Source organism: Leucopleurus acutus (assembly GCF_964270905.1).
Source record: "Leucopleurus acutus genome assembly, chromosome: 4".
In the NCBI taxonomy this organism is placed as follows: domain Eukaryota; kingdom Metazoa; phylum Chordata; class Mammalia; order Artiodactyla; family Delphinidae; genus Leucopleurus; species Leucopleurus acutus.
The window spans coordinates 137516780-137638675 of NC_139146.1; the positions used below are offsets into that span (position 1 = coordinate 137516780).

Genomic DNA, 121896 nt, shown 5'->3' on the forward strand with positions numbered 1-121896 from the left:
GATATTGGTCTATAGTTCTCTTTTACTGTAATGTCTTTGTCTGGTGTTGGTATTAGACCAGTGCTGGCCTAATATTTTAAATTCTTGTCCTGGTAATCCAACATCCCTGCTATATCTGAGTCTGGTTCTAGGGCTTGCTCTGTCTCTTTTTGCCTTGTAATTTTTTGTTGAAAGCCATACGTGATGTGTGCAGTGAAATGAACAGTGGCAAAGAGGCCTTTAGTGATATAGTGGGAAGGTATGAGGAGAGGGGAAGCTGTCTATAGTCTTACGATTAGGCCTTAGCCTTTTAGTGAACTTGTGTCCTGGGCTGAGAATTTAATAAATGCTTCTTTTTTTTTTAGCCCCTTAGGTAAGGCAAGAAGGCTAGGAGGAACTTCCCTTCTCCCAGGTTAGGCTCTGATAAAATCGTTTCTCTTGAGGGTAGTTCTTGAGAATGCTATCATGTATTTCAAAATGGTTCCTCATCCCCGTCCCTCTGCTGGAAGCATGAGGGAATTGCTCGCAAATCTTCAATGTGAGAGCTGGTAGATCTTCTGGAAACAAAACACAAAGCTGTGGGAGACCCACTAAGACTGAATTCCGGTGGAGTTTTTGTTTGTTTTAAGATTTATTTATTACTTATTTATTTATTTTTATTTTTGGCTGCGTCGGGTCTTAGTTGTGACACGCGGCATCTTCGTGGAGGCATGCGGGATCTTCTTCATTGCGGCGCCGGGACTTCTCTCTAGTTGAGGTGCACGAGCTCAGTAGTTGCTCCGCGGCATATGGGATCTTAGTTCCCTGACTAGGGTTGGAACCCGAGTCCCCTGCATTGTAAGGAGGATTCTTTACCACTGGACCACCGGGGAAGTCCCCTGTGGAGTTTTTAAACTCTCAAATTCCTCCACACTGAGCCTCCAGACGCTCAACAATTAGAGGTTTTTTGTTTGTTTTTGTTTTTATTTTGTGTGGGGTTTTTTTTTGGCCTTGCGGCATGCGGTCCCCAACCAGGGATCAAACCTGTGCCTCTTGCAGTGGAAATGCAGAGTCTTAACCACTAGGCCGCCAGGGAAGTCCCAGAAATTAGAGTTTAGATTTTCCTTCCCTAGTACTGGTTTTCGCAGAGCTTTCTACTCATGGGTTTCTGCTTTGGTTAAGTTGTGATTCTCTGTATCCACCTGTCTTTTTCTCCAATTTGGGGGGGCAGCAGTTTGCCCTTTCACCTGAATTCTCTGACAGATCTAACAAAAGCTGTTGATTTTCAGTTTGTTCAGCTTTTTACTTGTTTTTAGGATGGAGTGATGACTTGCAAGCTCCTGACATGACAAAACAGTAACTGGAAGTCTTTTATTTCTTTGACCCATGAATATACATACATACATGTATATATGTGTATATATATATATATATATTTTATTTTTATTTTTTGGAACAACTTTAGATTAACAGCAAAACTGAATAGAAAATACAGATGTCCCATACACTCCCTGCCCCAACACATGCACAGACTCCCCCATTATCAACATCCCCCCACTAGAATGGTACATTTGTTATCATCGATGAACCTACCATCATTATCACCCAAAGTCTGTAGCTTACATTACAGTTCACTCATGGTGTTGTACATACATTCTATGGGTTTGGACCAATGTATGTTTTCAAAGTGAAGTAATTCAGATGATGTCATACTTGTGTCTTGCAATGAAAGGAGGAATGATAAGTCTCTATTCTTGTTTTTTTAAAAAAATAGATTCCTTAAAATATTTCTTAATAGAACAACAGAGTATATCCAAACATATTCCCAGGAATGAATTTTCCTTTGACTTAATGGGATCTCTGGGATTTATGAAAAAACAAACAAACAAACAAAAACTCTTTCCACTCTTGCTACCGTAAGTCTTGTTATCAGTTTTGAACAGACTAGGGCTGGCCATTTAATGCCATGAATCAGGGAATATAATTTGAATTGAGAGCTCCGTTCCTATCAAAAGTAAAATGCTCCTGGAGTGAGGAAACCTTTGAACCAGCCAGAGCCTTTCCCCCTTAATATCAATGAGCTCTACTGCAAGGAGTCTATGGGCCAGGAAAGGAGAGTTTGGGTCCTGTCTGCCACTGTCTGACAGGCAAGTCACCTGACTTCTTTGGACCCTGTTCCCTCAGCTTTAAAGCCAGAGGCTTGGGCTGAATAATCCAAATGTCCCTAAAGCCAAGATGCTAGCTAGGCTTGTGAAAAATGCTGACTCTGAAAAAATAAAATATTGTCCAGTGTCTACAGATTCAGGCAATTCCAGGGCCATTCTAAGGCAAAACAAAGCTCGGATTTAATGGGGGGAGAACTTCTCTTCAAAGACTTCTGCTTAAATACAGAAATAAGGTAGATAACATCAACACAGTCATACGTTAGTCTATTTTATGCAATGCGAAATTCCCTCTTAACTTCCCAGATCGCAGTTACATCCTATTGCAAAAATGGGACTCAAGTAGACTGCGCCACTATGAGACTTGAAATAAACCTGTGGTATTTCTTGGGTACCTAGGCATTGTTAGGAACAGCCAAGTATGTTAACTCATTTTATGCTTATCACAACCCCAAAAAGGAGTACTGTCTCCAATTTTGAGTTCTGGGAACGGGGGTATTAGAGAGTTTGTGGCTTGCCCAAGTCCCACAGCTAGTGAGCGACAGAGGATTTTAAATTTGCCTGCGCATTAATGCAGGTTTCCGGAATCTCAGGAACCTCCTCTGCAGAGCTTTATAAAACAGAAGGTCGTAGTCCACTAACATCAGGCCAAAGTGCTGTGTTTTCTCTGGGCCGGGCCTTATGTTGCACACTGTACACGGATTTTCTCAGCTCTCACAACAACCGTACGAATTAGGCACTTTAGTACTTATTTATTGTTTGAAGGGCAGACTGTTCTAAGACAAACCTGCAGAGCTGCCGGAGGTGGGCGTTACTCGCGCCGGGCAGACACCTGCAGCACTGATGAGAGTGTGGGGAAACTGGGGGGAACTGAAGTGATGGGGTGTCTTGGTTTTCGGTTCTCTGAAGCAGTGAGGAGCCTCTCTTGCTGTAGTTTCCGCACACTACTGTCTGTTCCTGAGCTCCCCGAGGCTGTGCGCCACTTTGCGTCCAGAGATTGGTGTGTCCCAATTAGCGTGCACGGTTCTCGCCTCCCGTTCAGACGCCGGAGCAGCTGGAATAAGAGCCGAGGAGGACCCAGACCGCAGCGGTCCGAGCCCGGAACCATGCACGAGGTGGCGGCTCCGACACTCGCGGCGCCGAGCTTCGGCCAGTTGGCACGATATCCGCTCTCCCAGCTAGCCTGCGGAGCCTGGGGAGCAGCTGAAGTCCTTTCAGCTCAGCTGACCCGGGGGTGTGGCCGAGAGGCGGGGGCGTGGCCGGGAGCTGGGGGCGGGCCCCGGGGCGGGGAGAGCTAGAGCCCGGGCTCCTCCCGAACAGAGGGTAACTTCCGCGGCTCTCCGAAGCGCGGGGCTTTTACCCCCGTGGGTGGGTGAGGTACCGGCCACCGGCATGCTCCTCCGCCTGCTCCTGCTGCTTGCGTTGTGCGGTGCGGGCTCCGCTGCCATGGTGGTCAGCGTCAGCTTGCGGGGAAGCTGGAGGATCCGCAGCGGCAACGGCTCGCTGGAGTTGCCCGCGGAGGTTCCCGGTTGCGTGCACAGCGCCTTGTTCCACCAGAGGCTTATCCAGGTACTGTGTGCGGCCTCCCCGCCGGGAGCCTGCGCCCGCGTCCCCCTCGTGGTGAGAGGGGCCCAGGAACGGCCTGGCAGTCCCCGAGCCCGGGGCTGTTCTCCTCCGTTTGGCACTAACTTCCCCTTTGCGTCTTGTGGTCTAGGGGTGGTGGTGGTGAGGGGGTGGGGATGGGGACGCCGAGGCAATGTATCTACTCTTGGCGAAGATCACCGCTGGGGTCCGGGCTAGATGGAGGCTGACCCACGCCCACGCTGGGACAGCAGCAACTCAGGAAAGCGGAGGTCCAGACAGTTCTACTGGGGGTGTTATTGCCATAGTTCTCCAGTGAAGCGTAGATTAGAAAGGACGTGTTGTCACTGACAAAGCCTAAAGAGGGGGATTATTGTTTCAACTACCCGAACACTGCAGAGGACAATAGGCTTTCACCTAGTAAGGGTTAACTGTATTCATTAATGCCTCAGTTTTTCATTTTCGCTTTTAGGCACCAGGGAGTCAGATTTGGAATTGATGCAGCAGCACATAAGCTGAGGAGAATGAGACCTGCAAGTGTAAGGGTAGGATTGTCAGTGCTAGCGTACAGGCTAAATAATTTTTAATGCTGATTGGGATATGAAGAAAGATGCTGTTTCCTCTCAGGGCGTGTGATGTGATGTGATGTGTGTGTCCCAATAGATGCTTCAATTTCTAGACTTCTGGTGGAGGACGTTTTCCTGTTTGGCCGCCTGTGGTTGGAGGTTTGCAAACAGACTGCCACCTCCCACTGCTTTTTCCTTCCATCTGCTGCACATCTTTAATGGCTTTGCTTGGGACAAGATGTACTTGATACGTGGTTTGCATGCATTGTCCCAATCCGCATAACAACTCTAAAGAGTAAGTCTTCTTATCTTCATTTTATGGATGAATGAATTATGGAGCCCAGAGAAGTTAGATAATTTTCCCAAGATCACACAGCAACTAAGAGTGGCAGAAATGGAGTTATAACCCAGCCTGGCCTGACTACATAGCCTTCTGTACTGTGTGACACTTACCCTGTGTGACACATTGACAAATCATGTGTTTTTAAAGCACTGGAGTTGACTGTCAGGAATATAATTCGAAGTTTACTTAAATGACAGGACAGTCAACTAGGGTTATGCAAAATTTCTGATCTGGTACAATTAGCCTTTTTTCAAAAATGTGTATCAGAAAGGAAGCAAATGTAAATGACACTGACCATGGTCTGTTTATTTTTTAAGTAAAGAATCCTCAGACTTAAGTATTTGAACTATTTTTAGTTAACAAACTACTTATGACATGGACCACAGGTGACCTTGGTTACCCCAAGGCTTCACTTACCCATGCTTTGAAAATGCCTGTGTTTCTTTTGCAGGGTTTCTCCTTGCCTCATTATCCTGATTAAAGTAAGGCAATGGGAAATCATTAGTGGCTGTAGTAAATCAGATTACTGTTTCATGTTATAGGGCTACATATCAAGAAACAATGTTTGGTTACTCGTTAATGTGAATGATGTGCTCACAGAAGGAAATAACTGACTTTTCCTCGTGGGAACAATTTACAATGTCTGTTAAATCTGTTAATAAATTCTAAGGAAAAGTTTAAGTTTCAGTAAAGGTAGCTGTAGTTCTTAAATGGTAGTGGGATGAGAGATGGGGAGCTTTTGGGGATTGGGGAACTCCAGGCCTATTGACAATAATCATCAGGTATCATTATGGAGTAATATGATCTTGTTATACTACCTGCTTTATTATACCATCCCTTTTTGGTGTTGACCTAGGAAATATTTTATAGTTTAGAGCAGACACTGGTCCAAATACAGTGTTTACATGAGAACTTGAAACATATCTTGCTGAAGTCATTCACCTAATTATCTCGTAAATATTTATTCAGTACCTCCAATGTGGCAGGCATTATTCCAGGTGCTTGGAATCAAGTGGTGAAGAAAACAAGTCTTTGTCCCAATAGACATTCTAGTGGAGGAGATAGACAATAAACAGATTAATAGATAATAGAGTGACAGCGGGTACACTGAAGAAAAATAAAGCACGTTAAAGGAAGAGAGAGCTAAGGCTTGTTGGGAAAGATTCTATTTTAGAAAAGGTGGTTAAAGATAGCCATTTTGATAAAGATCTTTTGATGAGTTCAGTTTTAAGCGGAAGTGAATTCCCAGCAAAAAGGAAGAAAAGATGGCAGTGAGGAGGGGAGAGCCGTTGAGGCAGGAACATGCTTGATGAGTTCCAGGAATAGTAAGCAGGCCAGGTGGCTGTAGCCCTGTGACCTGGGGGGCAGGTGGATGATTTCAAAGTAGCCATCTGGGGCAGATCATGCAGGGCTTGTAGGCCATTGGGAATAACTTTTGGATTTTATTCTGCAATGATGGGAAGATATTTTTAGCTACATTTTAGTTAGTGTACATCCTTATTCTCTTGGACAAATTTTTAAAAGTGGAATTGTTGATTCAAAAGAGTATACATTTTTTTAGTCTTTTGCTATGTACTTCTAAGTTGTTCTCCATAAAAATTGTACCAGTTTTACACTCCCATCATGACTTTATTGGAGTACTTGTTTTAAGTGCTAGATTTGGATATTATTTTAAAAAATAAAAATAGAAACAATTTACTTTCTAGTGAGGTTAAACGCCTTTTTTTTTGGCGGTATGCGGGCCTCTAGCTGTTGTGGCCTCTCCTGTTGTGGAGCACAGGCTCCGGAAGCACAGGCTCAGCGGCCATGGCTCACGGGCCCAGCCGCTCCGCGGCATGTGGGATCTTCCCGGACCGGGGCACGAACCCGTGTCCCCTGCATCGGCAGGCGGACTCTCAACCACTGCGCCACCAGGGAAGCCCTAAACACCTTTTATATGTTTATTTCATGCTTATTGGTGATTTGGGCTTACTTATTCCTGTTTTTTATCTATTTTTCTATTGACTATTCATCTTTTAAAATATAGATTTGTTAGGCCTGTTGTTATATATTTTCAAAAATTTCCCATTTATTAATGATATATTTTGTCATATACATGTTTTAAAGTTTTATATGTTGAAATCTTTTAAGCTTTTTTTCTTTTATGATTGTTTCTGTCTTTGGTATTATGCTTTGGAAGTAATTTCCTCTCTCCCAATTAAATAAATATTTACCTATATTTCCTCCTTTTAGTGTTATTATAATTCCTCTTTTGTATTTAAAATTTTGATCCATTTGAGTTTTTTCAAATGGTTAAACAGTTTTCTATATCAAATGATTTGAACAATTTCTCTGTTGTCCACTGATACAAAACATTACTTTTATCATGCACAAAATTCTTATATACTGAATTTTCTTATTCTCTTTTAAAATTCTTTTAAAAAGAATAATAAATGTTTAATACTTACTGTACAAATATTGATGCAGAGAAATATAAAGAAGGAAAAAGCTAATAAAAAGCATACTATTAAGCAGAGGTAAAAATTTTCATATATATCTTTCCAGACTTTTCTAAGTATATACAAACAAATATAATAATATAAAGATGAAGTCAGTCCCTGAGATGGTTTTGTAAGCTACTTCTTCATTTAAAATATATGATGAACATCTCTCTGTATCTATAGAACATCTCTCTGTATCTATAAATGTCTATAAATATAGATCTAGAAAAATTTTTAATAACTGCATAGACTCCTTTATAAAGTTTTTCTCACTCAAAATATACACTTAAAAATAGAAGAAAATATATTGTAAATATACACATACACTACTAAAAATGGTAGGTACGAGATGCAATGATCATCTGGTATAAAAGTGTAGGTAGGGGCTTCCCTGGTGGCGCAGTGGTTGAGACTCCACCTGCCGATGCAGGGGACGTGGGTTCGTGCCCCGGTCCAGGAAGATCCCACATGCCGTGGAGTGGCTGGGCCCGTGAGCCATGGCCGCTGAGCCTGCGCATCCGGAGCCTGTGCTCTGCAACGGGAGTGTCCACAGCAGTGAGAGGCCTGCGTACCACACACACACACAGAAAAGTAGGTAAATATGGCGTGAGGCACTGAAGCACAGTTGAAAAAATGTAGACCTTGGTGTCGGACTGAGTTTGTTTCATGCCTGGATGTACTTCTGCTTCATCATGGGACCTCAGGAAAGACACTGCACCTTTTGGAGCATTAGTTTCTTCCTCTATAGAATGGTATTTACAGCACATCTTTGTTATGAAGATAAGAGTGAATGAGTGCCTATCTTGGAGGCTGATATAAAGTAAATGGTCAACAAGTGATACTGTTACTGTCTTTAGGGTTCATGGGTTTGCTTATGAACTCAGTCACTTACATGGGTCCTTAGTCGTCAGACGTAATGCTGAACGTAGTCCTATTTGCTTTAAATAGGACTCAGAATTTTAATATGAGCAAAGCGGATCAGACCACTCTGGAACCAAGTTAAGTTGGTTGCTTAGCATTTGCAGTAATTATTATAACTGTAATCTGAGTCTCTGCAACTTTTAATTTAGGGAGGTAGGCATTTGCCCTTAGAGCAATTTTTTAAAATAAATTTTATTTTTTTGGAGCAATTTTAGGTTCATAACAAAATTGAATGGAAAATACAGACAGTTCCTATATGTCTCCACACATGCCCAGCTGCCCCGCTATCAACACCCCCTACCAGAGTGGTACATTTGTTACCATCAGTGAACCTTACAGTGACACATCATTATCACCAGAAGTCCATAGTTTGTTATAGCTCGTTCTTAGTGTTGTACATTCTATGGATTTTGACAAATGTATAATGATATGCAGCCACCATCATAGTATCATTCAGAGTAGTTTCACTGCCCTAGAGATCCTTTGTTCTCTGCCTATTCACCCTTCTTTCCTCCTTAATCCCTGGTACCCTCTGATCCTTTTACTGTCTCCATAGTTTTGCCTTTTCCAGAGCATCGTATAGTTGGAATCATACAGTCTGTAGCCTTTTCAGATTGGCTTCTTTTAAGTAAGAGAAAATATTTAACTTCTAAATTCTGTTTGTTTAGAAAAAATTTATCTGAGAAGATTACCCTCTGGAGCTTGACATGCAGCTTCTTTCAAGGAGCCGGGGGATAGGAAGGAGTCTTGTGCCCCACAAGGCCCGATCATCACCCAGCCCTGAGGCTCCGCAGGTTAACATCTTGCAACTGCATCAGCCTTCACACCTTTCTTGTCATGATATTTTTAAATATATTGGATTAAGTCCACAGTGTAGAGTTATAAATAGGGCTGGGTGGAGACACATGGGCAGGTTAATAACTAGGTGCCTCTTCAAACCCGTGTCCTTAAATATTTACTCCATGTTAGTTCAGTGGAGAGGCTGAGTCCTGCGTGTGGGGCAGAGAAGAAAAGGAAGCAAGTGGGCTGGGCCTGGCACACCCCATTTAGCAGAACAAAAGCTCAGCATTAACCAGACCTTAAAAGTCAGTTTGGTGATTATTGGTTGTTATTATTATTATTTTTTTTTCGGTACGCGGGCGTCTCACTGTTGTGGCCTCTCCCGTTGCGGAGCACAGGCTCCGGACGCGCAGGCTCAGCGGCCATGGCTCACGGGCCCAGCTGCTCCGCGGCACGTGGGATCCTCCCGGACCGGGGCACGAACCCGTGTTCCCTGCATCGGCAGGCGGACTCTCAACCACTGCGCCACCAGGGAAGCCCTATTGGTTGTTATTAAATCTCGTCAACCACTGACTGCTCCTTTGGTATCTTTTTTTTTTTTTTGGCTGCGTTGGGCCTTCGTTGCTGCGCGCAGGCTTTCTCTAGCTGCGGCGAGCGGGGGCTACTCTTCGTTGCGGTGCGCGGGCTTCTCATCGCGGTGGCTTCTCTTGTTGCGGAGCACGGGCTCTAGGTGCGCGGGCTTCAGTAGTTGTGGCACGTGGGCTCAGTAGTTGTGGTGCACGGGCTTAGTTGCTTCGCGGCATGTGGGATCTTCCCGGACCAGGGCTCGAACCCTTGTCCCCTGCATTGGCAGGTGGATTCTTAACCACTGGGCCACCAGGGAAGTCCCCCCACCCTCTTCGTATCTTATCAAAATTATTTCTTCCAGGCAGGAGCCGTTTCTGGCTGATGCCTTTCTCTCCATTTTGATACGCACCCCGTGGTGTTATAGCGCCCCTTGCGGATTTGTTCTCTGGGCAAGTGCTCAGCTGGTTGTTGCCAGTGGCCAGCCCTTACCTCTGTGGAACTGAGACAAAGTTGGCTTTTCCCTCTCAACGTGGAGTTGCAGTTCCTGAGGCAATCACCCTTGGACCTGTCCCAGTTGGACAGGAGAAGCCCTCTGAGCCTGTGCTGTGTCCCTCTATGTAGCCGTGGTGTTGTTCACAGACATTAGAACTGAGAAACTTCTCTTACCATTTTCTGTTCCACCTCCTGCCTGGGAGCCCTCATCTGAGAGGTAAAGGGTAGAAAATGAGTAGAAGAAAGAGGTAAGGATTATGGAAGGGAGGACTTGGGGCTGGACCCTGAGATGGAAGAGCATCTGTGAACACCCAGCAGGCCAGTTGTCTAGGGCAGAGGGCCAGATACTATTTTAGGCTGCATGGGTCATTTGGTCTCTGTCATGTCTACTCAACTCTGCTATTGTAGCCTGAAAACTGCCGTATGTAATTTATAAAGGAATGGGCCTGGCTGTGCTCCAGTAAAACTTTCTTTATCGACACCTGTCCATTCTTAGCTCACTGGCCATACAAAAACAGGCAGTGAGCTGCATTAGGCCTATGGGTTGTAGTTTGCTGACCTAGTCTAGGCTAATATAGGAAACCTGAAGTCTGTAAGTTTGACGGTATCTATGCTGCCTGTATATTCTCTGCAGAGATCCTTTCTGTGTTCACTTAGTAAAGCTGAGTGAAAAATAACTTTGTAAAAGCTGAGTAAATCCAAGGAGTGGGAGTTTTGCTCATCTTTGGGCAGTAGAGGAGAAGTGTTCCTCCTGAGGCCAGCTGGGATAGTGGCAGCAAAACGCAAAGTGAGAACCAGAGGGCGGTGAGTGTCTGATGGCTGTGCACCATAAGAAGTGCTGCCGTTCATTCTCTGCTGATACCTTGCAGGTTCTGTGCTTGGTTTTAACAGAGGAAGCCAATCTTCATCTCCACACATGTTCTTTCATAATGAAACTATGTAATAGTTGTATCTCAGAGCTCTTTCATTTCAGGTATTTTGATTGTGTTGGGCTTTTTTTTTCCGTTTAAAATTATTTTTAGTATTTTTAGTATGCTCATGCCATGGCAACTTTGTTTGAAAGGTAATGGGCTCTTAAACAGATGGAGCTTTAGCTTTGAGGATGGGATGTGTCGGCATACAAAATGCTTGCACTCTTAGGCCAAGAGTTCATTAATTTTTAGGTAATAAATAGCTATCATTGATAGTTTATTTCGTGTTTATTTAATTAATTATTTTTGCATTTTTAATCACCTACCATAATTTTTATCAACAGGATCCTTATTACAGATTTAATAACCTTAACTACCGATGGATCGCCTTGGATAACTGGACCTATATCAAGAAATTTAAAATCCCTTTTGACCTGAGGTACTTATGTGTGTCTATCTATATTTATATCTATCCATTTATTATTATTATTTGAACTTTTGTTCTTTTTCTGTCTGCGATAATCTTTTGTTTCTTTAGGTTGCATATCCGAACATTGTCAGACTAAAGCCTGTACTATAAAAGTGAATATATATGATTTATGTTTTGATTTGTGTATGAGGGTAGTGCCACTGATCATTAGTCACAAAATTATGTCTTATTCAATCATTTTTCCAGTGGTTATAATGGAGTCACCTCGACCTAGTCAGTTCTCTTATCTGCCTTTCCTTTTCCCTGCCCTCCCAGTAATCCATAGAGTGTTTATATTTACAATATTGTCAAGTAGGATCAGAGATACATCCTTTGTTTGGTGTAGCGTTAACCAGCCACTGAAACTAAGGCATTGGCCTTAGATTATGTTGTGAGGCCACGAGGAAAACCATGGTATAGTTTTCAGTAATGTTCTATGTAGCAGAATGTAACCCGATTGTATCTACCACCATTATTGCTAAATTAAAAAAAAAAAACCCTTTTGTCCCTTTAATATGACCTTTTTTTGGGTAATTATTTACTAGCTTCTTAAAAAAGAAATAAAGCCAGAAAATAGTGCTCACTATCATGGAGTTACTGTGTTCCAGGCTCTTATTTCCAGATAATGCTTAAAATATCTCTAATAGGGGGTCCTCTTTCACCTTGAACTCAACATATCCGAAATTTAACCAATTGACTTTCCCACTGAAAGCTTGCTTTATATTCTAGCAACCTCGTTATTTCTCTTACTGTAATACCTTCTTCCCAATCTTCTGTGCCCAAGGAGTTTTTGGCTCATCATATCTTTTCTTCATCTCCCTGTATTCGGTCTGTTTCTGAGTCCTGTTAATTTTTGCCTATCATTTCTCTTGATTCAGCCCCTGCCTCCTCATTTCCAAGTTTCCGCCTTTGCCTAGGCCTTTATTATTCTCCAGTCTTTTGTATGCAGAAACATAAGATTCATCTTTCCCGAATTCTGATTTTACCATGACATTCTTGCTTAAGAATGACGGTGTCTTCCTTTCGATTGGCAGATCAAGTTTAATTTTCTCTGCTTGTCTGTGAAAATGCTGCTTACTGTTGCCAATCGTGCACCACTTCCTGCACCTCCATCCCCCATCCCTCTCTCAAGCCCTAGGCAACCACTAATTTATTTTTTATTTCTGTGGATTTGTTTCTTGTGGAAATCTCAAAGAAATGGAATTATACAATATGTGGTCCTTTGTGACTGGCTTCTTTCACTTAGCATAATAATGTTTTCAAGCTCATCCGTGTTGTCATGTTCACCAGTACTTCATTTCTTTTTATTGCTGAGTGCTATTTTATTGTATGGGTATACATTTTATTTATTTTGTTCTTCTTTAAACTCTTGTCTCCTTCTTGAAGTCTTTCCTTATGACATAAACTCTGATAGCACTTGTAGTCTATCCAACAAGACTGTACCACAAAGTAGGAGAGATTGAAAGCTTTCTCTTTGTTTCCTGTGTTTTAGCCTTCAATGCTAATCAGATTGCAGATTCCTTAAATTCAGAGACTGTTTTAGTTCCCTGTAAGGCTTAGCAGAGTGCTGGGCACATAATGTTTACTCATAGATACTTGTTCCTTGGTTAATGCGTTCTCTTAGTGTTAGTAAATATAATAGTTTGTGACAATGTTTTATGTCTATTATTTAACTTGGTTCTTATAAGAATTTGTGAAGTTCTAGGAAACAAGTCAATGCATGGAAATTAGAAGTCATGCGCATGATTTTATGGTGATTGAAATATTTTTTTTTTTTTTTTTTTGGTGATTGAAATATTTTGAAGAAAGTTAAACTGGATCACTCAACATAAAAATGTATTAAAGCAATATTTCTGAAAATTTCATTGCAAACTCCCTTCTAAGAATGTATATTTTCTGTGAAATATTTATTCCTTTCGTTCTTAACTAATAAAAAAAGGCTAATTATCTAAGTTAATGTTCTATACATCTTGTTTTAAAAATCTTCTTTTTTTAGCAAATGGCGTAAAGTAAAGTTGGTTTTTGAAGGCGTCGATACAGTTACAGTAGTCCTGCTCAATAATATTCCTGTTGGTGAAACAGACAACATGTTCAGAAGCTATGTAAGTACATAATGACATCAGGTTAAAAAGAACCACTTGTAGGTATTTGGGTTCATTGTTATCATGAGTGGCAAGTACAGGTCCTTGGATGCACTGGGTAAGTTACTTTATCTCTCAGTTGCCATATTTGTAGAATGATGAAGACACTCAAACCCTATGGAACTATTGTGAGGATATAATGAGCTAATTATATAAAGTGATCAGTATTAGTTTTTGGCACATAGGCAATGTTTGACATATGCTGTTCCCTTCTCTGTTAATTTGGTAATCCAGAGTTTCATGGGAAATGACAGTTGACAAACCATTTTAAAAGAAAATGTTCCTTCCTTTCTGGAACAGTTACCTTAAGAGATTGTATCCTAATCTCCCTTCCCTTTCAAGGGTAGACTTATCAAAACGAAAATAACTTATGACTTAGAAATACATACTGTGCATAGCGGAGAGTCAGGTTATCACGAAGTGTCTAGGAAATCCTTGGCAATTCAAAGCCATGTGTGAATAGCCAGAGCAGACATTCCAGGGCTAAAGATAGTCTCTGCTTGCTCTGTTTGCCTAGAACCATCATCTGTCAGTAAAAATAGCAGGAGAAAACCTAGAAATCTATGTTTGCGTAGGAGAATGTGATCAGTTATAACTAAAAGTAGGCAACGAAGTTATACTATTTTGGAGAAGTGCTTTCTCCTGCCAAAAGGCTAAACCTAAAGATGTCAGTTATTTTATGCATCTTTCATGCATTCTGCCTCTATCTAAAATTTTACACAGGAGGCTACTTTCACATTTGTTCTTTCCCTTTAATTTAGAGCTTTGATATTACACGTGTGGTCCAAGCAGTAAACATCCTTGAGGTGCATTTCCAGTCACCAGTGATATATGCAGACCAGAGGAGTAAAGTTCACACTCACTACAGCGTGCCCCCCAACTGCCCTCCGCGTGTGCAGGATGGCGAATGCCATGTCAACTTTATTCGCAAGGTACCAGTCTCGCAATGGAGGGGCTTTAGCTTTGAGGATGGGATGAGGGCATATGAAATGCTTGTTTGAAGACTCCAGTTGTATTTCAGAAGTTGGGCATCTCTTTCCTGCCCCCTTAGTGGGATTTAAAAATTAGAAATAAGAACCAGGGCTTCTCTGGTGGCGCAGTGGTTGGGGGTCCGCCTGCCGATGCAGGGGACGTGGGTTCATGCCCTGGTCCGGGAGGATCCCACATGCTGCGGAGCGGCTGGGCCTGTGAGCCATGGCCGCTGAGCCTGTGCATCCGGAGCCTGTGCCCCGCAGCGGGAGAGGCCACAACAGTGAGAGGCCCGTGTACCGCAAAAAAAAAAAAAAAAAAAAAAGAACCAAAAATTACAAGAATTTTTGTAGAGAGCTTGTCTTTCTAGATTTCCTTCTTGAGGAGTGTTTCAGAACTTAGATAACGTTGGAAAAAGAAGAAAGATAGGTGACTGATAATGTACCTTTACAATTTTTTTTTTTTTTTTTTGACTGTGCCACGATGCTTGCAGGGATCTTAATTCCCTGACCAGGGATTGAACCCATGCCCCCTGCAGTGGAAGCGCAGAGTCTTAACCAGTGAACCACCAGGGAATTCCCCCTTTACAATTTTTTTAAAAAACCACCTGGGTTTATCAAACTTTTCACCAGACTGTAGGGTTCATGTTTATGAGTGATTCTTATTACTAGCCTTCTGCAACTGTGCCCCGGTTGAACTGATTGGTTTTGGGCTGTAAGTTCAGAAACCAGGATTTCTGAATTCATACTGGAGGAAATAGGAGTTGGCAAGAAACTCTAGTTAGAGTTTCTTAAACTGTTGTATCTTTATCTTTCAATATGTTTCTTCATTCTTTATAGTTATTACATTTAAATATAATAGTGGGTGCAGAGATATTTGGGAGAAATTTAAAGAGTAACTATTGTGTTGCTTCAGTGTAATATGCTTTTGAAGAATAAAGGTACATAATTAGATTTTATGGTCTTAGAACATTTCTGCCAAATTTAACTATGTTTCCTAGGTTGATAGATTATTTTTTTAGTTATCTATTGCTGTGTAACAATTATACCAAAACTTATCAGCTTAAAACAACATTTATTATCACAGTTTCTGTCAGTCAGGAATGCAGGTGTGGCTTAGCTGGGTACCTCTGGCTCAAGGTCACTCATGAGGTTACTGGCAAGCTGTGGACCAGGGCTGCAGTCACCTTAAGCCTGGATGAGGCCTACCTCAGCTCACCCATGTGGTTATTGGCAGGCCTCAGATGGGCTTCCAGGCTCACTCATGTGGGCCTCTCTACAGAGCTGCCTTACAGCATGGCAGCTGACTTCCCCCTTGGCCAAGAGAGAGCTGACAGAGCATCCAAAACAGAAGGTGCACTCTTTTATAACCTAATTTTGGACGTGCTCTCATTGCTGTTGTATTCTGTTGGTTAGAAGTGATTCATTAGGTCTAATCTGTACTCAAGGGGAGGGGATTACACAAGGACCTGAATACCAGGAGAGGATCATTTTGGGTCATTTTAGATGCTGTATATGGGACACACACACGCTATTATGGACTTAATTCTGTGCCCCCCAAATTTGTATATTAAAGTCCTAACCCTCAGTAAGGTCAAAATGTCACTCTATTTGGAGATGAGGTCTTTAAAGAGGTGATTCAGTTAAATGAGACCGTTAGGATTACTGCTGATCCAGTATGGTTGATGTCCTTATAAGAAGAGGAAATTTGGACAAGAGAGGGAGACACTAGGGGCGTGTGTGTGTGTGTTTGTGTGTGTGTATACAAAAGGCTATGTGAGGGCACAGTGAGAAGGTGGCCATCTGTAAGCCCAGGAAACCAAACCTGCCAACACCTTGATCTTGGACTTCCCAGCCTCCAGAGCTATGCGAAAGTTAATTTCTATTGTTTAAGTCACCCAGTTTTTGGTATTTTGTTACGGCAGCCCTAGCAAACTAGTACACATGTACATAATATTTTAAAAGAAAAAGGTTTTCATAATGTTTAAGTTTCATGGTAATTAGAATCGATCTTCTTTTTTTCCCTTAAAATTGCAGGCACAGTGTTCCTTTAGTTGGGACTGGGGGCCTTCCTTTCCTACCCAGGGCATCTGGAAAGATGTTAGAATTGAAGCCTATAATATTTGTCATCTGAACTACTTCACATTTACCCCCATATATGGTAAGCTAAGAGCTGTGATTTCTTGTTTTTCTTTTTTGAGCCTCCTCTATGTTATAAAAATTGGGTTTATAATTTGAATATATATACAGTTGGCCCTTGAACAACATGGGTTTGAACTGTGCAGGTCCACTTATGTGTGGATTTTTTTCAACAAATACTACAGTACTACATGATCCGAGGTCTGTCGAATCCATCGATTCAGAACTGTGGATGTGGAGGGCTGACCTGGAGCATCAGTGGATTTTGGTATCTCCAGCAGGTCCTGGAAGCAATCTGCTGTGGATACCGAGGGACAACTGTACTTTTCAGAGACTTATTTAAAAAAAAAAGTTATGGCACATTAAATTTAGAAAAGTGAAAAATATGTACAAACTGATTTGTCATGAAAATTTTTAAAAAATTAATTAATTAATTTATTTTTGGCTGTGTTGGGTCTTTGTTGCTGTGCGCGGGCTTTCTCTAGTTGTGGCGAGCGGGGGCTGCTCTATGTTGTGGTGCGCCGGCTTCTCATTGCCGTGGCTTCTCTTGTTGCGGAGCACGGGCTCTAGGCGCGCAGGCTTCAGTAGTTGTGGCGCACGGGCTTAGTTGCTCCACGGCATGTGGGATCTCCCTGGACCAGGGCATGAACCCGTGTCCCCTGCATTGGCAGGCGGATTCTTAACCACTGCGCCACCAAGGAAGTCCCTGTCAGGAAAATTTACTGTATAAAGCAGTTAAGTAGGTGGGTACCTACCTTTTAACATATTCTGAAAAATAAAAAATGAGAGGAGGAATGAAAGAAAGAAAAGAAGGGAAAGAGGAAGGGAGGGAAGGAAGGAAGCTCTGTTCTCCCAAGCTGTTTCTTAAAAGAATTTGGGCTGCTGGCTTGCACTCCTTTTTGCTGCCCCTGTAGTCACTTTCAAAACTCCATGGTGCTGAGTTCTTGGTTTGCTTAAATCATTGGGCTGACTTTCTGTCACTGCACATTTTCTCCTCTGAAGGCCATGACATACCAGCCTTGTTAAGAGTTGAAAATAAACTGGAAGACAGACAAGGCATTAAAGAAGCTCTTATAAGGTAAAGAATACTACTTTTTCAGTTGAAAGGAGCATTAAAGAAAACCTCAGAAATCTCACAGATGTCAATGAATTGGTTAAAAACTGGTCAAATATTTGTTGAGTTCTTTGCCCAGTACTGTGTGTATTAGGCATAGACAAGAAGTATAATGTGTTTACTCATCCCTGCAAGTTGGTTGAGGTGGGGTGGGGAGATATAAACAATTATCAAGCCAAACTAGATTGTCTCATAGTCTTTGGGATGGCAGCCCCAGTAGTTCAGAAAACCAGAGATCAAAGGATTTGAGAAGTTAGGGAAATCAGGGCGAAGGTGGAGGCAAATGGGATTTTAAATGATAACTCATGATGCTCAGTCCAGTTCCATGCAGGCCTAACTAGATGAAGTCTGTAAGCAAGTATGTGGTGTGTCCATACAAGAGTTCTGTTGTCTTTAGGGCCCTGGTGACCCTAGATTGCTCTTCGATGGAGCCAGATCTGTGTTTTCTAAAGGCAGAAGACAAAAGCATATCAGAGACGGTTGATAACTGAGGAAGTTATTAGGTGCTGCTGGCTTTTTTTTTTTTTAAATAAATTTATTTATTTATTTTTGGCTGTGTTGGGTCTTCGTTTCTGTGCGAGGGCTTTCTCTAGCTGCGGCAAGCAGGGGCCACTCTTCATCGCGGTGCGTGGGCCTCTCACTATCGCGGCCTCTCTTGTTGCAGAGCACAGGCTCCAGACGCGCAGGCTCAGTAGTTGTGGCTCACGGGCCTAGTTGCTCCGCGGCATGTGAGATCTTTCCAGACCAGGGCTCGAACCCGTGTCCCCTGCATTGGCAGGCAGATTCTCAACCACTGCGCCACCAGGGAAGCCCGCTGCTGGCATTTTTAAATGCTTAAAAGGCATTGGAAGGTCTATTGTAAATTGCACATATAAATGTGGCTGTTTAGAGCTTTCTAGTTTAGTGTTTCTCAAACTTTTCTTCAGAGGCTCAACCCGAATTGAGCCTTGCTATGAAATCAAATACATAATGGGTCACTCCCCCCCATCCCCACCCGTAATTTTTCTCAGGTGTATATAATATAACCTACTGTAAGAAGGGGTTTGATTTTGCCAAAAGTTATTTATTTAATAGTTTTGAAGTTTAATCAGTGTTTTAGGTGGTTAGCAAAAAGTGCTGTGAGTTCCAGGTATCCTGATATCTGAAAAAATTTGAATAACACTGCTCTAGTTTAATTTAAAGTTTTGAATATGAAGCTAAACATTTCTTCCTGAGTATGAGTCATTAGGGTTCAGTTTATTCACCATTAATGACTGAGCGAATTTTATTTGAATTAAATCAATTTAAGTGATGCTTAAAATTTAATTTAGACTCAGTGTAATCAGTTATCCATATCAACTACATTTTTGATGTTTTATGACTACAATATATTTTGTACTTAACATAGGGAAGAATATCTTTCCTGTTCAGAAGATGTGTTCTGTGCATATTAAGCAGTAATTCTTATATTTTTGATTAATTTTATAGATTTCAGTTTGGTTACTTGATGTAATAGAGAAAATTGAAGCATAAACTTATGAAAGCATTAGGAGAGGAACTTCCTTTAGGATTTTTTCAGAATTTCTTTTTTCAGTTTGTATTTGGAAGATAACAATCATTACTGAAATCAATAGAAACTTAGAAGTTGAAAATAATAGAGAATAAACTAATATATTCTGGATACTTTTTGCATTTATTTGGTACACAGTTTGAGGCAGGCATTGAGAGTTACTAAACATCTTTTAAAAGGATTAGTTCATAATCAAAAGTAGATACATGTAATTTTTATTTTAAATCAAATACTGTATTCATTTTTAAAATTTAAGTGTGAAATGAGGTTAGTCAAAACTAATGCAAGCAGTGGCTAATCTCTGTATAATAGTACTACAGATAGTTTGTATTTTATTCTTCTAAATTTTTATATTGAGCCTATATTGTCTCTATAATAAGGGAAGAAAGCAGTTAAACTAATCTAGTATCTAGTAATTTCAGCCAGCTTATTATGAAAGGCTAAACTACTTTGACTTTGTAGCACTTTCTGCTTTCTGCCTATTGAGGCTAGAAGAAAATAACGTTTTTGCTTTTCCAAATGTTTAATTTATTTCTTAATTTAAAATTAGTGAGTTTAACCCCAAAGATCAAATGACCAACCATAGTTCCCCAATTTAATTGTATAAAATATGACAGAAAAAAGGCTGTTACACTTTTAAAAACTAACTGGAAATTTTTGTGAATTAATTTGCTTTATGTATATATATATATATATATTTTTTTCTTTTCTGCATTCTTAATCCTTAGCATAGTGGTTTCTAAACTTTTATACTTTTGAATATCCTTTGGTCATTTGTTTGATTTTGCCCTAACCTCAGCTTCCTAAATGATTTTCACATATTCTTAATATTTAAGGTAATAAAAGCAAATTTATATTTGGAAAAAATACTGAGGTCAAAGGGAAACAAGAGTTACTCTCATTATCTCTTAGGCTCTTGCCATTTATCTGGGTTTTGAGAGATACCAACTTATTGATGTGACTTTCTCTAAAACGTCATTAGAAAATATTTATTTGAATGTCTGTATGTGTGTGTGTGAGAGAGAGTGATAGACATATATTCATTTATTGATCATCTCCATGCTAAGTCTTTCATATTTGTAATCTGATGTAAATTGTTCATGTTAGGCCCTAAAATTTGTTAGGGAGGGATGGTTGTCTAGTTTTATGAACTTTTCTTAAGGTTACATAGACATATTAAGTCCAAATATATAATAAGTATGTTCTGATGAAACACTGCATTGTTTAATCTTCTGTTACCACAGTTAGAAAGAAATAAAATAGAGATGTTTTTCAACATGTATATCTTCCTGTTGAGCTGAGGTGAGCTGTGGGTCTTTGACCTGTGCTTGGGCAATTCCGTTCCTCAGAGATGCTGCCTTCCCGACCGTATCATACATTTACTTGCGGCCTTAGCCTAAAGCACCCCGTCTCTTCATTCTTGAAGACATAGCCTTTGAGTTGGAAGAGTGGGCCTAGCTCCTAGCTAGACCCTAGCCTGCCCAACAGTGGCCTTTACTGAAGGTCATTGCTGCCCTTTGCTTACAGCTTAATATAGAGAATATAATATTACAACGTAGCAAAGATTTGTCAGTCTTGCTCAGTGCCTTGTTTATTGCATTCCTTTTTGAATGCAAGCATGCATTCACTTTTTTCTTACATTCATTTTGAATCACTTTTTCATTACCCATAAAATGATGGTATTCACCCTCGAAAATATATTTATGGGTAGGTAGGTTGCTTGAATAATCTCTGAGTAGCTGCCTTGTTGTGTAAGTCGATTTTTTTTTTCTCTAGAACTTACCAATTTATGTTGTTTGGTGGGGGGGTGGGTGGCGGGATTTTGCTTTGTGTCTGTTTTGTTTTGATTTCATCTTTGAGGATTTTGTCCTGCTGAATAGGCAAGGAGATCTTGCTGCTTGGGAAAGAAGGGGAAAACAGCTGTTGTAACTAACTATAAGCCTGCTTTTCTGGCTAATGCAAGCTGTTAGCTCTTTGAAAAGCAGCTACTGTAGTCTGTCCTCTAATTCTGGCAGGAGCATGGGGATGTATCCTATGTTTGAATTTCAGCATTCTGTGGCTCGTTGTCATTGCTGTTCCTTCAGATGCACAAGGCTATCTCTTCATTGCAGCTTTGCATCACCTATGAAAGATGCAAGATGAAGCGAGCAGGTAGGAGGAGGAGCTGGTAGGCGCTCAGTAGGGCTAATCAGGGCAGCCATGTTTGAATAGCTTGCCCCCCAGTGAGAGGAAGCATCTTTTACATCTTACATGAGCCGTCCACCAACGATTGCAGATCCATCCGATGCTGACCTGAGTGTGCTTCCATGTCCCTGCTGGTTCTTAGCCCTTCCAAATGCCATCCTGTATTCTTTTTTTTTTTTTGCGGTACGCGAGCCTCTCACTGTTGTGGCCTCTTCCGTTGCGGAGCACAGGCTCCGGACGCGCAGGCTCAGCGGCGATGGCTCACGGGCCCAGCCTCTCCGCGGCATGTGGGATCTTCCCAGACCGGGGCACGAACCCGAGTCCACTGCATCGGCAGGCAGACTCTCAACCAGTGCGCCACCAGGGAAGCCCCATCCTGTATTCTTAACTGTGACCTTCGGGTATATTTTGTTTCTTTAAGTAGATTCAACATCTTTGCTCTTTGTGATTGGGGTATAATTTATAGTGCCTGTCAAGTTTCACAGACAGTAATTATTCAAGAAATGTATTTCCACTGTTTGGCAGAAATGCTCACATAACTGTTGTCATGCCTTTGTCAGGTAGTTTAGGTTACAAAGATAGTGTTTTGACAAATGGAGGAACTGTGGCACCATGTAATTATGCATTTAGTGGAAGGTCAGACACATTCTTTATGTTTGTAGATTTCAGTGTTTTTTCTTTTTTAGAAAGACGCTCATATTAAGAGGCTAATATTTTATGGCTACAGTCCCTTCAAGTGCTTTGTTTCACATTATACGTATTTGCTGTTAGGACTTAGGATTCTGAAGGACAAAAAGCACCTTTGCTTTTGGTCTTCCTCATTATTCATATGCAAATTTCAATCTGTGCGCACCTGCTAGTGTCTTTCTTTTTGATAGGCGCCTCTGTGGGAGATGAGTGGAAGGTAGAGAGCACTGGAGTTAGGAAACCTGGGCCCTTGTCCTGTCCACTGGCTCGGGAGCTTTGAGCTAGTTCTGCAGTCAAGGCCTCAAATACCACAACTGCAAAGTAACTAGGAGATGGCCAAGTTTCTTTTGCCTCTAACATTCTACAGTTCTTTCCCTGTGTTTGTAAATTACAGCACTCATTACAGCCTAGTGAGGGTATAAGTGTGGAAGAACCAGTGTTTTTTGAAGCTAGGTATATGATTAAATGAAGGTACAGATATTTGAGGCTTAATTACAATCAGTTAAAGCAAGGCTTAAGGTGTAGTTTGAGAGTAACTCTTTCTGTAGTTATGGACACACTTGAATTAATGTAATTCATCCGTCTTCTTATTTTTCTACCTCCATGTCTTCCTATACTTTTTTTTTCTCTTAGACAACTGAATAAAGCTGTTTTTTGGTTTTTTTAAAATTTTTATCCTGACCACATCTTGACAAAGAAGTGGACTATATGGGACTATAAAAGGAGCTGGCACATTTTAGAAGGTTTTAAAAGTTAATGTACTGGGACTTCCCTGGTGGTCCAGTGGTTAAGAATCCACCTTCCAATGCAGGGGACGCGGGTTTGATCCCTGGTAGGGATCCCACATGCCACGGGGCAACTAAGCCCCTGTGCTGCAACTACCGAGCCCGTGTGCTGTAGAGCCTGCATGCCACAACTAGAGAGAACCCCACATGCCGCAACAAAAGATCCCGCACATTGCAACGAAGATCCCGTGTGCCGCAACAAAGACCCGACATAGCCAAATAAATTTAAAACAGAAGAAAAGGTTAAATGTATTGGCCACATCTACACAAATTGGAGTTTTTCCTGAAGATTGTTTGCATGGAGAAGCAGCACACGTTCATCTGGGCTGTGAGGCTGGTTACCCTTTCTACAAATTCCCATCCGAGTCAAACTCATGGTGATTTGTTTGTTTGTTTTTGAAGAAACCTCACTGAATCAGCTTTGGAAGAATCTGAAAATGAGTCAATGGCCAGAACCACGTTCTCTGCCATGCCCTGGGTTGCCCACCTGGTTGAGGTTAAATGGAACAAACTATAGACTGTAGTGTCTTCTGCAGGGAGCAGGGCATCAGCTAGGACATCACTGAGGCTCCAGGCCAGGGAAAGCCTCAAGTTGTAGAGAGAGCTCATCAGCTTGCTCTCCACCCTGTTTTGATAAGGAGTTCCTGTCCTGTTTGGGTCCAGGGTTGATTAGTCAGGGTGAGGAAGGATGCAAAACTTGGTGTCATTGAGAGGGTGACCTGGGGGGGGATTTTAAGTCATTTCGTAAACTTTCTTCTTTCTTATCCCATCCCCGGTACTTGGTCCATTTTTGAAACGATCTTGCATTCCACTTCCGGAGAGCTGGGGGTGATAGGTATTCTTTAGGAAAGGATAACTTGTTAGTGCTGGAAGAGATATGCTGGGAAGCTCCATTCTAGAAATGGGTCTTGATTTATAAGGGGGCGCTCTCCTTCACTAGAAATAAGATTATACATTTTAAAATTAGCCAGTGAAAAGAAGTGACCAGGTAATACCAGGAAAATTATTATTTAAGACTCTCAGTATGCTCTGTGAACCTAAACTACTGAAATTCTCCATGGAATTCTCCTCCTGGAAGGAAGGGTTGTACTTCATTTGGAAGAAGAAAAGAGTGCAAAATATGTTGTTGTAGGGTATTTGGTAATGACACGATAGGCTTGTAAATCCTCATGCTGGGTTTTTAATTCCTCAGCTTTAGTTTTTTCATTTAGTGGCACCCGAGGGCGTTAACAGGATGAGCTCCAGAGGGGTGCCGATTTACTTTAGAACCTTCCATGTTAGAAGCAATAGAAACTGGACAATTTTGCCAGTAACCTTTGGGAATTACTCTGTTTGTCTTCCTTCTGGAGGCCCTTACAAGCAGCTGATTCTCTGCTGAAGAAGTGATAGGAAATGGCCAAGGAGCCTGCCTTTTTAAAAAAAATTTTGGCTACGCTGCGCGGCATGTGGGATCTTAGTTCCCTGACCAGGGATCAAACCCGTGGTTTGGAAGGCGGAATCAAACCCGTGGTTTGGAAGGCGGAATCTTAACCACTGGACCACCAGGGAAGTCCCAGGGAGCGTGCTTGAACTTGGTTATTGGTTGGTAGGAGAGGCCTAGAGGGCAGAACTAAAATCTCTAGGTGGAAATGAAAGAAAAGTGTATTTCACATCAGTGTAGAGGATGACTTTCCAATAGTCAAGGCTAGCAGAAAGGGAGGCAGAGGTTTTTGTCATTATATTAAAGATATTAAAGACAGATTAGAATGGCCTTTCGAGGGAAATATATTAGGGTAGAGATCAGCAAACTTTTTCTGTAAAGGGTCAGCTAGTGAGCATTTTCGCTTTTTGGGCCATATGGCCTTTGTTGCAGTTACTCAACTCTGCCTTTGTAGCATGAAGGCGACCGAAGACAATACGTAAAATGTGGGCATGGCTGCTCTCTGGCCTGCTGGGCTGCCATGATGAAATACCAAAGGCTGGTCGGCTTCAGCCACAGAAATTGACTTCTCACAGTGCTGGAAGCTGGGAAGTCCAAGATGAAGGTGCTGGCTGATTTGCTTTGTGTTGAGGGCCTGCTTCCTGGCTTGTAGATGGCCAACTTTCTAGTTGTGTTCTCACGTGGTTGGGGGCTGAGGGGGTGTGCGGGGAGAGAGAGAGAAAGAAAGAAATGGATCTCTTCCTCTTCTTATAAGGCTACTCTCCTATCAGAATAGGACCCCACCCTTATGAACTCATTTAACCTAATTACCTCCTAAAAAAACCCTCTCTCCAGATAGAATCACATTAGGGGTTAGGGCTTCAACATATGAATTTTGGGGGGAATGATACAATTCAGTCCATAGTAGCTGTGTTCCAATAAAATTTTATTTACAAAAATAGGAGGTGGTCCAGATTTGGCCCAAGGACATAGTTTGCTAGCCTGTGGTCTAGAGGGAATCAAACACATCGGAAAGTAGACCAGGTGATCTGTCAGCATACTTCTAGTTCACCAGTTTTGTGAATCTGTGCTGTTTTGGTCAAAGACTCAGCCAAAGGACATATTTGATGTCTAGCATAGCTTGACATCATTAAATGTTCTCCTATATAATAAGATCCTCTCCCCACTGTAAAACTCCTGAGCACCACTAAGATGTGGTTTGGCAGAAATTATTTGGATTGAGTTGGCAGAATTTAGAGGTTAAATGTTTTAGAGGTCTCTAGTTTTAGACTGTCTTGGTTCACATCTGCCACTTACTAGCTGTGTGATCTTGGGCAAGTTACTTAATTTCTCTGTCTCAGTTTTCTCATTTATAAAATGATGATAGTAGTGGAATTTACCTTATAGCAATGGTGTGATGCTTAAATAAGTTAATACTTGTTGAGAGCATAAAACAATGCCTGGATCGTAGTAAGATGTTGGTAAATGTTATCTATTATTATTTCTTGAAATAAGAGATAGTGAGGGAAACCAGAGGGAATATGATTTCGAGTTAAAGGTGAGGTAGCTGTCAAAGATTTAGGGATGTTTTAGAAAATAAACAGCTTTGGATCAGATTGGAGTGTGTGCTTCTGTTTAAGAACAATAAAAATGTGGTAAAGGGAATATGAATATTTTTCTAAACAACCTTTAATTCTCCTATCCTAGTATTATCACACGTTTGTACTTGTCCACATCCCATTAGACCCTTAGCTCATGAGGGCAGGGGCCATGTTTATTTACCCTGGTGACTGTTTAAGTCCCATCACTTAGCAAAGAACATGGCACTTAGATGATTCTCAGTACACATTTATTGGATAAATAATTACATTTAAAATGCATCTTTATTTTTTCCACATTGGATTAATTCTAATACACCTAAGTTTCTAACTTATTATATGGCTTAAAAACCCTCAGTATTTTTACTTTATAAAAAGGAACAAGCAAGTATGTTTGATAAATCAAGACTGATAAATCTTGGAAGATTTATGTTATCTTTTCATTTGTAATTTTCTATTTGTGCCATATTTATAAAGTTTTTGTGACTTATGATTGTAGCATTTTTAGAGTAGAAGTATATATAAAAATATAATTTTGGTTATTCTTCTTCGGAATTAAGGATTAAACTCTAAACATTAAAAGGGAATTTTCACTGAACTTTTGATCAGGATTGCATTTGTGGAGCACTTATAGTTTAGAAGCTGCGTTGGCCTTTTTTTCAGTGAATCCTACATAATATATATGTATTTTTTCTTTTTCTCTTTGTACCTTAGATAATAATATCCAGGAGTGGAGTCTTGAAATAGAGTCTTCTTTTGATGTTATCAGTTCAAAGCCAGTTTTGGGTCAAGCGATTATAGCCATCCCTGAATTAAAAATACAACAGACAAACAGTGTTGAACTTCATCATGGGGAAAGGATTGTTAAACTCTTTGTGAAAATTGACAAGGTGAATGATGGTACTTCCTGAGAAGCACTAAGATGAAAAGCAGTGTTGTTCAAAAGAAATGCTTAGAAAAAAGGACCTGAGTATTAAAGAAAAGTGCACTTTTTCCATTTTTTTCTTTACTTTTAATCGGTTATATATTTTGTGTGTGTGCAAGCTAAGGAATGATTTTCCCAAATTTTAAGATTAAGAAAACAGAGGTTACGTGATTAATTTGGCATCCTCTCCTCTCAAAAAGTCAGGTGTGTTATATTTTAATTTTTTTGCAGTATTTGGAGTATCCTAAATCCAAAATACATTCTAAGCATCATACTTCAATGCTGTGATTATTTTTGGTATTTGTAAACTATTTTGAATATTGGTACTTACTCTACATACAGGATTCTAATTCTAAACTTATGATCTTTCATAAGTAGAAGTGAACTGTATTTTACCTTTTCTTATTCCTCTAATTGACAATTGTGAGCTGAAAAGGATAGAGCAAATCAGCATTCAGTAACTGTTCAGATAAAGTAAGAACTCACACGCTTTTCTAGTTCTGGGCTTGAAAGAAGAATTAACCTCAAAGTCCAATTCTAAATTAAGAATGTAGAATACATGTTAGCTGAGTGTTGCAATGGGAAGCGCTGTTTTTCTGAATGCCCATGTTATTTTGTTATTTCCCTTCCCTTCTGGTATATTAATCCATGCTAAACTCCTAGCATGTTGATTTTTAAATATTATCTATGGATTGGTATAATTTGGCATAATACAAGGAGGGAGATTTATATTGCTCTGTGCTTGTCTATGAGAAATTGATGTGATGCTCTGAATTACTATATTATTTTGCTGAAAATATGCCACAGATCACTTAGACTGATATATTATTTTTTTTAAAGAGTGTTACTATAGAAACTTGGTGGCCTCATGGACATGGAAACCAGACTGGGTACAACATGACAGTTCTTTTTAAGCTGGATGGAGGCTTAAGTTTTGAAAAATCAGCTAAGGTAAGCAAATACTTTAAGATATTTGTGAAAAAAAGTATATTTCTTGTTAAAATAGCAATACAGATCTTTGTAGGAAAATAAGAAAACAAACTTCTGCAACCCCACCACTCAGAGATAATTAGTAGTAATAGTTATATTCATTCAAAAGCTTCTGGTATGTGTATGTTTATATTTTTTAATGGACCAGACTTTGCACATTATTTTATTTATAAATATTCTCCTACTGTGTTTTTTTTTTTTTTTGCGGTACGCGGGCCTCTCACTGTTGTGGCCTCTCCCGTTGCGGAGCACAGGCTCTGGAAGCTTAGGCCCAGCGGCCATGGCTCACGGGCCCAGCCGCTCCGCGGCATGTAGGATCTTCCCAGACCGGGGCACGAACCTGCGTCCCCTAGCATCGGCAGGCGGACTCTCAACCACTGCGCCACCAGGGAAGCCCTATGGTATTTTTTCATTTAGGTGTGGGGCAGGACGAGAGCTTGAAGTGGAGCATATAAGATCAAGGTTACTCTCAGGAGAGGCTATGCCCTAGTCAAGGTTGTTTATTCTAGAACAGGTAACTGAGGAACATCTCAGAATTCATTTGCAGTGGGAACTCTAAATAGAGTGTTTGTCTATTTGTCCACTTGACTGGGATGGTAGAGGTTGGATTGAATGATCTCTGTGCCTCCCTGCACTTCCATGATTGCTCAAAAGAGGAAACCAGGATGCTTTAAAAATTTGAGCTGTTATGCAAGTTTCAGGAATCAATGTTTGCTTTTGAAATTTAGATTAAAAGTATAGGTTATTGCCAAATTTGGTAAGAGAGCTGATACCTAATTCACTTTGTTTCCATCCAGGGTAGGTCTTCCAGGGAATTCAGTTTCTTGGCAGTCCCGAATTTCTTAATGTTTTCAGACCTGCCAGTGTTTCAGCAAGGAAGAAATTCGACTGCTATGTGCCGTCATTGTCTGTTTCCTGGCAGGAATCTCTCAGTTTGATTTCTTTCCAGCCTTTAGTTGGTGGGAATGTGTCAGACTGGGGTTTCTTTTTATTTATTTATTGTGTAGTATAACACACAAGAGAAAAAAACCAGAACATAAATGGAACACTTAACGAATGATCAGAAAATGAACACTCACGTGACTGTCATCCTGATCCAGAAACAGGAGCATTACTAGCACCTCAGAGCTTCCCCACTCTGTGCGAGCCTCCCCAATCACTGCCCCCTTTCCTTCCCGAAGATCCACTGTCCTGACTTATAACACTATATTCTATTTTTGCCTGTTTTTAAATTTTATGTACATAGAACCACATAGTTTATATTCTTTTATGACTGGCTAACTTGGCTCAACATTATATTTGTGACATTTAGATATGTTGTGGTGTGTAGCTGTAGTTTGTTTACTTACATTGCTTTGTACTGTTTCATTGTATTACACATTCTGCTGTTGAATTTGGGGAGTTTCCAGTTTTGGCTTTCCCGGATAATGCTGCTATGAACTTTATCGTATGACACTCGGAGCACCATATGCCCCCAACAGCGTTCCTGCTGGAGTGGGATTGCTGGATCATAGGGTAGGCATGGGTTCAGCTTTTACAGAGGATGCTAAATTGTTTTCTAAAGTGTTTGTATTTCACCTTTACTCTACACGCTCCCATGTTCGCTAACACTCGGTACTGTGTCAGAGTACCCTCATCACTGGCCTCTCCCTATCTGCTCTCTACTGCTCATGTTTCCTGATGGTTTCATTGTTATCCTGGGCTTGCTTTATGCAAAAATATTTCTGTTTTTAAAGTATCTCACTGAAATCCATATTACTAGGTTTATATCTTTCTTGCCTGTCTTCCATCGACGTTAGACGTATGCGTTTTAATCTTTTGTTTACTGGGCACGTCAGAAGACGACAGCACAGTCTCCGATGGAATGCCTTGGGGAAGTTACAGATTTTGGTTGCAGCCCATGCAGGCAGAGATGTACTGGGTCATAAAAAGAATGCAGGTGATGTGGGGAAGGGAAAGTGCTGACTCTATTTCTTTTGGACGGGAAAGAATATCTTGATGACTGAGATTTTTGTTGGTGTTGTTAAAAGGAGTAACTTCGGAGCAAATGGTTTAAGTATGAGGGGAGATAATTAATGAGTACTTCAAAAATAAATAAATTAGGGCTTCCCTGGTGGCGCAGTGGTTAAGAGTCCGCCTGCCGATGCAGGGGACACGGGTTCATGCCCCGGTCTGGGAAGATCCCACATGCCGCGGAGCGGCTGGGCCCGTGAGCCATGGCTGCTGAGCCTGTGCATCCGGAGCCTGTGCTCCGCAACGGGAGAGCCCACAACAGTGAGAGGCCCGCGTACCGCAAAAAAAAAAAAAAAAATTAATTAAAAAATAAAAGCAAATGTTGGGATATTATAAAGTCTGTCAAGCAAGTTATTTCAAGAGGGACCTTAGAATGTGAGTCTGGGAGAGTTGGCTTTATCAGTTTAGGAAACCAACTTGATTTTTTAACACAAAAGAAAGTTTTGTGTCTAAATGGTAGTGGGAGAGGCTACTCTGGGTAAATGGAATAAAAAAGAAACTCCTCCCCATGACTGTTTTTGCCATTTTCTGCTCTGATTGAATATTTGTATTCTACTAATTGATTGTATTGAATTGCCTAGGTAGTATGTGTGTTAAAGGCATAATAAATATTTTGGAATGACTGTTATGGTTTACCTTTCTGGAAAACTAGGAAATCACTTAGTTGATATTTCACTTTAGCACAACTTACTTTGTAAGACTCTTCCAAGTATTCCCTATATAAGGTAAATCTTTTTGCTGAAAGCAAGAGAAGGTAGTTGCTGTTTATATTTGACCTGGCATCAAGATTCTCCAATTAAATTACTGTAGGGAAAGAAAAAAATGTAATCATATGTATTCCACAGTCAGAAATTATATTGCACAGTTCCCAAGCCAGAAGAGGTAAAAGATTGCCCCTAGCTATTACAATTAGAAAAATAACGGAGATTTCCTTTACTGTTTTGTTTTTTAAAAACTTCACTTTGTTCTTTGTTTCTTGAGTTCCCAGTTTCATCTTTGCAATATGCACAGGGCAGAAAGAGGTCCCAGTGCCACTTCCTCTTTCAAAGTGCTACTCTTGGCTCTCTCAAGACCTTAAAAGCACATAGCCAAAAAATATGGAATTCAGAATAATCAAGGTGTATTTCTGACCACTTCTGTACTTTTGATCCATACTGAGGGTCCACAGAGATGTGAAGTGTGTTTCCTTCTGTATTTCCCAGGTTTCCTAGGACAGCCATAACAAATGAGTAGCTTAAGATAAAAATAATTTATTTTCTCACAATTTTGAAGGCTGGAAGTCCAAAATCAAGGTTTTGGTAGGGCCGTGTTCCTTCTGAAGTTTTCAGGGAAGGATCCTTCCTTGTCTCCTCTGGCTTCTGGTAGTTACTGCTAGTCCTTGGCATTTCTTGGCTTGTGGGTGCATCACTCCAATCTCTGCCTCTGTCGTCATATGGCCTTTTCCCTGTGTGTGCCTCTGCTTTTCTTTTCTTTTTTTTTTCTCAATTAGCTGTATCTCATTATCACCCCTTCAGATCAATCAATCAATCATTCCTTCTTTTTGATAATTTAATTTAATTTATTTATATTTGGCTGCATTGGGTCTTCATTGCTGAGTGTGGGCTTTTCTCTAGTTGCGGTGAGCAGGGGCTATTTTTCGTTGTAGTGCATGGGCTTCTCACTACGGTGGCTTCTCTTGTTGCGGAACACGGGCTCTAGGCACGCGGGCTTCAGTAGTTGTGACTCGCGGGCTCTAGAGCGCAGGCTCAGTAGTCGTGGCTCATGGGCTTAGTTACTCCGTGGCATGTGGGATCTTCCCGGACCAGCGATTGCACGGTGTCCCCTGCATTGACAGGCAGATTCTTAACCACTGCACCACCAGGGAAGTCCCTCCGCTTTTCTTATAAGGATACTAGTCACTGGATTAGGGCCCACCCTAATTTGATATGACCTCATTTTAACTTAACTAACTGCATGTTCAAAGACCGTATTTCCAAATAAGGTCACATTCTGAGTGTCTGAATGACATGACATTTTGAGGAAACACTGCTCAACTCAGTACACCTTTCTTTTATCTTTCTCCCTGTCAAAGTTAAACATTTCCAAAATGGCTACAGGCAGTGGCTTACCCAGAGTGGGCTATGGGAGCAGTTAGCATTGGGTGTAGGCAGCAAGTGGTTGCATTGTGTGTAGACGACAGGTGGCCTGTCTTTTATTAGTAGTATGTTCTGGCAATTCTGTGCAACATCAGTGATAAAATATTCCTCCCCCCAAAATCTTTTGTTGGTCTGTTTTACCCATGTGTGCAATTGTACTTGAGTTTTAATACCATATGTGTAGGCTTCAACGTAGCATATTTTTATTATTAACCCTCTAATAAATATTATATTCTACATGGAAGTGAATTTGGAGAACTTTTATATGGTTGTCCCCAGGCTCATGGGGACTTAGCTTCATACAGTCATTTTGAAAGTATGTTCATAACAGTTTAGAATTGTTTAAACTTGTTTTGGGCATACTTCATGTCCCTAGTCCCTGTCTTATTACATATTCTTGCATTTAAAAGTAGATTAGAAACAGTAGCACAGTAGTTATAAAAAAGAAGAAACTTAACCTGAGTTACTTCATTGTGACCTCTTGGAGTTCTTATTTTTATGCTTAAAATTTTAAATGGAAAGAAATAATTGATAAGCTGGATTTTATTAAAGTTAAAGACTTCTGCTTTGCCAAAGACAACGTTAAGAGAATGAGAAGACAAGTCACGGATGGGAGAAAATATTTGCAAGAGACACATCTGTTAAACAAAATACGTAAAGAACTCTTAAAACTCAACAATAAGAAAACAGATAACCCAATTAAAAAATGGGTCAAACATTTAACAGACATCTCACCAGAGAAGAGATACAGATAGCAAATAAGCATGTGGAAAGATACCCCACATCGTATGTCGTCAGGGAAATACAAATTAAAACAACAATGAGATAACACTACCATCTATAAGAATGGACAGACTTTGGAACACTGACAATTACAAATGCTGGTGAGGATGTAGAGCAACAGCAGCTGTCATTCATTGCTGGTGGGCGTGTCCAATGGTACAGTCAGTCACTTCGGAAGATAGTTTAGTAGTTTCTTACAAAACTAAACATACTCTTACCATATGATCCAGCAATCAAGCTGCTCAGTATTTACCCAAAGAAGTTGGAAACTTATGTCCACACAAAAACTTGCATATAAATGTTTATAGCAGCTTTATTTCTAATTGCCAAAACTTGGAAGCAACCAAGGTGTCCTTAAGTAGATAAAGTAATAAACTGTGGTCTATCCAGACAATAGAATATTACTCAGCACTGAAAAGAAATGAGCTATCAAGCCATGAAGAGACATGGAGGAACCTTAAATGCATATCACTAAGTGAAAGAAGCCAATCTGTAAATGATTCCAAGTATGTGATATTCTGGAAAAGACAAAACTACGGAGACATTTAAAAGATCAGTAGTTGCCGAGGGTCGGGAGGAAGAGGGAGTGATGAATAGGCAGAGCACAGAGGATTTTTAGGACAGTGAAACTACTCTAATACCATAGTGATGGATACATGCTATAATATGTTTGTCCAAACTCATAGAATGTGCAACACTGTGAGTGAACCCTAAGGTAAACTGTGGACTTAGGGTGATTATGAGGTGTCAGTATAGGTTCATCGATTGTAACAAATGTACCACTGTGGTGGGGGGTGTTGATGATGAGGGTGGATATTCATGTGTAGGGTCGGGGGTAGTCTTTGTACCTTCCGCTCACTTTTGCTATGAACCCTAAACTGCTCTAAAAAACTTGTTATTTAAAAAAACTTGAAATAGAGAAAAGTGTTAACTATGATGTGTTGATATGCAATATTTTGTTGGTAAGTGCATATTTGGGTTCATATATGAAATCTTTTACTAATTTTAATACCTTCAGAGTTGAAATTTATTCTTCTTTTACTTGATAATTGTTTTAAAACTAAAGAATCAAAGTAAAACATGACATCAGTGATATGCTTTAGTAGCGGCAGATATTAAAAAACCCCAAAGTACCTTGGAAATCTTTTTGATAGCACTCCAGATGCTTCATACAGAGATCAACTGTGTGACTTAATCATATAGGTCTGTAGAGAAGGTGGTACAACTGAAATACAGAAGTCATTCTTTTATTTCTGGAAAGACTGCCTCCGTACTCACAGAAGATATCTTGAAACAACAGGAGGTTGTTTCTAAAGGTTTAGAGGTTTTCTAAACCTCTGTTGTGGTCAACTCTATAGGAGTGCTGCGTATGTGGCCAGTATTCACAGTGGAGTTCATACAAAAATCAAGGAGATTAATCCTATATATTTTTTCTGCTTCCTGAAAATCATTCTTTGAACCTTGCAGAATTTGCTGTTTTGGAAACATTTCTTCATGTGTGACATTTTCTGGAAGTTTGGAAAAATTTTATTCATTCTTTTTAATCTCACCTCATCATTGGAAAAAGCTGCAGAAAGTCTTTCCTAGACAAAAGAAATGCTCATTATGAAGCTATGGCACCATAAAGCTAAATTTTGAAAAGCTAATCTCAACTTTGAAGTCCTGTGTGAGCCAAAGCAAATGTGGACATGTGTGAATCAGCTCAGATTTTGTTCTCTGCTAGTGTGGGTTTTCTCGTCTGAATTATCTTTTTTTTTTTTTCCCTCTCCTTAGTGTAGAATTTTAGATGAGGTTAATCAGATACAAATATATATGCTTTGAGCAATGTACAGTGAAATTCCAAGCTTTTAAAACTCGTCTTTGAAGATAAGTGCACAGAAATTTTGAAGGCTATTCATTTTTCAAAAACAAACAGTAATGAAATGGACATTTACATAGAAAAAAAAAAAGAATAAAAATTTGAAGAAGAGTGCCAGGAGAAACAACAGGAGATGCTGATCTTATGTTGCCTGAAGAAATCAAAATAGCAATGTTGAATATACCAACCGTTTTCACCAAGAGCTGGAGATTTGCTCTAAAGCAATGGATCATATATCTGTGTTCACTATCATTCAGCCATTTTCTCTGATTTGGCAGAAGAAATACTTGAGAAGTGGAGAAATTTTGAACCCAGGGGCATTTGTAAGCAGTTTGAATGGATCTCAAGGAAATGGACATGGATACTTAAGCTTTTTTTGGAATTTAATGTGAAGAGGAATTTTTATGAATCTCTGGCAGACTTATCTTTTTATCTAATACCTTCCCAAAATATTGTATATCTTTGGCTTTATTTGAAAGAGTATTTCTAAATTAAAATTAATAAAAGGTGTTTTTCCATCAATTATTCAAGGATAGATTGACAAATCTGGCTATATTCCTTTTTTTTTTTTTTTGCAGTACGCGGGCCTCTCACTATTGTGGCCTCTCCCGTTGCGGAGCACAGGCTCCGGACGTGCAGGCTCAGCGGCCATGGCTCATGGGCCCAGCCGCTCCGTGGCATGTGGGATCTTCCCGGACCGGGGCACGAACCCGTGTCCCCTGCATCGGCAGGCGGACTCTCAACCACTGCGCCACCAGGGAAGCCCTTGACAAGGTTCTTGACATTTTGAGAAGTTAAGGCTCAAATTAGCAAATACTATCCATTACTATAACAAACCAATATGTAGATGTTAGTTTCTTTTTAAAAAAAATTAATATAATCAAATTCATGAATCCAGTACTTCTTCCTCTTTTATACTCTAACATTTATTTTACTTAAAAAACGGTGTGATTATTCATATGGAGTTAAATACAAGAGAACTTTCAGTGTCTGCATTTTTTCTGGCCACTATCATTATTCATTTTATTTCATTATTATTACTGAAAATAGTTTTGTCATATAGAAGAGGGGTATGTTAAAAAGTGATCCTATCTAGTGTCAGATACACGAAATATACATCTGGCTACAAAGATATCAATCAGGTAACTATGCTGATGTGAACTTTAATCTGTTAACTTATGGTTGTGCCGCTGTCTGCAGACTTCTAGGTCACAACAAGGAGAGCCACTCTTGCATCTTCTTGTGCAGGTCTGTTTGAGGAGAGCTCTTTGTGGAGATCCAGCACCAGTTTTCTCAGTATTTCTGCATGTTAGAGGACTTTCAGAGCAGACAGAAATGTGGGGTTGGTTGTCACTAAAAATGCATGACAGTAGAGATGAAATTGTTTTAGAAAGTGTACTTTGGAAGTGCATGAAAATTATTTGAAAAATATTTCAGTTAACACTTGCCAATGTTTAGAAATAAGTTATTTTTTTAAAAAAGAAGAAACTTATTCTTTTGAAAATGTAGTGATACTATGACAGCTTTTTAAGTATTTGACTATAGACAGCTGAGAAGTAATACTCAGTTTATGAATCAATGCTTCATTACGTCATCATCTGTCTGGTCTGCCAGAGAAAGAAATTTGAGAAGTATAAGTATATGGTATTTACTTAGTCACAAACCTCTTAAGCCCTTTAGTTAAGATATTCCTAACTCTTGTCTAAAAAAATGTGTTCAGCTATCCTGTACTTTTAAAGTTAATCCTTCTATTTTAAAAATGAGATCATGAAGCTAATTTAAAAAGTAATTTAGTGACTTGCTAATAGAACCTTCCACATTAGATAGAAAAGTTTGGAAATGAAAAATTTTTTAAATTCAAACTGCTTGACTTACACATTTAGGTTCTTAGATATTTAGACCCTCTTCTACTTTTAGACAGTAACTTACTTTGTTGAGCTGTTTAAAATATTTTTGATTTTGTAGGGAGATAGTATATTCACTCTGGTTGTCAATGTGTTACTCAGGCGTCTTTTCAAGAAACCTTTCTCAGAGCCCATTATTTTCTCTGAGGTAAAATCACTTGCTGTAGAAGAAGGCTTTTATGTTACCTGTCAATATTGCCAGAGGACATGGTTTTACTGACACTAATCATAGACAGACCAGCCTTTAACCTCTCAAAGAATGTGCAGAGGGAAGCGTGCCTGGTAAGAACTGCTGCACCTTGGAGGCGGAGGCGCTGTCAGGTGGGTTAGGGTTTACTTTGACTGGGGTCATAAAATTGTTATTGTAGGAACTGGGAGCTAGGGATAGCTGTCTTTTCATGCGAAAATTTGCACAGAAATGAAAAACTATGTTAGAAGATGTGTTTTCTCATTAATACTATTTGTAGCATTAATGGATATAAAGAAATAAGTGAGTTCTCTTTTCTCGATTAGTGATGCTCAAAATTTTTTGGACTCAACTGCTTCATATTCTTAAAAATTATTGAGGACCCTAAAGTGCTTTTGTTTTGGGGTAAATATTAAAGCAGAGGTTTAAATCTTTATTTATTCATTTCAACTCACAATACTAAACCCATGACATGTTAATATATGTCGTTTTATTAAAAGTAAATGTATTTATAGAATAAAAAATTTAGTGAGAATAATGATTGTTTTACATGTCTAATGTCTTGCTTATTAGTAGACAGCTGGATTCTCATTTTCTTCTACTTTCAATTAATTTGCAATATATTGTTTTTGTTGAAATATATGAAGAAATTCTGGCCTCACACAGATAACATAGTTGGAAAAGAGAGGAGTATCTTAATAGCCTTTTCAGGTAATTGTAGGTATTTTTTGGTACTGCACTAGAACTTAACAAGTGGTAGTTTCTTAAAGGTTAGTTGCAATGTGGAGCCTAAAACCATTTTGATGAGCTGTTTATGCTCCGTTGCATTAAAATCTATTGGTATATCTTGCACTCGTAATGGATTTTTATTTTTTTAAATTGAAGCATATAGTTCATTTACAATGTTGTGTTAATTTCTGCTGTATGGCAAAGTGATTCAGTTATACATATATATATATTCTTTTTTAATATTCTTTTCCGTTATAGTTTATCACAGGATATTGAATATAGTTCCCTGTACTATACAGTAGGACCTTGTTATTTATCCATTCTATATATAGTAGTTTGCATCTGCTAATCCCAAATTCCACTCCATCCCTTCCCCCTCTACTTGGCAACCACTCTATCTGGTTGAGTCTGTTTCTGTTTCATAGATAAGTTCATTTGTATTACATTTTAGATTCCACATGTAAGTGATATCATATGGTATTTGTCTTTCTCTTTTTGACTTACTTCACTTAATATGACAATCTCTAGGTCCATCCATGTTGCCACAAATGGGCAAATGCCACAAATTATTTTGTTCTTTTTTATGGCCGAGTAGTATTCCATTGTATACATGTACCACATCTTCTTTATCCATTCTTCTGTCGATGGACATTTAGGTTGTTTCTGTGTCTTGGCTATTGTGAATAGTGCTGTTATGAATATAAGGGTGCATGTGTCTTTTTGAATTATAGTTTTGTCTGGATATATGCCTAGGAGTGGGATTGCTGTATCATATGGCAACTCTATTTTCAGTTTTTTGAGGAACCTCCATACTTTTTTCCATAGTGGCTGCACCGATTTACATTCCCACCAACAGTACAGGAGGGTTCCCTTTTCTCCACACCCTCTCTAACATTTGTTATTTGTAGACTTTTTAATAATGGCCATTCTGACTGGTGTGAGGTGGTATCTTGCAGTTTTGATTTGTGTTTCTCTAATAATTAGTAATGCTGAGCATCTTTTCACGTTCCTGTTGGCCATCAGTATGTCTTCTTTGGAAAAGGTTTATTTATATCTTCTGCCCATCTTTAGATGGGGTTATTTGTTTTTTCTGATATTGAGCCACACGAGCTGTTTGTGAATTTTGGAGATTAATCCCTTGTCAGTTGCATCATTTGCAAATATTTTCTCCCAGTCCATAGGTTGTCTTCTTATTTTGTTTATGGTTTCCTTTGCTGTGCAGAAGCCTGTAAGTTTGATTAGGTCCCATTTGTTTGTTTTTGCTTTTATTTCTATTGCCTTGGGAGACTGACCTAAGAAAACATTGGTATGATTTATGTCAGAGAATGTTTTGCCTATGTTCTCTTCTAGGAGTTTAATGGTGTCATGTCTTATAGTTAAGTATGTAAGCCATTTTGAGTCTATTTTTGTGTATGGTATGAGACCATTCTCTTCATAATGGATTTTTTTTTCCACACTGTATTTTATTTTTACAAGAGATAAATAAACTGACAGCAAGCATTGTAAATGGATGACCACAGCAAAAGCAACAGTGATTGCAATTACCAAACACGAAACACACTCATACAATGTCATAATATTGACATTCAGTCCAGTAATCCTCCACTGTAACAGCTCCTTTACTTTGCAGTGAAAATTGATTTGTATATTTTTTGCCTCTGAGTCCTTGTGGGATTTTTTTTTATTCAAACAGAAACTCACAAAAATTATAATCATCCTCATCAGTTCACTCAGTTGCATGTAATTAATTTTTTTTCATCGATCTTTTGTTAGCACTTTTATGAGTTCATCAGTTTTCCATTAGAGTTCTGAAAATGCTTATTCATTCAGTTCAGCAGTATAGTCAGTTACCAGAAACCTGTACTTGTCAAAGTCTTTTCCATGAATTCCTTGAAGATGAAACCCTTTTATAGGAACATTTTTGTGAAAGCATCAGAGTACACCCAGAACTGTCTGTAAATGACAAAAGACTTAAAAATGACCATGGTTAAAGATTTGATGAAAGTTCACAATAATGCAATTGACAAGGAAATTTAGTTATTTCTGAGATATACATTTTAAAGTAATAACTAGAATTATGACATAACATTATACCAGAACATATAAGATTTTTAGAAATTTCATGTAATGTCTGAAACATTTATATTAACATATTTCCATACAAATAACCCAAAGAAAGTTTAGTATTAGTTGTTTTCTTTTGTTTGTTTTTTTATACTGCAGGTTCTTATTAGTCATCAATTTCATACACATCAGTGTATACATGTCAATCCCAATTGCCCAATTCAGCACCCCACCATCCCCACCCCACCGTGGTTTTCCCCCCTTGGTGTCCACACGTTTCTCCTCTACATCTGTGTCTCAGCTTCTGCCCTGCAAACTGGTTCATCAGTACCATTTTTCTAGGTTCCATATACATGCGTTAATATATGATATTTGTTTTTCTCTTTCTGACTTACTTCACTCTGTATGACACTCTTCAGATCCATCCACATCTCAAAAAATGACCCATGGGCTTCCCAGGTGGCGCAGTGGTTGAGAGTCCGCCTGCTGATGCACGGGACACGGATTCGTGCCCCGGTCCGGGAAGATCCCACATGAGCGGAGCGGCTGGGCCCGTGAGCCATGGTCGCTGAGCCTGTGCGTCCGGAGTCTGTGCTCCGCAATGGGAGAGGCCACGACAGTGAGATGCCCACGTACCAAAAAAAAGAAGACCCAGTTTCATTCCTTTATATGGCTGAGTAGTATTCCATTGTATATATGTACCACAACTTCTTTTTTCTTTTTTTGCGGTACGTGGGCCTCTCACTGTTGTGGCCTCTCCCGTTGCGGAGCACAGGCTCCGGATGCACAGGCTCAGTGACCATGGCTCACGGGCCCAGCCGCTCCACGGCATGTGGGATCTTCCTGGACCGGGGCACGAACCCGCGTCCCCTGCATCGGCAGGTGGACTCTCAACCACTGCGCCACGAGGAAAGCCCTACCACAACTTCTTTATCCATTCGTCTGTCGATGGGCATTTAGGTTGCTTCCATGACCTGACTATTGTAAATAGTGCTGCAGTGAACATTGGGGTGTATGTGTCTTTTTGAATTATGGTTTTCTCTGGGTATATGCCCAGTAGTGGGATTGCTGGATCATATGGTAATTCTGTTTTTAGTTTTTAAAGGAACCTCCATACTGTTCTCCATAGTGGCTGTATCAATTTACATTCCCACCAACAGTGCAAGAGGGTTCCCTTTTCTCCACACCCTCTCCAGCATTTGTTGTTCATACATTTTCTGATGATGCCCATTCTAACGGGTGTGAGGTGATACCTCATTGTAGTTTTGATTTGCATTTCTCTAATAATTAGTGATGTTGAACAGCTTTTCATGTGCTTCTTGGCCATCTGTATGTCATCTTTGGAGAAATGTCTAGTTAGGTCTTCTGCCCATTTTTGGATTGGGTTGTTTGTTTATTTAATATTGAGCTGCAGGAGCTGTTTATATATTTTGGAGATTAATCCTTTGTCCGTTGATTCGTTTGCGAATATTTTCTCTCATTCTGAGGGTTGTCTTTTCGTCTTGTTTTTGGTTTCCTTTGCTGTGCAAAAGCTTTGACATTTCATTAGGTCCTGTTTGTTTATTTTTCTTTTTATTTCCATTACTCCAGGAGGTGGATGAAAAAAGATCTTGCTGTGATTTATGTCAAAGAGTGTTCTTCCTAAGTTTTCCTCTAAGAGTTTTATAGTGTCCAGTCTTACATTTAGGTCTCTAATCCATTTTGAGTTTATTTTTGTGTATGGTGTTATGGAGTGTTCTAAGTTCATTCTTTTACATGTAGCTGTCCAGTTTTCCCAGCACCACTTATTGAAGAGACTGTCTTTTCTCCACTGTATATCTTTGCCTCCTCTGTCATAGATTAGTTGACCATAGGTGCGTGGATTTATCTCTGGGCTTTATATCTTGTTCCATTGATCTATGTTTCTGTTTTTGTGCCAGTACCATATTGTCTTGATTACTGTAGCTTTGTAGTGTAGACTGAAGTCAGGGAGTCTGATTCCTCCAGCTCTGTTTTTTTTCCCCTCAAGACTGCTTTGGCTATTTGGGGTCTTTTGTGTCTCCATACAAATTTTAAGATGATTTGTTCTAGTTCCATAAAAAATGCCATTGGCAATTTGATAGGGATTGCATTGAATCTGTAGATTGCATTGGGCAGTATAGTCATTTTCACAATATTGATTCTTCCAATCCAAGAACATGGTATATCTCTCCATCTGTTGGTATCATCTTAAATTTCTCTCATCATTGTCTTATAGTTTTCTGCATACAGGTCTTTTGTTTCCCTACATAGGTTTTTTTTTTTTTCCCCCTAGGTAGGTTTATTCCTAGGTATTTTGTTCTTTTTGTTCCAATGGTAAATGGGAGTGTTTCCATAATTTCTCTTTCAGATTTTTCATCATTACTGTATAGGAATGCAAGAGATTTCTGTGCATTAATTTTGTATCCTGCAACTTTACCAAATTCACTGATTAGCTCTAGTAGTCTTCTGGTGGCATTTTTAGGATTCTCTATGTATAGTATCATGTCATCTGCAAACAGTGACAGTTTTACTTCTTCTTTTCCAATTTGTATTCCTTTTATTTCTTTTTCTTCTCTGATTGCCGTGGCTAGGACTTCCAAAGCTATGTTGAATAATAGTGGTGAGAGCGGACATCCTTGTCTCTTTCCTGATCTTAGAGGAAATGCTTTCAGTTTTTCACAACTGAGAATGATGTTTGCTGTGGGTTTGTCATATATGGCCTTTATTATGTTGAGGTAGCTTCCCTCTATGCCCACTTTATGGAGAGTTTTTATCATAAATGGGTGTTGAATTTTGTCAAAAGCTTTTTCTGCATCTATTGAGATGATCATATGGTTTTTATTCTTCAATTTGTTAAGATGGTGTATCACACTGATTGATTTGCGTATGTTGAAGAATTCTTGCATCCCTGGGATAAATCCCACTTGATCATGGTGTGTGATCCTTTTAATGTGTTGTTGGATTCTGTTTGCTAGTATTTCTTGAGGATTTTTGCATCTATATCCATCAGTAATATTGGTCTGTAATTTTCTTTTTTTTTTTTTTTTTTTTTTATGGTACGCGGGCCTCTAACTGCTGTGGCCTCTCCCATTGCGGAGCACGGGCTCCGGACGCGCTGGCTCAGCGGCCATGGCTCACAGGCCCAGCCACTCCGCGGCATGTGGGATCTTCCCAGACCGAGGCACGAACCCGTGTCCCCTGCATCGGCAGGCAGACTCTCAATCACTGCCCCACCAGGGAAGCCCTGTAATTTTCTTTTATTGTAGTATCTTTGTCTGGTTTTGGTATCAGGGTGATTATGGCCTCATAGAATGAGTTTGGGAGTGTTCCTTCCTCTGCAGTTTTTTGGAAGAGTTTGAGAAACATGGGTGTTAGCTCTTCTCTAAATGTTTGATAGAATTCCCCTGTGAAGCCATATGGTCCTAGACTTTTGTTTGCTGGACGATTTTTAATCACAGTTTCAATTTCATTACTTGTGATTGGTCTGTTCATATTTTCTATTTCTTCCTGGTTCAGTCTTGGAAGGTTATACCTTTCTAAGAATTTGTCCATTTCTTCCAGGTTGTCCATTTTATTGGCATAGAGTTGCTTGTAGTAGTCTCTTAGGATGCTTTGTATTTCTGAGGTGTCTGTTCTAACTTCTCCTTTTTCATATCTAATTGTATTGATTTGAGTCCTCTCTCTCTTTTTCTTGGTGAGTCTGGCTAATGGTTTATCAATTTTGTTTATCTCCTCAAAGAACTAGCATTTAGTTTTATTGATCTTTGCTATTGTTTTCTTTGTTTCTATTTCATTTTTTTCTGCTCTGATCTTTATAATTTCTTTCCTTCTGCTAACTTTGGGTTTTGTTTGTTCTTCTGTCTCTAGTTCCTTTAGGTGTAAGGTTAGATTGTTTACTTGAGATATTTCTTGTTTCTTGAAGTAGGCTTGTATAGCTATAAACTTCCCTCTTAAAACTGCTTTTGCTGCATCCCATAGGTTTTGGATCATCGTGTTTTCATTGTCATTTGTCTCTAGGTATTTTTTGATTTCCTCTTTGATTTCTTTGTGATCTCTTGGTTATTTAGTAGTGTACTGTTTAGCCTCCATGTGTTTGTGTTTTTTACATTTTTTTCCCTGTAATTCATTTCTAATCTCATAGCATTGTGATCAGAAAAGATGCTTGATATGATTTCAATTTTCTTAAATTTACTGAGGCTTGATTTGTGACCCAAGATGTGATCTATCCTGGAGAATGTTCCATGTGCACTTGAGAAGAAAGTGTAATCTGCTGTTTTTGGATGGAATGTCCTATAAATATCAATTAAATCTATCTGGTGTATTGTGTCATTTAAATCTTCTGTTTCCTTATGTATTTTCATTTTGGATGATCTGTCCATTGGTGTAAGTGAGGTGTTAAAGTCCCCCACTATTATTGTGTTACTGTCGATTTCCTCTTTTATAGCTGTTAGCCGTTGCCTTATGTATTGAGGTGCTTCTGTGTTGGGTGCATATATATTTATAATTGTTATATCTTCTTCTTGGATTGAACCCTTGATCATCATGTAGTGTCCTTCCTTGTCTCTTGTAACATTGTTTATTTTAAAGTCTATTTTATCTGATATGAGTATTGCTACTGCAGCTTTTTTTTGATTTCCATTTGCATGGAATATCTTTTTCCATCCCCTCACTTTCAGTCTGTTTGTGTCCCTAGGTCTTACATGGGTCTCTTGTAGACAGCATATATATGGGTCTTGTTTTTGTATCCATTCAGCAAGCATGTGTCTTTTGGTTGGAGCATTTAATCCATTCACGTTTAAGGTAATTATCGATATGTATGATCCTGTGACCATTTTCTTAATTGTTTTGGGTTTGTTTTTTGTAGGTCCTTTTCTTCTCTTGTGTTTCCCACTTAGAGAAGTTCCTTTAGCATTTGTTGTAGTGCTGGTTTGGTGGTGCTGAATTCTCTTAGCTTTTGCTTGTCTGTAAAGCTTTTGATTTCTCCATCAAATCTGAATGAGATCCTTGCTGGGTAGAGTAATCTTGGTTGTAGGTTCTTCCCTTTTATCACTTTAAGTATACCATGCCACTCCCTTCTGGCTTGTAGAGTTTCTGCTGAGAAATCAGCTGTTAACCTTATGGGAGTTCCCTTGTATGTTACTTGTTGTTTTTCCCTTGTTGCTTTCAATAATTTTTCTTTGTCTTTAATTTTTGTCAATTTGATTACTATGTGTCTTGGTGTGTTTCTCCTTGGGTTTATCCTGTACGGGACTCGCTGCGCTTCCTGGACTTGGGTGGCTATTTCCTTTCCCATGTTAGGGAAGTTTTCGACTATAGTCTCTTCAAATATTTTCTCTGGTCCTTTCTCTCTCTCTTCTCCTTCTGGAACCCCTATAATGTGAATGTTGTTGCATTTAACGTTGTCCCAGAGGTCTCTTAGGCTGTCTTCATTTCTTTTCATTCTTTTTTCTTTATTCAGTTCCACAGCAGTGAATTCCACCATTCTGTCTTGCAGGTCTCTTATCCATTCTTCTGCCTCAGTTATTCTCCTATGGACTCCTTCTAGTGTAGGTTTCATTTCAGTTATTGTATTGTTCATCTCTGTTTGTTTGTTCTTTAATTCTTCTAGGTCTTTGTTAAACATTTCTTGCATCTTCTCGATCTTTGCCTCCGTTCTTCTTCCGAGGTCCTGGATCATCTTCACTATCATTATTCTGAATTCTTTTTCTGGAAGGTTGCCTATCTCCACTTCATTTAGTTGTTTTTCTGGCATTTTATCTTGTTCCTTTATCTGGTACATAGTCCTGTGCCTTTTCATCTTGTCTGTCTTTCTGTGAATGTGGTTTTTGTTCCACAGGCTGAAGGATTGTAGTTCTTCTTGCTTCCCATAATGGATTTTTTATCCATATATGTTATTGTAATATAATGCATTGGTTATTTGAAAAATGTTGGCGTCTAGAGATTTTTAAATGTTTTCAAATGTTAAACCATTTTAGTATATAAATCACATTCAAATTTGTTAACATTACCATTGATGACTTTTGGGAAGCTGTCAAGCTCATGGTTGTGTATACAAGTTTTACTAAATCCTAATTTTTAACTGTTACTTGCCTTGAACTGGCAAGACTCACTTCAGTCATTTTCAAGAAAATGTCTACCAAGTCACCAAGTCTGAATAACCATAGTTTGTCTGGCAGTTCTTTCAAGTTAAAAGAACCAGGTTTTATAAACCAGATGGCTAATTCAGCTTACAACTCAAACTGTGGCCCAGATACTTTTCCTTAAGACATCCATCGTGCGTGATGCTTTATTCATAGTTCCTATTTCGTCATACAGTCTAGTACAGTGATGCGTACTCAAGGTTGGGGTTTAATAGAATTAATAATTTTTATTGCTTTATCAAGGACATCCTGAAGTGAAACTGCCCCCCCCCCGCTCCCCCTCCAATAATGCATGAAAGTGAAGGATACAGTGGCTACTAGCACAGTTTGGAGGCACTGCCTTGATTTTTGCCATGGCACCAGCAGTGTTACCCATTGTAAAACTCTCTCAGCTAATATGTGTGCTTCTCCAGCAAATGCAGTGTGAAAACCAACCCTATGAGATACTCTAGTGCTTTTTGTCATTGCTAGTTTTTAAAACATTATAATATGACGTAAAACAATGTATTACAACGTAATAAAGAATGTTAGCCTTTTGAAGAGTTTATCCGTCTAAGTTTAAAATATTCAGTTCCTTTTCTTTATACTTATAATGATTGGTCTCAAAATGATACTACAATGTAACTGGCACCATAAATATTATTTTTAAGTGTTCCATTGCATAAGATACAATAAGATAAATTATTAACATCTACAAAGTGGAGGGCAATATGGCTTTCATCACAGTCTCATTTCTTATTTATCATTTCACCCAGTTTCTTTGGAGTAGATTCCTCCCTTCCTTGAGTCAGAAGACTCTCTGATATGTCAGTTTCATTTTTTTCAGCACTTTTAAATGTAGACAGTGTGGTTGTAGGTGAGAATGTTAGTCTTCTAATCCCATTTTAAGACAACAATTTAAGACAAAAATTAGGGAAAAGCATATTAAAAGTAAGTTTTCTTTTAGAATGAGATAAAATATTGTTTAAATGAGTCTCAATTAAAATTAAAATTTGTTTTTATTTGAAAACTTAAGAATATTACATGAAACAAGTTAACAAAAGTACCTAGTCCTTTTGTGTTTCTGTGTAAGTTGCAAGGAAAACTTTGAGATTCAAAATAAGAATTTATTGAACAGTAATGAGGCTACAGAGATTATAGCAGGAATAACCAGTGGCAGCTAGTAAGAGCACAGTAGTACTGAGAACAAATTGAGTTAATCTCTGGAAATGTACCTCTTCATACCCTCAACCTCTGCTAGAGAAGTAGAACACACCAGAATACACAAGCACACATTCCATTAGCTGTCAGAATGACCATGTCATTACACATCACATAGCTTCTGGAAAATTCCACTGTACACTCAAAAGAGAGTAAGAGTGAAAAGGCAAATGATGTTTTAGCTTTACTGTGAAAATAATTTTGAACTCAGGAACTCCCTTGAAAGGTTCCCAGGGATCTCATATGGTCCCCTGGCCACATTTAAAGAACTGCTGTTCTAGATGTTTGAATCTACCATCAAGATGTTTTAAAAGTTACCTCTGGGGCTTCCCTGGTGGCGCAGTGGTTGAGGGTCCGCCTGCTGATGCAGGGGACACGGGTTCGTGCCCCGGTCCGGGAAGATCCCACATGCCGCGGAGTGGCTGGGCCTGTGAGCCATGGCCGCTGAGCCTGCACTTCCGGAGCCTGTGCTCCACAACTGGAGAGGCCACAACAGTGAGAGGCCCACGTACCAAAAAAAAAAAAAAGTTACCTCTGGCAGTAACCATTATTTTTTTGCATCCAAGAACAGGTGTAGTAATACCATGTCAAGATCCTCCTCATCCAGGCCTTGTTCCATGGCTTCTCATAAAGTTAACTCTGATATCTTTTGTCATGTCATATTAATTAGGGCAAGAGTCAGAAAGTGGAAGAATGGTGGGCACTTTTATTACATGAAATAAGTTGATTTATTAATTATTTTTAGCTAGAGAAGAAATGCATAATCTTGGTTTCAAGACAAGGCTTTGTTGGTATAGAAATGTGTCTCTCAGTACTTGATCCAGTTTATGGCTGGAAAGAATGAAGATTTGGATAAGAATGTCAATCTTTGCTATCTAGGGTCTTGCTGCTCACTTCTTAACTGTAGGGAAACCTGGCTGGACTGTCACAGGGACAAAGGTCTCAGCTTCTTCTCACGTAGCAAGGATAACACTGGACTGTGTGCTTCCATCTTTTCTTCCAGTTGGAGCACCACTTACATCTCCAGTCTCCATACCAGTGCTGTCTCAGACATTGAGTTTGATGTGATAATTAGTTAGGATTAAATTGCCCATTGAGCAAAATGACTTTATAATAATGTGCTATTAAAATTGGAAAGTTGTTAGATTATGAAATACCTTGTATTGTATTTCTTTGATTCTAAAATGCATGTTTTGGCACATTTTAATAACACTGAAATGAGAATGTGTTTTTCAAAGATGCATCAGATTAACTGGTGACATATTTTCCCCACTTTTGTGAAATAGTATCAGTTTTTGTTTTAATTTTGAAGTGTTATCTCAAATATATTTCTTTTGACATAATTGCAAATGCCTACATCATGGGGAAGGCTACAGTATATTTCACTCTTTAATGGTTTCTGTATTTTTCTTTTCAAAGAAAAATAACAGGACCTGGCAATAATTTCTTTATATATATTTTTTCTAAAATGTGCACTTCCATATTAAGTACTTCATAGCAGATAGAAAATTAACACTAATTTATGTTCCTGTAAACTGCTCAGAAGTTTACTTTAAAAAAAATCTCTTTTGGGGGCTTCCCTGGTGGCACAGTGGTTGAGCGTCCGCCTGCCAATGCCGGGGACACGGGTTCATGCCCTGGTCTGGGAGGATCCCACATGCCGCGGAGCAGCTGGGCCCGTGAGCCATGGCCGCTGAGCCTGCGCTTCCGGAGCCTGTGCTCCGCAGAGGGAGAGGCCACAACAGTGAGAGGCCCGCGTACTGAAAAAAAAAAAACTCTTTTGCTTATTTTTTTAAGGCTATAGTAAACAATACAGTTTGGTTTTGTCATATGCTTATGTTTTAAATTTCGTATTCATTATTTAATTCTGTTAATAACAGGTTTATTTTAGGACAGTGGAACTCATAGAAGAGCCCATAAAAGGATCTCGTGGTCTGAGTTTCTACTTCAAAATTAATGGACTTCCAATATTTCTGAAAGGCTCGAATTGGATTCCCCCAGATTCATTCCAGGATCGAGTAACCTCTGCCTTGTAAGTTATCATCTTTTATTTCTTGTTCCTCTTCATATTATCAGTCCCACAGAGCTTAAGAGCTACTCATTTTAACTTTTTTTAGTTCCAGTGGAAGGAACCAAGAGGTAATATATAATTCTAGGATGATGGAAATTTTAGAAAGGATTTTAAAATCATTTATTTCATTCTCATGAGCTATAGGTAGTCTTACAGCTAAACTATTTGAGACTGCTGAAATCATCCAACTTTTATAGATTGTTTCTAGAGGAACAAGAAAATGACTAATGCACATTTTGGATAGTTAGCCCCTTTGGGGGAAAAATCTGATTAAATTTGGATTTTTTCTTTTTTTTTTTGAAGAATGCCTCTTTTTTTTTTGCACATTTAAAAAGAAATAGGAACCCATATTTACCTTTTCATGCTAAGGTATTTGCACATTCTTTCAATTTTACCTTAATAAAGAGAACTAAAGAAATTTAAAAATTCAAAGTGTTTTTCTGAAGCTCTGAGAATAGAATTTAACAAGAAAGTATTTCCTGATTAGGTTTATAAACTACTATCTTTGTAACAGTGAAAATAAGCTTTGTGAAGTGAAAATAAACACATTTAACTTATTTAAATGTACAAACATGCATTGATGTATATTTTATGTTTAGAATGTAGATGTGGCTGGTAAGTAAACTCTAATTTTGCCAAAAGTTGTAGTAATATCCTTTTACTTCAAAATGTGTATAATGTTTTGAATTTCATATGAAAATGCAATCATTCTCCAGACACAACACAGATAATTTGCTGACTCTTCTCCTTTTCAAATTCTCCTTTCCACTCCTGGCAGGTTGGCAGTGGCCGTACAGCACAGTTGGGTCAATTAGTAAACCTGCCCATAGGTGGCTTTGCTGGGAGCACAGTGCTCTGAGTGTGTGGTCATCCTGTTATTGGCCTTTTTCCTTCCTTTCTGAATGCTGTTCTGGAAATGGAGGGTACATACTCTCAACGTGGCTGCAAATTTCTGTACTTACCTGAGGGTGATGTGAATAGAAATTGGAAAAGCAGAAAGGAAGTTTACTAGATAAAGGAGTACTGGACTGGAGGAATTGTAAAATGGGATGAGAGAGAGCTAAATACTAATATTCAAAATTTGATTTTTATCGTATAGTTTGAAATGGTTATATAAAATAAGCACATACTTTCCAAGGTTTACAGTATTTTTCTACAGGAGTAACTTTAAGACAAAAATTTAGGAGGATTCAAGATGGTGGAGGAGTAGGTAGACGTGGAGTTCATCTCTCTCCATGGATGCATCAGGAATACATCTATAGATGCAACAATTCTCACTGAACGCCAGTTGAAAACTAGCAGAAGACCTTGGACAATGTAAAGGACTATAAAGATCCCTGCATAACTGGGTAGGATGGAAAAAAGGAAGGGAGAAAGAGGAGGAGAGGAAGCGGAATGGGACCTGCACCCTCGGGAGGGGGAGCTGAAGCAGAGGAGAGATTCCCGAATGCGGAGAAACCCCCTCTGTAATGGGGATACCCCCTCTCCGATGGGGAAATCCACTGGGACAGAATGGAAGCATTTGACGCTGTTGGAAGAGCTTGAAGTTGCTGATCTGTGGCAGACGGAACAGAGTGAGAACTACACAGACGGTCCGTACCTCGGCCCTATGTGCCCCGCACTGGGATGTGTGTTCACAGGTGTGCAAGGGGGCTGGGAGCTGGTGTGTGGGGATTGGAGAACAGGCCCAGAGCGAGAACTGCTGTTGGTTGTGGGGAGATGGACTGAGGGGACGGGAGGGAAGAAATCCGCAGCAGGGAATGCCTATGGAGGAAGACTGGACAGCCATGGAAGCAGGGCACTACTGCTGAGTCCCACGCAGGGGGAGGAGCCACTATTGTAACCTCTCTCTCCCCACGTGTCGCCGCCTGCCAACGACAATAAAAGAAGCCTGCTCAGGGCTGGCTCTTGTGTGCTGGCTGCTGAGACATAAAAAAGCCCCCTCAGAGCTGGCCCTCACGTGCTGGCTGCAGGGCAATTAAAAAAATAAACAACCACCCTCTCAGGACTGGCCCTTACATGCCTTATGCTGGGCCCTGGAAAAGGCCCTCACTAGGGCCATATCTCTTGCACCCATGGCTGCCGGCTCCCCTGTGCATTTGGCACTGCTGGAGCTCCCGTGATCCAAGAAGTCATACCACCTCTGCACCCGGTCCTCACAGGGCCAGACCCAAGAGCTCCAAGGCAGCCTCAGGACCGGACTCCTGTGGGCGGACCACACGCAGAGGTGGGGATAAAACCAAAGCTGAACCCCAGGGACGGGGTGACTGAGGAAGAGGATGGAAAATCTTTCCATCAGCTGTACAAGCTGCAGATTAAATCCCCATGGTCAGCTAGGAAGACCCTGTGTCTATGGAACATCTGAGTAGACAATGAGTGTTCCCACAAATGAAAATGGTCCAGCTCTGGCAGCTGTGGACTTTGGGGGCAGCACACGCAGGAAGTGGGCCACATCAGAGTCAGAGGGGTCCCCAAAGGGCCCACAGCAGGTCTGGAGACCAGCCCAGAGGCAGAGGAGGGGCTCCTGGGGAGGCGGAGGGGGACTATGGCTCACTGAGTGTGCAAGGACCTTCACAGCAGATACCCCAGGGAAACATAATTATTACTATTAATTTTATTATGTTTTGATTCATTCTGTTGTTGGTTCTGGCTTTTTTTTTTTCCTTTGGTTTCTTTTTCTTTCTTTTTGTGTTTGTTCTTGTTTTAGTTTTTTTTTTATTTATTTAGTCTTTTGGGATCTCTGTGTTTTATAACATATTTATTTTTTTATACATTTCTATTTTTACTTTGCTTTTCTGTTGTTCTGTGTTCTTTTCCCTAATTTTTTTCTTCTTCTTTTTCTTCAGTTTTTTTTTTAATATTTCCATTTCTATTTTGCTTTCCTGTTCTGTGTTTTTTCCCTTTTTATTTTATTATTATTATTTTTAAATCATTGTTATCAGTTTGTTCTATTTCCTTGCTTTATTCTTCAGTGGGCACACTGCTTTGGTTTTGTTTTTAGGTTATGTGTTTCTGTTAGTATTAATGCTAATTGATTTCATTTTTGAGTTCTATTTGTCTGGTTGTTCTCTTGCCTTTTGTTTTATTTGCCTCTGTTTTTGTTTCTTTTACGTGTGTGTGTATTTCCTTGTTTCTGTTTTTGTTTGTTTGGTTTTGTTTTTAACATTTCTCTGGGGTTTTGTTTGTCTTTTTTTTTCTTTAATATATTTTCTACTTTATTATTACTTTTTTAGATTTCTGTTTCTATGTTGCTTTTCTGTTCTGTCTTCTTTCCCCTTTCTCTTTCTCTTCTTTTTCTTCTTTAAAATGTCATTTTTTTCAGTTTTGTTTCCTTGCTTCATTCTTCAGTTGGCACTCTGCTGTGGTTTTGGGTTTTTGTCGGCTTTCTTCTTAATTGCTTGATTTTGTCTTGGGTTCTTTTGTTTGTCTGGTTGTTCTCTTGCTATTTGCTTTACTTGGTTCTGTTTTTGTTTCTTTGTGTGTGAGCATTTCCTTGTTTCTGTTTCTATTTGTTTGATTTTACTTTTTACCATTTGTCTGGGGTTTTGTGAGACTTTTTTTTCTTTTTGTTTTTAAACCCCTTTATTGCCGGGACAAGCGACTTGCAGGGTGTTGGTCCCTCGACCAGAAGTCGGGCCTGAGGCTCTGGAGTGGGAACACTGAGTCCAGGATGCTGGACCAGTAGAGAATTCCCAGCCCCAGGGAAAATTAATCTCTGAGAGCTCTCACGGAGGCCTCTATCTGAATCCAAGGCCCGGATTCACCCAACTGCCAGCAGCTCCCAGTGCTGGACGCCTCACACCAAACAACAAACAAGACAGGAACACAAATGCACCCATCAGCACACAGACTACCTAAAGCCATACTAAGCTCACAGACACCCCAAAGCATACCACCTGACACGGCCCTACTCATCAGAGGGAAAAGACTCAGCTTCACCCACCAGAACGCAGGCACCATTCCCTCCATCAGGAAGCCTACACAAGACACTGGACCAACCCCACCACCGGGCAGAGAACAGAAGCAAGAGGAACTACGACCCTGCAGCCGAGGGAAAGGAGACCTCAAATACTGTAAATTACACAAAATGAGAAGACAGAGAAATATCTTACAGGCAAAGGAGCAAGATAAAAACCCATAAGACCAAATAAATAAAGAGGAAATAGGCAAAGTACCTGAAAAAGAATTCAGAGTAATGATAGTAAAGATGATTCAAAATCTTGGAAATATAATAGACAAAATACAAGAAATATTTATCAAGGACCTAGAAGATCTAAAGAGCAAACAAACAGTAATGAACAGCACAATAACTGAAATTAAAAATACTCTAGGGCTTCCCTGGTGGTGCAGTGGTTGAGAGTCTGCCTGCCAATGCAGGGGACATGGGTTCATGTCCACATGCCGTGGAGCGGCTAGGCCCGTGAGCCATGCCCATTGAGCCTGCACGTCCGGAGCCTGTGCTCCGCAACAGGAGAGGCCACAACAGTGAGAGGCTCACATACCGCAAAAAAAAAAAAAAAAAAAAAATACTCTAGAAGGAATCAATAGCAGAATAACTGAGGCAGAAGAACGGATAAGTGAGCTGGAAGATAGAATGGTGGAAATAACTGCCACAGAGCAGAATAAAGAAAAAAGAATGAAAGGAATGGAGGACCGTCTCAGAGACCTCTGGGACAACATTAAATGCACCAACATTCAAATTAAAGGTGTCCCAGAAGAAGAAGAAAAAAGAAAGGGTCTGAGAAAATATTTGAAGAAGTTATAGTTAAAAACTTCCCCAACATGGGAAAGGAAATAGTCAAGTCCAGGAAATGCAGAGAGTTGCATACAGGATAAACCCAAGGAGAAACACGCTGAGACACATATGAATGAAAGAAAAATTAAACACAAAAAATATTAAAATCAGCAAGGGAAAAGCAACAAATAATATACAAGGGAATCCCCATAAGGTTAACAGCTGATCTTTCAGCAGAAACTCTACAGACCAGAAGGGAGTGGCAAGATATATTTAAAGTGATGAAAGGGAAAAACCTACAACCAAGATTACTCTACCCAGCAAGGATCTCATTCAGATTTGACATAGAAATCAAAAGCTTTACACACAAGCAAAAGTTAAGAGAATACAGCATCACCAACCAGCTTTACAACAAATGCTAAAGGAACTTCTCTAGGCAGGAAACACAAGAGAAGGAAAAGACCTACAAAAACAAACCCAAAACAATTATGAAAATGGTAATAGGAATATGCATATCAATAATTACCTTAAATGTAAATGGATTAAATGCCCCAACGAAAAGACACAGACTGGCTGAATGGATACGAAAACAAGATCCGTATATGTGCTGCCTACTAGAGACCAACTTCAGACCTAGGGACACATACAGACTGAAAGTGAGGGGATGGAAAAAGACATTACATGCAAATGGGAATTAAAAGAAAGCTGGAGTAGCAATACTCATATCAGACAAAAAAGACTTTAAAATAAAAACTACTATAAGAGACAACGAAGGACACTGTATGATCAAGGGATCAATCCAAGAAGAAGATATAACAATTGTAAATATCTATGCATCCAACATAGGAGCACCTCAATACATAAGGCAAATGCTAACAGCCATAAAAGGGGAAATCAACAATAACACAGTAATAGTAGGGTGACTTTAACACCCCACTTACACCAATGGACAGATCATCCAAAATGAAAATAAACAAGGAAACACAAGCTTTAAATAACACATTAGACCAGATGGACTTAATTGCTATTTATGGGACATTCCATCCAAAAACAACAGAATACACTTTCTTCTCAACTGCACACGGAACATTCTGCAGGATAGATCACATTTTGGGTCACAACTCAACCTCAGTAAATTTAAGAAAATTGAAATCATATCAAGAATCTTTTCTGACCACAACATTATGAGACTAGATATCAATGACAGGAAAAGAACTATAAAAAATACAAATGCATGGAGGCTAAACAATACGCTACTAAATAACCAAGAGATCACTAAAGAAATCAAAGAGGAAATCAAAAGTACCTAGAAACAAATGATAATGAAAACACGATGACCCAAAACCTATGGGATGCAGCAAAAGCAGTTCTAAGAGGGAAGTTTATAGCAATACAATCCTACCTCAAGAAATAAGAAAAATCTGAAATAAACAACCTAACCTTATACCTAAAGCAATTAGAGAAAAACAAAAAAACCCCAAAGTTAGCAGAAGGAAAGAAAACATAAAGATCAGATCAGAAATAAAGGAAAAAGAAATGAGGGACACAATAACAAATATCAATAAAACTAAAAGCTGGTTCTTTGAGAAGATAAACAAAATTGATAAACCATTAGCCAGACTCATCAGGAAAAAAAGGGAGAAGGCTCAAATCAACAGAGTTAGAAATGAAAAAGGAGAAGTAACAACTGACACTGCCAAAATACAAAGTGTCATAGACTACTACAACCAACTCTATGCCAATAAAATGGACAACCTGGATTAAATGGACAAATTCTTAGAAAAGGACAACCTTCGAAGACTGAAACAGGAAGAAATAGAAAACACGAACAGACCAATCACAAGTAATGAAATTGAAACTGTGATTAACGATATTCCAACAAATAAAAGCCCAGGGCTAGATGGCTTCACAGGCAAATTCTGTCAAACATTTAGAGAAGAGCTAACACCTATCCTCAAACTCTTCCAAAATATAGCAGAGGGAGGAACACTCCCAAACTCATTCCATGAGGCCAACATCACCCTGATACCAAAACCAGACAAAGATGTCGCAAGGAAAGAAAATTACAGGCCAGTATCACTGATGAACATAGATGCAAAAATCCTCAACAAAATACTAGCAAACAGAATCCAACAACCCATTAAAAGGATGATACACCATGATCAAGTGGGGTTTATCCCAGGAATGCAAGGATTCTTCAACATATGCAAATCAGTCAATGTGATACACCATATTAACAAACTGAAGGATAAAAACTATATGATCATCTCAATAGATGCAGAAAATAACATTCCATTGTACATATGTGCCACATCTTCTTTATCCATTCATCTGTTATGGGCATTTAGGTTGCTTCCATGTCCTGGCAATTGTAAATAGTGCTGCAGTGAACATTGTGGTACATGTATCTTTTTGAATTATGGTTTTCTCAGGATATATGCCCAGTAGTGGGATTGCTGGGTCATATGGTAGTTCTATTCAGTGCAATCCCTATCAAATTACCAATGGTATTTTTCACAGAACTAGGACAAAAAATTTTACAGTTTGTATGGAAACACATAAGACCCTGAATAGCCAAAGCAATCTTGAGAAAGAAAAACAGAGCTGGAGGAATCAGGCTCCCTGACTTCAGACTATACTACAAAGCTACAGTAATCAAGACAGTATGGTACTGGCACAAAAACAGAAATATAGATCAATGGAAATGGGTAGAAAGACCAGAGATAAACCCACACACATATGGTCACCTTATCTTTGACAAAGGAGGCAAGAATATACAATGGAGAAAAGACAGTCTCTTCAACAAGTGATGCTGGGAAAACTGGACATGTAAAAAATGAAATTAGAACACTTCCTAACACCATACACAAAAATAAACTCAAAACGGATTAAAGACCTAAACGTAAGGCCAGACACTGTAAAACTCTTAGAGGAAAACATAGGCAGAACACTCTATGACATAAATCACAGCAAGATCCTTGTTGACCCACCTCCTAGAGAAATGGAAATAAAAACAAAAATAAACAAATGGGACTAATGAAACTTAAAAGCTTTTGCACAACAAAGGAAACCATGAACAACACGAAAAGACAACCCTCAGAATGGGAGAAAATATTTGCAAATGAAGCAACTGACAAGGATTAATCTCCAAAATTTACAAGCAGCTCATGCAGCTCAATATCAAAAAAGGAAACAACCCAATCCAAAAATGGGCAGAAGACCTAAATAGACATTTCTCCAAAGAAGACATACAGATTGCCAACAAACATATGGAAGGATGCTCAACATTCTTGATCATTAGAGAAATGCAAATCAAAACTACAATGAGGTATCACCTCACAGCAGTCAGAATGGCCATCATCAAAAAATCTACAAACAATAAATGCTGGAGATGATGTGGAGAAAAGGGAACCCTCTTGCACTGTTGGTGGGAATGTAAATTGATACAGCCACTGTGGAGAACAGTATGGAGGTTTCTGAAAAAACTACAAATAGAACTACCATATGACCAGCAATCCCACTACTGAGCACATACCCTGAGAAAACCATAATTCAAAAAGAGTTGTGTACCACAGTATTCATTGCAGCTCTGTTCACAATAGCCAGGACATGGAAGCAACCTAAGTGTCCATCGACAGATGAATGGATAAAGAAGATGTGGCACATATATACAATGGAATATTACTCAGCCATAAAAAGGAACGAAATTGAGTTATTTGTAATGAGGTGGATGGACCTAGAGTCTGTCATACAGAGTGAAGTAATTCAGAAAGAGAAAAACAAATACTGTATGCTAATGCACCTATATGGAATCTAAAGAAACGGTACTGATGAACCTAGTGGCAGGGCAGGAATAAAGACGCAGACGTAGAGAACTGACTTGAGGACACAGGGGGTGAAGGGGAAGCTGGGATGAAGTGGGAGAGTAGCATTGACATATATACACTACCAAATGTAAAATAGCTAGTGGGAAGCAGCTGCATAGCACCGGGAAATCAGCTCAATGCTTTGTGTTGACCTAGAGGGGTGGGATAGGGAGGGTGCCAGGGAGGCTCAAGAGGGAGGGGATATGGGGATATATGTATACTTATAGCTGATTCACTTTGTTGTACAACAGAAACTAACACAACATTGTGAAGCAATTATATTCCAATAAAGATATTAAAAAAATACATATAGAAAAAACAAAAAGAAAACAAACAAAAATTTGGTTTTAAAAATAGTGTAATAGCATGCCTGAAATTTGGAAGGCAGAGAAAAGATTTCACCCGTAATTTTTCTGTAGGCTTGTTTATTTAATGTGGTTACAGTTAATGTGTATATAATTTTGTCTCACTTTCTTCACTTAGCGTTGTACCCAAACCATCATTATTTAAAAATGTGTCCTTCTAACAGCTATTTGAAATGTGTTTATCAACCACAATGTGGTTTTTTTATCTTTTTATTTTTTTTAACATCCCCAAGGTTTCAAATTGGCATTTGTTTTTAAAACTTCTTCTGTAGATTACGGCTCCTTTTGCAGTCTGTTGTGGATGCTAACATGAATGCTCTCCGGGTTTGGGGAGGAGGAATTTATGAGCAGGATGAATTCTATGAACTCTGTGATGAACTAGGAATAATGGTGAGTAATTGACAGCTCATGATTTTCTTTGTTGATTTGTTACTGTATCCTCAGTTTGACCTCCAGTGTTCTGAGTGGGTGATATTGCCTATTCCTTTGTGTTTTTTTTTCATTGAAGTGTAGTTGATTTACAATGTTATGCTAATTTCAGGTGTACAGTGAAGTGATTCAGTTATACATATATATGCATATTCTTTTCCTTTATGGTTTATTACAGGATATTGAATATAGTTCCCTATGCTATACAGTAGGACTTTGTTGTTTATCTATTTTATATATAGTAGTTTGTATCTGCCAATCCCAAACTCCTAATTTATCCTTCCCCAGCTCCTTCCCCTTTGATAATCATAAGTTTGTTTTCTATGTCTGTGTTTCTGTGTCATAAATAAATTCATTTGTGTTATATTTTAGATCCCACGTATAAGTGATATCATAGCCCATTCCTTCTTTTCTCAGAGCCAGGAATGATGTTCCACTTTTCTGCAAAGGAATAAATGGCATCTCGCAAACCCTGAGCCATAGTTGATAGTGAATATCATAATTATTTTAAATGATAGACATTCTGCGTATTGGTTATATCTAAGCATAGATCTATATTTTCTTTGTAATTATCTTTGTGATAGGAGGGTAAGCATAAAAAAGAAAATAAAATATTAAAAAGTTTTAACTTTAAGGAGATCTAACAAGACCTAGAGAGAAGAAAAATGATGAAATTAAATTTTAATAGCTGTGCTTAATATTGTCATTAAGTACTCTGAACATAGTTTGCATTGGTGAGGGTTAAGCAAAGGAAATATAGTCTTTTAGTTCTAGTATGACAGTTCTAAAATATAAAGCACTTCATAGTAGTAGTAATTTTAATAATAGTAGTAATTTTAATAATATTGACAATGCTCATGGTCATGATGATGTGACAATATTCTGTAATATTCCAGGCGTTGTTCTCAGTGCTCTGCCGCTATTATTTTATTTTAGCTTCATGCCCACTCTATGAGGTAGTTACTGTTGTTCTCTATCCCCATTTTACAGGTAGGAAAACTGACACGTGGAGAAGTTAACTAGCCCAAACTCACACAGTGGGTATATGGTGGAACTGAAGTTCTGAGTCAGGCCAACTACTGCGTCGTAATGGCCTCCCTAGCAATGCACTTAAGTGGTTTCATTTCTAAACTGTCCATGTAGTAATCCTTTTGGCCATGAAGTTAATTCCTTTATAAACAAAATATGTTTCTTGACAGTCTGGGCCATCACTCAGTACCAAATTCCTGGTGAAAATCAGAGTGAATCAGGAGTGAGAAGGGGTTGGGAGAAAGCTTCTTACTGAATTTCATATTCCCCTCAGCACAAGCACTGTTTCATTATTTGAATTCCCTTTTCTTCTTTTTCTTTTCTGCCTACCTAACATTTTCTCTTCTCAGGTTTCCCTACAGTTCCAGAGAGTCTGTGAGTGCCTTTCCCAGTACCTCATGCTTTGTGATGCTCAAATGATCACACTCATCGGGCTAAGTTGATTTTTTATTTGCATGAAAGATAATGCCCAAAGTTCAGAATGAAGAATTTCTTTCTGGGCAGTAAAATCTATGGAAGTGCTGTATTGCCTTTTATTTGATTTGATAGGTATGGCAGGATTTTATGTTTGCCTGTGCGCTTTACCCAACTGATCAGGATTTCATGGATTCAGTGAGAGCAGAAGTTTCTTACCAGGTATGTTATTACCATTTCAAGTAGAAGTAAAGGCTTAAGTTTTAGTTCTGCCTTTTGTTAAACCTCTCCTTGTTTCTTCTTTTTAAAAAAAATTTTATTGAAATATAGTTGATTTACAGTGTTGTGTTTAGTTTCTTCTCCTTGTTTCTTTTTGTTGTTCTCTTTACTAAATCCCATGAAAAAAATCAGTCAGGTAATTGACTACCTAGGCGATTCCACCCAGTCTCATGACTTTAACTCTTCCTATTGGCTGATGACTGTCATATTTATTCCTGGCCCTGACTCATCTGCTGAATTCCTCGTTCTTATTATCCAGCTGCCTACTTGGTGCCTCTACTTGGAGGTCTAATAGGAATCTCAAATGTAACATGTCCAAACCAAACTTATATTACCTTCCCCAGACTTGCTTTTCTTGCAGTTTTCCCCACCTCAATAAATGGCGATGCCAGTCTTTGAATTTCTCAGGTCAAAAATTTTAAGTGATTCTTGACTCCTTGATTTCTTTTACATTCCACATATAAACACTTTTATATTTATAGATCTATGAATGCAAAGAAGTGATTGTATCCTAGCTCTGTCCACTGAAAAGACCTAGAAACAGTGAACAACCTAGTCATATTGAGCATTCTTATATTGAAATAATCCCACTAAGAGAAGGGTTCTTAGAGAAATGACTGATACCAAGTCTGGGACAGGAAGTATACTAGATGGTCCTGAAATATTTTGGCATGCCAATAACAAGGAAACTATCAAAGATACGTTAAAAGAACTTTGATGAGACTCTGACCAACCAAAAGTGGGACAACTTGAAATTCAATAAGGATAAGAATGTCAGTGGATCAAAATCCATCAAGTATGTTAAAATCCACGAGTTCGTAATTAGAGTGTCTGCGAATGTATTTTTGTGTGAAAATCCAAAAGAAATGAAAAAAAAAGATTATTATAACATTCAAGATAGTGGTTACTTTTGGAAGGAAGGAGGGGCTATGATTAGGAAGGGGTACATGAGGGCTTCTGGGGTGCTTGGTAAAGTTTTCTTTCTTTGGCTGGATTGTGTGTTATAAGTGTGATTGCCTTATAATAGTTCACCATGTCATAATTTGTTTTCTGTAGTTTTCTGAAGTTTAGAGAATGAACATTGAATCATCCCTTGCTCAGAGCCCTCCAGATAAAATTAAAGATCCTCACCATGCACTATCCTGTCTCAGCCTCCGTCTCCAGCCTCATCAAGCGCTGTTTTCCCCGTACTCTCTGTGCCCCGGAGCGCCTTCTCTATTGCCCTCTCCTGTGGACCACCTCGCTCGTGTTTTTCTGGCCCGTCTCACCTTGGGCATGACTCTCTGGGAAGAAGCTTTCTATGTCTGCAAGTCTAGATTAGGTCATTTTCCCTTTGTGACATACATCACACTTGAAATTATGTTTTCAATATTTTGTCACTGCATCAAAATTATAATATCCCTGAGGCCTAGGGCATGTTCCTCCCTGTATGTCCCCATGATCTGGCTGTATTATTCATCAGAGGTATAGATGGATGGACGAATGAATAACTTTTAAAATATTAATTATAGTTATGTAGGTTGTAAACATGTCAGTTCTTTTTTTCATTTTCTTTCACACAAGTAAAATATGATATCTATGTGTTTTCAGTTCTTTTATATATTTTAAAGAGGAGAACTTTTTAATTGCAGAGTTTATTAAAATTTTAAAGTAAAGCTCACCGGAAAATTCTAGGTCAGTTCGAAGGGTGTGTGTAGCACAGAGTCACTGAAGCTTTTTGTCTCTTCAGTATCTGTATTTGTGTTTTCATCAGTACTATAAACATGCCTGTCACAGTTGGTCACAGCCCTCACTTACATGGGCATATACAGAGGCAAATAAGGAAATACTGTTTATAAGACTGGTTAAGAAAAAACACAAGACTTTAATTTTTTTAATGAGATATATCTCTTTAAGATATACTTACTGCGTCTCTACTTCATGTATGGGTTACTTAGCATATTGAATGGAGACCACGGAGAGAACATCAGCTGGGATCCATCACGTAACCGTCCATTACAGTGCAAGAGAAGCTATAAATACCAATGAGGTTATATTGCTGAAACATGTTTGAAAAGAATTTCCCTTGACTGTTGACTCACTCTACTGTTGGCAAAGAGCTTTAATTGCCTTCTTCTGCTGGGCTACATCTTACAGTGTGTCAGAAGAACTGGATCCTTTCACGTTTATGTAGGGCTGGCAGTGAGCCCAGTTCACTCAGACCTCAACTCTTAAGGCAGGCAGGATTTTCAGATTCCCTAATTTCTTCTTCTATGTTTAGATGTATTCAGTGACTTACTTGTAGTTGTGGCTTGCGGGCTGTAGAGCACAGGCTCAGTGATTTTGTCGCACGGGCCCAGCCGCTCCGCAGCATGTGGGATCTTCCCGGACCGGGGCTTGAACCCGTGTCCCCTGCATTGGCAGGCGGATTCTTAACCACTGTGCCACCAGGGAAGTCCAGTGGATTTCCTAAGACAGGACATTGATAGTTATTTCAGGGGACAGCCTCTTGATGTCCTAATCTTTTTTCCTTTAGAATATTCCATATATTTGTCCTTAACTTTCAGAGTGTCTCTGGTACTCACTTGCTTTGTAAAACCCTCTCTAACTGTCCTGGTTTTCTGATCTTGGTGGAAACTGTGTGGGAACTTCAGTTCCTCTCTCAGCGGTAGTGTTTGTTCTGCCTCATTTCTTTCTTCACAGAAAACTCCAACTTGCTCTTGAGAAGCTAAGCCCTGTAACGTAACTTCTCCTGCCTTTTGTATTTCTTAGAACCTTTTTGTGGCAAGTCAGATAACGATGAGGTTGATTTATTTTTCTCTTTTAATGAAAGGGATTACAATTTCTTTAGTTATATGGCGAGAAGAGGAACCCTATTTTCTCAATGTTTATAAAATCTAGATAAAAAGAATCTCAGCGATTTCTTAAAATGTCTTCCCACATGTAACATTACTGCTCATTTTCTGATGAGTTCCTGGCACGTAAAAATACATGTGCAGAAAGACAATGGCTGTAACTTTATGAGTAATTACAGCTCTGAGCTCTCTTATGTTGAGCATTTGAAAATTATTTTATGTTTTCTTCAATTTTAGGTCAGGAGACTGAAATCTCATCCCTCCGTCATCACATGGAGTGGAAATAATGAAAATGAAGCAGCTTTGATGTTGAATTGGTATGATATACAGTCCAGCAACCTGTCCACCTACATCGATGATTATGTGACACTGTATGTGAAAAACATCCGAAGGATTGTCTTCGAAGTAAGTTCAGACATACCTTGGAGATGTTGCAGGATCGGTTCCAGATACCACAATAGAGAGAATATTGCGATAAAGCTAGTCACATGAATTTTTGGTTTCCCAGTGCATAGAAAAGCTACGTTTACACTATACTGTAGTCTATTAAGTGTACAATAGCATTATGTCTTAAAAAACAATGTACATACCTTAATTTAAAAAATACTTCATTGGTAAAAATGGCTAATCATTATCTGAGCCTTCAGCGAGTCATAATTTCTTTGCTGCTGGAGGGCTGTGCCTCGATGTTGATGCTGCCGACTGATCAGGGTGGTGGCTGCTGAGGGCTGGGGTGGCCATGGGAATTTCTCAAAATGAGACAGCGACCAAGTTTGCCACATCGATCGACTCTTCCTTTTAGGAGCTGTTTTTCTGTAGCATGCAAGGCTGTTTGATAGCATTTTACCCACAGTAAAACTTCTTTCAAAACTGGAGTCAATTCTCTGAAACTCTGCCATTGCTTTATCAACTAAATTTATGTGATGTTCTCAATTCTTTGTTACCATTTCAGCAGTCTTTACAGCATCTTCACCAGGAGTAGATTCCATCTCAAGAAACCCCTTTGTTTGCTCAACTGTAGAAAGCAACTCCTTATCTGTTCAGGTTTTATCATGAGATTGAAGCAATTCTGTCACATCTTCAGGCTCCACTTCTAATTCTCGTTCTCTTGCTATTTCCACCACACCTGCTGTTTCTTCCTCCACTGGAGTCTTGAACCCCTCAAGTCATCCATGAGGGCTGGAATCAACTTCTTCCAAACTCCTGTGCATGTTGATACTTTGACCTCTTCCCATGAATCATGAATGTTCTTCATGGCATCTAGAATGGTGAATCCTTTCCAAAAGGTTTTCAGTTGAATTTGCCCAGATCCTGTAGAGGAATTTCTAGCTATAGCCTTACAAAGTGTATCACTTGAAAGTCAAAGTTACTCCTTGATCCACGGCTGCAGAATGGATGTTGTGTTAGGAGGCATGAAAACGTCATTAATCTTGTTGTGCATCTCCATCAGAGCTCTTGGGTTGACCAGGTGCGTTGCCAATGAGCAGTCATACTTTGAAAGAAATCTTTTTTTTCTGAGCAATAGGTCTCAACAGTGCTTTTAAAATATTCAGCAAACAATGTTGTAAACAGCTGTGCTGTCATATAGGCTTTGTTGTGCCATTGATAGAGATAGGCAGAGTAGATTGAGCATCATCTTTCAGGGTCCTCAGATTTTCAGAATGGTAAAGCAGCATATTGCTAAATGAGCAACTTAAAGCCAAGTACAATAGCCCTTAACAAGAGAGTCAGCTTGTCCTGTGAAGCTTTGAAGCCAGGCATTCATTTCTCCTTAGCTGGGAAAGCCCTAGATGGTGTCTTCTTCCAATAGAAGGCTGTTTCATACGTTGAAAGTCTGTTGTTCAGCGTAGCCCCCTTTTTAAATTATCTTAGCTAGATCTTCTAGATAACTTGCTGCAGCTTCTATTATACGTCAGCACTTGCTACTTCACTTTGCTCTTTGATGTTATGGAGACGGCTTCTTTCCTCAAATCTCATGAACCAACCTCTGCTGGCTTCCAACATTTCTTCTGCAGCTTCCTCACCTCTCTCAGCCTTCATAGAATTGAAGAGAGTTAGGGCCCTGCTCTGGAATAGGCTTTGGCTTAAGAGAGTCCGTGGCTGTTTTGATCTTCTATCCAGAACTTCTCCATATCAGCAATAAGGCTGTTTTGCTTTCTTATCATTCATGTGTTCACTGGAGTAACACTTTCTATTTTCTTCAAGAATTTTTCCTTTCCATTCACAACTTGGCTAACTGCCTGGTGAAAGAGGCCTAGCTTTGGGCCTGTCTTGGGTTTTGACGTGCCTTCCTCGCTAAGCTTAATCATTTCTAGCTTTTGCTTTAAATGAGAGACCCGTACTCTTCCTTTCCCTTGAACACGAAATTGGCCTACTTTCAATACTGTGTGTCTCAGGGAACAGGGAGGTCTGGAGGGAGGGAGATGGGGGAATGGTTGGTTAGTGGAGCAGTCAGAACACACACAACACGTATGGATTACGTTTGCCATCTTATATGGATGGCTTTGTGGTGCCACAAAACAATTACAATAATAATATCAAAGATCACTGATTACAGATCACCATAACAAGTATAATAGTTAAAATTTGAATTACTGCATAAATTACCAAAATGTGACACAGACACAGAATGAGCAAATGCTGTTGGAAATGGCACTGATAGACTTGCTTGATGCAGGGTTACCAGAAACCTTCAATTTGTAGTAACAATTGTATGCCTGTCATGCTTTTTAATGAAGTTGAATTTAAGAATCTGTCTTAAAAATGGATCAGTATGAATATTGATATTGTATATTCTTCTGTCCTGTTTTTAGCGTGGCCTTCAGCAATATCATTTTAATTCAGAGTAGTCTATTATAATGCTGCAACATATGAAAGGATTCATGAATTGTGGACTTCTTTGAGAATTAATGTGTCTGTGAAACTCGCCACCCATACACCAATATTGTGCTTAGAATTGCAAGTTGTCATGGACTCTTTGGAGCCCATCCATGGATCCCCAAAGCCTGAGAATCTCTGTATTAAATGATTCATTGATATACCACTTCTTTTTTCCCCCATTTTTTGGTTCTTTAATATATTAATATACTGACTACTGTGAATTAATTTTCTAATGATAAGCTAGTTGTAATCTAAGCTCTGTTTAGTTATAATGCCTTGTTCTTTTGCTCTGCTAGATTTGATTTGCTAAGATTTTGGTAGAATTTAAAATTTCATATTCACAAGTGAAATTGGTATGTGGTAAGAATTGTAAACTCAAATGCCTAGAGGAGCCAAATTTGTTTTAAAAAGTTGAGTCAAGTGGAATAGATGAGGTTCACAAAGAGAGAAGAGGGGACTGTGGTAATAGGAGAATGGTTGTTGGGTCTCATAACATTTATATTCAGCATTAAAAAATGCTATCTAAACATAATTGGCAAGAAAGATTTGGCCCATAGAACCCAGCTTGTAGCATTTGGTATGTATGTGTTTGTGCTCACCTCGCAGAATGAGTTAGGGGCCTTTTCCTTTTTAATATCTAGGAATAAAATAGAGATTATTCGTTTTATTGAGACAAATTCACCCATGTAACAGTCTGGGCCTAGTGCCTTTGCAGGGCATAGATTTTATTTTAATTTATTTTTTTATTGAAGTATAGCTGATTTACAATGTTGTATTAATTTCTGCTCTACAGCAAAGTGATTCAGTTATACATATATACACATTCTTTTTTTAATATTTTTTCCTTTACGGTTTATCATAGGAGGTTGAATATAGTTCCCTGTGCTATACAGTAGGACCTTGTTGTTTATCCATCCTATATATAATAGTTTGCATCTGCTAACCTCAAACTCCCAGTCCACCCCTCCCCCACCCCCTTCCCCTTGGCAACCACAAGTCTGTTCTCTATGTCCTTGATTCTGTTTCTGTTTTGTAGATAGGTTCATTTGTATTAGATACTACATTTAAGTGATAACATAATGGTATTTGTCTTTCGCTTTCTGACTTACTTCACTTAGTATGATAATCTCTGGTTGTGTCCATGTTGCTGCAAGTGGCATTATTTCATTCTTTTTTATGGCTGAGTAGTATTCCATTGTATATCTATACCACATCTTCTTTATCCATTTATCTGTTGATGGACGTTTAGGTTGTTTCCATGTCATGGCTATAGGATTGCATGTGTCTTTTTGAATTATAGTTGTGTCTGGATATGTGCCCAGGATTTCTGGATCAAACAGTAATTCTATTTGTAGTTTTTTAAGGAACCCCTATACTGTTCTCCATAGTGGCTGTATCAATTTACATTCCCAGCAGTGCAAGAGGGTTCCCTTTTCTTCACACCCTCTCCAGCATTTGTTGTTTGTAGATTTTCTGATGATGTCCACTCTAACTGGTGTGAGGTGATACCTCATTGAAGTTTTGATTTGCATTTCTCTATTAGTGATGTTGAGCAGCTTTTCATTTGCCTCTTGGCCATCTGTATATCTTCTTTGCAGAAATGTCTATTTAGGTCTTCCACCCATTTTTGGATTGAGTTGTTTGTTTTTTTGATATTGAGCTGCATGAGCTATTTGTATATTTTGGAAATTAATCCTTTGTTCATTTGTTTTCAATTATTTTCTCCCATTCTGAGGGTTGTCTTTTCATCTTGTTTATAGTTTCCTTTACTGTGAAAAAGCTTTTAGCTGCATTAGGTCCCATTTGTTTATTTCTGTTTTTATTTCCATTACTCTAGGAGGTGGGTCAAAAAAGATCTTGCTGTGATTTATGTCATAGTGTGTTCTTCCTATGTTTTCCTCTAAGAGTTTTATAGTGTCCGGTCTTACATTTAGGTCTCGAATGCATTTTGAGTTTATTTTTGTGTATGGTGTTAGGGGGTGTTCTAACTTCATTCTTTTACATATAGCTGTCCAGTGTTCCCAGCACCACTTATTGAAGAGACTGTCTTTTCTCCATTACATATCCTTGCCTCATTTGTCATAGATGAGTTGACCATAGATTCATGGGTTTATCTCTGGGCTTTCTATCCATTTCCATTGATTATATTTCTGTTTGTGTGCCAGTGCCGTATTGTCTTGATTACTGTAGCTTTGTAGTATAGTCTGAAGTCAGGGAGTCTGATTCCTCTAGCTCCATTTTTCTTTCTCAAGATTTCTTTGGCTATTCGGGGTCTTTTGTATCTCCATACAAATTGTAAAATTTTTTGTTCTAGTTCTGTGAAAAATGCCATTGGTAATTTGATAGGGATTGCATTGAATCTGTAGATTGCTTTGGGTAGTGTAGTCATTTTCACAATATTGATTCTTCCAATCCTAGAACATGGTATATCTCTCCATCTGTTTGTGCCATCTTTGATTTCTTTCATAAGTGTCTTATAGTTTTCTGAGTACAGGTCTTTACCTCCTTACGTAGGTTTATTGCTAGGTATTTTATTCTGTTTGTTGCAATGGTGAATGGGATTGTTTCCTTAATTTCCCTTTCTGATCTTTTGTTGTTAGTGTATAGGAATGCAGGAGATTTCTGTGCATTAATTTTGTATCCTGCAACTTTACCAAATTCATTGATTAACTCTAGTAGTTTTCTGGTGGCATCTTTAGGATTCCCTATGTATAGTATCATGTCATCTGCAAACAGTGACAGTTTTACTTCTTCTTTTCCAGTTTGTATTCCTTTTATTTCTTTTTCCTCTCTGATTGCCATGGCTAGGACTTCCAAAACGTTATTGAATAATAGTGGTGAGAGTGGACATCCTTGTCTTGTTCCTGATCTTAGAGGAAATGCTTTCAGCTTTTCACAACTGAGAATGATGTTTGCTGTGGGTTTGTCGTATATCGCCTTTATTATGTTGAGGTAGTTTCCCTCTATGCCCACTTTCTGGAGAGTTTTTATCATAAATGGGTGTTGAATTTTGTCAAAAGCTTTTTCTGCATCTATTGAGATGATCATATGGTTTTTATTCTTCAATTTGTTAATATGGTGTATCACACTGATTGATTTGCATATGTTGAAGAATCCTTGCATCCCTGGGATAAATCCCACTTGATCATGGTGTGTGATCCTTTTAATGTGTTGTTGGATTCTGTTTGCTAGTATTTTGTTGAGGATTTTTGCATCTATATCCATCAGTGATATTGGTCTGTAATTTTCTTTTATTGTAGTATCTTTGTCTGGTTTTGGTATCAGGGTGATGGTGGCCTCATAGAATGAGTTTTGGAGTGTTCCTTCCTCTGCAGTTTTTTGGAAGAGTTTGAGAAAGATGGGTGTTAGCTCGTCTCTAAATGTTTGATAGAATTCACCTGTGAAGCCATCTGGTCCTGGACTTTTGTTTGTTGGAAGATTTTTAATCACAGTTTCAATTTCATTACTTGTGATTGGTCTTTTCTTATTTTCTATTTCTTCATGGTTCAGTCTTGGAAGGTTACATCCTTCTAAGAATTTGTCCATTTCTTCCAGGTTGTCCATTTTATTGGCATAGAGTTCCTTGTACTATTCTTTTATGACACTTTGTATTTCTGTGGTGTCCATTGTAACTTCTCCTTTTTCATTTCTAATTTTATTGATGTGAGTCTTCTCCCTCTTTTTCTTGATGAATCTGGCTAAAGGTTTATCAATTTTGTTTATCCTCTCAGAGAACCAGCTTTTAGTTTTATTGATCTTTGTTATTGTTTTCTTTGTTTCCATTTCATTTATTTCTACTCTGATCATAATGTTTTCTTTCCTTCTACTAACTTTGGGTTTTGTTTATTCTTTTTTCTCTAGTTCCTTTATATATGAGGTTAGATTGTTTATTTGAGATTTTTCTTGTTTCTTGAGGTAGGATTGTATTGCTATAAACTTCCCTCTTAGAACTACTTTTGCTGCATCTCATAGCTTTTGGATCGTCATGATTTTGTCGTCATTTGTCTCTAGGTATTTTTTGATTTTCTCTTTGATTTCTTCAGTGACCTCTTGATTATTTAGTAACGTATTGTTTAGCCTCCATGTGTTTGTGTGCTTTATGTTTTTTTCCCTGTAATTTATTTCTAATCTCCTAGAATTGTGGTCAGAAAAGATGCTTGATGTGATTTCAATTTTCTTAAATTTACTGAGGCTTGATTTGTGACCCAAGATGTGATCTATCCTGGAGAATGTTCCATGTGCATTTGAGACGAAAGTGTAATCTGCTGTTTTTGGATGGAATGTCCTATAAATATCAAATCTGTCTGGTCTATTGTGTCATTTAAAGTTTGTGTTTCCTTATTAATTTTCTGTCTTGATGATCTGTCCATTGGTATGAATGGGGTGTTAAAGTCCCCCACTATTATTGTGTTACTGTTGATTTCCTCTTTTACAACTGTTATCATTTGCCTTATGTATTGAGGTGCTCCTATGTTGGGTGCATAGATATTTATAATTGTTATATCTTCTTCTTGGATTGATCCCTTGATCAATATGTACTGTCCTTCCCTGTTTCTTGTAACATTCTTTATTTTAAAGTCTTTTATATGATATGAGGATTGCTACTCCAGCTTTCTTTTGATTTCCATTTGCATGGAATATCTTTTTCCATCCCTCACTTTCAGTCTGAATGTGTCCCTAGGTCTGAAGTGGATGTCTTTTAGACAGCATATATATGGGTCTTGTGTTTGTATCCATTCAGCAATCCTATGTCTTTTGCTTGGAGCTTTTAATCCATTCACATTTAAGGTAATTAATGATACGTATGTTCCTATTATCATTTTCTTAATTTTTTGGGTTTGTTTTTGTAGGCCCTTTTATTCTCTTGTGTTTCCCACTTAGAGAAGTTCCTTTAGCATTTGCTTTTGAGCTGGTTTGGTGGTGCTGAATTCTCTTAGATTTTGCTTGTCTGTAAAGCTTTTGATTTCTCCATCAAATCTGAGATCCTTGCTGGGTAGAGTAATCTTGGTTATAGGTTCTTCTCTTTCATCACTGTAAATATATGGTGCCACTCCCTTCTGACTTGTAGAGTTTCTGCTGAGAAATCAGCTGTTAACCTTATGGGAGTTCCCTTGTACATTATTTATCATTTTCCCCTTGTTGCTTTCAATAATTTTTCTTTGTCTTCAATTTTTGTCAATTTGATTACTATGTGTCTCGGCATGTTTCTCCTTGGGTTTATCCTGCTGGGACTCTCTGTGCTTCCTGGACTTGGGTGGCTATTTCCTTTCCCACGTTAGGGAAGTTTTCAACTATAATCTTTTCAAATATTTTCTCAGGTCCTTTTCTGTCTCTCTTCTTCTTCTGGAACCCCTATAATGTGAATGTTGGTGTGTTAAATGTTGTCCCAGAAGTCTCTTAGGCTGTCTTCATTTCTTTTCATTCTTTTGTCTTTATTCTTTTCCACAGTAGTGAATTCCACCGTTCTGTCTTCCAAGTCACTTATCCATTCTTCTGCCTCAGTTATTCTGCTATTGATTCCTTCTAGTATATTTTTCATTTCAGTTATTGTGTTGTTCATCTCTGTTTTGTCCTTTAGTTCTTCTAGGTGTTTGTTCTTTAATTCTTCAAAGTCCTTGTGAAACATTTCTTGCATCTTCTCGATCTTTGCCTCCATTCTTTTTCTGAGGTCCTGGATCATCTTCACTATCATTTTTCTGAATTCTTTTTCTGCAAGGTTGCCTATCTTCACTTCATTTAGTTGTTTTTCTGGGGTTTTATCTTGTTCCTTTATCTGGTACATAGCCTTCTGCCTTTTCATCTTGTCTGTCTTTCTGTGAATGTGGTTTATGTTCCACAGGCTGCAGAACTGTAGTTCTTCTTGCTTCTGCCCTCTGGTGGATGAGGCTATCTAAGACGCTTGTGCAAGCTTCCTGATGGGAGGGACTGGTGGTAGATAGAGTTGGGTGTTGTCCTGGTGGGCAGAGTTCAGTAAAACTTTAACCCGCTTTTCTGCTGATGGGTGGGGCTGGTTTCCTCCCTGTTGGTTGGTTGACCTGAGGCAACCCAGCACTGACACCTACAGGCTCTTTAGTGGGGTAATGGTGGACTCCGGGAGGCCTCACACCAGGGAGTACTTCCTAGAACTTCTGCTGCTAGTGTCCTTGTCCCTGTAGTGAGCCACAGCCACCCCCTGCCTCTGCAGGTGACCCTCCAACACTAGCAGGTAGGTCTGGTTCAGTCTCCTATGGGCCATGGCTCATGGGCCCAGCCGCTCTGAGGCACGTGCGATCTTCCAGACCGGGGCACGAACCCGTGTCCCCTGCATCGGCAGGCGGACTCTCAACCACCGCGCCACCAGGGAAGCCCTACAGTCTTCATTTTAAAGTCTATTTGTCTGATATAAGTATAGCTACACCAGCTTTCTTTGGGGTTCCAGTTGCATGGAATATCCTTTTCCATTCCTTCAATTTTAGTCTGAGTGACATACTACTTCTAAAATTCTATAATTATACATGCTAAAGTAAAATTTGATATATATCATATATGAATATCTTGGCATGTGATATAGAGGCAAAGGGTTAGGAAAGAGCTTGTTGCCAGCTTCACCTTAGAGCCCTTCCTTTATGGTGGTTCTCTTTCCACCACTATTTGTTTAATAAGCATATTATACTTGTATTTACTACATGAAAACATACTTTATTTTAATATAAACTGGATTTCTTTTGCAGGAAGAGGAAGCATCATGTTTGTTTTTGTGGTAATGGCTTAAAAAGATCTGACTTTTTAAAAACTTTAATGTTTAACATGTGATTTAATAATCTAATTATCTTTATAATTTTGTATGTGTAATTAGATGTTTTAAATATTTGAAATATATCCTTGAAGCAATTTGAAGAGAGATATTTTAAAAAGAATGGTATGTGATTTTGGCACTCAAATGTACCCAGATGATGGCATTATTCCATTTATGTGAGGAAACTTCAGTGAGAATTTATGAAATACATAGGTTCAAATTTTTTGCTTATCTGTTATGCTAAGTCATGTGTCATGAAAAATTTTTTTATTCACAAAATGTGATGGTATAAGCTTTAATTAATATTTACAGAACACTTATAATCTGGTTACTCACTGTATTGGTATTATGTTTTTCATATCTGATGGATTTAGGAACTGGATTTTAATATCTGAGGATTTTTGTTTCATAGCTTAGTGGTTAAGAGCTCATGACTCCAAATCCTGGCTGGGCCACTTACTCTCTATATAATCTTGGGCAAATTACTTAACCTCCATTTTGCCAAGGGTTAACAGCTCTTAAGAGATGTTATTTGCATTAAGTGAGATAAAGGATGGAAGGTGCATTACACAGACTCTGGCACATAGTAGACTTTTACTTAATGCTAATCATCATTATCATCCTTGTTGGTTTCACTCAACAAGATAGGTCTTCAGATACTTTCAAACTTTAATCTCTAATTTTAACACTACATTTTTGAACTTATAAAAAATTAGTTTCTGTATATCACTTCTTATCCATCTTTGAAATGGAAATGTGATGCCTTTCTTATAAAGGATCTATGTTTTTTATTTTTTTAAATTTTAATTAATTAATTTAAAAACTATCTTTTTTTTTTTGAAGATAATTATGTTGCCATCTTGAACAAGGACAACTGCTTTACTTATTTATTTTGCTGCATCACGCAGCTTGCAGGATCTTAGTTCCCCAACGAGGGATCAAACCGGGGTCCACAGCAGTGGAAGCACTGGGTCTTAACCACTGGACTGCCAGGGAATTTCCCAAGGGAATCTATGTTTTTTAAAATGATTTTGTGGGCAGTAATTGATGTTTGCCAGTTTTTTTCAAGATGGACAGGATTAAGTGCTATATAATCATATTGTTGTTATTTATATCAAAGCATAAGGCATTTAAGGAAAAGGACCATAAATTGATCTATCCACACACTAAATGAAATGAACAGTTTTCTTTTGCACTTCATGCTTTTTAAAAATAGTCAGTCTCTTGGTTTATCTTACATATCTCTTTGTCCAAATAAGCATTAAGGTCATGATCTAGGAAGAAATCATCTGTGAGATTTGAGACTAAAAATCAAGCCTCAAGTGGAAATGATACAAAAATGGAAAGGAATCGTAGTGCATCATCATGGGTGGACATTTTTAGGCAGAGACTCATTAGTAATTTTACTGACTGGCTCAACTCACCAAATTATTCAAGAATCTGGAATAATGGAGGGAAACCAATCAAGCTTGATTGATTAAGGCCAGTTGATCAGCCTTCTCCAATTCTACTTCAAAGCCATTATAATAGAATATTGTTTAAAATTTGATTACCCATAATCTTACCATGCTTTTCAATATTTTAAAATTCAACCAAAATTTGTTGAGTATTACTAGGAGCAAAGCCTCATTCCCGATGCTGTGGGGAAACTGTTATCCTCACGGAGCTTATAGTCTGCTCCCAGGAGGTAACGTGGAAAGAAATACCAGCTCTACAGGGCAGAGTGAAAGAAGTGCTATGAAAAATGTAGTTCCAAAGTGTTGGCAAGTATGTGGAAGAGCCATTCATTTTAACTGGAAGGATCTGAGAAGGATTTTAATTAAAAGGTGACATTCAAGCCTTAAAGGCGGAATAGAATTTGAGGCAAAGGATTGTTCTGTAGGTATTTTAGGCCATGAAAACAATGTCAGTAAAGGTGAAAAGAGGTGAAAGCAAGTATATATATAGGAAGCAGCAGCAGTGCCCAGTGCCTGAAGCAAGGGACTCATGGATTGGTGTGGAGAGTCAAAGACAGAAAAGGCAGTTTGGAAACAAATCTTAAAAAGACTTTGAATCATGTTATGAAGTTGGGTTTCATTCAGTAGACAGTGGGAAGCTAGTGAACATTTTGGGGGAGGGGAGGAATTTTATCTCACCCATGTTCTTGCTGGTATTATTACTTGCAAAGAATTAGGGAGATGAGAGATTCTAGGCAAGGAAAACAGATATAATAACCAAAAATTCCAAGTTATTAGGAATATTATATGCCAGGCATTGATAGACTAATTATTGTATTAACTAATATGATTATTATAATATACTAACATATTAATGATATAGGTGCTTTGTAGGATTTACTTAATTTTTACAAGCACCCTGGCATGTGAGAAATATAATCTTTATTTTAGAGATGAAGACATGGGAGGGTTAGAAAGATTAATTGCTCAAGGTCATATAGGTCATAGGTAGTGGGGCTTGAAATGAGGTGATGGAAAAAAATTTGATTCAGAGCAACTGAGTGTGGGAGGTGAGAGAGACAGAGGGAGAAACTGAAGATGATTCCTACTTGGGTACCTTTAATGAAGGTATGAAGCATAGTCACATAAGTTTGGGATAAATAAATAAGGAATTCTGCTTTGAAATATTGGATTTGAGATGTGGGCAGGACAAGCCAGGTAGAAATGTGGAGCTGGCTATTGGAAATAGAAATGTGAAGGTGAAGCAGTCTGGGAGTAATCAGAACATTGGTGAGAGGGACAGCCTTGGGAGAAGGTATAGAACGGGAGAGGCTGAAGAGAGTGACGTCCATCTAAGAATGGAGAGGGGAGCTGGAGAAGGAATTATCAGAAAGGTTTGGAGAAACCAGAATGTGAAAGAGTAGTGAACAAGCAGTCACGGGTGGGGAGAACTTCAGAAATTGTGGGTGGTAAACAGGTCATTTACTGCTCACCAGAGAGGGAAGAGTGTGGGGATTCTTGCTTTATTTGGGAAGTAGAAGTCCATGGGTAGTTTATGAAAAAACAAAACCAAAAACAATTTTAGTGGAGTGGAATGATCAGGAATTGAGTGTTAGGGGCTGAGGAAGGAATGGGTGGTAAAGAAATCTGATGGGCTCCAAGGGATCGAGGGACTTTTTTAAAATTAGGATGCGGGGAGCCCTTAAGCTAAGGGAAAAGGACAGTGGAGAGATTTCTAAAAGAGTGGAGGATAATTTATTGGCTTTAATTCCAAAGTGAAATCAAAAGATGACCAGAGGACAGACAGAGACTCTGGCAAAGGAAAAGAATAAGGTTTTTTCCCCCCTATGACAGAAAAGGAATGAGAAGAGAAAAAAATGGGTGGTTATACCAAGAAAAAGTGTGACCTAATGGGGAAAAGCTGAGAAAATTATTTTCTGAAAATCTATTTCTCAGAGAGGCCTTATTGGCCTTCTACATGTTTTGTGCTTCTAAAGAGCCCTGTACTTATCCTTTAAAACATTCATCACACTTACAGTTACTTGCTCAGCATCTGGTTCCACCACTAGATTTCCGTCTACTCTTTTAAGAGGTCAGTCGGCATGTCTGTCTTGTTCCCTGCTGAACCTCCAGTGTATAGAAGAAACTGTATGCCTGGTGCATAGTAAATGCTCAAAAGAGATTTGATGCGTTAATACTGGTTGATGCCATAGATTCTGTATCTCTCCCTCTGTCTCTCTCAGCGGTACTGAAAAACCTGACCCACAATAAACACTTGACAGATACTTGCTAAATGAATGATTCTTGTCACTGAAATAGGAAGTAAGTTCATTAATTGAGATAATAATAATGAAAACATTTTGAGTTCTCCCTGTGTGCTAGACACTAGATTAAGTAATTATATATTGGCTACTGTAACAAAGAAACCACAGAGTTTCAGTGGTTTACATGGTAAAAGTTTCTTTCTTGCTCAGTAACACTACACAATGGCTGCTCCTGATGGGCAGGCAGCTCTCCTCCTTTTAGAGACCCAGGCTCCTTCCATCTTCCAGCTCCACCGTCTCTTAGGCCTTTGCCTGCAAACTGGGGAAGAGGATGAGAATGTGGCTGCACAGAGATGCAAATAGTTAGCAAGCCACTTTCTAGGGACAGAAATGGGAACATGAATTTTGATGGACACTTAGCCATCTCTTCCACACATTTTTTTTTTTTTTTACCATTTACAATAGCCCAATGAAGGAGGTACCATTATTATCTCCATTTTACAGATAAGACTACTGAGGCTTAGACCTGTCCCAAAACAATAAGGTTCTAATTTGAGATTCAAACTCATGTCCCTCTGACTCAATAGCCCATTCTAAACCATTAGACCTTTGTTTCTCAGGTGGAAGTGATTTTGTTCCCAAGGTACAAGGGGACATTTGGCAATGTCTGTAGACTTTTTTGTGTGGGGTGGCATGGCAGGTGGGTAGGTATTACTGGCATCTAGCAGGTAGAAGCCAGGTATGCTGCTCAATATCTTAGAATATATAGGACCTCCCCCACTCCCATCATACACACACAAAACCAAAAGTTATCAGGCCCCAAATGTCACTAGTGCCAAGGTTGAGAAATTCAGCACCAGACAGTATACTACCCACGATGGTAGAAGGTCAAGTATAGGTTAAGACATGATTGAAAAAATTAGGAACAGCTGCTGTGAGGAATAAGCTACAGTTCATTATGAAAGGCTATGAAGGATTGGCAAAGAGCAGAAGGCTGCTGGTGGTTGTCAAATGCAGAAGAAGGTAAGTGGCTCTGTTATTTTTCTATCAGCTACTTGGCATTTCTGGAACTTGATAGTACTTTTAAAGAAGTAAGTGATCTGTACTTTACTGGGTGAAAAGCTTATCTTTTAAACCATTTTATTTCTGAACTCAGGGAGACCAGACTCGTCCTTTTATCACATCCAGTCCTACAAATGGGGCTAAATCCACTGCAGAAGGCTGGCTCTCTGAAAACCCATATGACCCGAATTATGGTGATGTACATTTTTATGACTATGTTGGTGATTGCTGGAATTGGAAAATTTTCCCCAAAGCTCGGTTTGTATCTGAATATGGATATCAGTCCTGGCCTTCCTTCAGTACATTAGAGAAGGTAAGCCATCTTTGATTTCCCAGTGATTCAGAATGGTAGGCCATGGGTGTGTGTCACTTCCTTAACAGTGGTTCAGAAAGTCAAATGAAACCTACTTCTTATTTAAATGGAAGTGTAGGAAGAAGATAATAGAAAAGAACTTTTTAGGGCTTCCCTGGTGGCGCAGTGGTCGAGAGTCCGCCTGCCGATGCAGGGGACACGGGTTCGTGCCCTGGTCCGGGAAGATCCCACGTGCCGCGGAGCGGCTGGGCCCGTGAGCCATGGCCGCTGAGCCTGCGCTTCCGGAGCCTGTGCTCCGCAACGGGAGAGGCCACAACAGTGAGAGGCCCGCGTACCAAAAAAAACAAAAGAACTTTTTATCCTTAACCTTTGGGGTACTAAACTCTTGTAGTCATCATTTGGGGGATTATAACTTTTCTATATTGCTTGTAATTATGTTCCGTCAAGAGTATTCAAAAATTAAATGGAAGCCGGTGATTACTGAAGGCTGAGTTATTATCACATGTGAAAATTACTCTCACTTACTACTTTCTATGTGTCCTGCAACTGTTTTATTACTTACAGATATCCAGAACTGGATAGTTTGCTACAATAAGAGAAATGAATGTGATAAATAAACCTTTGTCTGATGTTATCGTGTCACGTCGTTCCTTTTATCTTCTCCCCTCTTCTTCCTCCTCTTCCGTTTTCTTCATGTTGGTGTATTTGATTTTCAGTGTGACACTTCACTTTCTCTATTCCTAAAGATTCCGTTTTGTAGATGGATTGTTTCAGACTTGGGTTTTTTTTTTTTAACAGCTTTATTGAGACATAACTCACCGGCCATACAATGTACTCATGTAATATGTACAGTTTAATGGTTTTCAGTATATTCACAGAGTTGTGCAGCCATCACCATGATCTAATTTTAGAATATTTACATCACCTCAAAGAAACTCTGTACCCTCTGTATTAGCAGTCACTCCCCACTCTCTCTGTCCCTCCCATCCCAGATCTAGGCACTACTAATCTGCTCTGTGTGTCTGTATTTTTGCCTGTTCTGTACATTTCTTATAATTGGGATCATAACATATGTGATCTTTTGAGACTGGCTTCTTTCACCCAGCATAAAGTTCTCAAAAGTCATCCATGTTGTATCATGAACTAGTATGTCTTTCTTTTATATTGCTGAATAATATTCCATTGAATGGATAAAGCACATTTTGTTTATGCGTTCTTCAGTGGATACACATTTGTGTTATTCCCCATTTTTGGCTATTACGAATAATGCTGCTGTTAACATTTGTGTACATGTTTTTGTGTGAACGTATGTTTTCCATTCTATTAAGTATATACCTAGGAGTGCAATTGCTGGGTCGTATGGTAACTCTATGTTTAATATTTAATATTCCAAGGAATTGCCAAACTGTTTTCCATAGTGGCTGCACCATTTTACATTCCCACCAGCAATGCACGAGGGTTTCAATTTCTCCACATCCTCGTCAACACTTGTTATTCCCCATTTTTGTCTCTTTTTTTAACATTTCCCTGGAAATTTACGTTTACAGGAAATTTGTATTTATTTGATGGCCGATCATGTTGAACATCTTTTTATGTGCTTGTTGGCTCTTTATGTATCTTCCTTGGAGAAATATCTGGAGAAATAAAAAGTAGGCAAAAATCCTTTGCCTACTTTTTAATTGGATTGTCTTTTTATTATCGGGTTGTAAGAGTTTATTGTAAGAGCTTACAAAAAACATACCATCTATATGTCCATGATATAGATGGTATTTTTTTAAATAGCGATATGATTTGCAAACATTTTCTCCCTATTAGTGGCTTGTCTTTTTACTTACTCGATAGTGTCATTTAAAGCACAAAATTTTATTTATTTATTTATTTTAAAATATTTATTTATTTATTTGGTTGCGTTGGGTCTTAGTTGCGGCATGTGGGCTCCTTAGTTACGGCAGGCGGACTCCTTGGTGTGGCACGTGGGCTCCTTATTTGTGGCATGCAAACTCTTAGTTGTGGCATGCATGTGGGATCTAGTTTCCCGACCAGGGATCAAACCTGGGCCCCCTGCATTGAGAGCATGGAGTCTTAACTGCTGTGCCACCAGGGAAGTCCCAAAAGCACAAAATTTAAAATTTTGAAGCCCTACTTATCAATCTTCTCTTTTATTGCTTGTGCTTTGGTGTTGTGTCTAAGAAGCCATTGCCTAACTTAAGATCACAAACGTTTACTCCTGTGCTGTCTTTTAGTTTTAGCTCTTACATGGTCTATTTTGAGTTAATTATTTTGTGTGGTGTGAGGTAGATGTCCAGTTTTGGACAGCCAGTTGTCCCAACACCATTTCTGAAAACATTATTCTTTCCCTAATTGAATTCTCTTGACCCTTTTGTCAAAAATCAATTGACCATAAATGTTAATGTTTATTTCTGGATTCTCAGTTCTGTTCCATTGTGTATGTCTATTTTATATTAGTATCCACTGTCATCATTATTATACTGTTGTAGTAAGTTTTGAAAGCTGGATGTGTCAGTTCTCCAACCTTGTTCCTCTTTTCAAGATTGTTTTGACTGTTTTGGGTGCCTTGCATTTCCATATGAATTTTAGGATCACCTTGCTAGTTTCTGTAAAAAAGTCAGCTGGAAAAAAAAAAGTCAGCTGGGATTTTGATGGGGATTGTGTTGAATCTGTAGATCAGTTTGCAAAGAATTGCCATCTTAACAATATTAAGTCTTCTGATTCATGAACATGTGATGTCATCTTTAATTTCTTTCATACTATTTTGTAGTTTTCAGTGTATAAGTCATATACTTCTTTGGTTAAATTTATTCCTAAGTATTTTTTGGTGCTATTGTAAATGGAATTATTTTCTTAATTTTATTTTCAGATTGTTTATTGTAGTGTCTAAATATACAATTGATTTTTGTATATTGAACTTATATTCTGCAACCTTGTAGAACTCATTTATTAGCTCTAATGGTTTTTTGTTTTTTGGGGTATGTGTGTGTGAATTCTTTATATATAAGAGCATGTCATCTGCAGATAGAGGTAACTTTACTTTTTCCTTTCCAATCTAGATGCCTTTTGTTTACTTTTCTTGCCTAATTGCCCTGGTTAGAACCTCCAGTACAGTATAGAACTGGTGAGAACAGATAACCTTTTCTCACTCCTTTTCTCAGGGAGATTCCTGTTTTTAGGGAAAAAGCCTTTTTATCATTTAGTATGATATTAACTGTAGGTTTTTCATAGATGCCCTTTTATTCCTAGTTTGTTGCCTGCTTGTATCATAAAAGGGTGTTGGATTTTGTCAAATGCTTTTTCTTCATCTATTGAAATAATCATGTAGTTTTCCCCCTTCTGCATCACTTGTGTGAAGTAACCACAAAAAAAGTTTTAAGAGAATTTAAAAATCTTCCTCAGTCTCACCACCTGAACACAACTGTACTTCTACATGGAAGTCATATTGTATTTTTAACTTTAATAAGTAATGCCATAACCTTAGTTCTACCCCTTGTTTTTTTATTACTCCCATATTGTGGGCCCAATCTTTTGGGAACACTGTTGTTTCAAAGTGAAAGAAGATGCAGTTCAGTATCCTGACTCAGGTAGGAACAAGTGCTGAGAATGGAAAAGAAGGAATGAAAGAAGCAAAAATATTTACTGAGCAGATTTCTGTACCAGGTACATCATTTAACAATAATCCAGCCCTGAGGCCCAGAGGGAAATCAATATATATTGATATATATATATAGTGAGAGTTCTGTCAATGTTCCTAGATTGTAAGTAGCATATCTGTATTCAGGCTTATTGTCTGACTCCAGAATTGATCTATTTTCTTTTCACTACATTTCAGGAAGATGAGTGTTAGGAATTGCTAAACCTTTTTAAAAAAAATCTATAAGCATTTCTATTCACCTCTCGAAAATAATGGAATTCCCATGTTTTTGTGAAATGCCTGATGACATTCAAAGATACTAAACACTATTTTTAAAATAGGGAAAGATAAAGATAAGTCCTGTTTATTGTGAACCCTTGATTTGACTGTTGCCTCTTTTCGAACTACATTGCTTAGTGGAGAATTTGAGTAGGTGTTGGGTAAAGAAAACCTTTACGTAAAATCTTCGTTTTTTTTTCATGCATTCAGCAAATATATTAAAATGTCTTTGTCTGGTTGGGATACATTACTTCTTCGTAAAATAATCATATTTTCAACAGGTGATCATCAATATACAGCAATAGAAAGATTGGGTTTTGGAATGAACAGATCAGGATTTGAATACTAGAACTTCTACACACTAGCTATACTGCCTTGAAAAGATTATTCATTCTTTTTGAATTTCAGTGTTCTCATCTGTAAATTGGGGTTAATAGTAGTAGATACTTCAAGGAGTGTTTGTGTACGTGTGTGCACATGCAGGTATGCATGTGTGCATGTGATGGTGTGTAAACATTAAGTTAATTAATACGTTGAAACACTTGGCACAGTTCTTGACACATAGTGATGAGCCCATAAAATGTAAGCTATTGTTACTATTAATATAGGCAATGCTAGTCACATGGTTTATACGAAGCTAGACTGCACTAATTAGCTTTGGATATTGGGCAAATTACTTAACCTTTCTGTGCCTGGTTTTCTCATCTGTAAAATAGGGTGATAATAGTACCCACTCATGGGGTTGTTATGATGATTAAATGAGTTAATATTCTTAAAGCAATTAGAGCCTTATCTGACACTTTTTTTTGCCATACATGGGCCTCTCACTGTTGTGGCCTCTCCCGTTGCGGAGCAACAGGCTCCGGACGCGCAGGCTCAGCAGCCATGGCTCACAGGCCTAGCCGCTCCGCGGCATGTGGGATCTTCCCGGACCGGGGCCATGAACCCATGTCTCTCAACCACTGCGCCACCAGGGAAGCCCCATTATCTGACACTTTCTAATTCCTCTGGTAACATTGTTATAGCTGAAATTTACAAGAATTTCAAACCACAGCTATCAGAAGGTAGAAAGCTTCCCACATAACAGATCAGGTTTATGATTATGGGATACATTCAAATTATTAGCAGCCACAGGGCTGACTGGCCAGGAGATGTGTTTCAGATTTTGAAAAGGAAGAAGCGTAGAAAGAAGGGAAGACTATTGCTAAAGGTTTGCGCATCTCAAATGTGTACAAGATGACTGTAAATACTATACCTCTGTTTCAAATAAATAATAGAAGTAATTGGTGTTCTCGAAACTGTCTGGTGGTAACATTTTCGAAAACTAAATACAATTTGGAAAAACTACCACATTAAATATGGCTAATGTATGTTGCTTATATTTTGGTATAACTCAATTCCTAAAGAATAACTTTTTCCTTTTAAGGTGATTGGTCTGTGCATTGCATGATTACTGAGAATTCTAAGTCATATTTTATGAACAGGGATTATTAAGCTTCCTAATTTTCATGGTTTTTTGAGGGTGGAGTGGAATATGTTTTTTCAAAGTGTCTGTGTAACTTGGCTTAAAACTCTGATATTTTCAGATGTAGCCAGCAATTGTCTTATATTTTGTCAAATGCTAACAGTTCATTAAATCATAGGGCCTAGAAGCCAGAATTATTGCTTTTTTTTTTTCTCCTGTAGAAGGTACACTACTAACCTGTGTGGTATTTGTTTTTATTTATTTATTTTTGTTTTTATTTTTTACTTGACCTGATGATAGCTTCTCAAAGGAAAAGAAAGATTCTGTAAGTTAAAAAAAAAAAAAGATTTATTATTAGGGGAAAGAAGTATCATTGTTTGGTTTGTATCTTCAACTATATCAAAATTAAACATGTGTATATATCAAATATATTTAGTAATCACTGAGAAGCAAATGAGCAAGTGCTAAGCATTTACCATTTTACTAGTGATATTTTATTACTGTTAAAGAACTGACAGTTTTAAAAGAATGTTGATTTCAGTTCATTATTCAGTTTTGACAGTTTATTTACTTCGATAAAATGACCTTTTAAAATGCACATAACAAATATTTAAAAAAACAAGAAAAATGTTTTTTTTTTTTTAAATTATTTATTTGTATTTGGCTGCGTTGGATCCTCACTGTGCACGGGCTTTCTCTAGTTGCGGTGAGGGGGGATTCCTCTTCATTTCGGTGCGCGGGCTTCCCATTGCGGTGGCGTCTCTTGTTGCAGAGCACAGGCTCTAGGCACGTGGGCTTCAATGGTTGTGGCTCGCAGGCTCTAGAGCACAGGCTCAGTAGTTGTGGTGCATGGGCTTAGTTTTTCCACAGCATGTGGGATCTTCCCGGACCAGGGCTCGAACCTGTGTGCCCTGCATTGGCAGGTGGGTTCTTAACCACTGCGCCACCAGGGAAGCCCCAAGAAAAATGTTTTGATGAGACAAGACTTTTGATGGCAATACCAAAATGTAACTTTCTAGGTTTGAATAAGGCTAGTCTTTCACTAATAACAAGTATGATGGCAAAAACATGTGTGAAATTAGAGTCACAACAAACCTCGAGCTCTTTTCCAGTGTGTAGTACTTTTCAAGTTTGTCAGGTGTATGGAGAAAAGTAGTTTCACTCCTAACTTCCCAATCTGAACCTCTTATTCTTTACTTGAAAGGTTTCATCTAAAGAGGACTGGTCGTATGAAAGCAAATTTGCACATCATAGACAACATTTCACAGATGGTAACTATAAAATGCTTCACCAGGCTGCGCTTCATTTCAAACTCCCCCAAAGTGCAGATCAATTACGCAAGTTCAAAGACACTATTTATCTTACTCAGGTAAGCCATTTTTATTCTGGGCTTCAACAGCTACCTGCAGTTAACATAAAGAGATCCTGTAGATTTTATAAGCCTTTTGTGGTGAAAAATATTCAGGTTTTCATTTTGCTGATTACAAAAAATTATCTGCTTCAGAATGGGTATTTGATGACATATAGGACTTGAAATAGTTAATTTTTGGCATTTGTCTCTCTTACAAGAACAGCTCACAAACTTCTACAACAAATTGTGCATTAAAATCTTCCCTAGCTCAAGATTACTATCAAGGTTCAGTAATTAAGTCAGTAGCATTTGCCAAGGAAAAAATGGGACAATGGAACACAATACAGTCCAGAAACAGACTCATGTATGATATAGTCACCTGATTTATGGTCACAATGCCACTGCAATCCTGTGGGAAAAGATAGTCTTATCAATAAACAGTACTGTATCAAGTGGGTATCTTTATGGGAAATGAATGAACTGTGACTCCATATACAAAAATTAATTTGATTAGTGATCACACACTCAATTGGGAAAGGTAATACAGTAAAGTTTATAGGAGAAAACATAGGAGAATAGCTTCATGACCTTGGCATACACAGACGATTTCTTAAACAGAACATAAAAAATACAGACTATGAAAGAAAATAATGATAAATTGGACTTCATTAAAATTATGGACTTTTGTATATCAAAGGCACCATTAAGAGAGAGAAAATGCAAGCCACAGATTGGGGAACAATATTTGTAGTACATATGTCTGACAAAAGATTTGTATTTAGAATAAAGAACTTCTATAAAGCAATAAGAAAAAAGACAGATAACCTGTTAAAAAATGGACAAAAACCTTGAACAGGCACTTCATCAGAGAAGATAACCAGATGGTCAGGAAGTATATGCAAATATGCTCAATTTCATTCTTAATCCAGGAAATGCAAATTAGCCATGCCAGGATACTCCTACACACTATGTACACAATGTAATTTTAGCAGAATGGCTAAAATTAGAAAGATTGACAATACCAACTATTGGTGAGGAGGTGGGACAGCTGGGACTTTTAGACATTGATAGTAGGAGTGGAAATTTGTTTAAACAGTTTGGAAAATCTTATGGCAGTTTCTACCCAAGTTAAACATTTGCTTTCTTCATGAATCAGCATTTCTACTCTTAGCTAGGTACCCAAGAAAAAGGAGTGCATACGTCTGCCAACAGACATCTAAAATAATGTTCATTGCAGCTTTACTCATAATAGCCCCAAACTGGAAACAACCTAAATGTTCTTTAACAGAAGAATTTACAAACAAATTGTGGAATATTTATACAATGGAATATTCCACAAAAATAAAAAAGAATGAACTACTGCTATCAGCTTCAGCCTTAATGAATATTGTAGACATTATGTTGAGCAAAAGAAACATTGTAGTTTCACTATAGACAAAATGAATCCAGATGATATAGAACAAGTTGATGGTAACCACTCTTGTGGAGGAAGATGGTGCATTCTGATTAGGAAAGGGTACAAGGAAACTCTGGCCTGCTAAAAAAGTTTTGTATCTTGATCTGGGTACTGGTTACATGGGTGTATACATATGTTAAAATTCATTGAGTTGTACACTTAAGATCTGTTCATATTATATTGTGTACCTTAGTAGATTATTTTTAAGCAGCTCTACTGAGATATGATTGACATGCCATAAAATTCACTTGTTTTAAGTGTACAATCAAGTGATTTTTAGTATATTTATTGAGTCATGCGACCATCACCATAATACAACTTTCGAACATTTCTGACACTCCAAAAAGATCCCTCTTGCCCATTTTTTAAAAATAAATTTATTTATTTATTTATTAATGTTTAAATTTTTGGCTGCATTGGGTCTTCGTTGCTGCGCATGGACTTTCTCTAGTTGCGGCGAGCGGGGGCTACTCTTCATTGCAGTGCACAGGCTTCTCATTGCGGTGGCTTCTCTTGTTGTGGAGCACGGGCTCTAGGCAGATGGGCTTTATTAGTTGTGGCACACAGGATCTGTAGTTGTGGTGCACAGGCTCAGTAGTTGTGGCGCACGGGCTTAGTTGCTCTGCGGCATGTGGGATCTTCCCGGACCAGAGTTCGAGCCTGTGTCCCCTGCATTGGCAGGTGGATTCTTAACCACTGCGCCACCAGGGAAGTCCCCCCTCTTGCCCATTTGTAATCACTCTCCTTTCTCACTTTCAGTCCCAGGCAAACATTAATTTGCTTTCTGTTTCTATAGATTTTACTTATCTCAACATTTCATATAACTGGAATCATATAATATGTGATCTTTGGTATGTGGCTTCTTTCACCAAGCATAATGATTTTGAAGTTCTTCCATGTTATAGCCATATATCTGTGCTTCATTTCTCTTTCTTGCTAAGTAATATTCTGTTGTGTGGATATATTATGTTTTACTTATCTATTCATCAGTTGATGGACATTTGGATTATTTCCAATTTTTGACTATTATGAATAACACTGCTATGAATATTTGCATACACATCTTTGTACCTATATTTTCATTCCTCTTGAGTAGAAATATATGAGTGAAATTGCTGAGCTATATGATAAATTTATGTTTAACTTTTAAAGAAAATATTGACCTGAATCTTGGATAATATTTTTATCTTAATGTTTACAATTTATATATTTTTTCAGACATGACCAATTTATTGAGAAAATTCAAATTTCAGTTTGGCGAAGTATAACCAGGGGCAGAGTTTGGGATAATCATTTCATTGGCGGCAACTACATTTTCTAGAGCTAATTGGCCATGGGGTAGTATCTGAAGGAAAGAAAACAAAACTTAAAAAAATAATTTAAATTATTGGGTGGGTGATAAACATACATATTTGCAGAGGAAACCAAACACAAACAACCAGCTTACACAACTGAGGCATGAGAAATGCTGTTGCTAGTAGAAACCCTTTATTCCATTTAGTTTGACAGACGTTAAACACCTGATTTGTTCCAGACAGTGGGCTAGCTGCCAGGGTTGAGGTGGAAGCACAAAAATCACCAAGACGTCATCCCTGTCCTTAAGAAGTTTACAACAGCACATGTAAAAATGAGGGCTACTGGTGAAATGCCAAAAAACTGCTCAAAAAACCTGGAGGGAGGAGAGTTTACCTTTAAGTCTCAGTAGAGGTTGAGGTCGGGACCCTCTTAAATTAGGCGGTGTGGGTGAGGCCGGGGGTAGCATGCCGCCGAGTAAAGAAAACTCTGGTGTCTAAGCATGTCTTGGCAACAGGAAATAGTCTAGTTCCTCCACAGCCTTCAGTGTGTGAGAGGGGAAGGGATATTCAAAGGTATTTAGTTTTATTTGAATCCCTCTCATCATTAGAACACTATAAGAGGTTAACAAGGAAGTGAAAAATGATTAAAAAAACCCACACATCCAAGTTTGAAGAGGCACGGACATAGACGGGAAATATCATTTCATAGTTTTAGTGTAAACTCAACTGCTTGTGTATATCCATTTAGTAGCTTAAGTAAAACCATCAAAAGGGGAAAAAACTCCGCTGGCAGCACCACGGTTCATCATGGCAGAACATGGTCTCTCCTGTTAGACTATAAAGCTAGCTTTGGCTACTGCCAATGGTGGATGTAAGGGCACAATGGAAATTAAGTTCACTTTTAGTTTACAAACTAAAGTCTGTGAACATTTCCACCTTAACTGCACGTAGATGACAAAGAAGGCTTGGAAGAGAGAATTTGGGGAGAGAGATGAAGTCTTTGTAGGCTAACTGAACTAAAAATGACTTGGGATGCTGTATCTCCTATTTAAAAAATACAGGATGAGCAAGTCTGAATAATAGTTTGCTATGTGTATAACATACACCTCAAAAAAGAATTCTAACAACATACTACTAAGCAAACATCACAGTTTCTGCTTTTGCAATTTACACAAATTGCCTGACTTTTAATACTTTAGGGAACCTTTACAAACACAACATACAACAAATTGTAATATTATGCATCACCCTTAACTTCAGAAAGTTTGGCTTGTATTATTTTATCTCAAAGAAAAACTAATGTTTATAATGTCATTTCCTGTGGAATTAATTCATCACCCATTTTAAAAACTAATGTTTAGAAAAGAAGCTTCCCCGTAAGGTAAATTGGAATGCAAACACCTGCCAGGCTTTGATAAAATAAAAATAAACAACTATGACCAGCACCTCATAAAACCAAAATCTCCTTTTGAAGTACAAAGTTCAGTTCTTCTTGCCCTCTTAGTAAACGCTAATCCGAACCCTCCCCGATCTAGGAACTGTTCTGGTTTGTTATGTCGTCACATACATACAGTATTTTTTAACATTAAGAAATTCTTGACATGGTACCATAAATAAATAGGTAGTTTTTAAAACCAAAGTGACTCAGAGTACTAGAACAGATATAATAGCACACTAAAATGGTTTAAAAGTAAAATTAAAAAAAAAATCTATCATGGTCTTATTAATTCAAATTAAAAATCAAAGATGAAGTATCATTTCAGACCCATATACATCAAGATGCCAGTTCTTATAAAAATGTACTTTAGTTGTAAATGCTAGATATGTAAAAATAAAACAAAAATTTTTAATAGGGAAACCAGTAACTTTTGCCATTAATATTTAAGTTCTTTTAATGTTTTTAATATTAGAGTTGGGGAAAATTCATTAAAGTTAAATGAAATTAATATTAAATTATTTTTATATTTTTATTATATTTCATGAACCTGTGAATACACACACATTAAGACTATTTGAGAACCACTGCTTATTTGTGTGATATTTTTGCTAAAGTTGTTTCAAGTTCTGAGAGAGAAGGTAAGAGCCTATTCCCAATCATATGATCTGCAGTAATGTGTTAAACATCACATTTTAATTTTTGCATCTTAGCATCTGAGAATGTACCAGTTTTTATACAAACTCACGCTCACTCTCATCAGTTTTCTCCTGTATGAAAACACAAAACCCTGGATGGAAGTTGAAACAGAAAACTGTCAGCCAAAAGACTCTTTTTTTGGAAGGTGATAAACTGATGAGAATTTTAAATTTTCAACTATAATATTATCAATTCAGGAAGTTTTTCCTATGTAATATGTAATTTATAAACTTACCTCATAGAATACAAGTTTAAGGATTCTGTTGATATCTGTTCCTTTTAAAGTGTTGCAGTTCATCCTTATTAGTTTTTTGTAGCCAATATTCTATAAAAGTGTCTCAGTTTTGATACATGAAATAAGATGATCCTTATTTGCACACACGTGTGCATGTGTGAACCTTTTCAGCTGTTGTTTTTCATGCTGGCTTTTCTCCTCCCGGCTGTTCGTTTTATTACCGTTACTTTTTTTTTTTTTTTTTTTTTTTTTTGCGGTACGTGGGCCTCTCACTGTTGTGGCCTCTCCCGTTGCGGAACACAGGCTCCGGACGCGCAGGCTCAGTGGCCATGGCTCACGGGCCCAGCCGCTCCGCGGCATGTGGGATCTTCCCGGACCGGGACTCGAACCCGCGTTCCCTGCATCGGCAGGCAGACTCTCAACCACTGCGCCACCAGGGAAGCCCTACCGTTACTTTATTCTACTTCCCCAAACCGCATTCAAAGAACTAACAGAAATAATTGTTCTTTCTGAACTCATGAGCATCAGAGGTACACAGTCAGGAGCTGGTGTAGAAGTGGGATTATTTATTGGCGGTTTTTGTTGGTGATGGCTTTTGTCTGATCCTTTAAGCATGAGCGTCCTATCAGGCATTGGCTGGGAATTGGACTTGTCCTTGTTGATTCTACCTTGGGACTTCTTGATATACTAGATGGGATCTGAGATGAAAGAAATCAGAATTATGATTTCTTTTGTTGTTTGTTTTCCGTGTTGGACTTTCCTGACTGAGTACAGACAGGAAATGTTAGGGTAACAAGTTTTTTTCCCCTTACTACCTTGATATTAGAACAATCATCTTTCACCTGTGTATAAGAAGTAAAACCTTTCTTTGGTCCATTTTCTCTGTTCCCACTCCCAGCCCCTGATCTTGTTCTCATAATCTGTCATACTGTTCTGAAGAACTTGCCTGTGTGCCACTTTCTAAGACATTCTGTTAAGCAATTTATTTTGTGTGCAACTTTCAGAAAAATCTTGGCAGAGAAAGCTGTGCAGTAAGTTTCTTTACATTTAGATCCTTCCCTAGCTTCTCTTTATCTTACAACCACAAAGGTATCACTTAGGCTCTTACCTCTTTAATTCTTCTAATATTCCAAAATAATCTTGCCCCACCTTTCATTCTCCTACTTTAACCTGTTGTATTGTATTCCAAATAACCTACATACCTAGGCACACTCTTTTTTTTTTTTTACTTCTTTATTGGAGTATAATTGCTTTACAATGGTGTGCTAGTTTCTGCTTTACAACAAAATGAATCAGTTATATATATATACATATGTTCCCATATCTCTTCCCTCTTGCGTCTCCCTCCCTCCCACCCTCCCTATCCCACCCCTCCAGGCGGTCACAAAGCACCGAGCTGCTCTCCCTGTGCTATGCGGCTGCTTCCCACTAGCTATCTACCTTACGTTTGGTAGTGTATATCCTCTCTCTCGCTTTGTCACAGCTTACCCTTCCCCCTCCCCATATCCTCAAGTCCATTCTCTAGTAGGTCTGTAGGCACAGTCTCTTAAGCTGTGTCACAAAGACCTCGCTGCTTAGTTTGAGGACTGTCTACACTAACAAATCTGTTGCCAGCGTCCTAGAGAGGAAGCTGGGCTATGGACAGTCGTTACTAACCCCTTAGCTTATAGCCCCCTCTAGTGCTTTCATTTATTCTTCACATATTTGTTGAGCATGTTATGAGGGCTAGAAGTTTGGGATGTCCTTGAGAGACTCAGAGTCTTTAGGGATCCATTTTATCTACCCATGTTGCAAGTTACTTGATCATAAGAACTAAGAAGAAAAAAGCAGGCTATGCTGTAGGCTCAGGTGTTGATGACACCTGCTACCCTGGAACAGTGTCTTGTTTGGTAAACAGCACTGAGATGTGATGGGGATCCAGGCCATGCTGAGCTTGTAAGTTGGGGGTAGGGTGGGTAAAGGAGGGGAATGAAGGTAAGATTAGTAACATCGTATATTATACACTAGTGTATTGTGTTTATATGCATTACGTAATTGAACAGTCAAGCAGACAATTAGCATTCTTTGCGTGTCTACTCTGACACCCGGCCCTGGGGCAGGAAGGTGCCTTGTATACCTTCTCATGTAATCTAACATCTCTAGACATCTCTGTTACTGTTTCCATTTTAGACATGAGGAAACAGAGGCTCAGAAAGGTTAAGTATTTTTCCCAAGTTCTCAGGGCAATGAATGGAGCAGGTTTCTGCTTTTAAAACTATAATATTAAATCTCTTCGCAATTGAGATAAGGGAAGTTCTATAACTACTGAGGTGGTTGGTTGAATTATAACATCCATTTTTAACAGTTAAGTAAAGCAGACTTCAGAAATTTGGCACAATAGAGAATATGAACAAAGCCAAAAGTTAATTCTTCGAAAAGATCAACAAAATTGAAAAACATTTAGCTAGCTTGGCCAAGAAAATAAGAGAGGAGACTCAATTTACTAAATCAGGAATGAAAGCGGGAACATTACTATTGACCTTACAGAAATAAAAAGGGTGATAAGGGAATACTGTAAACAATTCTGTGACAAGTGATATATCCTAAATGAAATGGACAAATTCCTAGAAAGACACAAACTAGGAAACCTGACTCAAGAAGAAATAGACGATATGAATAGACCTTTAACAACTAAAGAGATTGAGTTAGTAATTCAAAAACTTCCCTCAAAGATGGCTTCACTAGTGAATTCTAAAAAACATTTAAGGAAGAATTAACACAACCCTTCACAAACTCTTCAAAAAAATAGAGGCAAAATCACTTCCTAACTCATTCTGTGAAGGCATTGTTATCCTGATACTAAAACTGGACAAAGACATATCAAGAAAAGTACACTACAGACCAATATCCCTTATGAATATAGACAGAAGGAAGTCTTCAGCGAAATAATAATCCAAATCCAGCAGCATATAAAAAGGTTTATATTATCACAGCCAAGTGGGATTTGTCTCAGGAATGCAGGGCTGGTTCAACATATGAATGTCAATCAATGTAATACACCATATTAATAGAATAAAGGAAAAACAACTACATGATAATCTCAATAGATGAAGAAAAATCACTAGCCCAAATCCAACACCCTTTCCTGATAAGAAAATTCAACAAACTAGGAATAGAAAGGAGCTTCCTTGACCTGAAAAAGAGCATCTGTGAAGAACCCATAGCTAATATGATATTTAATAGTGAAAGAAAGAGAGTTTTCCCCCTAAGATCAGGAACAAGACAAGGATGCCTGCTCTTGTCACTTCTATTCAGCATTGTACTGGAGATTCTAGTCAGCACAATTAGGCAAGAAAATGAAATAAAAGGCATCCAGATTGGAAAGAAAGAAGTAAAACGATATCTGCTGATGAATGATCTTATATATAGAAAACCGTAAAAAATCTACCTAAAAACCTATTAGAACTAAGAATTTAGCAACCTTGCTAAAGTCCTATTGATATAGGATCAATATACAAATATCAGTTGTATTTTAAGCAATAAAAAGTTTGAAAATGAACTTAAGTGAACAATAATATCAGAAAGTATATAATACTTTGGAACATATTTAAACTAAAGAGACATAAGACTTGCACCCTGAAAACTACAAAACATTACTGTTGGAAATTAAGGAAATGGAAAGACATTCTGTGTTCATGGATTGGAAGACTTAATATTGTGTCAGATCGCAGATAGCAGAACTCCCCAAATTGATCTACAGATTCAACACAGCTCCTATCAAAATTCCTACTACCGTCTTTGGAGAAATGGGCAAAGTGATCCTAAAATTTATATAGAAATGCAAGGCACTAAGAATAGTCAAAACAATCTTGAAAAAGAAGAACAAGTTTAAAACACTTCCTGCTTTTAAAACTTACTACGAAGCTATAGTAATCAAGGCAGTGTGGTACTGGCATAAGGACAGACATACAGATTGATTAAAAAGACTTGAGAGTCCAGAAATAAACACATACATCTATGGTCAATTGATTTTCTACAAGGGTGCCAAGACAATAAAATGGAGAAAGAATAGTGTTTTGAACAAATCGTGCTAGAATAACTGAATGTACACATGTCGGAGAATGAATTTGGACCTCTACCTTACACCGTATACAAAAATTAAAATGGATTAAAGATCCAAATGTATGAAACTCTTAGAAGAAAACATAGGTGTAAATCTTTGTGAAGTTTGATTAGGTAACAGTTTCTTAGATATGACACCAAAGCACAAGCAACCGAAGAAAAAACTAAATTGGACTTCATCAAAATTAAAAACTTTTGTGTGTCAAAGGACACTATCATAAAAGTGAAAAGATAACCCACAGGATGGGAGAAAAAATTTGCGAGTCATATGTCTAATAAGGATCTAATGTCCAGAATATATTAAGAACTCTTACAACTCAATAATGAAGACAACCTAATTTACAAATGGGCAAAAGATTTGAAGAGACATTTCTCCAAAGAAAATGACCAATAGGTACATGAAAAGATGCACATTATTAGTCACTAGGGAAATGCAAATCAAAACCACATGAGATACCACTCATGTCCACTAGGATATCTAGAATTAAAAAAAAAAAAGAAAATAACAAGTATTGGTAAGTGTATTGGTCAGGATTCTCCAGAGAAGCAGAACCAATATGATATATGTAGACATATAAAAGAGGAAAGTTGTTATAGGAATTGGCTGAAATGATTACAGAGGCCGAGAAATCCTACAGTCTGCCATCTGCAAGAAGGAGAACCAGGAAAGCCGGTGGTATAATTCAGTTTGAGTCTTGAGGCCTGAGAACTGAGGGGCCGTTGGTGTAAGTCCCAGAGTTCCAGGGCCCAGGAACCAGGAGCTCCAGTGTCGGAGGGTAAAAGAAGCTGTGTCCCAGCCCAAGAAGAGAGAGAGAATTCACCCTTCCTCCCCTTTTGTTTGATTCAGGCCATCAACCAACTTGATGATGCTCACACACTGGTGAGGACGGACCTTCTTTACTCAGTCTATTGAATCACCAAAAACATCCCCACAGACACACCCAGAAATAGTGTTTACCAGCCGTGTAGGCATCCCTTAACCCAGTCAAGTTCACACATAAAGTTAACCGTCACAGTAAGGATGTGGAGAAGTTAGAAACCTCAGATGTTGCTGGTGGGAATGTAAAATGGTACAGCTACTGTGGAAAAGTTTGTCAGTTTCTTAAAAAGTTAAACAGTTACCATAGGACACAGAAATTCTACTCTTAGGTATATATCCAAGAAAATTGAAAACATGTTCACACAAAAAGTTGTGTATAAATGTTCATAATAGCCAAAAAGTTAAAACAATCCAAATGTTTATCAGCCAATAAGTGGATAAACAAAATGTGGCATATCCATACAATGAAATGTATTCAGCAGAATAAAAAGGTTTGAAATACTGGTACATAATGCAACATGGGTGAACCTTGAAAACTTTAGGCTAACTGAAGGAAGCCAGTCACAAAAGACTATACATTGTATTATTCCACTTATGTGAAATGTCCAGAATAGGCAAATCCGTAGAGACAATGTAGATGAGTGGCTTCCAGAAGCAGAGGAGAGAGAAGAATGAGCAGGGACAGATGAACCAGTTCAGATTTTAGAGGGTGATGATGAAAACATTCTGGAATGAGGTAGTGGTGAGAGTTGCACAACCTGTGACTACACTAAAAACCAATGAATTATAAATTGTAAAGGAGTGAATTGTATAGTATGAATTATAGCCAGTTAAAAAATGGCTTTATTGGAAGGTTCTTATTGTCAGGATAATTTTAAGTAAATAAAGTATATAAATACCATCGTATCAGGAGAACTTATCACACGGCTTCTCCTAGTTCCAAGGGTAGAGGGTGTGCTTCTGAGCATGTAACCCAGCTACAACTCTGTCACTCTGGAGGAAGGGGAGAATGGGTTTTTGTAGACAGCAACCTTCATCACAGTGGCAGAGCTAGAATTGGAACCTAGGTCTTGGTGTCCTGGTCCAATTTCTTTTTCCCATACCATGTTTCTCTAAGGGGACTGATTTCATAAGTGTAATCAAGCAAGCTGCTGAAAACAGGCATATTTTGGAACTAAAATTAGATTTGTCTGCTAACAGTGGGACTGAGTAACCTAGGAAATGACTAAGCATTTATCCTTCTCATATATAAAGATTGCTTTCTTTAGGAAAAGATGCATGAATCTATAAATACAGGTACAGTTTTTAAAGGGAAAGAGGCAGTTGCAGAGATTTTTTTTTCCCCAGGGAAGTAGGACTGTACATTTTCCCTTTAAGATGGATAGTGGGCTTCTGCATTTTTCTGAACAGAGGTGTCATTCATTAGCCCTAACTAGCACCCACTGGTTTGGATAAACCCAGATCCATGTTATAGGCGTGGCACCATCTGCCTGTGGAGGGTACTGTGTGGTGCACGTGCCAGAACCCGGAGCACTGAAGAACCTTGGTTATCACTTTCACACTAAATTCAGGTGTGATAGGCTACTAGTTAGAGCTTGCCTAGTGCTCTTTTCCTTTCATTCCTAGCAAGGCTTAGGAGTCCTGCTTGCCTTAAAATTTTTTTTAAGTTTAAAAGGATTGCTAATGTTTACCTATTAAACCAGAAAAGGCAAATTTCAGCTAGGAGGGCTTCCCTGGTGGCGCAGTGCTTGAGAATCCGCCTGCCGATGCAGGGGACGCGGGTTCGTGCCCCGGTCCGGGAGGATCCCACATGCCGCGGAGCGGCTAGGCCCGTGAGCCATGGCCGCTGAGCCTGTGCGTCCGGAGCCTGTGCTCCGCAACGGGAGAGGCCACAGCAGTGAGAGGCCCGCATACCACAAAAAAAAAAAAAAAAAAAAAAAAAAAATTACAGCTGGAAAATTGTTAGAATAGATATACGGAAATAAATATTTTAAATATTTTTTGCAGGTAGTTCTGAGAATTGAAATAGTTCAGGGACTGAAAACTCAAATGTTTGTAGGGACCAGGCGGGTAATTTAAATGGATGAGAGTCTGAATATTGGGGATTGTGGCAAAATGGAGCATACAGGCCCTGACTTAAGACATTAAACGACAACAAGAAGAAACAAAAAGCACCCGCTCTGTGAGCCAATTAAAACCTGCGTGGGGCTGAGTTCTGCCTGGAGGCTAGCAGTTTATGGCAGCCTCTTGACTGGAACCTAATATAGCAACATGCAACAAGGACTTTAAAATGTGTCATATATTATTATCAAAAGAGACAACAGAAGAGGCAAAGAAATTAATTTGGACATAAAATGTTCTTTGCTCTTGTATTTAAAGAAACAATCTGCAAACCATTCAAATGCCGAAAAATTATTGGAGAATGATTCATCAAACTATGGTATAACTGTGGAACCATTTAGAGCACAGAGATATATAGAAAATGCCAGGGCATCACATGGAAATGTACACATGTGAAAACTAAGTCAGAGTAGAATACAAAATTATAAACGTATATGAGTTACAGTATATGTTAACAAAGATCAGGCAGGAATTTGGAGTGTTGTAAAAAATTTGCCACTCATCAGACGTTTTCCCCCTGAAAAGAAGCTTAAATTCACCGTGAAGAAAATGCAGGTCACCTCTACCAAGCCCATCAGTAAAATATCTAATTATCCTTTGGATTAGATCCAACTGAGTACAAGCATGACTGTTTCAATAGATATGGCTTTGTCCTAGAAGTTTTTATTTTTGCCTGAAAGAGATGACTTAATTTCCTACTCTGGTGTACACTGGTGTTTTGTTCCCCACCTCAAAATTCCGATTTGTACTTTTCTCCTATTCACCCTGTTTTATAAATCTGGATCCAAGGAAACGGATTCCAGTCCCAAACTTCTTGAGTGACGCCCCTCCCTGAGGCGTAGAATGACGACCCATTCTACTCGTGGGTCCACGCTGAACCAAGTCCCATAGCAGAATATTGCAGGTCCTTTGGCTTCCTTGGTGTATCAGGAATGGCCCAGGCTTTGGAGATACTTCAGATCCTGGAAGTTCCAGAATTGTTGGCCGACACCCAAAGTGGAGTGTCCATGGTGGTCGCCATTTGATGCCCGTGCTTGGCCTGTCAGGGCTGGGCTAGCACCTCTGGAGTGTCTGGTGATCAGAATACCTCTCCCCGTGTGTTCCTTATTGGTGTGATGAGGGCTTCCTCATCTTCTCCTCCTGTGATCCCTTTACACGCCGTCCATAAAGCCTTAGCCGAGTTTTCAGGAATCTCAGGATGAGAACAGAGACTTCTTGTTGTTCAGTGCCTCGGGTGTGTGTGCTGCAGGGTAGGGACTGTGGCTGGCTTGATTTTGTGCCCATGGGCCAATTTTAGCTTGGTTGGTGGGGACGTTATTTGGGGGCTGAGGTGATTTAAATAAGTTCAGATATTATCAAAATTTAAAAACAAATACAAAGGTTACTTCCCATGCTGATGTGAGGTTAAGTCTCTAATGGGCATGCGTTGATAATTGGTGCTACCCTCAGATCTGTTTCTACTAAGATTTCAATTGGCTGCTTTATGTTCACTGAACTTTCTAGAAATCGCTCCACAACACTGATTTTGTACAATAACTCGACAAACATGTGAACGCTTAATCAAGGGACTTGATTTCTCTATGCCTAGGTATCCAGGCCTAGAAGTTGATAAATCTCTTTCTTCTTTAGTTCAGACGAGATTGGTATTTTTAGAAGGAACTTGATTAGAGATCCTGAGTCTAATTGTTACTCACCCGGGTCCTTGGACTCTTAATCCATAGAAATTGATAAGAGGCCAGAAGAGAACTTCAGGCAAGACTTTATCAGGACTCGTGCTGCAGCATGAGGGAGCGAAAACAAGTAACAGGTGCCGTTGGTTCCCTGGCTCCTTAAAGGGGGTGAGGCTGGAGGTGGACTGCTGGCTTGGCTGGGAGGTGTAGTTTAGGTGGTCTGCGCGCCCCTTGGTGGTGCTGCGTGCAGGAATCACGCGCAGTACCCTGCTTTTGCTGCCGACACCTCAGAAATGGCAGTTGGTTTGTGGCCTTTTTGTATCTTATTGTTCATAATTTGCTCCCACTGTGCGTGTGTGCAGTTGGTTTTAGTCCTGTATAGTTTCTTTGCGTTCTGTTGCTTGAGGAGACGTTTGTCCAGGTGCAAGCACTCTGGTAAGGGGTCCCAGGTCCCAGCCTATCTCATAACTGCAGATTAACTTGACTGTTAAAGAGCATAGATCTTAGGCCTATTTTTCGTATTTCACTCCTTGACTTAGTGCTAGACTAATATATTCAGAGAGTATCCTGTGGTCATTTTGAGCTTGGCACCCTTGCCACTCTGTTCGTGAGATTCTTACTTTCTTTAGAGTGTTATCTGCCTGTTATCACGGCTGTGCTCCCAGTGGTCTGGTTCCTGAATGGAAAGGGCATTTCTTTACCTGCTCACAGCTAACATCATCTCTTGCCTAGAAGATTATAATAGATTTCTAAATGGTCTCCCCGAATGCCCTCTAGTCCCCTGACTCCTTTCAGTGGTCAGAGGTGCCTGTTGCAAATGCAAGTCTGGTCACTTCACCCTTTAGCTTAAAAGCTTCCTGTGACTTCCAGTTGCCTTTAGGATACATCCCAAACCTTCCCAGGTCTGGCCTCTGCATCCCCACCAGCCTTGCTGCCATTGCTCCCGGCTTTCTGAGTTCAGGCTGCCTTGGCCTTCTTTCAGTTCTTTGCTGTGCATTCTCCTTTCGCCACATGTGTCCTCTCTGGCTGCAGCGTTCTGCCCTCTCTCTTTTTCTCTTTCCTGTACTTCGAGGCCAATCTCCCTCCTCAGCTAGACCCATTTCCCCTCCTATCCAGGCTCCTAACATCACACACCTCTCTTTCTTAGCCCTCATTACTGTTTAAAGTTTCCATATATTTGTGTGATTCTTTGGTTAAGGCCTGTCTTCTACACAAGCCAATATGCTCCACAAGGGTGGGCTGTCTCTTTTTTGCTGGGGGTGGGGCTTACCATTACCAGCATGCAACACACACTGTAAGTGTTTATTAAATTTTTATTGAACGGCCGTGATTTCTTCTCGCTTTGCCCTTCTGGAGTTTGACAGCTGTGCCTCATGTAAGTTGTAACTTCATCTGCGACTTCCTCACTAGCCAACTCTCCTCGATCTAAAGGTCTCGCTTCATTGGAGCTTTTCTAGTGTTTTAGGAAGGCATCTGAACTTGGTCTTCTAGTGGCCATATATGCATCCCTCTTTTTCCTCCTCTGTGAAAATCCAGACCCTACTCTAAGGCCGTCCTTTCCTCTGACTGGGGAATCCTTGCAGCTCTGACTGCCTCTCCAGGTTCTCCTTGGTAATTAAGTAATTAAGGGTCTTGCATGAAGTTTTTTCATGCCTCTTAAATAAGAACTAAATTTACTTGTCTCTTTGTTGCAGTTTACCATCTGTTCTGCTATAACGAAGGAATTGCATTCATAAGAAGTTTTACATTATCAAAAGGCATCATATAAAAAACAATTGCTTGACTAGAAGAAAGAGGTTAGGGATTTGACAATATCAGAGTCATAATATAGTTCTTTTTCTATAGAATTTTTTTCTAATAAACTATTTTCTTAATAGCCACGAAAGTGTTAGTAAAACCCATCACTGCCCAAAACTTAGTGTTTGACTGCATATAGCATTTGCTCTGGAATCACAGTCTTTGTTTTCCATCATTGCCTCCACTATCGCTGGCAAAGAACCTTTTACACCATTCTGTTTCCACGATTACCTGATTACCCATTGTTAAGCCCAATACCAAGCTTCTCCCCAAACCCAGCTGCTATAGACAACAGCTTCTCATATTAAGGGGTTGGTTCCAGATCTAGTATAATGATGGTATATATAATGGTAGTGAAATTCCCAAATTTATTCACGCCTATAATTTTCTCAGATCTAGACAGCCTACCTCAAGCAAAAACACCTGTGTTTTTTTTTTAAATCTTGCAATGGACTGAGCTTCTTTTTTTGAATAATCGTTTTTTTAAGGTTGAAGTGTAGTTGATTTACAATGTTGTAAGTTTCTGGTGTACAGCAACGTGATTCAGTTATACATATATATATATTCTTTTTCATATTTTCCATTATGGTTTATTACAGGATACAGACTATAGTTCCCTGTGCTATACAGTAGGGCCTTGTTGTTTATTCTATATATAGTAGTTTGCATCTGCTAGTCCCAAACTCCCAGTTCAACCCGCCCCCTGCCCCTTGGCAACCACAAGTCTGTTCTCTATATGTGAGTCTGTTTCTGTTTTGCAGATAAGTTCATTTGAAAAACACCTGTGTTGTAATGTTTTCCCCTGAATCAGGTGATGCAGGCCCAGTGTGTCAAAACAGAAACTGAATTCTACCGCCGCAGTCGCAGTGAGATAGTGCATGGAGAAGGGCACACCATGGGAGCGCTTTATTGGCAGTTGAATGACATCTGGCAGGCTCCTTCCTGGTCTTCTCTAGGTAAGTGTTTCAGCGTTCTTTGTGTGAGTGAGAGAAAGCCATACCTGTGGGGAGAGGCACTGAGAGAGCACAGAGCTGGAAGGGTCAGATGAACCCAAGCAGGACTCCAGGGAGAGGAGGCTGTCCAGCCGCTGGTCTCGGAGCTGCGGCCTCCTCTCCCACCTTCACAGTCTTTCCAGGAGCCTTAGAGGCAACCTCACTACGAGTTCTGAGCTGTGCAGTCGCAAAAGCAGGCGAAGGAAGGGAAAGATTCATGCATGAAGATCTCAGCCCTGTGTCTTCTGATTGTTGCTTAGAATTTTGAATTTACTTAAGAGGACTTTCCAGGGCAAAAGGAGATTGACATAAGCACCCCTTCTTCTGTTTAGGAGAATCCAACCACAGGAAAGTTTGGCCCAGCTGAGTGGTAAAATGTCCCTTTCCTGACTCCCCTTCAAGTCCGTCAGGTCATCTTTCTTTTGCCCTTTCTTTTTCTCTTGGGGGAAAGGGAATTGAGTGAGAAATCCAAGTAAGAAGGGTTATCAGGTGAACCTGTCTGTTCAACGAGGAACAGGTGAGATGGCTGACATGGTACTTGGAGTTTGAATTATTTCATCTATTTCGGTGCATTAAAAAGAATTAAGGTGTAATAATGAATGTTGGCCTTCACTAAGAGGTGATTTGAAGCCAAGTTCAGTTAATGATATGAACAGAAGTTTGGGGTCAAAAATGAGGCAAGGCCGTAAAGTAAGGAGGCCATTTTGCTGGGTGAGGCTGTTAACCAAGCTGAGAATGCAGATCGCAGAGTTCCTTCCCCACGTGCTTTGAATCAGTGCTCATCACCGCTGCAGGGAACGGCAGTCTTGATCAGGTTTCCCTGATCAAACTCTTTATCGACACCAACCAGAGAAAAGGGTATTTAAGGAGAGTCAGGGGGTAGATGCTAGGGGAATAGCCTTTCTGGGACGCTTAAACCGGAGAAAGAGATGTTGTTCAGAGACACTTGGAGCCTGACCCTGCTTCCTGTCTGCGGATGCGGCGGTGGTCTTCTGAAGCTGAGCTCGGTTCAAGAAATGGGAGAGCCCAGGCTTTGTAACTCTTCCCGTAAATGACCCTACGTTCTTCGGAAAGGAGTTCAGAGTATGATGGCAGCGTAAGAATTTGTCTGCCTTCTAAACTCTGGGAGGACAGTGCATTCGAGGAGAGGGTCACCACCTCCTGGGGGTGTCGCCGTTTAGGAACTAAGGTATGTATCACTGAGACCTTTTGCTCCAACTGCTGTTCTCTTGAATGTCTTTTGTTTGTGGCCTTGATTGCTGCAACCACGCATTTGAAGTCTTTCTCCTGTAATGGATGCCACACGTGAGAGTGCGTAAGTTATCTCAGGTCCAAGCCATTTTCCATTTATCAGAAAACTTTCCAAATATAAGTTCTAGTTCATTTCATAGATCTAATTGGAAAGGCCTCTCCACCCTTCCCCTCTCATTGTTATTTATTTATTTTTGTTTTTGCGGTACGCGGGCCTCTCACTGTTGCGGCCTCTCCCGTTGCGGAGCACAGGCTCCGGACGCGCAGGCTCAGCGGCCATGGCTCACGGGCCCAGCCGCTCTGCAGCATGTGGGATCTTCCCGGCCCCAGGCACGAACCCGCGTGCCCTGCATCGGCAGGCGGACTCTCAACCACTGCGCCACCGGGGAAGCCCTCTCATTGTTATTTTTAAGGGGAAATACTAAGAGTTGGAATTGAAGTGCTGGAGAGTTGAACTTTTGCAAAACCTAAAGAAATTAGTTGTAGCTGAACCTCAAAACCGTGTTCCTTCATCTCAACAGCTTGCACGGGTGAATTCTAGAAGTGCTCCCCCATTCTCTCTTCCCCTCTCTCCCACCCGCTTTCCCTCATCTTACTCTCTCACCCCCTGCTCTCTCTCTCTCTCCCTCTCACTGTATACCTTTCTCTGAAGCTGTCTGGTGATGCAGTGTTTTGTGGAGAAGGATCTTCTTTCTGAAATAGAGTCATGTTGAAATATTTTTTGGTTTGTGGGTTTAGCATACTAGAGATGCCAACAGGGCACCGGATTCTGCAGGTTCTTGATAGCTTCTAATTGTATTTGAGGAATTGTCATTAACTGTCATGCGTTTGGGTGTTCCCCTCCAGTCTGAACTTACCAGCCATATTTGTGATTGTGGTTGCTTTGTTTCACGCAGAGGATTTTGTGCCTATGGGAAAAGGAGACTTTGAGTTCTAAGTAAGTTTATTTTTTAAAAAAATATTTAATTTATTATTTATCTATTTTTATTGAGGTATAGTTGATCTACAATATTAGTTTCAGGCGTACAATACAGTGATTCAAAATTTTATAGATTATACTCCATTGAAAGTTATTATAGAATATTGGTTATATTCCCTGTGCTCTATAGTATAGCCTTGTAGCTTATTTATTTTATACATAGTCCTTTGTACTTCTTAATCTGCTGTCCCTATGTTGCACTTTGCTCCTTCCCTCTCCCCACGAGTAACCAATAGTTCTCTATATCTGTGAGTCTGTTTCTGTTCTGTTATATTCATCCATTTGTTTCATTTTTTAGACTACACATATAAATGATAACATATAGAGTATTTGTCTTTCTCTGTCTGACTTATTTCACTAAGCATAATACCCCCCAAGTCCATCCATGTGTTGCAAATGGCAAAATTTCATACTTTTGTGGGCAATTAATATTCCATTGCATATATATATATATATATATACCACATCTTCTTTATCCATTCATCTGTTGACACTTAGGTTGCTTCCATATCTTTGCTCTTGTAAATAATGCTGCAGTGAACATTGGGGTGCATGTATCTTTTTGAATTAATGTTTTTATTTTCTTTGGATATATACCCAGGAGTGGAATTGCCAGGTCTTATAGTTCTATTTTTAGTTTTTTTTGAGGCACCTCCATCCTGTTTTCTATAGTGGCCGCATCAATTTACATTACCACCAACACTGTAGGAGGGTTCCCTTTTTCTCCACATCCTTGCCAACAGTTACTCTTTGTGGTCGTTTTGAATATAGTCATTCTGACAGATGTGAGGTGATACCTCATTGCGGTTTTGATTTGCATCCCTGATGATCAACAACATTGAGTATATTTTCATATGCCTGTTGGTCATCTGTATGTCTTATTTCGAAAAATGTCTATTCAGGTCTCCTCCCCATTTTTTTTTTTTTTTTTTTTTTTTTTTGCGGTACGCAGGCCTCTCACTGTTGTGGCCTCTCCCACTGCAGAGCACAGGCTCTGGACACGCAGGCTCAGCGGCCATGGCTTACAGGCCCAGCCGCTTCACAGCATGTGGGATCTTCCTGGACTGGGGCACGAACCCATGTCTCCTGCATCGGCAGGTGGACTCTCAACCACTGTGCCACCAGGGAAGCCCTCCTCCCCATTTTTTGATTGGGTTGTTTGTTTTTTCTGTATTGAGTTGTATGAGCTGTTTATATATTTTTGTATATTAACCTCTTATCGGTCGTATCATTTGCAAATATTTTCTCCCAATCAGTAGGCTGTCTTTTCATTGTGTTTATGGTTTCTTTTGCTGTGCAGAAGCTTTTAAGATTAATTAGATCCATTTGTTTATTTTTGCTTTTGTTTCTTTTGCCTGAGGAGACAGAACCAAAAAAATATTGCTACAATTTATGTCAGAGTATTTTGCCTATGTTTTCCTCTAGGAATTTTATGGTTTCTGGTCTTACATTTAGGTCCTTAATCCAGTTTGAGTTTATTTTTGTAACTGGTGTGAGAAAATGTTCTAATTTCATTCTTTTACATGTAGCTGTCTAGTTTTCCCAGTACCATTCATTGAAGAGTGTGTCTTTTCTCCACTGTATATTCTTGCCTCCTTTGTTGTAGAGTAATTGACCATAAGTGTGTGGGTTTATTTCTGGGTTCACTATTCTGTTCTATATATGTGTCTGTTGATATATGTGTCTGTTTTTGTGCCAGTACCGTACTGTTTTGATGGCTAGCTTTGTAGTACAGTCTGAAGTCTGGGCGCATGATACCTATAGCACTATTCTTCTTTCTCAAGATTGTTTTCACTATTTGGGGTCTTTTGTGTTTCCATACAAATTTTAGAATTATTTGTTCTAGTTCTGTGAAATATGCCATTAGTATTTTGATATGGATTGCACTGAATCTGTAGATTGCCTTGAGTAGTATGGTCATTCTAACAATGTTAGTCCTATCTGTGAACACAGTATCTGTTTCCGTTTGTTTGTGTTGTCTCCAGTTTCTTTCATCAGTGCCTTATAGTTTTCCATGTACACGTATTTTCCCTCCTTAGTTAGATTTATTCCTAGGTATTTTATTCTTTTTGATGTGATGGTAAATGGGATTGTATACTTAATTCCTCTCTTATAGTTTGTTGCTAGTGTATAGAAATGCAACAAATTTCTGTATATTAATTCTGTACCCTTTGACTTTACCAAATTCATTGATGAGCTATAGTAATTTTGGTGCTGTCTTTAGGATTTTCTTTCTTTTTTTTTTTATGTAATGCCTGAAACATTTATATTAACATATTTCCATACAAATAACCCAAAGAAAGTTTAGTAGTAGTTGTTTGTTTGTTTTTTTATACTGCAGGAGGATTTTCTAAGTATAGTATCATGTCATCTGCCAACAGTGACAGTTTTCCTTCTTCCTTTCCAATTTGTATTCTTTTTATTTCGTTTTTTTTGTCTGATTGCTGTGGTTACGACTTCCAATACTATGTTGAATAAAACTGGGAGAGTGGACATCTTTGTCTTGTTCCTGATCTTAGAGGAAGTGCTTTCAGCTTTTCACTGTTGAGTATGATGTGAGCTGTGGGCTTATCATATATGGCCTTTATTATGTTAAGGTATGTTCCCTCCATACCCATCCATTTATGATAAAACATAAATGGATATTGAATTTTGTCAAAAGCTATTTCTGCATTCATTGAGATGATCACATGGTTTTTGCCTGGTTTTGGAATCAGGTTGATGCTGGCCACATGGAATGAGTTCAGAAGCTTCCTTACTCTTCCATTTTCTGGAAAAGTTTGAGGAGGATTGGTATTAATTTTTCTTTGAATGTTTAGTTGAATTTATCAGTGAAGCCATCTGGTCCTGGACTTTTGTTTTCCGGGAGGTCTTTTTGTTAATTTTTTTTAAAAAATTATTTATTTATTTTTGGCTGTGCATGGGCTTTCTCTAGTTGCGGTGAGTGGGAGCTACTTTTTGTTGAGGTGTGTAGGGTTCTCATTGTAGTGGCTTCTCTTGTGGAGCATGGGCTCTAGGTGCACGGACTTCAGTAGTTGTGGCACACGGGTTCAGTAGTTGTGGCTCACGAGCTCTAGGGCGCAGGCTCAGTAGTTGTGGCCCATGGGCTTAGTTGCTTCATGGCATGTGGATTTTCTTGGACCCGGGCTCGAACCTGTGTCCCCTGCTTTGGCAGGTGGATTCTTAACCACTGCACTACCAGGGAAGCCCTTTTGGGAGGTATTTGATTACTGATTCAGTCTCCTTACTAGTAATTGGTCTGAAATAAAAAACAAGATTTTTTATTTCTTCATGATTCAGTCTTGGAAGGTTATATGTTTCTAGGAATTTATCCATTTCTTCTAGCTTGTCCAATTTTTGGTGTGTAGTTGTTCATGGTAGTCTTTTATGATTTTTTGTACTTCTTTGGTATTAGTTGTATTGTCTCTTGTTTCATTTTTTATTTTATTGATTTGAGCCCTCTCTCTTTTGTGGTAAGTCTGGCTAAAGTTTTTTCAGTTTTGTTTATCTTTTCAAAGAACCAGCTCTTGTTTTCAGTGATCTTTTTCTATTTTTTCTATGTCTCTATTTTGTTTATTTCTGCTCTGATCTTTATTTTTTCTTTCCTTCTACCAACTTTGGGTTTTTTTTTTTTGTTTTTTTTTTTTTGCGGTACGTGGGCCTCTCACTGTTGTGGCCTCTCCCGTTGCGGAGCACAGGCTCTGGATGTGCAGGCTCAGCGGCCATGGCTCATGGGCCCAGCCAATCCGCGGCATGTGGGATCCTCCCAGACCGGGGCACGAACCCATGTCCCCTGCATCGGCAGGCGGACTCTCAACCACTGTGCCACCAGGGAAGCCCTTTTTTTCATTTATTTTTTTTTTATTATTATTATTTTTGCAGTACGCGGGCCTCTCACTGCTGTGGCCTCTCCCGTTGCGGAGCACAGGCTCTGGATGTGCAGGCTCAGTGGCCATGGCTCACGGGCCCAGCCGCTCCGTGGCACGCGGGATCCCCCCGGACCGGGGCACGAACCCGTGTCCCCTGCGTCGGCAGGCGGACTCCCAACCACTGCGCCACCAGGGAAGCCCTGTAATGTAATATAATATATATGATTATTTTAAGTCTCTGATCTCTTAATTTCAAACACATTTTAACAACCCTACATCTTTACTCCCCCACCCTCGCCATGATTATTGTTTTTTTTTTAAACTCTTTATTAAATTTGCCACAATATTGCTTCTGTTTTATGTTTCGGCTTTTTGGCTGCAAGTCATGTGGGATCTCAGCTCCCTGACCAGGGATCGAATCCACACCTCCCGCATTGGAAAGTGAAGTCCCAACCACTGGAACGCCAGGGAAGTCCTGATTATTGTTTTTGATATATTTTACATCTTTTTGTTTTGTGTATCCCTTAACTAATTATTGTGGATATAGATGATTTTTGTCTTTTAACCTTCCTGCTAGCTTTGTACATGGTTGATTTACTACCTAATATTTGCCTTTACAAATGAGCTTTTTCCTTTCATAATTTTCATGTTTCTATTTGTAACCTTTTCTTTTTCACTTAGAGAAATACCTTTACCATTTCTTGTAAAGCAGGTTTGGTGGTGCCCAACTCTTAGATTTTGCTTGTCTGTAAAACTTTTGATTCCTCCATCAAATCTGAATGGAAGTCTTGCTGAGTAGAGTATTCTTGTTTGTAGATTTTCCCTTCATCACTTTAAATTTATTCTGCCACTCCCATCTGGCCTGCAGAGCTGCTGAAAAGTCCACTGATGGCGTTATGGGAGTTCCTTTGTATGTAACTTGTTGCTTTTCCCTTTTCAATATTCTTTCTTTAACTTTTGCCATTTTAATTCAGTGTATCTTGGTGTGGACCTCTTTGGGTTGATCTTGTTTGTGTTCCAGGACCTGCATGTCTGTTTCTTTTCCCAGGTTAGGGACGTTTTCAGCCTACTGTGTCCTCAAATATGTTCTCTGCCCCTTTCTCTCTCTCTTCTCCTTCTGAGACCCTATAATGTGAATATTAGTGCACTTGATTTTGTACCAGAGGTCTCTTAAACTGTTCTCTTTTCTTCTTATTCTTTTTTCTGTTCAGCTTCAGTGATTTCCACTACTCTGTCTTCCATCTCCCTGATCCATTCCTCTGTATCATTTCATCTACTGTTGATTTCTTTTAGTGTACTTTTCATTTTAATTGTTGTAGTTTTCGTCTCTGTTTAGTTCTTTATATCTTCTAACTCTTTGTTAAACTTCTCACTGTGTTCCTCCATTCTTCTCCTGCATTCTTTGATCATCTTTATGATCATCACCCTGAACTCTTTCTTAGGTAGATTGCCTATCTCCACTTCACTTAGTTCTTCCTCTGGGGTTTTATCTTCTTCCTTTGTTTGGAACATGTTCCTCTGTTGCCTCATTTTGCCTAACTTGCTCTTTTTTTATTTCTATGTATCTGGTAGGTTGGTAATGTTTCCTGATCTTGGAGAAGTGGCCTTTTGTAAGAGGTACACTGTGCGTCCCAGCAGCTCACTCCCCTCTGGTCATCAGAGCTATACGCTCTAGGGGTGCCCCCTATGTGGGGTGCATGGGTCCTTCTGTGTGGTGGGCTTACTGATGTTGTTGGTCTAGTAGGCATGGCTGGCCTTTGGCCCAATTGGTTTCCAGGCCCTGCCTTGTGTGGACCCTGCCAGCCACTGGTTGGTGGGGCTGGGTCATGAGGCTGCTGGTTGCAGAACCCTGGAGGGTCCCAGGGCTACTGCTGGTTCACTTGTGGGCAGAGCCAGGTTCTGGGGTGGGTGGTTACAGGACTGGGGTTCCTGGATCTAGTGTTGGCCTGATGGTGGGTGGGGCCAGTTCCTGATATGGCTGGCTGCAGGTTCTGGGGTATTCCAAAGCTGATGCTGGCCCATTGGTGAGCGGGGCTGGATCCCAGGGCAGCTGGCTGAGGCATCCAAGGTTTCTCAGAGCTGGTGTTCGTCTGCTGGTGGGTGGGGCCCAGGCCCGGGAGTCCTGGGGCTGGTGCCAATCTGCTGTGTTGGCTGTGTCCAACAAGGTAGGCTGTAGGGCTGCAGTGGTCCTGGGGCTGGTGTCTTCCCATTGGTGGGTGGAGTTGGTGTCCAGGGGATCCTGGAGCCAGTAGGTGAATCTGGGTCCTGGGGCTAGTGCTGGCCCACTGGTGGGCAGAGCTGACTCCTAGCGTCTCTGGCTGCAGGGCCCAGTGTCCCAGAGCTGATTTTGAATTGTTGTTGGGTGAAGCCAAGGCCCAGGATGTTCTGGGGCTAGTGCTGGCTGGCTGGTGGCTGGGGCTGGGTCCCAGCGTTTGTAGCTGCCAGGCCCTGGGGGTCCTGAGGCTAGTGCACACTGTTGTATGGCACTGGGTCTTGGTCCCTCTGGTGGACAGGACCATGTCCTGAGGTGCCTCGGGCTCAGGAGGTCTTAAGGCAGCCTGTCTGCTGGTGGTTGTCCAGCTAATTGCTTGGCCTGAGGCGTTCCAGTACTGGTGTGAACAGGCTGGTGGGTGAGGCTGGGTCCTGGTGCCAATCAGCTGGAGGGAGAATTCCAAAATGGCGCTTGCCAGTGTCTGTGTCTCCAGGGTGAGCTCCAGTTGCTTGCTGCCTCTTTGGCAGACTCTCCAAGATCAGCAAATGAGTCTGACAGGCTCCTTTCAAATGACTGCTTCTGCCCTGGTTCCTGGAGTGTGTGAGATTTCGTGTGAGCCCTTTAAGCGGGGAGTCTCTATTTCCCCCAGCCCTCTGGGACTCCTGAATTTAATCCCTGCAGGTCTTCAAAGCCAAACATTGTTGGGGCTGGGGGCTTGTCTTCCTGGTGCAGGATCCCCGGGCTGGGGAGCCCAATATGGGGCTCAGACCCCTCGTTCCTTGAGGAGTACCTCTGCAGTTGTAATTATTCTTACATTTGTGGGTCACCCACTCCTGGGGTGTGGGTCTTGACTATGTGCAACTCTGCCTCTCCTACCCATCTTGTTGTGGTTCCTTCTTTATACCTTTAGTGGTAGATGATCTTTTCTGCTAGATTTTGGTCTTTCTCATAAATAGTTGCTCTGTAAATAGTTGTGATTTTGGTGTGCTCATGAGAGGAGGTGAGCTCAGGGTCTTCCTACTCCACCATCTTGGCCAGCCTCTACAATAGTATTTTTGCTAAGTAATACTAGCGAAATGAATATTTGTAACAGATGTTCACTGCCAATGCTCCTGACTCCCTTTTTCATGTGTATGTAGGGAAAAGGAACATCGGTACACTGAGCTTCTGGAAGCAGAATTGCATATGAGAAAGTGCTAGCTAGGAATCAGGTCTGGGCTCAAAATACTGCCCGTGGCATGTTTGACTTAACTGCTTGAGCTCCATTTCCTCATTTGAAAAGTGCGATGTTAATGGCTGCCTCGCTCAGATTTGAGGCTGACATGAGGTGGTGTCCAAAAATGGTACTTGCCCTCAACAAACATGGGTTCCCTCCACTGTCCGCTCTCCCTTCAATGCTCAGTGCCCTGAATTATGACAGGTTACACAGCTGGACCCTGTGGATGATGACTCCGACTGCTTGGCCCTTGTTTCCTAACCCAACTGATTACTTTCAGAGTATGGAGGAAAGTGGAAAATGCTTCATTATTTTGCTCGGCGTTTCTTCGCTCCGCTGTTGCCGGTGGGTTTTGAGAATGAAGATGTGTTTTTCATCTACGGTGTGTCAGACCTTCACTCAGACCACAAGGTGATGCTCACTGTAAGTTGCTTGGATTTTTTTTCCCTCTGTGGTAGAGGGCGAAGTTTAGATTTCTTTAGTTATTTGGTTCTATTCTTTTTTGGAAAAAAGAGAGAGGAGTTAATTTGTATCAAAATGTCTCGAGTGCTTGCAGCAGAAAATGAGCTGTTCTTGGAATTGGAAAACCTATATTCAGGGAAAATTTCTATTTATTCTATGACCTTAATGTCTTGGTTCAGTTTCCTCATCTGTAAAATGACACCAGCCTGCCTTCTTAAAGGATTTCTATGGATAATGAATACAGTCATTAGATGACTGTGCATTGTAAACTGTAAAATGCCAGTTAAATCTAAGGTTATTTATAATCATGAGAAGCTGGAAATAGGCTAGACTTTACCAAAAGAACTCATTTAAAACAGTATGTTAAAGTGGAAATCAGTAAGATTATTCAGAATATATATGTGGAAAAATGAACTTGTATTTAAAACAATTTTAGGTAAAAGAAAGGATAGAAACTCAAAGAAGTCTTGGGTGGCTCCAGTTAGGAGGACATTGAGAACTAGTCAAGTCTATGAATTAACTATAATGCGCCAGGTCCTGTGCCTTCCATAAATTGCTTAATTCTCACAACAGCCTGTGGAGTTAGTGCTGTTATTATTCTCATTTTACGTTTGAAGAAATGGATACTTTGAGAAGTTAACTTCTGGGTTACATGACAAGTACTTGGTGGGGCTATGGTTAAACCCAAGTTTCACAGTCTCTTAACCAGTTCTGCTATTCTGACTTTCATCTGTTATTACTCCTATTATTCTCTAAAAAACATAGTAACTAAGAATGTTTGGTTTTTTTCTGTCTTGTTTCTCCCCAGGTGAGAGTCCACACATGGAGTTCCCTGGAGCCCGTGTGCTCTGAGACGACGAAGCCTTTTGTGATGAAAGCAGGGGAGTCTGCTCTTCTCTATGATAAGCCAGTAGCTGAATTATTAAGAGGATGTACAAATTGTACACGACAAAGCTGTGTGGTTTCCTTTTACCTGTCAACTGCCAGGGAGCTCTTGAGCCCAACCAACTATCACTTCCTGTCCTCACCAAAGGAGGCCAAGGGGCTCCACAAGGCAGATATCACTGTAAGCACCACTGGTCTGGGGTCACCGTGGCTTTGTGGAACTGTCCTGCTTTTTTTGCAAAATTTCTCCTTGGTACTGAGCTTACCTGGGACCCGGGGAAGATTGGCCCCTTCCCACTGGAAGCAAAGAGCAAATAATTTTTATTATTTGTATTTGTCAAAGCTTAAGGTTCCTGCCACTCCTGCTGTCCCATCACATCTCCCTAGTCAGGCTGGTGCAGTGGAGGGTGAGGCAGCAGGAGTCATCACCACTGACTGCTCCTCCTGTAGGTTCCAGGCTCTGTCTGTCCTGGGGGCTTTACTGCATCAACCGTGAACTATTATCATCTGCATATACAAGTGAGCAAACCTGTTTGGAGGGACTGAGTAACGTGTTTATAAAGTCCATAGCCAGCAAACAATGGAGCCGGTGGAAGCACTCTTAATTTTCTATTTTTGAGGAGAGTCTATTCATTTAAAACATTTTCACTCTACTCTCTGATTTATTGCTTCCATGTTGCTCAGTCACCAAATCTCTTTATCACTGCCAAGGGAAAAAAAGAGATGATCAGGATAGGATGTGTTGTTATAAAAATTGTGTAGCTAGGGCTTCCCTGGTGGCGCAGTGGTTGAGAGTCCGCCTGCCGATGCAGGGGACACGGGTGCGTGCCCCGGTACGGGAAGATCCCACATGCTGCGGAGCGGCTGGGCCCGTGAGCCATGGCTGCTGAGCCTGCGCGTCCGGAGCCTGTGCTCTGCAACGGGAGAGGCCACAACAGTGAGAGGCACGCGTACCGCAAAAAAAAAAAAAAAAAAAAAAAAAAAAAAATTGTGTAGCTAGGAAATTTGGAATCTGTCTAGTTGATTGAAAACCTTTCCTTCCCTTTCCCCCTCTCCATGTAGTGATTGAAACTTTCTAGAAAAATATTTTCATTCTCTATTTTAATCAATTTTACGTTTGTTTTAGATTTCATTGAAAAGACTTAAGTGAGAGGATTTTTTACATTTGCTTTGGAAATCATATCAAAACTCAGTCCTTGAAATGAAAGCATAACTTCCTTCCCAATTAATAATGAAATATTCCCATAATGAAATCTATCTGTCACAACTGATATAGGGCAAATATGAAGGAAATGACATACATTTACATAGCTTCTTTCCAGAAAAAAAGCACAAAGCTATGTAGTAGACAAATCTGCAGTCTCTAGACAGGATTTCAAAATCTTTCTTTCCTCATCTGGGCCTCCATTACTTTGAGATAACTGGGCTGGGGGAGAGGTAGGACTTCTTCCTTTGCCCTACCTCAGTTGGATTTCAGTGAGACTTTGCCTATCCTAAAGGGATATAATAACAATAATAATAGTAATGATAGTTAACGTTATTGTAGGCTTAATGTAGGCCAGGCGCTTGGATGTACTATCCTTGGGGATGCTGGGGACTGAGTTTTCCTCCCTGTGTCCCTGAAGCCAGAACACAAGCTTGAGCTCTGGGCTCTGCAGTCAGATATGCAGAGATGAGGTTTCCGATCAGAAGAAGGCAACAACGAGAGGGAGCAGGTGCCAGTCCCTTCTGGCCTTGGCCTTGGGACAGAGTAGCTGAGGCTTCCCTGCAGGCTTGGTGGCAGCCAGGGCCAGCCATGTAAACTGTGTGCCTTCATCAGAATAGGTGGGTGGAATGATTTGGGAATTTGACATCTAACTTCAAGCCTGCATCTCTGACCCTCTGAGAGCTACCTAATACATTTTGTTTCTTTTTTGCTTCTACCAAAGTAGAGTTTCTTGTTAATAACTCAGAACCCTGCATGCTGTCTCAGGCTAAGTTATATATAGTAAAAATCGCCCTTGGAAATTCTTTATGTCACACATAACCTATAATGTCAAACCTACGGCGTGGCATGTATGCATGTGGAAGAGTCATGTTTCATGACAGATGCACGGCTGGAATACCAGGTCCTACTCAACTGTGTACTCACAGTGAGAGAGGTTCACAAACCCCCAGCCTCCAGGAAGCATCTCTGCCTCTCTCTCTGCCTGTGCTAAGAGGCTAATGAATGACAAGACTTAAACTGTGCTCTCCTTTGCTGATATTGTGTGGGATTCACACATGTTAAAAGTGCTAATGTAAAGCAACTATACTCCAATAAAAATGAATTTAAAAAAAGGAAAAAAAAATTAAAGTAAGAAAGTTAAGGGTCAGATTACAAAGCTGAGAATTCACATTACAAAGATTTTTTTTCAAATATTTCAAAGTTGGATGGACTTATATCCAAATGAAGAGGAAAATAAATAATTTCATTTAGATGGTTCAGATTAAATAAAACGAATACTTGAAAAATTCTAAATAAGTACAATGTGATAGCTACCTAAGAATGAACGTTAGTAAATCTGTCAAGAGTAATATGAAAAGCAAATTAATTTGAGCTGAATAAAAAAAAGTGCTAATAATGTGACTTTACTGACGATGCAATAAAAGAGGGAGAGCTCTAGTGGTAGAGCTTTTGGAGATGTCCGGCCGGCTGCTGCCTAGATTGCAGGATCTCCTCAGAAGACTAGAAGGTGAGCCCCATGGCTGTGCTCTGCAGCCAGCTCCACATAGATTCTGAGAAAGTCATTTAAAACACCCAGCCCTGGTGCAGAAATGTGCCTCTCTTGGTGAGACCCTGAGAAAAAGGTATAAAGCTGTAAAAGCTACAAAGCCTTGAGATTCGTGTGAAATATTCTCCTTAATAATTGGAGACTACATATTCCCCCCCTCCCCGCCTGGTTTGAGATTACAATTTGGTAATTTTCCACAGCCTTCAATACATTTCCACATAGTTTTTAGCATCTGACACAGTGCATGGAATGTATGACTTTAGCAGCTGCAGAACCAAAGTTGTAGGAAATGCACTCCTTGTTAGCCACATCGATGTTCTGATAGGCGCTGTATATAGAATAGAGCTCTGCCCTCGTCCTTCACTTCATTTATCTTTTTCTTTCAGGCCACCATCTCTCAGCAAGGGGACACATTTGTTTTTCATCTGAAAACCTCAGCTGTTGCTCCCTTTGTTTGGTTGGATGTAGGAAGCATCCCAGGGAGATTCAGTGACAATGGTTTTCTCATGACTGAGGAGACACGGACTGTATTCTTCTACCCTTGGAAACCCACCAATGAGAGTGAATTGGAGCGATCTTTTCATGTGACTTCACTGGCGGATGTTTACTGAGGGAATCCAGGCTGTATTGGCACGAGCTGAAGGCAACCAGGAACAAGTTGAAGAGGCCAGGAAACGCGTCTGCTTGCTGTCAGGTGTCTGCATAACCACTTGGTGAAGAGCTTGTACTAGTGCATTCTCCCAGGGAAGGCTGTGTACTCAGGTGATGTCCTCCTCCAACAAAGCTGTGCCTAGGTGCCGTCCAGTCCGCGCCAGGACTGTGGTTTTAGCCCATTCCCCCCACAGCTTTTGCACCACATGAACCAGTTATAACCCAACTGCCTCTCCAAGCCCCGAAAGGAGGTCTGTCCACGTGCAGCCCTTTAAGGGAATCACAGGTATGTGATTATTGCGGTATCTGTGGAATCAAATGTGGAAGGTCGTGAGGTCATGTAGGCTCTTGTGGTTAGTTTTGAGAAATACCAAATAATTGGAATGAAACTGCTTTGTTGTTATTCCCAGAGGAAATGGAGATTCAAATGTCACAACAGAAAGAGAGTTCTGGGCGGTAGCCATATTGGTTGCTATTGCTGGAAAGTTTGGGGGGTCGATTGTTGTCATTCAGTTACTTTTTGGGTAGGAGTCGTTTTTCCATTTGCAACGTTTTTTTAAAAATATTGTTTTAACAATAATAATTGATTTTTTCAAAGGCCATTAGAGTGATTCTTTGGAAAAAAAGCTCATATTGAAATGGACATCACCATGGTCACTTTGGAAAGTTCCGGGTGTCCTGACATAGGTCACCCATCGTTAGGTATGGCCTTCAGATTTGGTTGAATCCAGTGAGCTTTCCAATTCAAGGCTGTGGTTAGATTTGTACTTGGTGATCCTGGCAGCAAAGTGGTGTTCCCTTTAACTTGAGTTAACTTGAGTTTGAACCATCTTAAAAAACATTGATTCATTATAATTGCTATGAAATCATTCTGCATTATCATGTTTATAAAATCACACTGGTAATGAAGCAAAGAGGGCAAAGTGTTAAGAAGTAGCCAATTTGGGTAAAGGTGTGTAGGAATTTTTTTCTGCTTTTGCGACTTTTCTGTAAGTTTGAAATTATGTTAAAATTTTAAAGTTGTATAAATTGCATTGACAACTTGGTGTTTCATTTGTGGCTTATTTCCTCATTCCATGAACACTCAGTTTTGCCCAGTACCATGCTGAGCATTAATTTCCGTTTAGCTCTGGTCAAGTTTTTAGTCTATTTGATAAACTTGAAGAGTTTGAAGAATCTAATCCAGGATATTTGAAGGGTCTTCTCTAAGAAGAATCAGGTAATTGGTTATAGAGTGGACTGGCAGTGAGAGTTTGGCTTTAGAATCAAGACTAAATAGATAATAGTTTTGGTTTTAAAGCTGAGAATCTTTTGGCCATGGTTCAGAGACTAAAAAGAAAATAAATGCAGCCAACCCAGGCCTCTCCTTCAGTGAGTTCCCTCATTTTATGTGTTATTTCAAAATATATATAACAGGCTTATGAAAGGCTGTGACTTAGGGATGTAACCCAGAAGATTCTTACCTGATAACTATTATATCACTTTCTTGTCACTGTTGCTGGGGGACAGGGAGGACACACCTCTCCATTCACTAGAGCATTTTTCTGTGCTAGGTACCCTGTGAGGTGGGCTTTGAAGTTGATGGGCCAAATTTACTGGGTTGGCCAAACCCAAAAAGTTTGTTTGGGTTTTTCCCTAATTCTGTAACGACCCAATACATTGCAATTCTGCCCTTACTAGCTCTGTAACCTTAATCTAGTTATTTAACTTCTACGTTCCGTTTTCTTGTGGTACAGTGGGAATAATTACGCTCACCTTGTAAGTGTGGGTTTTTTTAAATAATTAATTAATTTATTTGTGGCTGCGTTTGCTCTTCATTGCTGCACGCGGGCTTTCTCTAGTTGCGGCGAGCGGGGACTACTCTTCATTGTGTTGTGCGAGCTTCTCGTTGTGGTGGCCTCTCTTGTTGCGGAGCACAGGCTCTAGGCGCGTGGGCTTCAGTAGTTGTGGCACGTGGGCTCAGTAGTTGTGGTTCGCGAGCTCTAGAGCACCGGCTCAGTAGTGCACAGGTTTTGTTGCTCTGCGGCAAGTGGGATCTTCCCGGACCAGGGATTGAACCCGTGTCCCCTGCACTGGCAGGCGGATTCTTAACCACTGCACCACCAGGGAAGTCCCTGTAAGTGTGCTTTGAAGAATAAATTAAAAATGTGGTTCAAGGACTCGGCCCAGTACTGACACTTAGTGAAGGCTCTGTAAATGGAGGCGCCATTCTGGGGTGTGACCCTCTTGTCTAGAGAGGGCAGGGCTCCCACCCACACTGACCTGAGTCAGAATCCAAGTTCTGAGGCTTATTGGCTGTGTGACCTTGGGCAACCACTTGATCTTCTAGATTTTAGTTTTCTCATCTGTAAAATGGAGATAGTAATCTCTAACCTTCAAAGGTAGTGGTAAAGATTAAACAAATAGGGTCTGGAACAAAATAAATGCTAGTCATACTTTTTTATTTTTTGTGGTATGCCGGCCTCTCACTGTTGTGGCCTCTCCCCTTGCGGAGCACAGGCTCCGGACACGCAGGCTCAGCAGCCATGGCTCACGGGCCCAGCCGCTCCGCGGCATGTGGGATCCTTCCTGGACCGGGGCACGAACCCGTGTCCCCTGCATCGGCAGGCGGACTCTCAACCACTGTGCCACCAGGGAAGCCCTAGTCGTACTTTTATAACATCATTATCACTCAGTACATGAAGCAAGGGTAAAAATGAAGCAAATAAAGGCAGATGCCTTTTTTCTTTCTTTTTTTAAAATTGAAGTATAGCTAATACAATATTGCATTAGTTTCAGGTGTACCGCAAGATGATTCACTTATATATATGTATTTTCAGATTATTTACCACTATAGGTTATTACAGTATATTGAGTATAATTCCTTGTGCTATACAGTAAATCCTTATTGTTTACCTGTCTTACATACAGTAGTGTGTATTTGTTAATCCCATACTCCTACTTTGCCCTCCTCTCTCCTCCTCTTTGGTAACCATAAGTTTGTTTTCTCTGTCTGTGAGTCTGTTCCTGTTTCTTTTTTGTTTGTTTGTTTTTTTAAATATTTTTTGATGTGGACCATTTTTAAAGTCTTTATTGAATTTGTTACAATATTCTGTTTTTTTATGTTTTGGTTTTTTTTGGCCGCAAGGCATGTGGGATCTTAGCTCCCCAACCAAGGATCGAACCCGCACCCCCTGCATTGGAAGGCAAAGTCTTAACCACTGGACCACCAGGGAAGTCCTTCCTGTTTTGTATATAGATTCATTTGCATTACTTTTTAGATTCCACGTGTAGGTAATAGCATATAATATTTATCTTTCTTTGACTTGCTTCACTAAGTGTGATATTCTCTAGGTTCATCCATGTCGCTGTAAATGGCAATATTTCATTTTAAAAAATATTTATTTATTTTTTGGCTGCATCGGGTCTTAGTTGCAGCATGTGGGATCCTTCGTTGAGGCACACGGGCTCTTCGTTGTGGTGTGCAGGCTTCTCTCTAGTTGTGGTGTGTGGACTCGAGTGCGTGGGCTCAGTAGTTCCGGCACGCGGACTCTCTAGTTGTGGTGTGTGTGCTCCAGAGCATGTGGGCTCTGTAGTTGCGGCACGTGGGTTTAGTTGCCCTGCGGCGTGTGGGATCTTAGTTTCCCGACCAGGGATTGAACCAGCGTCCCCTGCATTGCAAGACAGATTCTTAACCACTGGACCACCAGGGAAGTCCCAATATTTCATTTTTTAAGGCTGAGTAATATTCCATTGTATATATGTATATAACACATCTTTTTTTAGTACTATAGACAAGATATCCACTTCAATTTTTATTTTTTTAATTAAAAATTTTTAATTGAATTATAGTTGATTTTTAATGTTGTGTTAGTGTGTGGTATACAGCAATGTGATTCAGTATACCAGCTGGTATACATTAGGACCTTGTTGTTTATCTGTTTTATATATAGTAGTTTGTATCTGCTAGTCCCAAGCTCCTAATTTATCCCTCTCCCACCTTCTTTCCCCTTTGGTAACTACAAGTTTGTTTTCTACATCTGTGAGTCTGTTTCTGTTTTGTAAATAAGTTCATTTGTATCATATTTTGGATCCCACATATAAGTGATATCATAAGGCATTTGTCTTTCTCTGTCTGACTTACTTGACTTAGTATGATAATCTCTAGGCCCATCCATGTTGCTGCAAATGGCATTATTTCATTCTTTTTTATGGTCGAGTAATATTCCACACCCACCCACACACCCACACACCCACACACACACCCACCCACACACACACACACATACACATATACATACCACAACTTCTTTATCCATTCATCTGTCAGTGAACATTAGGTTGCTTCCATGTCTCGACTATTGTAAATAGTGCTGCTGTGAACATTGGGGTGCGTGTATCTTTTCGAATTAGAGTTTTCTCCAGACATATGCCCAGGAGTGGAATTGTTGGATCATATGGTAACTCTATTTTTAGTCTTTTAAGGAACCTCCATAGTGGCTGCACCAACTTACATTCCCACAAATAGTGTAGGAGGGTTCCCTTTTCTCCACACCCTCTCCAGCATTTGTTATTTATAGACTTTTTAGTGATAGCCATTTTGACTGGTGTGAGGTGATACCTCACTGTAGTTTTGATTTGCATTTCTCTAATAATTAGGGATGTGGAGCATCCTTTCATGTGACTTTGGCCATCTGTATGTCTTTTTTGGAAAAATGTCTGTTTAGGTCTTCTCCCTGTTTTTTGATTAGGTTGTTTGTTTTTTGGTATTAAGTTGCATGGACTGTTTATATACTTTGTATATTAACTTCTTTTTTTTTTAACATCTTGATTGGAGTATAATTGCTTTACAATGGTGTGTTAGTTTCTGCTTTATAACAAAGTGAATCAGTTATACATATACATATGTTCCCATATCTCTTCCCTCTTGCGTCTCCCTCCCACTCTCCCTATCGCACCCTCAATTAACTTCTTATTGGTCATATTGTTTGCAACTATTTTCTCCCAGTACGTGGGTTGTTTTTTCATTTTGTTGATGGTTTCCTTTACTGTGCAAGAGCTTTTAAGTTTGACTAGGTTCAATTTGTTTATTTTTGCTTTTATTTCTTTTGCCTTGGGAGATTGAGCTAAGAAAAGATTACTATGAATTACGTCAGAGAAGATTTTGTCTATGTTCTCTTCTAGGAGTTTTATGGTGTCCTGTCTTATATTTAGGTCTTTAAACCATTGTGAGTTTATTTTTGTATATGGTGTGAGGGAGTGTTCTAGTTTAATGGATTTACATGTAGCTGTCCAGCTCTCCAATACCACTTTTTGAAGAGGTTGTCTTTTCTCCATTGACTATCATTGCTCCCTTTGACGTAGGTTAGCTGGCCGTAGGTGCGTGGGTTTATTTCTGGGCTCTCCATTCTGTCCCATTGAGCTGTTTGTCTGTTTTTGTGCCAAATACATGCTGCTTTGATTACTGTGATTTCTGTAGCTTTGTGGTACAGTCTGAAGTCTAGAAGGGTTATGTCTCCAGCTTTATTTTTTTCTTCAGGATTGCTTTGGCAATTCAGGGTCTCTTGTGGTTCCATATCAATTTTAGGATTATTTGTTCTAGTTCTGTGAAAAATGTCATGGGTATTTTGATAGTGATTGCATTAAAGTTTAGATTGCTTTGGGTAGTATGATGCCATTTTAACAGTATTACATTCTTCCAATCCAAGAGCATGGGTTATCTTTCCATTTCTTTAAATCACCATCAGTTTTCTTTATCAGTGTTTTATAGTTTTCAGTGTATAGGTCTTTCACTTTCTTGATTAAGTTTATTCCTAGGTATTTTTTTGACACAATATTAAATGGGATTTCTTTTTTACTTTCTGTTTCTAATATTACATTATTAGTGTAAAGACATGCAACAGATTTCTGTATATTAATCTTGTATCCTGCTACCTTGATGAATTCATTTATTAGTTCTAATAGTTTTTGTGTGGAGACTTTAAGGTTCTCTATATAGAGTGTCATGTCATCTACAAATAGTGACAGTTTTATTACCTCTTCCCTTCCAATTTGGAAGCCTTTTATTTCTTGTCTGATTGCTGCGGCTAGGACTTCCAATATTTTTTTGAATAGTAGTGGTGAGAGTAGGTATCCTTATCTTGTTCCTGAAGTTAATGGGAAGGTTTTCAGCTTTTCACTGTTAAGTATTATGTTGGCTCTGAGGTTATTGTAAATGGCTTTTATTATGTTGAGATTTGTTCCCTCTGTATCCACTTTGATGAGAGTTTTTATCATGAATGGATGTTGAATTTTGTCAAATGCTTTTTCTATGTCTATTGAGATGATCATATGATTTTTGTCTCTTGTTAATGTGGTATATCACATTGATTTGCATATGTTGAACCATCCTTGTGACCCTGGAATGAATCCAACTTGATAGTGGTGTATGATCCTTTTTATGTATTGTTGGATTCAGTTTCCTAATATTTTGTGGAGGATTTTTGCATCTATATTCATCAAAGATATTGGCTGTAATTTTCTTTTTTGTAATGTCTTTGGTTTTGGTATCATGGCAATGGTAGCTTCATAGAATGAATTTGGGAGTGTTCCCTCCTCTTCAAATCTCTGAAACAGTTTGAGCGGGATAGGTATAAGTTTTTCTTTCTATGTTTGGTAGAATATCCCAGTGAAGCTGTCTGGTCCTGGACTTTTGTTTGGAGGGAGTTTTTTTGTTTGTTTATTTTTTGGTTTTTGTTTGTTTGTTTTTTTTAAATTACAGAGTCTATTTCACTTCTAGTGATCGGTCTGTTCAAATTATCTGT

The 121896-nt window shown here is 39.4% G+C and overlaps 1 protein-coding gene across 2 annotated transcripts; it reads left to right on the forward strand.

Annotated features, from left to right (window-relative positions):
* Positions 1–3457: 3457 nt before the first annotated feature.
* MANBA (mannosidase beta) lies at positions 3458–116805 on the forward strand. 2 transcript variants are annotated; one of them, XM_082837659.1, is made up of 17 exons: positions 3458–3689; positions 11106–11200; positions 13227–13332; positions 14133–14303; positions 16377–16500; positions 26509–26684; positions 27560–27670; positions 48603–48754; positions 58032–58149; positions 59767–59853; positions 62982–63149; positions 77256–77474; positions 84069–84233; positions 100656–100800; positions 110644–110786; positions 111634–111891; positions 114850–116805. In XM_082837659.1, exons 1-17 carry the CDS (start codon positions 3513–3515, stop codon positions 115072–115074), a joined length of 2640 nt encoding a protein of 879 aa, XP_082693785.1. In that variant the 5' UTR covers positions 3458–3512; the 3' UTR covers positions 115075–116805. The 2 variants fall into 2 exon arrangements, with proteins under 2 accessions (XP_082693785.1, XP_082693786.1); XM_082837660.1 differs by lacking the exon at positions 59767–59853.
* Positions 116806–121896: the final 5091 nt, after the last annotated feature.

Bases quoted from the DNA above. Each gene is read 5' to 3' on its own strand.
- MANBA (XM_082837659.1), top strand. From the start codon at position 3,513: ATGCTCCTCCGCCTGCTCCTGCTGCTTGCGTTGTGCGGTGCGGGCTCC. The intron at 58,150-59,766 runs GTGAGTAATTGA...TTGATTTGATAG, and splicing joins GTGATGAACTAGGAATAATG to GTATGGCAGGATTTTATGTT. The intron at 59,854-62,981 runs GTATGTTATTAC...CTTCAATTTTAG, and splicing joins GAGCAGAAGTTTCTTACCAG to GTCAGGAGACTGAAATCTCA.